Consider the following 121,896-nt stretch of genomic DNA (forward strand, 5'->3'; position numbering starts at 1 on the left):
TACTCCCGTCAAGCGAGACTCTGCCCCGGGAGCAAAGTCCTTGGGGTCGAAATACATCGTCCCGAAAGAGACGGCCACCGCGGGACTTGGGCAGTTGATCGGAAAAATCAATGGGCCGCCGCAGTCGGGTATTTTTCCCTCCCCGAGCCATATTCAGCTCGGTGAGGGAGGGATTTGAGCGGTGCGCACTTCCGCCAGAAACGCTGGGGTGAAGCTGCGGTAAAGGAAAGTTTGTAGCGGTGACATCAGCAGCATGCGGGCCACTGAAAAGCGGCCAGGCCAGCGAAATTGTGCAGCAAAAAGGTGGGATTTTTCCCGCCAAGGTTTTCCAGTCGGTGCTCGAACGCGACACCGCTGGAGTTTTGCCGCGATCGGGTCCGTTTGCCTTTTGATGAGGTGAGTCCCAGATTTCTACTGTGTGAGAGACTGCCCTTGTGGGCCATGTGTGATGTGCTATAGTGAGGGGGGATGTTACAAAGTTCTCTCTATGAATGAGTGAGCTGTAAACAATGCAGTTATATCACAAAATGTTGCAGTACAGGGTTATTGTGACAGTGCAGAATGTGAGGATATTGACTTTGATAAGGTCACTCTATAGCTGTACTTGTGATGAGATATGACTGCAGAAAATCCCTCACAAATGATTAGGTAAACAATTGGATATACATTTTCTATTAAAGCACTCACGCTACTTAGATATTGCTAATGGTTGCATTTTATCCTCCAGCTTATAGATCATTCTTGTTCTTTGCTGCTAGGGTGTTTTGGGGTGAAATTTGAGTATAGCATCGGCAAGATCGGACCACTGAGAAAGCCATGTATCTCCGAGGACTGCAGATCCATTGAAATGGAAGTATGAGGATGCAACCCTGCTTAGCTAGAGCTGTGAAAGAAATGTTTCTGGCTGTGGAATTTGGGACCAAGTTTGCATTCCTCTCCGAAATTCCAGGCACATAATCCTCCTGCCCACAGATGGGAAGCATATTATGATGCCATGTAAAGGAAGTGGTAATATGTCACATGATGTATTTCCCTCCATTTGCACCCGAGCAATGCTGGACACAATGGAGGCCTCTGAGGCCCTGACATTTAACATTGGCAAGGCCCTGGGAGGGAAGAATTTGAAATATCTAGTGAGCTCAGTCTTGAAAATGTCAATTGGCCCAGCATCCATCACCTCTTCTTCTGTCCTCCACCTGTCCATCAGTGTCTCCAGCTCCATATGGCTTTCCTTGCACCTCTTACACCAGCCATCCTTCCAAACTCCTTGCCCCCTCAGGGCCTTGCTGCAAACCCTGGCCTTTAAAAAACCCAGGGAGCAGCTGGCTTGTTAGAAACCTTTACCTGCATGCTGAATTTCTCAGCGGTGATAACGCTCAAATTAAGACAGCCATCCCACCGCTGAAAAATCCACTTTGGAAGGGTTCATTAGCGCTGGAACCCAATTGTTCACTTTGGGAGCTGAATATGGGATGGCCACGAAAAAATGTCAGCGCTAATGGTCGCAAAAAGTTGGGGAGAGCACCAGCTTTCCAGTGGGGCTGAATTTGAGGAAACTTGTATTTCCGGTCCTCAGATATCAGGCAGGGTTTGTACAGTGGACGCTGAGCATGGCTCGGCAGAAGGACATGACATTAGATGTGGGGCCTGATTGCCATCATTATAATATTAAAATCTGACCTGTGCTGACCTCTCGCTGTGGATTTCCTTGCCCCAGGATTGGACGCTGCAGGCTTGCTCGCCCAATCACCCAGCCCCTGATGAGGCTCAATGCTGCCGGAGGCACCTCAGAACATCAGCACTAGGACCCTGTGGGATCCAGGGCAAGGACAGGGAAAGGGGACTGGGATAGGTCACTCCAGTTAAAGAGCTAGCAGCAGGCACAATGGGCCGAATGGCCTGCTGTAGCTTTTATCATTCAGCTCCAGAGGTTGACTTTTGGTGTATTCCTCCTGTGAAGACTCACTCACTCCATCAGCCTTCAAATGGGTTTCCATTCACTGAGTCAGAAGGTCGAGAGTGTTAAGTCCTGACTCGAATGTACTGACTTACACGAGACACATGCTGACGTCAAGGTCACTCAGGACCTGCACCTTTAATTCCAGCTTTCCAGTGCTGCACTTGCCTGAGACCTCCCTTTATATACCTCAGTGGGACAGGTATGGAGTGTCTCCTGCAAGTGCACCCCTGGTGGTAAGGTATGCTTATTGTTACAGGTCATATCCAGTTACAGTCATGTATAGCATGGTAAGATACAGTTATATACAGTAATGTGAGATACATGACATCACCCTCCCCCCACATCTTATTGCCTTTATAGATTCAGTCCCTCAGATGGTCTACGCTCTCGCGTGGAGCGTCTTAGTTGTGGGTCAGTTGTTTGCCTTGGTGCCTGTTTTTCATTCGGTGTGATTGCTGGTATCTCGCCTGGGCTGTCTGTTGAGACTGCCCTTTCCTCAGGTTGTTCTACCTGTCTGTCCACCAGGTGTGGTGTGAGTTCCACATTGTAGTCTGCCTCTGGTTCTACAGTGTTATCAATGAATCTACTTTTTACTTGGTCTACATGCCTCCGCAGGTTTGTCCATTTGTACAACCAGTAGCCTGTTTCCCTCTTCATCTGTTACTGTCCCTGCAAGCCATTTGGGACCCCGGCCATAGTTTAGCACAAACACTTTGTCCCCTATCTCATTCCACCTCCCCCTCGAATTTCGGTCATGGTACTCAGTTAGCTTCCGGCGCTTTGCCTCAACAAGTTCATGCATGTCTGGGAGGATTAACGAGAGCCTGGTCTTTAAGGTTCGTTTCATCAATAGTTGCGTGGGGGGAACCCCAGTCAACGAATGCGGACGAGATCTGTATGCCAGCAGCAGTCGCGACAGGTGGCTCTGCAGCGTGGGACCTTGGATTTTTAGCATGCCTTGTTTAATGATCTGCACTGCTCGCTCCGCCTGGCCATTGGAGGCCGGCTTGAAAGGTGCCGTCTTAACGTGATTTATACCGTGGTCAACTATAAAATCGTGAAATTCTGCGCTGGTGAAGCACGGACCCTTATCACTGACCAATATGTCAGGAATGCCGTGCGTTGCAAACATGGTTCTCAGGCTCTCCACAGTGGTGGAGGTGGTGCTCGAGTTTAAAATGGTGCACTCGATCCATTTTGAAAATGCATCAACGACTACGAGGAACATTTTGCCTATGAATGGGCCCGCATAGTCTACATGCACCCGTGACCACGGTTTGGTGGGCCAGGACCAGGGGCTTAGGGGGGCCACCCTGGGGGCATTACTGAGTTGGGCACAAATGGTGCACCGACGGACGCAGAGCTCCAAGTCCGTATCAATGCCAGGCCACCAGACATGAGTTCTGGCTATGGCCTTCATAAGGACGATCCCCGGGCGCTCGCGATGGAGCTCCCGGACAAATGCCTCCCTGCCTCGTAAGGGCATAACTACTCAGCTGCCCACGTCAGGCAGTCTGCCTGTAGTGAGGTTCATGCATTCGCCTATGGAAGGGTTTGACCTCCTCGGGGCAGGCATCGTCCGGTTTGTACTGGTCCCACCTCCCCCAGAACCTGTTCCAATGCCCCTGCTGCACCACTGCTCAAGCCACGTATTCATCTGTGCTATCCTGCAATTCCTACTCTGACTAGCACGTGGCACTGGTAGCAATCCCGAGATTACTACTTTTGAGGTCCTACTTTTTAATTTAACTCCTAGCTCCTTAAATTCGTCTCGTAGGACCTTATCTCTTTTTTTACCTATGTCGTTGGTACCAATGTGCACCACGAGGTTGCTCTATGAGGGTAGATTGAGTAGATTGGGCCTATACTCTCTGGAGTTTAGAAGAATGAGAGGTGATCTCCTTGAAACTTAAAAGATTCTGAGGGGGATTGACAGGGTAGATACTGAGAGGTTGATTCCCCTGGCTGGAGAGTTTAGAACTAGAGGGCACAGTCTCAGGATAAGGGGTCGGTCATTTAAGACTGAGATGAGGAGGAATTTCTTCACTCAGAGGGTGGTGAATCTTTGGCATTCTCTACCCCAGAGCGCTGTGGATGCTGAGTCTCTGAATATATTCAAGGCTGAGATCGATAGATTTTTGGACTCTAGGGGAATCAAGGGATATGGGGATTGGGCGGGAAAGTGGAGTTGAGGTCGAAGATCAGCCATGATCTTATTGAATGGCGGAGCAGGCTCGAGGGGCTGTGTGGCCTACTCCTGCTCCTATTTCTTACATTTATATTTTAGGACTTTAGCATGGATTGCCACAAGAGGGAGCTCCAAGATAAAGCACGAAGGGGAAGAGAATGGAAAGGAAAGGAATAAATCCCGGGGAAGGAAAGGCAGTAAAGCGCTGAGCAGCCGTGGATTGGAATCCAGGGCAGGGTGGGGACCAGCAGAAACCAGCAGATCAGATCTAACCCAGCAGGGAGTGAACAATTCCCAGCAGAGCAGAAATCTGAAAATGCAGCAGGTTAGACACAACAGCAACAACTTGCATTTATATAGCGCCTTTGACATAGCAAAATATCCCCAGGTGCTTCACAGGAATATGAATCAAACAAAGATTGACACAGAGCCAAAGAAAGAGACAGTAGGACAGGTGACCAAATGCTTAGTCAAAGATGTAGGTTTTAAGCAGCAAGAGAGTGGTGGAGAGGCAAAGGGATTTGGGGAGGGAATTCCAGAGTCTAGGGCCTAGACGGCTGAAGGCACGGCCACCAATGGTGAAGCAAAGAAAATGGGGGATGGACAAGAGGCCAGAGCAGAGATCTCGGAAGGCTTTAGGGCTGGAGGAAGTTACAGAGATAGGGAGGGTCAAGGCCATGGAGGGATTTGAACATGAAAATGAAGATTTTGAAATCAAGGCGTTGTCGGACTGGGAGCTAGTGTAGGTCAGTGAGCACAGGGGTCTCATTGCCAACATGGTGACCCTTGATGACCCAGAGATGCAGAGTGCCCACAGCGCCTGGTCTGCAATCAAGGCTTCCATAATCAGCTCCTGCAAAGAGACGCTCGGTGGACTTAACTGTGGTAAAGAATCCTTGCGTGTCATGGCTGTCGGCCAGCTGCTGAATCTCCTGTGCTAGCTCCACCCAACATCTATTCTTTAGGTCGCGGGGTTTTTCTTGTACCTCGCCATCTGTACAGCTGCTTTGCTGCTCCCAAATTTAAGTTCAGAAAGGCCCTCCGCATGCGGTTTATCAGCTCCTGGATCTCCTGGTCATTCTGGTCAAAGCAGTCCTGGTGTTTCCTGGTTGAGTGACCGAGCATCCCTTCGCAGGCACTGGTTACGGTGCCCTGGAGGGCAGACCAAGCGCTGTGGGAACTCTGCGTTTGTTTTTCACTCTACTCTGATTCTTAGACCTTGGAATGTATAGTGGGGAAAGGACAACACCTGGCACAAAATTTAGGCTTAACCCAGTGTCAGTTTTATTATGCACAAAAACCGACTAAAACTACAGGACTAGACTTCTGAGAGAAATCGACTGAAGACATACAATCACCCTTCCTGGCTGTAGCCATTGTAGATTCGTGGTCATTGGTTCCGTGACCGCTTGATTCTTCTTCTGTCCATTCTCTGCAGTGCTGTTCCTCCTGTGTACGTTCTGTATCTCACTTCGCTTTGGTACCCCTCTTCTGTTTCCCGACGAACGATGCTGGGCGACTGGTGGAGTAACCTCTGAGCCTACTTCTGACTCGACTGATGGAACTGGTCGACTTGTAATCTCCTCGTGCTCCCCTGAGCTGCCTCTATCTCGCATATTTATATCCACATTATGACTGATCTCCCGCCACTGCGGTTTTGATAAATTTTGCGTCGATACATTGTTTTGTGGTCCCCTTGGTTGATTGCCCGCAATAATGGACTCGTCTGTTTTCCCATTTGCACACTGAGTCCGCAAGGCTCAAGTTGATTTCTCATAACACCTCGTTCCCAAAAAATGTGCACCTGGTGTGGGTCCTTTGTCCGGTCTTTTTTACAGAGTTGATGTCTCCAGTGACTGTTTCCCCACCCTGGTCAATCAAGTTCAGGGCCTCATGTAACAACTCCATTGTTGTTATGCATGTACTCAGTTTTGGTTCCTGACCACAGAACTTCCTTAATTGTCCAGCTTAATTCCAAACGCTTCTATTAAATTCCAAATGTTTGTAGTAATCAATTTTTAGTTCATGGTCTCCTGTGCTTTTCTGAAGATTAGTAACCTTACAGTCACCAGGTCATCAAGGGTCGCCAGGTTAGCAGTGAGGCGCTGGCCGTATCGGGCTCTCTTAACTGGGTCTTTGAGTGTCCCGGCGTTGATTTTTCTGCGGCATTGCTTCTGTTTCCGTCGCCGCTTTGGGGCTATATTGATGTTGATGATGGAGCAGATTAGGTGGTGGTCCGTCCAGCAGTTGTCAGCTCCTGTCATGGTACAGGTGATGCGCACATCCTTGTGATCCCTGGCTCGGACGATGTCACAGTTGAGCAGCTGCCAGTGTTTGCAGCGAGGGTGTTGCCACGATGCCTTGTACTTGTCCCTCTGATGGAACAAGGTGTTGGTGATGATAAGATCGTGCTCTAGGCATTTTGTCAGAAGCAGGATACCGCTGGAGTTAGTTTTCCCTACCCGCTCTTTGCCGATCATGTCTCCCCAAAGGTCTATGTCCTTACTGACCCTGGCGTTGAAGTCGCCAAGGAGGATCAGCTTATCGTCCGTAGGGTCACGGGACAGGGATTGTTCCAGGCTGTTGAGTCCAGTGTTGGGGCGTACGCACTAATAACTGTGGCGCATTGGTTCTGGGATAGGTTGAGTCGGAGAGTCATGAGACGTTCGCTAATCTCTGAGGCGGTTGACCAGCTCATTCTTGATGGCGAAACCGACTCCGTGGAGGCGGCGTACTGCCTCTGGTTTGCCTTTCCAGAAGAAGGTATAACCTCCACCTTGTTCCTTGAGCTGGCCTTCCCCTGCCCACCGGGTCTCACTTAGGCAGTGATGTCGACATTGAAGCGTCTGAATTCCCCGGCCATGATGGCGGTGTGGCGTTCCGGCCTGTCGTTGTTGGAGTTGTCCATGAGGGTCCTGACGTTCCAGGTTCCGAACTTCAATTTGAGGGGTGGAAGATGCCCGTGCGTGAGTTCTTTTATTGTGGGTTGGCGTTGCACATTGGCTACCACACGGGTTTAGCAGAGCGAGGTCTTGGTCCAGTGGCAAGGTGGGGCCAAGACGACTGGAGACCAGGCTCTGCTGTATGGGCCTAATTGCCTACGGCGGGATGCAGGCCGTAAGCTCGGCGCGAAGCAGCGCCCTTCAGTGAGGTGATGAGAAAAACGAGGTGTGGAGAGTGGGGGTGAGAGATTTGAGGTAATGCTTCCCTCTCCCAAGTATTAGCTCCTGACTGAGGGCAGGCATTGGGATGGCTAGAGGTCCACTTCGTGGGAGGAGGAGAGGTCAGAGGGGTCACAGCCATTGTGCACACCATGTGCTCGACAGAGGCTCCGTAGCTGAGTGGGGCCAGTGGCCGGAGGGAGGCCAGGACCTCGTCAGAGGGAGGGAAGCATTTCAGGCAGTGAGTTCCAGACCCCCGCAACCCTCTGCGTGAAGAAATTTCCCCTCAAATCCTTCTCCCAATTACTTTAAATTTATGCCCCTTGGTTGTTGACTCCTCTGCTAAGGGAAATAGGCTCTTTCTGTCCACTATATCTAGGCCCCTCATAATTTTATACACCTCAATTAAATATCCCCTCGGCCTCCTTTGTTCCAATGAAAACAAATCCAGCCTATCTAATTTGTCCTCACAGCTTAGGATGTTAATACAAGTAAGCGATTGACACCACTGAACCTGGGATGGTAACTGTGCCAGATCCCAATTTACAGCACAACTCCTCTGGACTTTTCAGTATTACCGCTGTTCCATTTGTAATTACCAACATTAGCGTCCTAGGCCAGGCCAACATCCTTAGCATTGAAGCACTGACCATACTTGATCAGCTCCGCTGGGCAGGCCACATTGTCCGCATGCCCGATACGAGACTCCCAAAGCAAGTGCTCTACTCAGACAAACAAGCCAAAGGTAGGCAGAGGGAACATTTCAAGGACACCCTCAAAGCCTCCCTGATAAAATGCAATGTCCCCATCGACACCTGGGAGTCCCTGGCCAAAGACCGCCCTAAGTGGAGGAAGTGCATCTGGGAGAGCGCTGAGCACCTCGAGTCTCGTCGCCAAGAGCATGCAGAAACCAAGCGCAGGCAGCGGAAGGAGCGTGCGGCAAACCATTCCCACCCACCCTTTCCTTCAATCACTGTCTGTCCCACCTGTGACAGGGACTGTGGTACCTGTATTGGACTGTACAGCCAGCTAAGGACTCATTTTTAGAGTGGAAGCAAGTCTTCCTCGATTCTGAGGGACTGCCTATGATGATGATGATGATGATGATGCATGCGATGCCTCTAGGTGGCGCCCTAATAGGTTTGTCCCATTTAGATCACTGCGCCCTCAGTCACGTTTCTCTGTCACACATCCCTGGTGCAATTTTCTTACTGCAAACACTTGTAGCTACCGTTTCTGGCCACTGTGCGGTGCTGTGGGGCAGATTTGGCAACTTTCACCTTGTCGGTACGTGAACCTGCACCTTACTCTTTGCTCCAATTCCGGAATCTGACCTGAATCCATCCGAGTGGGATGAAATAGGTCAAGGCTTACAGCTCAGTATTCTTTTAACTGATTCCCGGGATGGCAGGACTGACATATGAAGAAAGGCTGGATCACCTAGGCTTATATTCACTGGAATTTAGAAGAATGAGAGGGGATCTCATAGAAACATATAAAATTCTGACAGGATAGGACAGGTTAGATGCAGGAAGAATGTTCCCGATGTTGGGGAAGTCCAGAACCAGGGGTCACAGTCTAAGGATAAGGGGTAAGCCATTTAGGACTGAGAAGAGGAGAAACTTCTTCACTCAGAGAATTGTGAACCTGTGGAATTCTCTACCACAGAAAGTTGTTGAGGCCAGTTCGTTGGATATATTCAAAAGGGAGTTAGATGTGGCCCTTACGGCTAAAGGAATCAAGGGGTATGGAGAGAAAGCAGGAGTGGGGTACTGAATTTACATGATCATATTGAATGGCGGTGCAGGCTCGAAGGACCGAATGGCCTACTCCTGCACCTATTTTCTATGTTTCCAATACGGATAACAAACATCACTACACTGTTCCCTTTAACTTCGAACAGTAACTCGCTTTACCTTCAAACTCTCTTTCTTTCTTTTAGGCAGTCCCCTGGAGTCAAGGATGACTTGCTTCCACACTAAAATGAGTTTGAAGGTGACTGATGGGACCAAAGGGTGGAAGATGCCTGTGCGTGGATTCTTTTAACGCCTTTGCACACCAGCCACCACACGGGCTTGACAGAGCTAGGTCTTGGTCCAATGGCAAGGGGATCCAAGACGACTGGAGACCTGCTCTGCTGCATGGGCCTAACACACACACACACACACACACACGCACATACTCCTACTGACCCCCTCCCTCCCTACTCATCCCAGCAGTCACTTGGGGAAGTAAGTTTCTATCTGTGTGCTTGACCAAGACCGCCCGCAGTTGCCTTGCAAGTTGCCACGGTTCATCCCTAAACATGCCCCTTTTATAACACATGTCCTACCCGTGACAATAAATGGTGCAATCCCAACCCCACCCCCACCCCACCCCTTTGATGTATCATTTGGTCACTCCCCCATACTTGGTCAGTAAACAGATCAGCCATGATCTTATTGAATGGCGGAGCAGGCTCGAGGCGCCATATGGCCTATTCCTGTTCTTATTTCTTATGTTCTTATAGTCCATTATCACTCATTGGGGTAGACTTTCCCCAAGGTCCTCACCGCCCAATTACCACCCAGAAAGTACCGCTAAGCTTCATGTGTTAACGCCAGCGAAAGTTTCCACTAATTAGGTCTTTAAAACTGCCCGGCAAGAAAATGGTTCTTACACCAAGATTCTCGGCGGTTTCTGGGTGGTTACAGCCGAAAGTAGCGAGAACAGGCGCTTCTTAAAATTCTTCCAAAAATTTAATCCGAGCCTGCGATTGGGCCTAGGGAGGGATTGAAAACTCAAAAACTATTTTTTCACTTATTAAACAAAAAATAAAAGTTATAAAACATTCTCAAGACGCTTTTTAAATGTAATCGCCGTTTGAGAATTTAAAAAATATATAAAAAACTTGAACTTACCTTTCTTTACAGGGTGCTCACTGCTGCCTGGTTTCACGCAGCTTTTTGTGGACGATTTCCTCGGTGCTGTGTACGGGGCCCCGTTGAGGCCAAACTTAGATCCTGCCGGTTTTCTCGGCGCTGCACCTGGGCGGTTTGCTACCAGGCGGTCTTTTCAAAATGTGGGCGGGACTCTTTAAAAAAATAAAGAGGAAACTGTCACCGGGCGGTTTTTCGTCAAAAAGCAGCCGAGAAAACCACCAAAAATGAAAGCGAGAGTTTAGCCCAAACTGTTTTTGATGGGGAGTTTCGGGACCACAATGGGTTATTCACTCCTGCAACAAGGTTGACATTAGCATTTCAAAAGGGTGAGGCGACCACTCCAGACATGGTGGGGCCGTGGTCATCAAGTTCACACGATCAATTTACAAAACAGTCTGCTCTGTACAGTTAACCCTTTAACTGTCGGCCTACTTTAAGTTAAGGATGCGCTTATTCGTACTGTCAAAATGGCTGCCATGCTCCACCCTTTGTTTATGATTGGTCCCCTTGGAGGATAAGCCACACCCTGAAATTTCACAGGAATGTGTAACTGGAATCGCCCAACCCAGGGTCTCACTGACTTTGCAAATTGTAACTTGATTCACTTTGACTTCCTGAAGCGACAGAGGACAGAGCTCCCCAGAAGACAGCAAGGGCCAGCCAAAGGGCCTTACCCCAGTCCAAGTGCATCCTTTCCGCGCCCCCTCCGCCCCCCTCCCCCACCACCCCACCATAGATTGGGCAGGCATTGTGTACGGATCGTTAACAGGTTTATTGGGTGTGAAGTGAATAGTGACAGTGTCATGACTTCTGGATATCATCCACTCCAACAAAGTCCCTAGTAGGGGATTGGAAGAACATGATCCACCTTCCCCGAGTTTCTTCTCTCCCCTCCAATCTTCCCCCCCCTCCCCCCGACCCGTGTCTCTCTCTCCTCCCAGTCTCTCTCTCTCTCTCTCTCCTCCCAGTCTCTCTCTCTCTCTCCCTCGAGTCTCTCTCTCTCTCCCCCCCAGTTTCTCTCTCTCTCTCCCCCCCCCCCAGTCTCTCTCTCTCTCTCCCCCCTCCCAGTCTCTCTCTCTCTCTCCCCCCAGTCTCTCTCCCCCCAGTCTCTCCCCTCCCAGTCTCTCTCTCTCCCCCCAGTCTCTCTCTCTCTCTCTCACCCCCCCAGACTCTCTCTCTCTCTCCCCCCAGTCTCTCCCTCTCTCTCCCCCCAGTCTCTCCCTCTCTCTCCCCCCAGTCTCTCCCCCCCCCCCAGTCTCTCTCTCTCTCTCTCTCTCTCTCCCCCCCAGTCTCTCTCTCTCTCCCCCCAGTCTCTCCCCCCCCAGTCTCTCTCTCTCTCTCTTCCCTCAGTCTCTCTCTCTCTCTCTCTCCCTAGTCTCTCTCTCTCTCTCTCTCTCCCCCCAGTCTCTCCCCCCCCAGTCTCTCTCTCTCTCCCCCCAGTCTCTCGCTCTCTCCCCAAGTCTCTCGCTCTCTCTCTCTCTCTCTCCCTCCAGTCTCTCTCGCTCTCCCCCGTCTCTCGCTCTCTCCCCTAGTCTCTTGCTTTCTCTCTCTCCCCCAAGTCTCTCTCTCTACCCCCCCAGTCTCTCGCTCTCTCCCCCCCAGTCTCTTGCTCTCTCTCTCTCCCCAGTCTCTCGCTCTCTCTCTCTCCCCAGTCTCTCGCTCTCTCTCTCTCCCCAGTCTCTCGCTCTCTCTCTCTCCCCAGTCTCTCTCTCTCTCTCTCTCTCTCCCCCAGTCTCTCTCTCTCTCCCCCCAGTCTCTCTCTCTCCCCCCCAGTCTCTCGCTCTCTCTCTCTCTCTCTCCCCCAGTCTCTCTCTCTCTCTCTCTCCCCCCCAGTCTCTCTCTCTCTCTCTCTCCCCCCAGTCTCTCTCTCTCCCTCCCAGTCTCTCGCTCTCTCCCCCCAGTCTCTCGCTCTCTCTCTCTCTCCCAGTCTCTCTCTCTCTCTCTCCCCCCAGTCTCTCTCTCTCTCTCCCCCCAGTCTCTCGCTCTCTCTCTCTCTCTCTCTCTCCCCCAGTCTCTCTCTCTCTCTCCCCCCAGTCTCTCTCTCTCTCTCCCCCAGTCTCTCTCTCTCTCTCTCTCTCTCTCTCTCCAGTCTCTCTCTCCCCCCAGCCTCTCCCTTTCCCTCCCCCAGTCTCTCCCCCTCTCCTACCCCCCTCTCAACCCCAAACCTTTTGTTTCCGTTTTCTGATTAGCTGCAGGCCTCTGGTGCATGATTAAAGAGCAGCAACTTCCGTCAGTGCGAAAGAATGTTCCTCCAGCGCACTCACAAACAACGCCACAAACTAACTGCCGCCCTCCCCGCCACTCTCGGCCCCCCAATCCATCGCATATGGCACCCCCCAATCTGCTGCTCCCGGCCCGCCACCCCCCACCCCCCGCCACTCTCGGCCCCCCCCCCCCCCGCCGCTGGGGCCAGCCGGGGCCTCAGCGGGCGAAGAGAGTCAGGCCTAAGGTCCTGCTTCTTGGCATTGTGGAGGGAATAATTCGGGACCGGGAGGGTGGATGGGCGGGGCTTGACAAGCTCAACTGGCTGGGGTTTTATTGAGTCTTGTGAACATCACATGACTGGCTAAATCACTCACAACGCAACAGCTCTACAACTATTTTAAATTATAACTTGAAGCCAAGTGCCCCCTTTGGTAAGGGCACGAGAACCCACTAATTAACAAATAAACTTTAAGGGAAGCTTAACAAATCAAATTAAAATTTGGTTGCCAGGGGTGATGATGCACTCCAGTCCCTTCGGCGCCCACCTTTCGCGGAAGACCGCGAGCGTACCGGTGGACACCGAGTGTTCCATCTCCAGGGACACCCTGGCTCGGATGTAACCGCGGAAGAGAGGGAGGCAGTCGAGCTGAACGACCCCCTCGACCGCCCGTTGCCTGGACCGGCTGATGGCCCCCTTGGCCCTGCCCAGGAGCAGTCCTATGAGGAGGACTTCTGACCTGCCCGCTCCCCTCCGCACAGGGTGCCCAAAGATCAGGAGCGTGGGACTGAAGGGACAACAGCCCTGTAAACCTCTGAGCATACTCACAGGTGCATACATTGCAGAGGACAAATTTCACAAAGAAATTTACTGAGTTAACTTTCACATTGAAGTCCCAAGTTGTACTCTGCCCAACGAAAGGGGAATGGGCTGGCGGGTGGGTGAAATGGTGGTTACACGATTCCCACTGTCTTCCCCACGTTCTCCACCAGCTGCTCTTTTAAGTCAGCCGTTTTTGGATTTAGGAAATGTGCCCAAGGGGTGACATGGGTTCAAAGGGGAAGAGTTGGGGAGTGGTTGGTTGGTAGGATGGGAAGGGAGCAGTGGGATGGTGAAGGGGTAGGGATACGATGGGAGGTGAGGGAGGAAAATAGTTAAGGTGGAGAGGGGGGGGGGGCGGACGGGAGCGGCTGAGGGTCACAATCCCCAGGCTAAAATGCAGCAGGCAGACGTTGGCAGCTACTTCCTGTGTCTCCCACCAACCCTCACAATGCCAGACATCCTGCCAACAGGAAAGAGACAGAAACAGTAACACAACAACAACTTACATTCACATAGCGCCTGGAATGTAGTCAAACGTTATCAGGTAACATTTTAATTTTGCCATGTAAGGAGATATCAGGGCAGGTGACCAAAAGCTTGGTCAAAGATGTTTTAAGGAGCGTCTTAAAGGAGGAAAGGTAGAGAGGTGGAAAAGCGGAGAGGTTTAGGGAGAGAGTTTCAGAGCTTAGGGTCCAGGTAACAGAAGGCACGGCCGCCAATGGTTGAGTGATTAAAATCGGGGATGCTCAAGAGGCCAGAATTGGAGGAGCACAGAGATCTCTGAGTGTTGTAGGGCTGGAAGAGGTTTAAGAGCTAGGGAGGGGGCGAGGCCGTGGGGGATTTTGAAAACAAGTCTGAGAGTTTTATAATCGAGGCATTACCAGACCAGGAGCCAATGTAGGTCAGTGAGCACAGAGGAGGGGGGTTGGGGGGGGGGGAGTGATGCAGGGATGAACGGAAATTGGTGTGGGTTAGGATAGCTTTGGATGAGCTCATGTTCAGGGAGTGTGGAAGGTGGGAGGCCATCAAGGAGAGCATTGGAATAAACAGAGAGAGAGAAACAGTAAGAGAGACACCAAGTAATATTCGTGCCACACAAGTGTCAGGCAATGACCATCTCCAACAAGCGAGAGTCTAACCACCGCCCCTTGACATTCAATGGTATTACCATCGCCGAATCCCTCACCTTGGTGAGGGGGGTCACCATTGACCAGAAACTTAACTGCACCAGCCACATAAATACTGTGGCAACAAGAGCAGATCAGAGGCTGGGTATTCTGTGGTGAGTGTCTCACCTCCTGACTCCCCAAAGCCTTTCCACCATCTACAAGACACAAGTCAGGCGTGTGATGGAATACTCTCCACTTGCCTGGATGAGTGCAGCTCCAACACTCAAGAGGCTCAACACCATCCAGGACAAAGCAGCCCGCTTGATTGGCACCCCATCCACCACTTTCAACATTCACTCCCTCCACCACCGGCGCACCGTGGCTGCAGTGTGCACCATCTACAAGACACACTGCAGCAACTCGCCAAGGCTTCTTCGGCAGCACCTCCCAAACCCGCGGCCTCCACCACCTAGAAGGACAAGGGCAGCAGGCGCATGGGAAAACCGCCACCTCCATGTTCCCCTCCAAGTCACACACCATCCTGACTTGGAAATATATCACCATTCCTTCATCGTCGCTGGGTCAAAATCCTGGAACTCCCTCCCTAACAGCACTGTGGGAGCACCTTCACCACACGGACTGCAACAGTTCAAGAAGGCGGCTCACCACCACCTTCTCAAGGGGCAATTAGGGATAACAATAAATGCCGGCCTTGCCACATCCCAGGAACGAATAAAAAAAATGTTCTTCAACTTACTATGTGCGGGTGGATTGACTGGGACCTGGATTGACAAGAGTGTAGACATACAATCCTGGGAATGTCCGAATCCGGAATCCACCCAGGGTTAGTGGATGAAACAGGAAGGGCTGATGGGAAAGATAAGGCTCTCTGGCTCCATTATTCTGTCCGCTCCCGGGCATTGTTCATGGCTCATTAATAAAGATCAGACTGGGGCAATCACACTTCCCGCTGTCGTCATCTTAAGTTTTGAATCATTCGAGGCATTTCTTAAATGTTTTATTCCTCTGTGTCCATCTCAATTGCTGCTACTAATCACAGTCAAGGTTGCTTCACACACGAGATGACAGACCGCTGTAACTGACTAATGCCTCCACTTATTTATTTGGCCCTTAACCCCTAGCTCCCTGTGTCCCAGCCTCCAACCCCAAGACTCAACAACAACAACTTGTATTTATATAGCGCCTTTAACATAGTGAAACGTCCCAAGGTGCTCCACAGGAGTATTATGCGATAAAAAATTTACACCGAGCTGCATAAGTAGAAATTAGCGCAGGTGACCAAAAGTTTGGCCAAAGAAGTAGGTTTTAAGGAGTGTCTTGAAGGAGGAAAGAGAGGTGGAGAGGTTTAGGGAGGGAGTTCCAGAGCTTGGGGCCCAGGCAACAGGAGGCACGGCCACCGATGGTTGAGCGATTATAATCAGGGATGCTCAGGAGGGCAGAATTAGAGGAACGCAGACATCTCGGGGGGTTGTGGGACTGGAGGAGATTACAGAAATAGGATGGGAAAAGGCCCTGGAGAAACTCCCTCCACCCCCCCCTCAGCCCCCACCCCCTCCAGTCCCCAGCTTCCAGCCCCCAGCTCCCACCCCCCCGCCACCCCCCCAGCTCCCACCAACCCAGCTCCCACTCCCCACAGCCCCCCAGCTCCCATCACCCCTTCCAGCCCCCAGCTCCCACCCCACACAGCCCCCCAGCTCCCAACCTGCAGCACTCCACCCAGCCCCACACCACTCCAGCCTCCATTCCTCCCCCCTCCCCAGCCCCCACCCCCTCCCCCAAGACTCCCAGCACTGAGGCCCCAGCTCTCTGTCAAAGCTACTCAATGACTCCCAGTCAGTGAGGGAGCAGTGGTATAATGCCCCTTCCCCCTCATTCTTAGGAGTTTAATTCCTGATTGACACAGGGAGGAGCAAACGTCCTAATGCGACACCTGGCAGTGGAGAGGGACCGAAATCCTGCTGGGGAAAAAGTGAATCAGGAAAGAAAGGAACATGCTGATTGACAGGAGGAGTAGGAGGAGCTTACGTGCTGATTGACATGAAAAGTAGGAGGAGCTTATATGCTGATTGACAGGATGAGTAGGAGGAGCTTATATGCTGATTGACAGGAGGAGTAGGAGGAGCTTGTGTGCTGATTGACAGGAAGAGTAGGAGGAGCTTATATGCTGATTGACAGGAGGAGTAGGAGGAGCTTATGTGCTGATTGACAGGAAGAGTAGGAGGAGCTTACATGCTGATTGATAGAATGCAGAGAGTAGGGCTAAATGGGTCATTTATCACGAGTGCAGTGCTGCAAGGATCAGTGCTTGGGCCTCAGCTATTTATAGGACTGGAGAATTTTAGCTATGAGGAAAGATTAGATAGACTGAGGTTGTTTTCCTTGGAACAGAGGAGGCTGAGGGGAGATTTAATTGAGGTGTATAAAATTATGAGGGGCCTAGATAGAGTGGAGAGGAAGGACCTATTTCGGTTAGCAGACGGTCAAGAACCAGGGGGTATAGATTTAAAGTAGTTGGTAGAAAGATTAGAGGAGAGATGAGGATCAAAAATTTCACCCCAGATGGTTGTGAGGGTCTGGAACTCACGGCCTGAAAGGGTGATCGAGGCAGAAATCTTCATCACATTTAAAAAGTACTTGGATGTGCAGTTAAAGAGCCATAACCTATAGGGCTACGGACCAAGAGCTGGAAAGTGGGATTAGACTGGATAGCTCTTTTTCGAATGACATGGATACGATGGGCCGAATGGCCTCCTTCTGTGTCGTAATTTTCTATGATCCTATTTATCCAGCTCCCTTTTGAAAGCCATGATTGAATCTGCCTCCACCACCCTTTCTGACAGTGCATTCCAGATCCTAACCTTCACATCCTTCCTAAAGTGTGGTGCCCAGAATGGGACACAATATTCCAGATGAGGCGGAAGCGGTGTTTAATACAGGTTCATCATAACTCCCTTGCTTTTGTACTCTATACCTCTATTTATGATGCCCAGGATCCCGCAAGCTGTTTTAACCATTTTCTCAACCTGCCCTGCCACCTTCAACAATTTGCGTACATATACCCCCAGGTACTCCTGTTCATGCACTCCCTTTAGAATTGTATCTGGGGATTTGTCAGTCTTTAGTGCCATTATTCTTTCAAATACTGTTTTGTTGCTTATGTAAACTTTAGTGAGTTCCAGTCCTTGATTCATTATTACAAATGAACAAGATTGTTAAGGAGCATAGGAGAGATCAAGAAAAGCACGGCAATAATCATGGGTGATTTTAATCTTCATATTGATTGGACAAATCAAATTGGCAAAGGTAGCCTGGAGGAAGAGTTCATAGAGTATATGCGGCATGGTTTCTTGTAACTATACATTGTGGAACCAACCAGGGAGCAGACTATTTTAGATCTGGTAATGTGTAACGAGTCTAGATTAATTAATGATCTCTTGGGAAGAGTGATCACAGCATGGTAGAATTTCAAATTCTGTTTGAGGGTGAGAAAGCGAGTTTTCAAACTAGTGTCCTGAACTTAAATAATGGTAATTACAAAGTTATGAAGGCAGAGTTGGTTAAAGTGGACTGGGGAAATATATTAAATGGAAAGACAGTAGATAAGCAGTGGTAGACATTTAAAGAGATATTTCATAACTCTCAGCAGAGATATATTCCAATGAGAAAGAAAGACTCTAAGAGAAGGATGAACTATCCGTGGCTAACTAAGGAAGTAAAGGATGGCATCAAATTGAAAACAAAGGCAGACAATGTTGTGAGGAACAGTGGAAGGCCAGAGGATTGGGAAATTTTTAAAAACCAACAAAGGACGAATAAAAAAATAATAAAGAGAGAGAAGATAGCTTATGAGAGTAAACTAGCAAGAAATATAAAAACAGGCAGTAACAGCTTCTACAGGTATAAAAAGGAAGCGAGTAGCTAAAGTAAACATTGGTCCCTTAGAGGATGAGACTGGGGAATTAATAATGGGAAGCAGGGAAATGACAGAGACTTTGACCAAATATTTTGTATCGGTCTTCATGGTAGAAAGCACTAAAAGCATCCCAATAATTGATAATCTATTGGCTATTGGGGGGGGGCAGAAATTAAAACAATCACAATGACTAAAGAAAGAGTACGAGGGAAACTAATGAGACTAAAGGTGGACAAGTCCCCTGGACCTGATGGCCTGCATCCTAGGGTCTTAAAAGAAGTGGCTGCAGAGCTAGTGAATGCACTGGTTGTGTAAGGTTTTAGCTTTCCTTGTCTTTACTACAGTTATTTGACTCTGGGATTTATAGGAACAAAATATACATGACACAAATGTTTAGGCTCAACCCAAAGCTATTAGTTTATTAAAACCAAAAAAACACAGACAAAACCCCTTGGAGATTTGGTTGCAACATACAATCGCCCAATCCGCTGGTCATCACCGATGCGGATTGTGGGCCCTGGAGCTGGGAATGAACAGTCCCCATCCGTCATCACCTGCCTGCCTCAGTCCTCGAGAGTGAGAGAGTGTCTTCCTGTGTCTTTCCCTGTCCATGTCCTTCCGTCTTAAAGTCTCTTTGTCACAAAGCCTTCCCCCAACCGTAGTTTCGGTTGCTGGATTTCTGAGGTTGACTGTCGGCCCTTTCCTTGTTGCAGCTGGTGTCCCGAAAACTGGCTGGCTTCTGTTTGTGTACTGCTGTGTTCTGCTGACTTCGATAATGGGTCTTCTTTAAACCGACTTGCAATCTTGGAACCGATTTAACATGATGGCCGCATCAAATGTGAACTCTTGCTGGCTAATTGTTCCTCATCTCGAATCATTGTTCATGGTTACCTTCCCAAGGTGACTTAATGGTTGGTTTCCTGGTAACTTCATATCCGCGTGGCTCAGGGTCCGGTCCATTGTCTAGGCCGACCCGGAAACCAGCCTTTCTGGAGCCACAGTCCAGAAACAATGTAACCCCTTAAGGTAAGTGAATATATGAATGTTCCTGTATCTATTCCGACAGAAAACAATTGAAGGTGTGAATGTCTCTCTTCTGGTGAATGTCCCTCATGATGTCGAATGGTTTGGCTGCATTTTAACAATTAACCCTTTTCTGCCCAGCTCTTTTTGCAAGCATGGATGTAGTTCTGAGTTTTTATATTCAATAGTCCAATTTTTACCGTTGTGGGTGGGGTGGGGGGGGGGGGGGGGGGGATGTGGTGGGTGGCGTGAGGAACGGATCCTGGAAAACCACAAATGTAACATCCCTATTTTAAAAAGGAGGGAGACAGAAAACAGGAAACTATAGACCAGTTAGCCTAACATCTGACATTGGGAAAATGCTGGAGTCCATCATTAAGGAAGTAGTAGCAGGACATTTAGAAAATCATAATACAGTCAAGCAGAGTCAACATGGTTTTATGAAAGGGAAATCAAGTTTGACAAATTTGCTGGAGTTCTTTGAGGATGTAACGAGCAAGGTGGATAACGGGGAACCAATGGATGTGGTGTATTTGGATTTCCAGAAAGCGTTCGATAAAAAGGTTACTGCACAAGATAAAAGTTCACGGGGTTGGGGGTGGATAGAGGATTGACTGACTAACAGAAAACAAGAGAGTCGGGATAAATGGGTCATTTTCCGATTGGCAAACTGTAACTAGTGGGGTGCCACAGAGATCATAGGTGCTGGGGCCTCAACTATTTACAATTTATATTAATGACTTGGATGAAGGGACCGAGTGTAATGTAGCCAAATTTGCTGATGATACAAAGATAGGTGGGGATGCAAATAATCTGCAAAGAGATATATACAGGCTAAGTGAGTGGACAAAAATTTGGCAGAATGAGTATAATGTGGGAAAATGTGAGGTTATCCACTTTGGTAGGAAAAATAAAAAAGCAAATTATTATTTAAATGTGGTACATAGTGATCTGGGGGGTTCTTGTACATGTAACACAAAAAGTTAGTATGCAGGTACAGCAAATAATTAGGAAGGCAAATGGAATGTTGGCCTTTATTGCAAGAGGAATGGAATATAAAAGTAGGGAAGTCCTGCTACAACTTATTGGTGAGACCACACCTGGACTACATCATACAGTTTTGGTCTCCTTATTTAAGGAAGGATATACTTGCACTGGAGGCAGTTCAGAGAAGGTTCACAAGGTTGATTCCTGAGATGGAGGGGTTGTCATATGAAGAAAGGTTGAGAAGATTAGGCCTATACTCATTGGAGTTTAGAAGAATGAGAGGTGATCTTATTGGTCACTGAAAGTTGGCATGCAGGTACAGCAGGCGGTGAAGAAGGCAAATGGCATATGACCTTCACAGCTAGGGGATTTGAGTATAGGAGCAGGGAGGTCTTACTGCAGTTGTACAGGGCCTTAGTGAGGCCTCACCTGGAATACTGTGTTCAGTTTTGGTCTCTTAATCTGAGGAAGGACGTTCTTGCTATTGAGGGAGTGCAGCGAAGGTTCACCAGACTGATTCCCAGGGTGGCAGGACTGACATAGGAGGAGAGACTGGATCGATTGGGCCGGTATTCACTGGAGTTTAGAAGGATGAGAGAGGATCTCGTAGAAACATATAAAATTTTGACGGGTCTGGACAGGTTAGATGCAGGAAGAATGTTCCTGATGTTGGGGAAGCCCAGAACCAGGGGACATAGTCTAAGGATAAGGGGTAAGCCATTTAAGACTGAGATGAGGAGAAACTTCTTCACTCAGAGAGTTGTTAACCTATGGAATTCCCTACCGCAGAGAGTTGTTAATGCCAGTTCATTAGATATATTGAAGAGGGAGTTAGATATGGCCCTTACGGCTAAAGGGATCAAGGGGTATGGAGAGAAAGCAGGAAAGGGGTACTGAGGTGAATGATTAACCATGATCTTATTAAATAGTGGTGCAGGCTCAAAGGGCTGAATGGCCTACTCCTGCACCTATTTTCTATGTTTCTATGAAACGTATAAGATTCTGAGGGGGCTTGACAAGTTGGATGTAGAGAGGATGTTTCCCTTTGTGGGGGAATCTAGAACTAGGGGGCACAGTTTCAGAATAAGGGGCCGCCCATTTAAAACGGAAATGAGGAGGAATTTCTTCTCTCAGAGGGTCGTGAATATTTGGAATTCTCTACCCCAGAGAGCTGTGGAGACTGGGTCATTGAATAAGGTAGAGATAGACACATTTTTGAAAGAGAAGGGAGTCAAGCGTTATGGGGAGCGGGCGGGGAAGTGGAGTTGAGGCCACGATCAGATCAGCCGTGATCTTATTGAATGGCAGAGCAGGCTCAAGGGGCCGAATGGCCAACTCCTGCTCCTATTTCTTATGTTCTTAGCAGAGCATTTGTGAAATTCGACTCGATTGAGCTCAGGAGATCGGTGTTCTGGGAAAGCTCCATCTTGGAGCTAAGTCTCACCCGTTGCAATAAACGGGCACACTCCCAGCTTCCGATCTGTTCCACAGTACATTTTCTTTAAAAGTATTTCTGATTTTCATTTGACTTGTTCCATTCTTCATTCATTCAGTAGTTCTGGATAGCATGTCACAGAGTCGCATCCTGTATGTTCCAACCAGCTTTTCCAATGCAACAAACCAAAATAAATATTTCCCTCACATTCTTTCACGAACTGCAAGTTCATCGCAGTGCCCTGAAGTGGGAACACATACAATGCAGTACAGTACTAGGTCGCACACAGATCGAACAAGCAAGCACTTAATCTTCGAATCCACAGTGGGCCATAATCCAGAGCTGCATCAGGACGCCAGGCCCCTTGTATAAAACCAGCTTTTGGCTGGAGGCGGGGGGGGGAGGGGGTATTTTATCTAAAAGCAGCTATACCTTTGTGAATGTAGTTATTCAGGGTGTAATTTTTCACATTAATGTCAACTGTTTCGGATGAGACGTTAAATCGAGGTCCCGCCTGCTCTTTCAGTTGACTGTAAAAGATCCCGCGGCACTATTTCGAAGAAGAGCAGAGGAGTTCTCCCCGGTGTGCTGGCCAATATTTATCCCTCAATCAACATAACAAAAACAGATTATCGGGTCATTAGCACATTGCTGTTTGTGGGAGCTTGCTGTGCGCAAATTGGCTGCCGCGTTTCCCACATTACAACAGTGACTACATTTCAAAAGTACTTCATTTCATAAAGCACTTTGAGATATCCGGTGGTCGTGAAAGGCGCTATATAAATGCAAGTCTTTCTTTACCCTTTAGTTTATATATCCTTCCCACTGGTTGGTGTCCTATAGAACCCGCCTAGTAATGTAATGGCACCTCTATTATTTCTCAACTTTAACCAAATAAGATTATGTCCTTGACCCCTCCAAGCCATCCTCTATCACTGTAATATTCTTCTTAATCAATACTGCAACCCCACCTCCTTTCTATCCTTCTGCATCTTTCCTGAACACCTTATATTCAGGATTATTAGTACCCAATCCTGCCCTTTTTTGAACCAGGCCTTTTATCAGCACAACATCATATTCCCATGTGGCTATTTGCACCAGCAGCTCATCAACCTTATTTACCACACTTTGTGTCTTCGACCTTCTTGTATTCGCTCTTAGAAAGATGGAAACCTAGAAATTTACAGCGCAGAAGGAGGCCATTTCGGTCCATCATGTCCGCGCCGGCCAACAAAGAGCCACACGGCCCTCGGTCAGCAGCCCTGGAGGTTACATATAAACCTATGAACAATGAACAAAGGCGGAAAGGCAAAGAGCACCCAGCCCAACACAACTGCGACACCCCTTACACTGAAACCTTCTACACTCCACCCCAACCAGAGCCATGCTGGGAGAGGCAAAAACCAGATAAAAACCCAATTTGGGGGAAAAAATCTGGGAAAATTCCTCTCTGACCCATCCAGGCGATCGAAACTAGTCCAGGAGATTAACCCTGGCCGTATTCAATTTCCTGCAGTAATTACCATCATATCTGCATCGGTTATCCAGTCTGATCCCAATTACCTGCAGGTTACGGCGCTTTAAGTGCCCAGCCAACCATCTCTTAAAAGTGGTGAGGGTTTCTGCATCCACCACTCTTCCAAGCAGCGAGTTCAAGATCCCCACCACCTTCTGCGTAAAGAAGCCCCCCCGCCCCCCTCAAATCCTCTCGAAACCCTCCACCAACCACCTTAAAACTATGCCCCCTTGTAATAGACCCCTCCACCAATGGAAATAGAACCTTGCTATCCACTATATCCAGGCCCCTCAATATCTTGTACACCTCAATGGAGGTCTCCTCTCAACCTCCTCTGTTCCATTGGGAACAAACCCAGCCTATCCAATTTGCCCTCATAACTAAGATTCTCCATTCCAGGCAGCATCCTAATAAATCTCCTCTGCACCCTCTCTAGTGCAATCACGACCTTCCTATAATACGGTGACCAGAACTGCACGCAGTACTCCAGCTGTGGCCTAACCAAAGTATTATACAATCACTTAGTCTGACACCCCACCTAATACGTTACCTATTTCTTACTCGAGTGCTATCTGTCTCTCCCAATCCTTTGTGCACTTTGTTTCTCCTTTCTAATGCTGCGTCCTGGTTTCCATCCCCCTGCCAAATTAGTTTAAACCCTCCTCAAGCACTAGCAACCCCCCACGAGGATATTGGTCCCGACTCTGTTGAGGTGCAACCCATTCGGCATGTACAAGTCCCACATCCCCCAGAACTGGTCCCAATATACCAGAAATAAACAGAAGAACATAAGAAATAGGAGCAGGAGTCGGCCATTTGACCCCTCGAGCCTGCTCCGCCATTTAATAAGATCATGGCTGATCTGATCATGGACTCAGCTCCACTTCCCCGCCCGTTCCCCATAACCCTTTACTCCCTTATCGCTCAAAAATCCATCTATCTCCGCCTTAAATATATTCAGTGACCCTGCCTCCACAGCTCTCTGGGGCAGAGAATTCCACAGATTTACAACCCTCTGAGAGAAGAAATTCCTCCTTATCTCAGTTTTAAATGGACGGCCCCTTATTCTGAGACTATGTCCCCAAGTTTTAGTTTCCCCTATGAGTGAAAATATCCTCTCTGCATCCACCTTGTTAAGCCCCCTCATTATCTTATATGTTTCGATAAGATCACCTCTCATCCTTCTGAGTATAGGCCCAACTTACTCAACCTACCTTCATGAGTCAACCCCCTCATCTCCGGAATCAACCTAGTGAATCTTCTCTGAATAGCCTCCAATGCAAGTATATCCTAACTTAAATACGGAGACCAAAACTGTACGCAGTACTCCAGGTGTGGCCTCACAGTTGTACAGTTGTAGCAAGACTTCTCTGCTTTTATACTCTATACCCCATACAGTTGTAGCAGGACTTCTCTGCTTTTATACTCTATCCCCCTTGCAATAAATGCCAACATTCCATTTGCCTTCCTGATCACTTGCTGTACCTGCATACTCACTTTTTGTGTTTCATGCACAAGGATCCCCAGGTCCCTCTGTATTGCAGCACTTTGCAATTGTTCTCCATTTAAATTATAATTTGCTTTTCTATTTCTTCTGCCAAACTGGATAACCTCACATTTTCGCACAGTGTACTCCATCTGCCAAATTTTTGCCCACTCACTCAGCCTGTCTATGGGGCCGAAATTGATGACCTTACCGCCCACTGCCGCTGACATTCCTCCTCGAATTGCGCCCAGTGCCAGTTTCGATTTGGGCTGGAATGGAGAACCACCGGGAAGCGCCCGCTGACGTCAGCAGACAGCCAAGTGGCGTAAGAAGACTCCCGCCCGCTGAGCTCCCAGATTGGTGCAGGCGGGAATCTGTGCCAGAACGGGAGTGGACCGCTGCAAGGAGGCCGGTGATGGTGATTATGAAGAGCTGAAAAAAAGGTTAGTAAACAATTTTAAAACATTTTCTTTACAGCGAATTACCTTGATGGGGGTCCCCTGAAGGTCTTCCAATGTTTTTTTTTAATGCTTTTTATTTGCAGCTCTTCCACCCTCCTTGGGCCGGACTCCATCCTTGGCAGCACTTGGACGGCAAATGCCTTTGCCGCTGAGGCCCAGATTGATGGCGTAAGTCCCTCTTTTTCCGCCAACCGCTCCTTCAAGGACCTTTTTGCCGAAAGCCCCGCCCATGTACTGTTAGGTATCTCGGCGGCTATCGGCGGTCCTTTGGCCGGCACTTCAGCAGCTCTTGCCCTTCACCAATTTCGGCCCCTATATCCCTTTGCAGATTTTGTGTGTCCTCCTCACAATTTGAGGACCCAGCACCGATCCCTGCGGCACCCCACTAGTCACTGTTTGCCAACTGGAAAATAACCCATTTATCATGACTCTGTTTTCTGTTCGTCAATCCTCAATCCATGCTAATATATTACCCCCAACCCCGTGAACCTTTATCTTGTGCAGTAACCTTTTATGTGGCACCTTAGCGAACGCCTTCTGAAAATCCAAATACACCACAACCACTGGTTCCCCCTTATCCACCCTGCTCATTACATCCTCAAAGAACTCCAGCAAATTTGTCAAACACAATTTCCCTTTCATAAAACCATGCTGACTCTATTTGATTGAATTATGCTTTTCCAAATGTCCTGCTACTGCTTCCTTAATAATGGACTCCAGCATTTTCCCAATGACAGAAGTTAGGCTAACTGATCTATCGTTTCCTGCTTTCTGTCTGCCTCCTTTTTTAAATAGGGGTGTTACATTTACAGTTTTCCAATCCACTGGGACCTCCCAGAATCCAGGGAATTTTGGTAGATTACAACCAATGCATCCATTATCTCTGCAGCCACTTCTTTTAGGACCCTAGGATGCAGGCGATCAGGTCAAGGGACTTATCAGTCTTTAGTCCCATTATTTTACCAAGGTATTACTTCTTTAGTGATAGTGATTGTATTAAGTTCCTCCCTCCCTATAGCCCCTTGATTATCCACTATTGGGGTGTTTTTAGTGTCTTCTACCATGAAGACCGATACAAAATATTTGTTCAAAGTCTCTGCCACTTCCCTGTTCCCCATTATTAATTTCCCAGTCTCGTCCTCTAGGTGACCAACATTTACTTTAGCCACTCTTTTCCTTTTTATGTACCTACTATCTGTTTTTAAATTTCGTGCTAGTTTACTTTCATAATCTATCTTCCCTCTCTATCATTTTTTTAGTCGTTCTTTGCTGGCTTTTAAAAGTTTCCCAATCCTCTGGCCTCCCACTGTTCTTGGCCACATTGTCTGCCCTTATTTTCAATTTGATACCATCCCTTATTTCCTTAGTTAGCCACGGATGGTTTTCCCTTCTCTTACAGTCTTTCCTTCTCATCGGGATATATTTTTGTTGTGAGTTATGAAATATCTCCTTAAATGTCTGCCACTGCTCATCAACCATCCCATACTTTAATCTATTATCCCAGTCCACTTTAGCCAACTCTGCCTTCATACCTTTGTAGTCTCCTTTATTTAAGCTTAGGACACTGGTTTGAGAACCAACTTTCTCACCCTCCAATTGAATTTGAAACTCAACCATGTTATGGTCACTCAGACCGAGAGGATCCTTTACTAGGAGATCGTTTATTAATCCTGTCTCATTACACAGGACCAGATCTAAGATGCTTTCTAGTTGGTTCCGCAAGGAAACTGTTCAAGGAAACTATCCCGGATACACTCTATGAACTCTTCCTCAAGGCTACCTTGGGCAATTTGCTTTGTGCAATCAATATAAAGGTTAAAATCGCCCATGATTATTGCGTTCCTTTTTGCAACCATGTCTCTGTAATGGCTATCAGATCATTTGTATCAATTTGTGTTGTCAACTCATCTGTTTTATTATGAATGCTGCGTGCAATCAGATAAAGAGCTTTAAATTTGTTTTTTGTACCATTTTTTCCTACTTTGACCCCACTTTCTGATTCACTTTTATGTTTATACATTCTGTCACGTTCTGGTTTTCATTTCCCCCAGTGCTATCCTGCTCTATTGCCCTCTCCTTATTCTTTGACTTTTTAAATGTTTGCTAACGATCTCTCTCCTTCACATAAGAACATAAGAATTAGGAACAGGAGTAGGCCATCTAGCCCCTCGAGCCTGCTCCACCATTCAACAAGATCATGGCTGATCTGGCCGTGGACTCAGCTCCACTTACCCGCCTGCTCCCCGTAACCCTTAATTCCCTTATTGCTTAAAAATCTATCTATCTGTGATTTGAATACATTCAATGAGCTAGCCTCAACTGCTTCCTTGGGCAGAGAATTCCACAGATTCACAACCCTCTGGGAGAAGAAATTCCTTCTCGACTCGGTTTTAAATTGGCTCCCCCGTATTTTGAGGCTGTGCCCCCTAGTTCTAGTCTCCCTGACCAGTGGAAACAACCTCTCTGCCTCTATCTTGTCTATCCCTTTCATTATTTTAAATGTTTCTATAAGATCACCCCTCATCCTTCTGAACTCCAACGAGTAAAGACCCAGTCTACTCAATCTATCATCATAAGGTAACCCCCTCATCTCCAGAATCAGCCTAGTGAATCGTCTCTGTACCCCCTCCAAAGCCAGTATATCCTTCCTTAAGTAAGGTGACCAAAACTGCACGCAGTACTCCAGGTGCGGCCTCACCAATACCCTATTCAGTTGCAGCAGGACCTCCCTGCTTTTGTACTCCATCCCTCTCGCAATGAAGGCCAACATTCCATTCGCCTTCCTGATTACCTGCTGCACCTGCAAACTAACTTTTTGGGATTCATGCACAAGGACCCCCAGGTCCCTCTGCACCGCAGCTTGTTGTAATTTCTCCCCATTCAAATAATATTCCCTTTCACTGTTTTTTTTTCCCAAGGTGGATGACCTCACACTTTCCAACATTGTATTCCATCTGCCAAACCTTAGCCCATTCGCTTAACCTATCTAAATCTCTTTGCAGCCTCTCTGTGTCCTCTACACAACCCGCTTTCCCACTAATCTTAGTGTCATCTGCAAATTTTGTTACACTACACTCTGTCCCCTCTTCCAGGTCATCTATGTATATTGTAAACAGTTGTGGTCCCAGCACCGATCCCTGTGGCACACCACTAACCACCGATTTCCAACCCGAAAAGGACCCATTTATCCCGACTCTCTGCTTTCTGTTCGCCAGCCAATTCTCTAACCAATGCTGATACATTTCCTCTGACTCCACGTACCTCTATCTTCTGCAGTAACCTTTTGTGTGGCACCTTATCGAATGCCTTTTGGAAATCTAAATACACCACATCCATCGGTACACCTCTATCCACCATGCTCGTTATATCCTCAAAGAATTCCAGTAAATTAGTTAAACATGATTTTCCCTTCATGAATCCATGCTGCGTCTGCTTGATTGCACTATTCCTATCTAGATGTCCCGCTATTTCTTCCTTAATGATAGTTTCAAGCATTTTCCCCACTACAGCTGTTAAACTAACCGGCCTATAGTTACCTGCCTTTTGTCTGCCCCCTTTTTTAAACAGAGGCGTTACATTAGCTGCTTTCCAATCCGCTGGTACCTCCCCAGAGCCCAGAGAATTTTGGTAGATTATAACGAATGCATCTGCTATAACTTCCGCCATCTCTTTTAATACCCTGGGATGCATTTCATCAGGACCAGGGGACTTGTCTACCTTCAGTCCCATTAGCCTGTCCAGCACTACCCTCCTAGTGATAGTGATTGTCTCAAGGTCCTCCCTTCCCACATTCCTGTGACCAGCAATTTTTGGCATGGTTTTTGTGTCTTCCACTGTGAAGACCGAAGCAAAATAATTGTTTAAGGTCTCAGCCATTTCCACATTTCCCATTATTAAATCCCCCTTCTCGTCTTCTAAGGGACCAACATTTACTTTAGTCACTCTTTTCCGTTTTATATATCTGTAAAAGCTTTTACTATCTGTTTTTATGTTCATCTCTTCAGCCACATATTTATCTGCTCTATTCTCCAATTTCTATGCTCACTGGCTCATGGCACCAGGAATAATCTGGAGATTACTACCTTTTGAGTTCCTGCTTTTTAATCTCTTTCCCAGCTCGCTAAAATCTGCTTGCAGGACCTCATCCCCCTTTCTACCTGTATCATTGATAATGCTACAGATTGGCTGCTAACCCTGACCCCTCAGAATGCTCTAAAGCTGCTCAGTGACATCCTTGACCCTGGCACCAAGGAGGCAAGATACCATCCTGGAATCACGTCTGCTGTCGCAGAAGCGCCTGTCTTTTCCTCTAACTATTGAAGCTCCTATCACTATTGCTTTCCCGATCTTCCTCCTTCCTCGCCTTGTGCAGCTGAGCCACCCATGGTGCCATGGTACTGAATACTGGTCAGGAGACTCTTACACTACTTACCTGGTTCTTCTTGTCTGCCTGACAGTCACCCATTTCCTCTCTGCCTGCACACACCTTAGCTGCGGGGTGACCACCTCCTGAAACGTGCTATCCACGTAGTTCACAGCCTCACGGATGGAACCCGAACCGACCCCGGGACACTATCCCCCGAACAGAACCCGGGACCCTACCCCCGAACCAACCCCGGGACACTACCCCCCGAACCGACCCCGGGACACTAACCGCCGAACCGACCCCGGGACACTAACCCCCGAACCGACCCCGGGGCACTACCCCCCGAACCGACCCCTGGACACTAGGCCCCGAACCTGACCCCGGGACACTTCCCCCCGAACCGACCCCGGGACACTACCCCCCGAACCGACCCCGGGACACTAGGCCCCGAAACCGACCCCGGGACACTACCCCCTGAACCGATCCCGGGACACTGCCCCCCGAACTGACCCCGGGACACTACCCCTGAACCGACCCTACACACTACACTGCCCCACCCCCTGTCCCATTTACCCAAACACAATACACTGCCCCACCCCCTGTCCCATTTACCCAAACACACGATGCTGCCCCACCTCCTGTCCCATTCACCCAAACACACGATACTGCCCCACCCCCTGTCCCATTTACCCAAACAGAATACACTGCCCCACCCCCTGTCCCATTTACCCAAACACACGATACTGCCCCACCCCCTGTCCCATTTACCCAAACACAATACACTGCCCCACCCCCTGTCCCATTTACCTAAACACAATACACTGCCCCACCCCCTGTCCCATTTATCCAAACACACGACACTGCTCCAGCCTCAGAAGATGAGAAGGGGGATTTAATAATGGGAAATGTGGAAATGGCTGAGACCTTAAACAATTATTTTGCTTCGGTCTTCACAATGGAAGACGCAAAAACCATGCCAAAAATTGCTGGTCACAGGAATGTGGGAAGGGAGGACCTTGAGACAATCACTATCACTAGGGGGGTAGTGCTGGACAGGCTAATGGGACTGAAGGTAGACAAGTACCCTGGTCCTGATGAAATGCATCCCAGGGTATTAAAAGAGATGGCGGAAGTTATAGCAGATGCATTCGTTATGATCTACGAAAATTCTCTGGACTCTGGGGAGATACCAGCGGATTGGAAAACAGCTAATGTAACGCCTCTTTTTAAAAAAGGGGACAGACAAAAGGCAGGTAAATATAGGCCGGTTAGTTTAACATCTGTGGAGGGGAAAATGCTTGAAGCTATCATTAAGGAAGAAATAGCGGGAAATCTAAATAGGAATAGTGCAATCAAGCAGATGCAACATGGATTCATGAAGGGGAAATCATGTTTAACTAATCTACTGGAATTCTTTGAGGATATAACGAGCATGGTGGATAGAGGTGTACCGATAGATGTGGTGTATTTAGATTTCCAAAAGGCATTCGATAAGGTGCCACACAAAAGGTTACTGCAGAAGATAAAGTTACGCGGAGTCAGAGGAAATGTATCAGCATGGATAGAGAATTGGCTGGCGAACAGAAAGCAGAGAGTCAGGATAAATGGGTCCTTTTCGGGTTGGAAATCGGTGATTAGTGGTGTGCCAAAGGGATCGGTGCTGGGACCACAACTGTTTACAATATACATAGATGACCTGGAAGAGGGGACAGAGTGTAACAAAATTTGCAGATGACACAAAGATTAGTGGGAAAGCGGGTTGTGTAGAGGACACAGAGAGGCTGCAAAGAGATTTAGGTAGGTTAAGCGAATGGGCTAAGGTTTGGCAGATGGAATACAAAGTCGGAAAATGTGAGGTCATCCACCTTGGAAAAAAACACAGTAAAAGGGAATACTATTTGAATGGGGAGAAATTACAACATGCTGCGGTGCAGAGGGACCTGGGGGTCTTGTGCATGAAACTCTTTTTGGGAGTAAACAAAAAACATTAAACCGTGCCCCCCCCGATCTGGGGGAAACACCAACCATTTACAAGACTTTTTTTTTTTCCTTTTTTTTTCCTCCATGTGCCCCCTATAAAAGTGGAGGGGGACACTAAAAGCACTGGCAATTAAAACAAATTAACTTAAAAACATAAAATCAAATTAAAATTTGGTTGCCGGGCGTGATGATGCACTCCAGTCCCTCCGGTGCCCACCTCTCGCGGAAGGCCGCGAGCATACCGGTGGACACCGCGTGCTCCATCTCCAAGGACACCTTGGACCGGATGTATGCGCGGAAGAGAGGCAGGCAGTCTGGCTGAACGACCCCCTCGACCGCCCGCTGCCTGGACCGGCTGATGGCCCCCTTGGCCGTGCCCAGGAGCAGTCCTACGAGGAGGCCCTCGGACCTACCCGCTCCCCTCCGCACAGGGTGCCCGAAGATCAGGAGTGTGGGACTGAAGTGCAGCCAGAATTTCAGGAGCAGCCCCTTTAAATAATATAACAGGGGCTGCAACCTCGTGCACTCAATAAAAACATGGAACACGGACTCTTCCAGACCGCAGAAATTGCAGGCGGCCTGGGAGCCCGTGAACCGGCTTAAAAATTTATTACACGGCACTGCTCCGTGCACCACCCTCCAGGCCAAGTCCCCGACAAATAGTGGGAGGACCCCTGCGTAGAGTGCCCTCCATCGGGGACCCCCGCCTCCTCCGGACGGCAAGATGGTACGCCATGGCGTGTCCGGATGGCAGGCGAGGATGGCAAAGTTGAGAGTGTGCAGGAGCAGCCCGTACAGGAAACCCCTCCGCGCGGAACTGAAAGGCACGGAGGGGATTTCCCCGAGGCGGCTCAAGTTGTGAGGCGCCGGCCCCCGAGGGAGGTTCCGGGGTTTGGCGCCGATGAGGAATTCCGTCCGGACGGGGGTCTGTTCGGACGGGATCTCCCCACGTGCCTGAGCCTCCTCGATGCATCTAACGGAGTCAGGGCCCAGAGCTGTTTTTAGCGACTCGATGGCATCGGCCGCATGGCGGACGTTGGCAGAATTTAGGCGCCGCGCCAGCGTGTCTGGCGCCATCCAGCCCGCTCCTCCGCCATCGAGCAGGTCCCTGACCCTGGTCACCTCACCAGCCACAGCCCTCTCGTCCGACCGCCACCAAAAACCTCGGTCGTGGAGGTACGGATTCCCGAGCAGCGTCCCCTGCAGGACGGCCGCCACTCCAGCCGGTGGAGAGCTGCGCTTGGTGGAGACTTTGTTCCAGACCCTGATGAGTTCCTTGTAAAAGACAGGCAGCTCCCGGAGGGCGGTCCTGACGCCCCCCACACTCACAAACAGGAGCTGCGTGTCGTAATTGAGGCCGTGCTGCTGGCGGAAGAAATACATCGCCAGAGCACGCCACCTAGGAGGGGGCTCAACGTAAAGGTATCTCTGCAGGGTCTGAAGACGGAAAGTCGCGAGCTGGGCGCTGACGCACACCAACGACTGACCGCCCTCCCCAAGCGGGAGACTCAAGACCGCGGCAGAGACCCAGTGCTTCCTGTTGTTCCAGAAGAAGTCCACCAGCTTCTTCTGTATCTTGGCGACAAACGCAGGGGGAGGGGTCAAAGTGACCAACCGGTACCACAACATGGCGGCCACCAGCTGGTTTATGACTAGCGCTCGACCCCTGTAGGACAGCACTTGGAGCAGTCCTGTCCAGCGCCCTAGGTGAGCGGCGACCTTGGCCTCCAGCTCCTGCCAGTTCGCCGGCCAGGCTTCCTCGTCGGGGCTAAGGTAGACTCCCAGATGGGTCGTGCTCCAGGCAAAAGGCCTGAGCTCCTCCGGCAGGGAGTCCACCCGCCACTGACCCACCAGGAGTCCGGAACATTTCTCCCAGTTGATTCTGGCGGAGGATGCAGCCGAGTAAATCTCCTGGCACTCACGCATCCTCCGCAGGTCAGCGGGATCCTCTACCGCGAGGAGCACGTCATCGGCGTAAGCCGAGAGGACGACCTCCACGCCCAGCCCTTGTAGAGCCAGTCCCGTCAACCTCGTCCGCAGGAGGCACAGGAAAGGCTCCACGCAGACGGCATATAACTGGCTGGACATGGGGCATCCCTGGTGCACCCCTCTCCCAAAGCGAAGGGGCGCCGTCAAGGACCCGTTAACCTTAATCAGACACTCCGCGGCGGCGTACAAAAGTCGGATCCGGGCTACGAAATGCATCCCGAACCCGAAAGCGCGCAGAGTTCCGAGCAGATAGTCGTGATCCACCCTGTCGAACGCCTTCTCTTGGTCGAGGGATAGGAAGGCGACCGACAGACCAGCCTCCTGGAGTAATGGATGAGGTCCCGGACCAGATGGATGTTATCGTGGATTGTCCGGCCCGGGACCGTGTAGGACTGGTCGGGGTGGATCATGTGGTCCAGCACAGCGCCAAGGTGAGCAGACATCGCCCTGGCGAAGATTTTGTAGTCCGTGCTGAGGAGGGAGACCGGGCGCCAGTTCTTAAGGAGGCGGAGATCGCCCTTCTTAGGCAGCAGGACGATGACTGCCCTGCGCCAAGAGAGGGGCATCTCCCCGGTCGTCCTTGTGCATGAATCCCAAAAAAAGTTAGTTTGCAGGTGCAGCAGGTAATCAGGAAGGCGAATGGAATGTTGGCCTTCATTGCGAGAGTGATGGAGTACAAAAGCAGGGAGGTCCTGCTGCAACTGTATAGGGTATTGGTGAGGCCGCACCTGGAGTACTGCGTGCAGTTTTGGTCACCTTACTTAAGGAAGGATATACTAGCTTTGGAGGGGGTACAGAGACGATTCACTAGGCTGATTCCGGAGATGAGAGGGTTACCTTATGATGATAGATTGAGTAGACTGGGTCTTTACTCGTTGGAGTTCAGAAGGATGAGGGGTGATCTTATAGAAACATTTAAAATAATGAAAGGGATAGACAAGATAGAGGCAGAGAGGTTGTTTCCACTGGTCAGGGAGACTAGAACTAGGGGGCACAGCCTCAAAATACCGGGGAGCCAATTTAAAACTGAGTTGAGAAGGAATTTCTTCTCCCAGAGGGTTGTGAATCTGTGGAATTCTCTGCCCAAGGAAGCAGTTGAGGCTAGCTCATTGAATATATTCAAGTCACAGATAGATAGATTTTTAACCAATAAGGGAATTAAGGGTTACGGGGAGCGGGCGGGTAAGTGGAGCTGAGTCCACGGCCAGATCAGCCATGATCTTGTTGAATGGCGGAGCAGGCTCGAGGGGCTAGATGGCCTACTCCTGTTCCTAATTCTTATGATCTTATGTTCTTATAGTGACGCCAGCCACTGCTCAAGCTCCAAAACCCGGAGCTCGAGCTCCTCCAGCTGATGACACTTCCTGCACATGTGGTTGTCCAGGAGCATCCAGGGGTTCCCACATGGCATAAGATGTGCATTCCGTGGGATTGAGTGCCCTGCCACACCTCTATTTAATAGACTATTAACTAACTTAACAGAAATAAACTCAAAACTTTAAAAAACACAGTCACCAGCTACTCACCAATTGTATTTTCTAACCACCGCCTTCCCTTGTGCTGACATCACTTACCTTGCTCCCTGACGCTCGCGCATTCTCGGAGCTCCAGGCTCTCCTCTCACTCTCTCCTCCTTCCCACTTTGCTCCCAATTCCCACTCTTTCCAAATTTCCAATTTTAATACTCTGTTTAGCAGCACTCCATTTCAGATCACTCTATGCAGAGGTCAAAGATCGTCATTATCTTATTGAATGGCGGAGCAGGCTCAAAGGGCTCTGCGGACTACTCCTGTTCCTTAAACTTATATTATTATGTAGGGGAGGAACTCACAGGCTGAGTGATGGGGAATGGGAGGAGCCTGCAGGCTGAGTGACAGGGGGAGTGGGCGGAGACTACAGGCTGAGTGACAGGGGGAGTAGGAGGAGCCTCCGGGCTGAGTGACGGGGAGGAGCCTGAGGGCTGAGTGACAGGGGAGTGGGAGGAACCTGTGGGCTGAGTGACAGGGGGAGGAACCTGAAGGCTGTGACAGGAGGAGGAGCCTGCGTGCTGAGTGACAGGAGGAGGAGCCTGTGGGCTGAGTGACAGGGGGAGTAGCCTGCGGGCTGAGTGACAGGGGGGGAGCCTGCGGGCTGAGTGACAGGGGGTGTGGGAGGAACCTGCGGGCTGAGTGACGGGGAGGAGCCTGCGGTCTGAGTGACAGGGGGAGTGGGACGAGCCTGCAGGCTGATTGACGGGGGAGGAGCCTGTGGGCTGAGTGACAGGGGGAGTAACCAGCAGGCTGAGTGACAGGGGAGGAGCTTGTGGGCTGAGTGACAGGGGGAGGAGCCTGAAGGCTGAGTGACAGAGGTGGGGCCTGAGGGCTGAGTGACAGGGGGAGGAGCCTGCAGGCTGAGTGACAGGGGAGGGGCCTGTGGGCTGAGTGACAGGGGGAGGAGCCTGCAGGCTGAGTGACAGGGGGAGGGGCCTGTGGGCTGAGTGACAGGAAGAGGCTCTGAGCGCGGGCCGGGCTGGGCCCCGCCACCCGGGCAGCGGCCTGACAGACGGAGGGGCTCGCGCCGCGGGCCGGGTTGTCCGCCGGAGGAGCGGCACCGCTCGGGCCTGCTAATGCGGCGAGCGGGAGGTCGATGAAAAGCCCGGAGAGCGCGGAGGCCGGCCTGAGGGAGATGCCGAGCCCGGCCCCCGCTCAGCCCCTGGCCACCTGGCTCTGCAGGCCCATCCCGCGGCTCATTGTCACCCAGGCCGAGGCGCTGGTGCGGCGGCCCGGCGACGGGCGGGAGGCCGAGGCCGACGACGAGTCGCCCAGCTCGGACAGCGGCTGCGGCGGGTCGCCCCTGCCCCGCAAGTTGTCGGGCTCGTCGCTCTGGTCGGCCGGCCTGGGCTCGTCCTTCGAGGAGTCCGAGGATGACTTCAGCCCCTGCAGCGACGCCGAGAGCCAGCCGCCGCCGCCACCGCCACCGCACCTGGGCCCGGAGGGCGGCCCCGGGGTGAGTGAGGGCCGGGGGGGACGGTGTGGAGAGGGAGTGAGGGGAGGGACCGGGCTGGAGAGGGAGTGAGGGGGGGTGAGTGAGGGGAGGGGCCGGGGGATGAGGGAGGGAGATAGTGAGGGGTGAGGCCGGGAGGTAGTGAGGGGAGGGGCCGGGGGAGTGAGGGGAGGGGCCGAGGAGGTGAGGGAGGGAGATAGTGAGGGGAGGTGGGGGAGGGAGATAGTGAGGGGCGGGTGAGGGAGATAGTGAGGGGAGGCGGGGGGGTGAGGGAGATAGTGGAGGGAGGCGGGGGGGGGGAGGGAGTGAGGGGAGGGAGTGAGGGGAGGGGCCAGGGTGGTGGTGAGTGAGAGGGGCCAGGGTGGTGGTGAGTGAGAGGAGGGGCCGGGGGAGGGTGAGGGAGGGAGGGAGATAGTGAGGGGAGGGGACGGGCCGGGGGGGTGAGGGAGGGGAGACCCGGGGTGGTGAGGGGAGGCCCGGGGTGGTGAGGAGGGAGTGAGGGGAGGCCCGGGGGGGGGTGAGGGAGATACTGAGGGGAGGGGGGGGGGGCAGGGGCCGGGAGGGGGTGAGGGGGGCGGCAGGGGCCGGGAGGGAGTGAGGGGAGGGGCTGGGGTGGTGGTGGTGGTGAGTGAGGGGAGGGGCCGGGGGGGTGAGTGAGGGGAGGGGCCGGGGGGTGAGGGAGAGAGTGAGGGGAGGGAGGGAGGGGGGTGAGGGAGAGAGTGAGGGGAGTGAGGGAGAGAGTGAGGGGAGGGGGGTGAGGGAGAGAGTGAGGGGAGGGGGGTGAGGAGAGGGAGGGGGGTGAGAGGGAGGGAGGGAGGGGAGACCCGGGGTGATGAGTGAGGGGAGACCCGGGGTGGTGAGTGAGGGGAGGCCCGGGGTGGTGAGTGAGGGGAGGCCCGGGGTGGTGAGGGAGGGAGTGGGGGGAGGTGAGGGAGATACTGAGGGGAGGGGGTGGAGTCGGTTGTTAGGGGAGGGCGGCAGGCAGGCTGGGACTGGGGGAGTCTCCCTGGCGGGGTGTCTGGAGACTGGGGGCCAGTGGCACTGGAGGAGGGGGTACAAACTCTCAATTAGGGCATTTGGGGTCATGTGCCCCACCAGGGGGCTTGGGTATAATGTGACCCCACATCGGAGAGAGCAGAGGAGTTGAAGGGATCCAGCCTGTGTGGACGGTTTAGACTGGTCAGCTTGGTTGCATTGTAATCTCTGTGCTAGTTAATGTTTCGCAAGTGGGCTCTTGTTCTCAACTGAACAATTGCTTGTCTGTTCTCTTCTCTGGTTTTTGTTTCTGCTTTTTAATTGAAGAAATTGTTCGGGTTATGAAGTCCTGACTGGGGGACTATGACTGCTGTAAAGGCAAGCAACGTTGAAGCAGAAACTGTACATTTTAATTCTGTGTGGCAGATAAATCCTGGATCATTAATGCTATTTAAATCGTAAATTAAATGGACCCATGAGCCAAAAAATCTCTTGTGCTGCCCCATGTTCTATTTTTCTAGTTGTTGGCTGTTTGCTGTTGTTCAGCTATGTGCACTCAACAGACCAGCTGTACCTGACCATAGTCAGCAACATTGTTCTAATGTTTTTATGTAGGTAAAGGCCCACTTTTGGCGTTGGCCAAATACTCTGGGGATGGATTCAGTATTTCCGTTCCCCTTTCAGTGTGTGTTGCAGAGAGCAACACTTCCAATGGCAGTTGGTGTGGTTGTACTGAGACAGGCTGGCGTTGGGGTTAGGGACCTTAAATGCTTCACCCCTTCCCTGCTGGCGCCAGGGCCCTCCTCGAATGTGTCCAAGTGATCATTGTTGGTGTGTCAGTGCGATTTTTTATTTTGCCATCTAAAGAATTTATATAGCGCCTTTTACGACCACCGGATATCTCCAAGTGCTTTGCAGCCAAACAAGTACTTTTGGAGTGTAGTCACTATTGTAATGTGGGAAACACGGCAGCCAATTTGCACACAGCAAGCTCCCACAAATAACAATGTGATACTGACCAGATAATCTGTTTGTTCTGTTGATTAAGGGATAAATATTGACCAAGACACCAGGGATAACTCCACTGCTCTTCTTCGAAATCGTGCCATGGGATCTTTTACATCCACCGGAGAGAGCAGACGGGGCCTCGGTTTAATGTCTTATCCAAAAGACAGTACTAGCAACAGTGCAGCGTTCCTCAGCACTGCCCTGGGAGTATCTGCCTAGATTTTTGTGCTCAAGTCCCTGGAGTGGGGCTTGAACCCACAGCCTTCTGACTCAGAGGCAAGAATGCTACCCACTGAGTGCATCACAGCTAAACCTGATGCGTTCTTCGCCTGACCCAGTAGGATTCAGTGGTTAGTAATCAGGAGCAGGGACACTGCTGGTTTTTAACCTTCCGTAACTCAGGAATTCTGAGAGGTCAATGAGCCAAGCACAGACTGGGAACTGGAACCGGGTCAGTATTACGGCCTCTGTAAACATGAACTCATCCAAGACTCTGCCGCTGTCTCTACTTGCCCCAAGTCCCGTTCACCCCTCACACCTCACCCCTTGGCTCTCAGTCTTGCCACCATTTTAAAATTCGCATCCTTGTTTTCAAACCCCTCAATGGTCTTGCCCCTCCCTATCCCTGTAATCTCCTCTAGCCCCACAACCCTCTGATCTCTGCGCTCCTCCAATTCTGGCCTCTTGCGCATGTCCGATTTTAATCGCTCCGCCATTGGTTGCCATGCCTTCAACCTCAGGAATTCCCTCCCTAAACCCCTCCGCCTCTCTCCTACTTTACAAAGTTCTTTAAAGCTTACCCCTTTGACCAAGCTTTTAGCCACCTGTCCTCCTATCTGTATGTGGCTTGGGACATTTTATTACATTAAAGGTGCTATATAAATGCAAATTGTCAGCTGTGGCTCAGTGGGTAGCAGTGTCATGAGTCTGAAGGTTGTTCAAGTCCCACTCCAGTACATGAGCACATAATCTGGGCTGACATTCCAGTGCAATACTGAGGGAGTGTGACCTTAAACCAAGGATCTCACGGCACTGTTAAAGAAGGACAGGGCAGTTCTCCCTGGTGTCCTGGGGACAATATTTACCCCTCAGCCAACATCACTTTAAAAAAAAACTGATGATCTGGTCATTATCACATTGCTGTTTGTGGGATCTTGCTGTGTGCAAATAGGCTGCCATGTAATATTACAACAGTGACTACACTTCAAATAAGTACTTCATTGGCTGTAAAGTGCTCTGGGATGTCCTGAAAATGTGAAAGGTCCTTTGTAAATGCACGGTCACTTGACTGGTGGGAAAAGCCATGTATGTTTATTCTGACTGGGTTGTAATCTCTGTAATCTCCAGCCCCACAATCCTCCGAGATCGCTGCGCTCTTCTAATTCTGGCCTCTGAGCTTCCCCGATTTCAATCGTTCGACCATCGGTGGCCGTGCCTTCAGCTGCCATGCCCCTGAGATCTGGAATCACTGCCCTAAACCTCTCCAGCTCACTCCTCCTTTACAATGCCTCTTTAAACCCCTTGGACTAAACTTTTGGTCATCTGCCCTAATATCGCCTCATTTGGCTCGGTGTCAAATTTTGTCAGATAACACTCCTGTGAATCGCCTTGGGGCATTTTACTATGTTAAAGGCGCTATATAAATGCAAGTTATTGTTGTGGGATTATAAAGGTCTGTGTGTGAATAATATCTTCCATGCAGCAGACAGGAACATTATCTCCAGTATCATGCTTGGTGTAATTACTTGTAATGAGGAGCTAACTTGAGCTCTTGTAACGCCCTCGACAGATTAAAAAAAAAACCACAGTGATTAAGCCAGTAAAGCAAACAAAATGGCTGTAGTTGTACATTTTATACAAAGTGGCCATGTTTCTGAGGAGCTCATTGTCTCAGGGTGGGGATTTGAGGGCACAATGCCGCTGTCGTCCGGTGTAACGCTCTGCGGATACTGTGCTATCCCACACGTTCGGAGCGAGCTGTGGATTTATGAGGAGCCTCGTGTATGTGGGCTGGATAAAGAGGAATATTAAATGGAATGGGGTGCGAGCAGGAAAGTGGGATTAGATTAGGTAGCCCGTGTGGAGAAAAGCACCAGTATGGATTTGATGGGTTGAGTGGCCTTTTCTGTGCGGTAACATTGTGGTGAATGGTAAATCAGACGTCACGAATTTAAGATAAATGGCAAAAGAACCAGAGGGGACATTTTTACACAGCGAGTGGTTATGATCTGGAGTGCACTGCAAAGGGCGGTGGACGCAGATTCAATAATAACTTTCAAAAGGAATTTGGCTATATCCTTAAAAATTAAAGTTTTTCAGGCCTAGGGGACATGGAACTAATTGCTCTTTCAAAGTGCCGGTACAGACACGAAGGGCTGAATCGCCTCCTTCTGCAAGGAGATTGTAAGATTCAGCGACTGGTAAAAGCAAAATGCTGGAAATCTGAAATAAAAATCAAAAAAGCTCTGCCGGTCAGTGAGATGCACAGAGCCAATGTTGCAGGCCGCTGACCATTTGTTACTGTGATTATGTGGGCCCCTGATGAGTGTGCTGTTATGCAAGCCCGGTGCCTGTATCCGTGCTGGCGGAGTCTGCTGTTTGTAGAACATAACATAAGAATTAGGAACAGGAGTAGGCCATCTAGCCCTTCGAGCCTGCTCCGCCATTCAATAAGATCATGGCTGATCTGGTCGTGGACTCAGCTCCACTTACCCGCCCGCTCCCCATAACCCTTAATTCCCATATTGGTTAAAAATCTATCTATCTTTGACTTGAAAACATTCAATGAGCTAGCCTCAACTGCTTCCTTGGGCAGAGAATTCCACAGATTCACAACCCTCTGGGAGAAGAAATTCTTTCTCAACTCGGTTTTAAATTGGCTCCTCTGTATTTTGAGGCTGTGCCCCAGAGTTCTAGTCTCCCCTACCAGTGGAAACAACCTCTCTGCCTCTATCTTGTCTATCCCTTTCATGATTTTAAATGTTTCTATAAGATCACCCCTCATCCTTCTGAACTCCAACGAGTAAAGACCCAGTCTACTCAATCTATCATCATAAGGTAACCCCCTCATTTCTGGAATCAGCCTAGTGAATCGTCTCTGTACCCCTTCCAAAGCTAGTATATCCTTCCTTAAGTAAGGTGACCAGAACTGCACGCAGTACTCCAGGTGCGACCTTACCAATACCCTGTACAGTTTCAGCAACACCTCCCTGCTTTTGTACTCCATCCCTCGCAATGAAGGCCAACATTCCATTTGCCTTCCTGATTACCTGCTGCACCTGCAAACTAACCTTTTGGGATCCAAAAAGAGTTTCATGCACAAGGACCCCCAGGTCCCTCTGCACCACAGCATGTTGTAATTTCTCCCCATTCAAATAATATTCCCTTTTACTGTTTTTTTTTCCCCAAGGTGGATGACCTCACACTTTCCGACATTGTATTCCATCTGCCAAACCTTAGCCCATTCGCTTAACCTATCCAAATCTCCTTGCAGCCTCTCTGAGTCCTCTACACAACCCGCTTTCCCACTAATCTTAGTGTCATCTGCAAATTTTGTTGCACTACGCTCTGTCCCCTCTTCCAGGTCATCTATATATATTGTAAACAGTTGTGGTCCCAGCACTGATCCCTGTGGCACATCACTAACCACTCATTTCCAACCGGAAAAGGACCCATTTATCCCGACTCACTGCTTTCTGTTCGCCAGCCAATTCTCTATCCATGCTAATACATTTCCTCTGACTCCGCGTACCTCTATCTTCTGCAGTAACCTTTTGTGTGGCACCTTATCGAATGCCTTTTGGAAATCTAAATACACCACATCCATCGGTACACCTCTATCCACCATGCTCGTTATATCCTCAAAGAATTCCAGTAAGTTAGCTAAACATGATTTCCCCTTTCATGAATCCATGCTGCGTCTGCTTGATTGCACTATTCCTATCTAGATGTCCCGCTATTTCTTCCTTTAATGATAGTTTCAAGCATTTTCCCCACTACAGATGTTAAACTAACCGGCCTATAGTTACCTGCCTTTTGCCTGCCCCCTTTTTTAAACAGAGGCGTAACATTAGCTGCTTTCCAATCCGCTGGTACCTCCCCAGAGTCCAGAGAATTTTGGTAGATTATAACGAATGCATCTGCTATAACTTCCGCCATCTCTTTTAATACCCTGGGATGCATTTCATCAGGACCAGGGGACTTGTCTACCTTCAGTCCCATTAGCCTATCCAGCACTACCCCCCTAGTGATAGTGATTGTCTCAAGGTCCTCCCTTCCCACATTCCTGTGGCCTGCAAATTTTGGCATGGTTTTTGTGTCTTCCACTGTGAAGACCGAAGCAAAATAATTGTTTAAGGTCTCAGCCATTTCCACATTTCCCATTATTAAATCCCCCTTTTCATCTTCTAAGGGACCAACATTTACTTTAGTCACTCTTTTCCGTTTTATATATCTGTAAAAGCTTTTACTATCTGTTTTTATGCTTTGCGCAAGTTTACCTTCGTAATCTATCTTCCCTTTCTTTATTGCTTTTTAAGTCATTCTTTGCTGTTGCTTAAAATTTTCCCAATCCTCTAGTTTCCCACTATCTTTGGCCATCTTGTACGCATTGGTCTTTGATTTGATACTTTCCTTTATTTCCTTGGTTATCCACGGCTGGTTATCCCTTCTCTTGCCGCCCTTCTTTTTCACTGGAATATATTTTTGTTGCGCACTATGAAAGAGCTCCTTCAAAGTCCTCCACTGTTCCTCAATTGTGCCACCGTTTAGTCCTTGTTTCCAGTCTACTTTAGCCAACTCTGCCCTCATCCCACTGTAGTCCCCTTTGTTTAAGCATAGTACGCTCGTTTCTGACACAACTTCCTCATCCTCAATCTGTATTACAAATTCAACCATACTGTGATCACTCATTCCGAGAGGATCTTTTACTAGGAGATCGTTTATTTTTCCTGTCTCATTACACAGGACCAGATCTAAGATGGCTTGCTCCCTTGTAGGTTCTGTTACATACTGTTCTAAGAAACAATCCCGTATGCATTCTATGAATTCCTCCTCCAGGCTACCCCGTGCGATTTGATTTGACCAATCGATATGTAGGTTAAAATCCCCCATGACTACTGCCGTTCCTTTTTCACATGCCTCCATTATTCCCTTGATTATTGCCCGCCCCACCTTGAAGTTATTATTTGGGGGCCTATAAACTACGCCGACCAGTGACTTTTTCCCCTTACTATCTCTAATCTCCACCCACAATGATTCAACATTTTGTTCATTGTGTTGTACCAAGGTTTGCTGTGATTTGAGCTTTGCTCAGTGTGAGCTGTGTTGTAACCGATAACCAGCGGGCACAGCTATTAATAAACCGTGTGCAGGGAATGAGACTCGCTAAGGAATTTTTTTTTTTTCTTTTGGAGTTTACCTGAAAAAACATAAACATTAAACCGTGCCACCCGCCCTGGATGACACACTCGCTAAGGAATTCCAGGAATCTGAGCAACCACCTGATGAACTGATTGCTCTTTCGAAAAGGGAGCCGCCCTCTTGTGGGATGATGCAGAGGGTTTGAACATTATATTCCAAGAAGTGAACTGTGATCTGCCACTATTCCCTGTGAATTGTTACTGGGTGTGGGCTTCACTATTTATGTTGGGCCTCACTACTTTAGGGAAGGGCAGCAGCTGTTCTGAAGCAGTCATCATCATAGGCACTCATAACATGAGATCCCAGGTGTCAGTGGGGATGTTGCACTTTATCAGGGAGGCTTTGAGGGTGTCCTTGTAACGTTTCCGCTGCTGTTTGTTGTGAAGGAGTTCCAAGTAGAGCGCTTGCTTTGGGAGTCTCGTGTTTGGCATGCGAACAATGTGGCCTGCCCAGCGGGGCTGATCAAGTGTGGTCAGTGCTTCAATGCTGGGGATGTTGGCCTGGTCGAGGATGCTAATGTTGATGCATCTGTCCTCCCAGGGGGTTTGTAGTAATGCCCGACTCAGCAAGAGAACTCACCAGCAGTTTTGTTGCTGAATCAAAAACAGGCAAAACACAGCGAGAGAAAGTAACAGGCCAACACCACGTGTAAACCCCATCGCCCCCTTGATATCACCGGCACAGACTCCTCCCACACTGAGGACACCGTGGGCACAGACCTTACCCACACTGAAATCTGTCGGCCCCAGCCAACATCACGAGTACAAAGGGTTGCATCACAGAAACAGGCCATTCGGCCCACCCAGTCTGTGCTGGCGTTTATCCTCCACGAGCAGTGTCCTAATCCCATGTGCCCGCCCTTTCTTCCCTCCCTGCTAACCAGTTTGTCATGCTCTCCCTAATTCCACAACCCCTAATCTTCTCCCAGCCGTCTCATGTCTACAACTTTCTGAAAGTCCAGGTACACCACATCTGCATTTCCCCAGCCACTTCATTTCCCCATCCTCACCACCACCACCTCAGAGACTCGATCAGGTTTGTCGAGCCCGGTATTGCTCTCTGAAACCTGTATTGGCTGCTTCTAATCTCTCCATTCGATACTGGATCAATTCATTAACTCAAGACTCCGAAAGGTTCCCTGCAACCGATGTTAAACTAACTGACCTGTAATTACCTGCGTTGGTTTAATTACCATGGGAGCACTGCATTGTCGGAGGTGCGTCTTTCGGATGAGACACTAAACCGAGACCCCATCTGTTCTTTCAGGTGGACGTAAAAGATCCCATGGCACTATTTCGAAGAAGAGCAGGGGAGTTATCCCCAGTGTCCTGGCCAATATTTATCCCTCAATCAATATCATTAAAACAGATTATCTGGTCATTATCACATTGCTGTTTGTGGGAGCTTGCTGTGCGCAAGTTGGCTGCCGTGTTTCCTACATTACAGTGACTACATTCCAAAGAGTACTTCATTGGCTGTAAAGCACTTTGGAGTGTCCTGAGGTGGTATATTAATGCTAGTCTTACAATCCTCACCACTTAAAACATCCAGGTTTAAACAGGCAGTCGGTTATATTGGCCCAAAAGTGATGACCATCCAGTATTTCAACGTTGCAGCTGAGGGCATGTTCAGCGCTCCGTTTGTTTCGGGCAGCAGCTGCTGTGCTTACTCTAGCAGACATCGAGTTAAGTTGCGCACAATGCAAGAACAAACAAGAGGAAAGTAACACCTTGTTCATATTCAGTCACCTTTGGTGTGCTTAAACCCTCCTGAACCCCTCGAAGTTGGTGTGAGGTCATGGTTGGAACAAAGCATTGATGGTAGTTTAAATGAAGCGAGTTGCATTGCATGCACTCCAGTCTCGTTTGTTCACTTGTGATCTGCTTTCTTGATTTCTGTAACAGCACTACTGGCCATCCTGTATAGCGGGTGAACAGCGAGCGCCCATGCTTTCGTGGTGGGTCCTGTACATCAGCCACTCTCCAATCCTCCGGCACCCAGTAACATTCTCACAAACCTGAAACATCTAGGGCCTCTGCTATTTCGTTCTGCATTTTCCTCAGCATTCTCCGACGTGTATACACAGGCCCTTCTTTAGTTAACTAACTTCTCTAATACTTTCCTTATTTACTATAATGTCTCTCAACCGGCTTTTATCCAATTCAGGATTTACCTTTTCGCAAACATCCTTCTGTGTAAACACTGAAGTGGTACTTGTTCAGTATCGCTGCCAAGCTCTGCTTTTCCTGTACTAACTCGCTCTCCTCTCCACCTGGGAACTCGCCTCCCATCCTGCAATTCTCTTTTTACGAATGTATTTGGACAATACTGTTAATATATTTCATTCTGTCCTCATATTTTCCACTTACTTTCCGAATCCTTTACTTAACCTCTTTATTTTCTCATTCCTGTAGACCTGTACCCACCAGTATTGTACCCCAGTGTTATACAGTGACAGACAGGCACCCACCTGTTCTGTACCCCAGTGTTATACAGTGACAGACCTGTACCCATCAGTACTGTACCCCAGTGTTATACAGTGACCTGTACCCCAGTGTTATACAGTGACAGACCTGTACCCACCAGTACTGTACCTCAGTGTTGACAATGACAGACCTGTACCCACCAGTACTGTACCCAAGTGTTATACAGTGACAGGCCTGTACCCACCAGTACCGTACTCCAGTGTTGACAATGACAGACCTGCAGCTGCCAGTACTGCTCCCCAGTGTTACATAGAATTGACAATGACAGACCTGCACCCACCTGTAGGGAAGGATAAGGTCTGTAATTGTGCGGCTGGGTATTTTCACACTTGTGCTGGTTGTGTTGCGGTGTTGCACTTCGTGGAATGCGGGTGAACACTTGTTGCACGGGTTTGCGGCTCTGATTCAGCCACTGTAATCTGAGCTGTGGTCCTCGATGCTGTCTCCTCTTCCTTTTCTTAGGCAGATACTGTGTGGGCTGCGAGACAAACAAGGTGAAAGGTACCATCCAGTCTGGGTTCCACTGTTTCCAGTTTGCCTGCATTCTCCACTGTTCTTGCATGTTGGAATGTAGGATTTAGCTGGTTTGTGCAGCAGGCATGATGTAGTGCAACTAAGTCCTTTCATTCCTCTGGAAAAAACACCACATTCCTCTCAGCCCTGCTTCATGCAGGTGTCAAGTTTCCATCTCCTTCATTATAACATGATACTTCACCACCCGTCACAGTCTGCCTCTCTGCAGGTAATTTATATTTCCTGTTATATGTACAACATAGGGAGGCAGAGAAGGTTAAGGCTCGGCAGTCCAACATGCAGGTCCCAAAAAAAGAATCCTGCTCCCTCCGACAGTTGCATTCCAAGGGCGGGGAATGCTGGAAACTCGCTGCAGGTCAGTGAGAATGCACAGAGAACCGTTGCGGTATCGTGTCAGGTGTAGCCCCTTGCCCTGCACTTTCCAAGTATCTACACCTGAATCGTGAACTCTCTGCACATGTTTCCAGCATTTTGATTTCTGTTTATGTGCCAAAATCCTTTTCTTGTTGGGTTTCCAAAAATGGAAGGCGCTCACCCTGGTTTATGATTTTGTGACACAAAAAGTCTTGCATTTCAATAGTGCCTTTCACAACCGCAGGATGTCCCAAAGCAATTTGCAGCCAATGAAGTACTCTTTGGAGCATAGTCACTGTTGTAATGTAGGAAACGCGGCAGCCAATCTGCGCACAGCAAGCTCCCACAAACAGCAATGTGATAATGACCAGATAATCTGTGTTCGTGATATTGATTGAGGGATACCTGGGATAACTCCCCTGCTCTTCAAAATAGTGCCGTGGATCTTTTACGTCCACCTGAGAGGGTAGACGGGACTCGGTTTAACGTCTCCAAAAGACGGCACCTCTGAAGGTGCTGAGGGAGTGCTGCAGTGTACTGGGAGTGTCAGCCTAGATTTTTATGCTCGAATCTCTGGAGCGGGACTTGAACCCACAACCTTCTGACGCAGACGAGAGTGCTACCCACTGAGCCACTGTGGAGTTTGTGCAAGACTTTGGTTAGACCACAGTATTGTGCAGTACAGGAAGGATATTCGAGGCATGGAAGTGGGGTGGGGGGCCAGTGAACTCTGGTAATGCCAGTGAAATGGACCCCTCCCCCGGCATGCCTTGATATGTTGCTCAAGCCCGTGGAGTGGGAATTGAACCCCACAACCACCTGACTCCCAAGGTGAGAGTGTAAGCCACAAAGCCCTGACTTAATTTTGGCCAAATTAAGGCACGTGATATGAAAGAGCATGTAGCCGTGAGGATAGAGATTGTGGTGGGGGGAGGAGGAACAAAAAGTGATGAAATGTGTTTTGGATTGATGGGCAGTAGTGTGTCCCGGGTACTTGGCCTCGTTATCCAGTTCGAGAAATGATCTTGGACACGGGCATGAGCTGGACGAGCAAACTGAGGAGTGTTTCAGGAAGCCATGGGTTAGAGTGGGCAGATGCAAGGAAGTGAGCAGCAACATTAAATATACCAGCAAGGAAGTGATGTGGAGTTTGTGCACGACATTGGTTAGGCCGCAGCTGGCGTTTTGTCATGCCGCTCTGCGCACCTTTTCACAGCAAGGATGTTCGAACCATGGAATGGGGGATGGCCGACTCGGCCGATCCCAGGAACAAGAGGTTATAGTTACGATAGAAAGGCTTGGAAAATTAGGGATTTTTTTCCCCCCACTGCAACGGAGACTGGGATGGGCGGTTGAAGAGGTTTCAGAAATTCCGAAAAATTTTGCAAAAGGATATCGACACCTGGGATTAGGATAAGCGGACTGGTTGTGTTGTAATTCTATCGTGAAAGGTTGTTCTTACTGGTTGGCAACAAGTTGTTGCATTTATATAGCGCCTTTAACATAGTAAAACCTCAAAGTGCTTCACAGGCAGGTTATCAGATAAAATTTGACACTGAGCCACATAGAGAAAATAGAACTGGAGTTTGGTCAAATGGTAGGTTTGAAAGAGCATCTTAAAGGAGGAGAGAGGTGTAGAGTTTAGGGTGGGAATTCCATGAGGGGTCTAGACAGAGCAGATCGAGGGAAACTGTTCCCAATTGGCGGAAGGGTTGAGAACCAGAGGACACAGATTTAGGGTGATTGGCAAAAGAACCAAAGGCAACACGAGGAAAAAAAAAATGTACACAGCGAATGGTTAGGATCTGGAATGCAATGCCTGAGAGGGTGGTGGAGGCAGACTCAATCATGGCTTTCAGAAGGGAGTTGGATAAGTACCTGAAGGAAAAAAAAATTGTGGGGCTAGGGGGAAAGGGCGGGGTAGTGGGATTAGCTGAAGTGCTCTTGGCAGAGAGCTGGCGCAGGACCGATGGGCCGAATGGCCTTCTGTGCTGTGACCATTCTACAATTCTGTTTTTTCTTTCCATTTTTGTGTGTTGGCCGTGGCTCTGGGTAGCACAGTCCCCTTTGAGTCAGAAGGTTATGGGTTCAAGTCCCACTCCAGGGACTTGTGTGCAAAAAATCTAGACTGACACTCCAGTGCGGTACTAAGGGAGTATTGCACTGTTGGAGGTGCTGGCTTTCGAATGCGACATTAAATCGAGGCCCTGTCTGCTCTCTCAGGTGGACATAAAAGATCCCACCCACTATTTCGAAGAGGAGCAGGGCAGTTTCCCCCCCCCCCCCCCCGTGTCCTGGCAAATATTTATCCCTCAATCAACATCACAGTAAAACAGATGATCTGGTCATTATCACCTTGCTGTGTGCAAATTAGCTTCCGCGTTTCCTACATTACGACGGAGACTACACTTCAGAAAGCTCTTCATTGGCGCTTTAAAGATGCAGGTCTTTCTATATAAAGTGGAATAGAAATGGTTAACCATCGGGCACTATTAAGACTTAAACTATGATTGCAGAGCAAATGCACTAAGGTCCAAAGTGGTAAAAGCCAAAGACCGATATCAGAAGCCCTTCCTCATAGTGATCCAAATCCTGGAACGGGCAGAGTGGTGGCAAGAACTTCCATTCAAAAGGCAGTTTGGAGGTTGTGGATGGCAATTGGCAGATTATAAGATGCGTGTGTGACCAGAGCAACACTGACGAGCCTGTCGTGTCGCACAGAGGAGCATGACCTCCATGAATGGTGTTGCAATCACAGAGCAAGAGGGCAGAAGAGGCCTCAGAGTCTCAGACTCAAGCAAAAAATACATACACTGTCGAGCTATGGAGTCAAAACAGGAGAATTATAAGTCCAAGGAAGTCCTGACCCTACTCTGTCCAGTTCTGGTCAGACCCAGCGTGAGCGCTGTGTCCAGTTCTGGTCAGACCCAGCGTGAGCGCTGTGTCCAGTTCTGGTCAGACCCAGCGTGAGCGCTGTGTCCAGTTCTGTTCCTATGGGGACAGATGGAGTAGACCAGGCCTATATTCTCGAGAGTTTAAAAGAATGAGAGGTGATCTCATTGAAACATGCAAAATTCTTACAGGGCTTGACAGGGTAGATGCAGGAAGGATGTTTCCTCTGGCTGGAGAGTCTAGAACCAAGGGTCACAGACTCAGAATAAGGGGTCAGCCATTTAGGACTGAGATGAGGAGAAATTTCTTCACTGAGGGTGGTGAATCTTTGGAATTTTCTACCCCAGAGGGCTGTGGAGGCTCAGTCTTTGAGTATATTCAAGACAGAGATCGATAGATTATTAAATATTAAGGAAATCAAGGGATATAGGGATAGTGCAGGAAAGTGGAGTTGAGGTAGAAGATCAGCCATGATCTCATTGAATGGCGGAGCAGGTTCGAGGGGCCGAATGGCTTACTTCTCCTAATTTTTATCTTATCAGGTCAGACCACACCGTCATTACTGTGTTGCGTTCTGGGCAGTGTCATAGAATCATAGAAGTTACAGCATTGAAGGAGGCCATTCGACCCATCAGTATACGCCGGCCAACAAACCTAATCCCACTTTCCAGCTCTCGGTCCGTAGCCCTGTAGGTTATGGCACTTCAAGTGCACACCCAAGTATTTTTTAAATGTGGTGAGGGTTTCTGCCTCTACCACCCTTTCAGGCAGAGAATTCCAGACCCGTACCACCTTCTGGGTGAAGAAATTTTCCCTCAAATCCTCTCTAAACCTCCTCCCAATTACTTTAAATCTGTGCCCCCTGGTTACTGACCCCTCTGCTAAGGGAAATAGGTCCTTCCTATCTAGGCCCGTCAAAATTTTATACACCTCAATTAAATCTCCCCATGGCCTCCTCTGTTCCAAAGGAAACAACCCTAGTCTATCCAATCTTTCCTCATAGCTAAAATTCTCCAGTCCAGGCAACATCCTGGTAAATCTCCTCTGTGCCCTCTAGTGTAATCACATCTTTCCTGTAAAGTCACTGACCATGATTCCATGTACCTTGCCTTGTTCAATCAGACAGGAATGACTGGAGGAAAATGAGAGGAAAAAGTGCATCCTCCCAATCCCTGAGTCAGCACTCCCAGCAGACATTCCTAAGCTCATTTTGTTTGATCATCGGAGAGTGAGTCAGGACCAAAATAGAAGGAAGCATCACATGCACACAGCTAATGTGTTGTTTACAGATATGGGCGGGGCACATAAGAAACATAAAAATTAGGAACAGGAGTAGGCCATCTAGCCCCTCGAGCCTGCTCCGCCATTCAATAAGATCATGGCTGATCTGGCCATGGACTCAGCTCCACTTACCCGCCCGCTCCCCGTAACCCTTAATTCCCTTATTGGTTAAAAATCTATCTATCTGTGACTTGAATACATTCAATGAGCTAGCCTCAACTGCTTCCTTGGGCAGAGAATTCCACAGATTCACAATCCTCTGGGAGAAGAAATACCTTCTCAACTCGGTTTTAAATTGGCTAGCCTGTATTTTGAGGCTTTGCCCCTAGTTCTAGTCTCCCCAACAGTGGAAACAACCTCTCTGCCTCTATCTTGTAAAGGGAGGGAGGGAGAGAGACAAGTAATTGGGAGAGGGGGAGAGAGAAACAGAGAGGGGTGTGGGGAGGCGAGGAGACCGAGAGGGTCAGAGAGAGGAGGAGAAATTAATCGCACAGATGAATGACGCTAGTGTTCTCATCATAATTCATCCATCCAGAGACCCACATTGCAGCAGAGAGTTCAAAGGGTTTTTCCCTCCACTGCTCCATCTGGAGTCTGCTTCATGGCTTCCTTACTCTGTGATCAGTCTGAAATTTACCTTTTACAAGGTTGTCCCCTTGTCTGACTGTCACAAGCTAATTTGAAGTAATATTCCAGTTCGACCACAAGATCTTCCCCCCGGGCTGAAAAGCCCAAATTTCTCGTGTCAGTCCAGTTCTCGTCAGACTCGTCCTTGAGCACTGTGTCCAGTTCTGGTCACCAAGAAAGGATAGACTCGGGCACTGGAGGGAGTCGGATCATGGTATCATAGAAATTTAAGGCACAGAAGGAGGCCATTCGGCCCATCGTGTCTGTCGGCTGAAGAGTGTTCCAGCCTAATCCCACTTTCCAGCTTTTGGTCCGTAGCCCTGTAGATTACGCCACTTCAAGTGCACATCAAAGTACTTTTTAAATGTGGTGAGGGTTTCTGCCTCTACCACCCCTTCAGGCAGTGAGTTCCAGACCCCCACTATTCTCTGCTTGAAAAAGGTTCTCCCCTAATCCTTCTACCAATGACTGTACATCTATGTGTCCCCTGGTTATTGACCGCTCTGCTAAGGTGAATATGTTCTTCCAATCCACTTTATCTAGGCCTCTCAATTTTATACTTCTCAATTAAGTCTCCCCTCAACCTCCTCAAAGAAAACAACCCCAGCCTATCCAGTCTTTCCTCATAGCTACAATTCTGCGGTCTTGTCAACTTCCTCGTAAATCTCCTCTACCCTCTAGTGCAATCACTTCTTTGCTGTAATGTGATCAGAACTGCATGCAGTATTCTAGGTAATATTCTATGGCCCGGCCAAGAAAAGAAAGTATTCTATATGCCTCCTCATCTACCTGTCCTCCTTTCAGGGATCTGTGGACATGCACTCCAAAGCCCCTCTGTTTCTCTACACTTCTCAGTATCCTACCAATTATTGTGTATTCCCTTAGCCCTCTCCAAATGCATTACCTCACATTGAATTCCATTTGCCACTTTTTTGCCCATCTGACCAGTCCATTGATATCTTCCTGCAGTCTACAACTTTCTTCCTCACTATCAACTAACCACATGGCCAATTTTTGTATCATCTGCAAACTTCTTAATCATGACTCCTATATTGAAGTCTAAATCATTGATGTATGCCACAAAAAAAGCAAGGGACCTGGTACTGAGCCCTGCGGAACCCCACTGGAAACATCCTTCCAGTCGCAAAATCACCCATCAACCATTACCCTTTGCTTCCTGCCTCTGAACCAATTTTGGATCTAACTTGCCACTTTGCCCTGGATCCCATGGGCTTTTACTTTTGTGACCAGTCTGCCATGCGGGACCTTATAAAAAGCTTTGCTAAAATCCATATACACTACATCATATGCTTTGCCTTCATTGACCCTCCTGGTTACCTCCTCGAAAAATTCAATCAAGTTAGACCTTCCTTTAACAAATCTGTGCTGACTGTCCTTGATTAATCCGTTTCTTTCCAAGTGAAGATTTATCCTGTCCTTCAAGATTTTTCGTACCACTGAGGTTAGGCTGACTGGCCTGTAATTAATCCATCTATCCCTTTCTCCCTTCTTAAACAAAGGTACCATATTAGCAGTCCTCCGGTACCACACCTGAAGCCAGAGAGTGTGAATGTTTGAAAATGTATAGAATATGAATGTTTGAAAATGTGTAGAGACATTGAAGTTGAGAATGTGGGAAAATGTATAAAGAAAGTGAAATTGAACAAAGAAATCATGGGAGAATAACTAAAAGAATGTCAGTCTGCAAATATTACAACATCAGCACAATTAACAGATTTGCAAGGTCTAAGTTACTAGTCACGCCAGTAAAATTGTAACATTTAGAAGCAAAGTGTGAGAAAGTTCTTTGAGCAAAGTGTGAGAAAGTTCTTTGAGCAAAGTGTGAGAAAGTTCTTTGAGCAAAGTGTGAGAAAGTTCTTTGAGCAAAGTGTGAGAAAGTTCTTTGAGCAAAGTGTGAGAAAGTTCTTTGAGCAAAGTGTGAGAAAGTTCTTTGAGCAAAGTGTGAGAAAGTTCTTTGAGCAAAGTGTGAGAAAGTTCTTTGAGCAAAGTGTGAGAAAGTTCTTTGGGAAAAACAGACCATACTGAAGTCGGCTTATGAGTGGACAAAGGGAAGGAGGGATCAAAAGGGATAGGCTGAACTAGGATGTCACTCTAAATTGTATCTTGTTATCTTGTACCGAAAATATATAACCGTTGTGCCTTTACAATGTAATTTCACTTGTCCGTAGGAAGTGGGTGCGCTCTATCGAGAGAGCATTCCTTCTGTCTGATAAGTCCCGGCCGGTAAATCTTTAATAAAGACTGCTTTGTTATAAGCTTCTTTGGTGTTCGCCTCTGTATTCGCTGAACAGATTGAAGGAAAATAATCCAGAAATCAACAATAGGATTGGAAAATGCTGGTCAAAGTCTCTGCTATTTCCTCTCTTGCTTTGCTTAACAGCCTGGGATACATTTAACCTGGGCCTGAGGACTTATCCGCTTTCAAAGCTGCTAAGCCCCTTAATAACTCCTCTCGTCACTATGTTTATTTCATCTAATATTTCACAGTTCTCCTCCTCGATAGTAGTGTCTGCATCGCTCCTCTCATTTGTATTCATTAAGAACCATACCCACATCTTCCGCTCCACATTACCCTCATGGTCTTTTGGGGTTTGCAGCCCGAGAGGAAGATCTCGCAGAGGATTGAAGGCAATGGAGATGGTCAACCTGGAATAGTACTTCAGATTAGATGGTGACAGTCAGAAAAGCTCCATAGGTTCAACCTCGTGAAAGGTAAATTTCAGATTAATATCAGGTGGATCGTCACAGTGATGAAGACATGGATTTGATTCCCAGATCCAACAGATCCTCCCCCCACCCCGCCCCAATTCTTTCTCTCTTGCTCTTTCTCTCTTGCTCGCTCGCGCGCGTGCCCCCCCTCGCTCGTGCGCCCCCCCGCTCGTGCGCGTGCGCCCCCTCCTCTCTCTCTCTCTCTCTCTCCCTGTGCCCCACCTATATCTGTACACAACACATTAGCTGTGTGCGTGTGATGCATCCTATTATTCTGGTCCTGCACTGACTCACTCTCCAATGATTAAACAAAACGAGCTTAGAAATGTCTGCTGGGAGTGCTGATTCAGGGATTGGGAGGATGCACTTTTTTTTTCCTCCTTTTCCTCCAGTCACGTCCTGTCTGACTGAACAAGGCAGTGCATATGGAATTGTGGTCAGTGACGCACAGGAATGTTCTACTTTTAGCTTTTACAGGTGTTTGTGGAAAACCTGCTGGGTTAGTAATGGTGCCATCATAGACAGCATGCAGTCTGATGGCTGATGTTCTGCACAGAGGATACAATGACCTCAGTCCCATGCCCACTTGGCCCTTTTTCTGTTTAATCTGATCCCCCAAGGGACCCACCCCCCGGGGAGCAGGAAAAGAACACACCCACTGCTAATCAGAAACCTGTGTTAAAACCTTTTCTCTGACCCTCACGGTAGAGTAGGCAAATCCCAGGGGGCCCAAACTCATTGGTCATTACCCGCAATCTGCTGCCATTTCACAGCTTTGGAAAGGCCGGAAGGAATCGGTTTTCTTCACCACCTCCAGTAATCTGATCCAAGAGATCAATCACCCTCTGAGAAACACAAACCTCCCGATATCCGTATTCACGTTGCCCCGCTTCCTGAATGTAATGGCTGGCTCCTTGTTCTGCACGGCAGGGTCGATGCAGGGAGGATGTTTTCTCTGACTGAAGTCTGGAACCAGGGGGTGACAGTCTCGGAATAAGGGGTTGACCATTTAGGACTGAGATTAGGAGAAATTTCTTCACTCGGAAGGTGAATCTTTGGAATTCTTTATCCCAGAGGGCTGTGGAGGCTCAGTCTTTGAGTATATTCAAGACAGAGATCATTTAGATTTTTGTATATTACAGGAATCCAGGGATATGGGCACAGTGCAGGAAAGTGGAGTTGAGTTACGAGATCAGCCATGATCCCATTGAATGGCGGTGCAGGCTCGAGGGGCCGAATGGCCTATTCCTGTTCCTAATTATGTTCTTATGTTCTCTCATGATAAGGAAAGAAAGACTTGCATTTCTCGAGCCCCTTTCACATCCTCAGGACGCTCCAAAGTGCTTGACAACCACTTTGAAGTGTAGTCACTGTTGTAATCATAGAATCATTGAGATTTACAACACAGAACGAGGCCATTCGGCCCATCGTATCCATGCCGGTCACAAGAGAGTTACCCAGCCTAATCTCACCCACCAGCACTTCGGTCCATAGCCCTGTAGGTTCCGCCTCTTCAAAGAGCACATCCAAGTACCTTTTAAATTTGCGAGTTTCTGCCTCTACCACCCTTTCAGGCAGTGAGTTCTAGACTCCCACCGCCAATGTAGAAAAAGCAGCAGCCAATTTGTGCACAGCCTCCCCACCGACGGGCAAAGACAGACTTGCATTTATATAGCACCTTTCATGACCTCAGGACATCCCAAATAGCTTTATAGCCACTAAAGTACTTTTGAAGTGTAGTCACTGTTGTAATGTAGGAAATGTGGCAACCAATTTGCGCACAGCAAGCTCCCACATAGCAATTTGATAATGAACAGATGATCTGTTTTTTGTGTGATGTTGGTTGAGGGATAAATATTGGTCCCAGGACACTGGAGAGAATTTCCCTGCTTTTCTTCGAATAGTACCATGAGATATTTTACATCCACCCGAGGGGGCAGACGGGACCTCTGTTTAATATCGCATCCAAACGAAAGTACCTCTGACAGTGCAGCATTCCCTCAGTGCTGCACTGGGAGTGTCGGGTTAGATTTTTTGTGCTCAGGTATCTGGAGTGGGTCTTGAACCCACAACCTTCTGACTCTGAGGCGAGTGTGCTCCCCACTGATCCACAGCTGACACAATCTGTCTACATGTCTGTTGTCGATGTCTTAATAATTTTGGAGATATAAATCAGCAAATCCAAGGAATGATGGCTGTCCCCATAGCCCAGTGAGCTGAGACTGGGGTTCGTTTAATACTAAATACACCATGCTCCAGGTGAGGTCTTGTCAAAAGCCTTGTTTATGCCTAATTTCCTGGCACTGACTTCATGCTGAACTGTAAGGGCAATACAGCCCAGGACCTTGCGCGCAAACACTGTGGCATCTGGTGCCACAGTACTGTGCTGGGTTGTGTTGGGTAATCCTTGCCACTGGACCAAGACCTAGCTCTGTCAAGCCCGTGTGGTGGCTGGTGTGCAACGGCCACCACACTTTTTTTTAAAAATCCATGCACAGGCATCTTCCACCTTCAAGATGTAGTTCAGGATCTGGAATATTAGGTCCTTCATTGAAACACCTGTGAACTCTTCCTTTTTTGGCGTGGAAGCAAGTCATCCTCGCTTCGAAGAGCTGCCGATGAAGATTGTGCAGTCTGATACTGGCTGAGACAGGACTAGGCTTTGTTGTACTAAGGTTGAATGTCCCGCTAATACGTTATCTTGGGCTGCCCAGGAAACTGCGGGACTTTACGCAGCAGGAGTTGCAAGTTGTGGCTACTCCCTGTGACAGTGCTACATTTCGGAGTACATTAATTCAGGATTGAAGATTGAAGTGAATGAAGATTTGAGCAAGTATGGTTGCTCTGCAGTCTTTCGGTTATTGTGTTATGAGACATACGGTATTGGCAGTGATGATTGTCTAGCCCCTGGGTAATGGGCCTCTGATCTCGGTCACCAGTTACACCGCTGCAGCGATTTGATTGGGTCGTGATTACATCACATCCAGTCTGGTCATTATTTCAGACACAGCGCGACCCCGGGCCCCCCCCATTCACACACAGCGCGACCCCGGGCCCCCCCATTCACACACAGCGTGACCCCGGGCCCCCCCATTCACACACAGCGCGACCCCGGGCCCCCCCATTCACACACAGCGAGACCCCGGGCCCCCCCATTCACACACAGCGAGACCCCGGACCCCCCCATTCACACACAGCGAGACCCCCGGGCCCCCCCATTCACACACAGCGAGACCCCCGGGCCCCCCCATTCACACACAGCGAGACCCCCGGGCCCCCCCATTCACACACAGCGAGACCCCCGGGCCCCCCCATTCGCACACAGCGAGACCCCCGGGCCCCCCCATTCACACACAGCGAGACCCCCGGGCCCCCCCATTCACACACAGCGAGACCCCCGGGCCCCCAGCGAGACCCCCGGGCCCTCCCATTCACACACAGCGAGACCCCCGGGCCCCCCCATTCACACACAGCGAGACCCCCGGGCCCTCCCATTCACACACAGCGAGACCCCCGGGCCCCCCCATTCACACACAGCGAGACCCCCGGGCCCCCCCATTCACACACAGCGAGACCCCCGGGCCCCCCCCATTCACACACAGCGAGACCCCCGGGCCCCCCCCATTCACACACAGCGAGACCCCCGGGCCCCCCCATTCACACACAGCGAGACCCCCGGGCCCCCCCATTCACACACAGCGAGACCCCCGGGCCCCCAGCGAGACCCGCGGGCCCTCCCATTCACACACAGCGAGACCCCCGGGCCCTCCCATTCACACACAGCGAGACCCCCGGGCCCCCCCATTCACACACAGCGAGACCCCCGGGCCCCCCCATTCACACACAGCGAGACCCCCGGGCCCCCCATTCACACACAGCGAGACCCCCGGGCCCTCCCATTCACACACAGCGAGACCCCCGGGCCCCCCCATTCACACACAGCGAGACCCCCGGGCCCCCCTATTCACACACAGCGAGACCCCCGGGCCCCCCCCATTCACACACAGCGAGACCCCCGGGCCCCCCCATTCACACACAGCGAGACCCCCGGGCCCCCCCATTCACACACAGCGAGACCCCCGGGCCCCCCCATTCACACACAGCGAGACCCCCGGGCCCCCAGCGAGACCCCCGGGCCCTCCCATTCACATACAGCGAGACCCCCGGGCCCTCCCATTCACATACAGCGAGACCCCCGGGCCCTCCCATTCACACACAGCGAGACCCCCGGGCCCCCCCATTCACACACAGCGAGACCCCCGGGCCCCCCCATTCACACACAGCGAGACCCCCGGGCCCCCCCCATTCACACACAGCGAGACCCCCAGGCCCCCCCCATTCACACACAGCGAGACCCCCGGGCCCCCCCATTCACACACAGCGAGACCCCCGGGCCCCCCCATTCACACACAGCGAGACCCCCTGGCCCCCCCATTCACACACAGCGAGACCCCCGGGCCCCCCCATTCACACACAGCGAGACCCCCGGGCCCCCCCATTCACACACAGCGAGACCCCCGGGCCCCCCCATTCACACACAGCGAGACCCCCGGGCCCCCCCATTCACACACAGCGAGACCCCCGGGCCCCCCCATTCACACACAGCGAGACCCCCGGGCCCCCCCATTCACACACAGCGAGACCCCCCGGCCCCCCCCCATTCACACACACCGAGACCCCCGGGCCCCCCCATTCACACACAGCGAGACCCCCGGGCCCCCCCATTCACACACAGCGAGACCCCTGGCCCCCCCATTCACACACAGCGAGACCCCCGGCCCCCCCATTCACACACAGCGAGATCCCCGGGCCCTCCCATTCACACACAGCGAGACCCCCGGGCCCCCCCATTGACACACAGCGAGACCCCTGGGCCCCCCCATTCACACACAGCGAGACCCCGGGCCCCCCCATTCACAGCGAGACCCCAGGCCCCCCATTCTCTCTCTTTCAGTTCTGTCTCTTTGGGTTGCGGTTGAATGGCAGCCAGAGTCTCCCCCGCAGGGAGAGAGATCCTCCAGGCTCAGTTGTTGCCTGGCCCTGCCCAAAGACCGCCCTATGTGGAGAAAGTGCATCCGGAAGGGCGCTGAGCACCTCGAGTCTCTTCACCGACTGCATGCAGAGACCAAACACAGGCAGTGGAAGAAGCGTGCGGCAAACCAGTCCCACCCACCTTTTCCTTCAACGATTGTCTGTCCCACCTGTGGGAAAGACTGTGATTCTCCTCTTGGACTGTTCAGCCACCTAAGAACTCATTTTAGAGTGGAAGCAAGTCTTCTGCGATTCTGAGGGACTGCCTATGATGCCTGAACCCAAACTCCTGCCCTTGTTGGAGAAGGAAGGAAAGAAAGACTTGCATTTATATAGTGCCTTTCACAACCACCCACTCTCAAAAGCGCTTTACAACCAATGAAGTACATTTGGAGTGTAGTCACTGTTGTAATGTGGGAAATGCGGTAAAGGAGGTAATAGAAAGCAAGCAGTGAGTGACGCAGCAAGGCCACTGCTGTTTATTATGGTGCGGTTATTTTTATTACGCTGTTAATATCTATGTTTATCTGGCCCTGTATTATTGATAAACTGAATTGTGCAGACTGTTTGTTTTGACTGAGGTGCCTTTCCGACTGTTAAATCAGTTTGTTCCTGTGGTTTGTGTACTCTCGCACGTGTGATTGCCTTCGGTGCGATTGTCTGCAGTGTGCTGAGTCTGTGACGTCGCTGCCCATAGCTTTGGGCAATGTTGTGTGTGTGATCGTGCTCTCGGTGCTGTGCGTATTCGCACCGGTCAGAACGAACTCTGCCTGTGGCTACATCAGTCGCACTTCGGAGAGCGGCTGGAGGCATGGCTGACACTGGGGGGGTTGGCCAGTGGGTTGCAGGAGCCTTGTGTTGGGAAATGTTCACTCACTGCAGTCCATAATTAAATCAGGAAGCCTTATTGGAATGTGTGTGAGTGTGGTGTGCGAGAGGGTGCGGTGTGTGATTTTATCCTTTTTATTTGGAATCCAGTTGTTCTGCACTCTCGATGGTGAGAGGCCCATATATTCCACCTTCATTAATCTAACACTATGCCTGGTATATTTAATCATCATCATAGGCAGTCCCTAGGAATCGAGGAAGACTTGCTTCCACTCCCAAAGTGAGTTCTTTGGTGGCTGAACAGTCCAATACGAGAGCCACAGACCCTGTCACAGGTGGGACAGACATTCGTCGAGGGGAGGGGGTGGGTGGGGCTGGTTTGTCGCGTGCTCCTTTCCGCTGTCTGCGCTTGACCTCTTCAAGCTCTTTGCGTTGAGACGCAAAGAACTCAACGCCTTCCCGGATGCACTTTCTCCACCTCGGGCGGTCTTTGGCCAGGGTCTTCCATATGTCAATGGTGATGTCGCACTTTACCAGGGAGGCTTTGAGGGTGTCCTTGTAACGTTTCCGCTGCCCACCTTTGGCTCGTTTACCATGAAGGAACTTCGCATAAAGCATTTGCTTAGGGAGTCTCGTGTCTGGCATGCGAACTATGTGGCCTGCCCAGCGAAGCTGATCGAGTGTGGTCAGTGCTTCAATACTGAGGATGTTAGCCTGGACGAGGACACTGATGTTGGTGTACCTGTCCTCCCAGGGGATTTGCAGGATCTTGCGGAGACATCGTTGGTGATTTATCTCCAGCGACTTGAGGTGCCTTCTATACATAGTCCATGCCACAGATCCATACAGGAGGGCAGGTATTACTACAGCCCTGGAGACCATGAGCTTGGTGGTAGATTTGAGGGCCTGGTCTTCAAACACTCTTTTCCTCAGACAGCCGAAGGCTGCACTGGCGCACTGGAGGCGATGTTGAATCTCCGCATCAATGTCTGCCTTTGTTGATCAGAGGCTCCCGAGATATGGGAAATGGTTATGGAAAGTCTGAGCGGGAGTGTCAAAGCTGCATTCAAATGTCTCTTCTGTTGATGGCCGAGTGTTTGTGGGAAGCTGCAGCGTGCAGAGCCCATTGTTGGGGGCAGGCTCTCCCTAATGTGAGCTGGTGTGGGTTTCCCCTCTCCTTAGTGCTAATCGTGGCTCAGTGGCTAGCACTCTTTCGCCTCCAAGTCAGAAGGTTGTGGGTTCAAATCAAAAAAAGCCCGACTTCGTGGGACAGTCAGAGGAGCAGTTTGGAGTGTTAGGCTGGAGCAGTGGGCCAATCAAAAAACGCTAGCCACCGCAGCAGCAGAATCAACAACATGGCGGTCGGGAGCGGCGAGGAGAAAACGGACGAGGCACAGAGGAGCGGCGAGCTCGGAGCCCAGAGGTGGAGCAGCGTGGACAAGACCAAGCGAAGGTGCAGCACGGGCCAATAGCGAGGCTGTGAGGTCGTGAAGCTCACATTGCGTACTATGAACTCCATGTAGAGAGAGGTCCTGTGGGAAGGAAGGAGGACAGTAGGGATATGTTTGAGTTTGTGTACGTATTGGCACATGCAGCGGAGCCTGGTCTCCAGTCGCCTTGGTTAATTCTTGCCACTGGACCAAGACCTTGCTCCGTCAAATCCGTGTAGTGGCTGGTGTGCAACGGCCACCCCACGATAAAATAATTCATGCACAGGCATCTTCCACCAATTAAAATGAGTTAATCAGTCGCCTGAGGACCTATTTTTAATGTGGAAGCAAGTCATCCTCGACTCCGGGGACTGCTGATGATGATGTGGGTTCAAGTCCCAGTCCAGGGACTTGAGCACATAAATCTAGGCTGACACTCCAGTGCCATCTTTTGGGTGAGTTGTTAAACCGAGGTCCTGTCTGCGCTCTCAAGTGGACGTAAAAAATCCCATGGCACTATTTCGAAGAAGAGCAGGGTAGTTACTCCCGGTGTCCTAGCCAATATTTATCCCTCAATCAACATAACATAAAAAAACAGTAAAAGCTGGAAATTTTAGCGGGTCAGGCAACATCTGTGGAGAGAAACAGAGTTAACGTTTCAAGTTGATGACCCTTCGTCATAATTTGCTTTTGTAACAAATAAACAGCTTATCTGGTCATTATTTGCGCACAAGCAAGCTCCCACATTACAATAACTACACCCAAAGTGTTTCAGTGGCTGTAAAGTGCTTTGAGACGTCCAGTTGTCATGAAAGGTGCTATATAAATGAAAGTCTTTCTCCTTTCTTTCCTCCTTCCCTCTCCCACACACCCCCCCCTCCCAATCCCTCAAACTTTGGGAGCAGGCAGCTCTGCCTGAAAGCTGTGTCCGGTTCTCGGTCAGTAGGGATTGAGCCGATCTCAGATCCAAGCTACACGAAAGGGTCATCATCATCATCATAGGTGGTCCCTCGTATCGAGGATAACTTGCATCCACGCCAAAAAGGGATAAGTTCATAGGTGTTTCAATGAAGGACCTAATATTCCAGGTCCCAAACTACATGTTGAAGGGTGGAAGATGCCTGTGCGTGGATTTTTTTTTAACGTGTGGTGGCCTTTGCACACCAGCCACCACACGGGCTTGACAGAGCTAGGTCTTGGTCCAGTGGCAAGGATTAACCAAAACGACTGGAAACCAGCTCTGCTGCATGGACTTAGTGTGCACACATATCGCAGTGTGGGCTGCCCCTGGGCCCTCGCCTCTTCTGGGCCCCAAACTCACTCCTCCTGAGCCCCGATCACGTTGCACTCACCGCTCCTGCACCCCACCTCGCCGTTCCTGCTGTACCTGCCACGCTCCAATCAGCAACCTGGACCTTGGTGACATCCAGTCCAGTCGCCCTCTTCACAGCCGTTGCTCTCCAGCACGCGCTGTACCTTAAAGTGGTATGCTCGTTTGAAGGCCCCAACCTACTGATTGCAGGTTGGGGCCGCCATGCTGAATGCCGGCATTTGGAGACTTTGTTTAAAGGTAAGGTGTCATCATCCCTCAGCCAAGTTTCTATCAGGGCTATGATGTCGATGCAATCATCAATGATAAGCTCATGGATGGCAAGGTCCTTGTTCGCAAGTGAACGGACATTCTGCAAGGAGTTTGAGATCAGCAGTGGATCAGCCATCATGAGAGGGTAGTTGGTCACTGTCCGTCCCTGCTCTCTGCTCAGTGACGGGAGCTGGGAAGTGTGTCTATATGCAGGTCGGGGAATGGAGGAGTGAAACATAGAAAATAGGTGCAGGAGTTGGCCATGCGGCACTTCGAGCCTGCACCACCATACAATATGATCATGGCTGATCATGCAACTTCAGTACCCCACTCCTGCCTTCTTTCCATACCCCCTTTAGCCGTAAGGGCCATATCTAACTCTTTTGGATATAATCCAATGAACTGGACTCAACAACTTTCTGTGGTAGAGAATTCCACAGGTTCACAATTCTCTGGGTGAAAAGGTTTCTCCTCATCTCGGTCCTAGGTGGCTTACCCCTTATCCTTAGATTGTGACCCCTGGTTCTGGACTTCCCCAACATCGGGAACATTCTTCGTGCATCTAACCTGTCCAATCCCATCAGAATTTTATATGCTTCTATGAGATCCCCTCTCATTCTTCTAAATTCCAGTGAATATAAGCCTAGTCGATCCAGTCTTGTCAGTCCTGCCATCCTGGGAATCAGTCTGGTGAACCTTCGCTGCACTCCCTCAATAGCAAGAACGTCCTTCCTCAGATTAGGAGACCAAAATTGCACACAATACTCAAGGTGTGGTCTCACCAAGGCCCTGTACAACTGCAGCAAAACCTCCCTGCTGCTATACTCAAATCCCCTCGCTATGAAGGCCAACATGCCATTTGCCACCTTAACTGCCTGCTGAACCTACATGCCAACTTTCAATGACTGATGTACCAGGACACCCAGGTCTCGTTGCACTCCCTTTTTACTAAGCCACTGAGTGAGCCACTTGATTTAAAACCTTCTCCCTGGGTTCTATTTTTATCAATGTATAAAATCTGTTTCAACGCAGTGCACTTTAGGTGATTTAAATGAGAGATAATCTCCCGGGCACTGCTGCGAGCAAACTACTGGGCACTGCTGCCAGGAGAAAACACATTGGCCGTTAAAAATAGTGTGTGTGTTGTTCATTTGCTTTGAATACTTGATTAGTTCAAAAAATCTTGGCGATGGAAGAAAAGGCTTGTGGGGGTGGTTGGAGGTCCTGTGATTAAACCTCCAGTAATGGAGACCTGCATCCTGTTTCTTGTGCTCATTCTCTGGCCTTTCTCTTCGCTCAGTGGCCATTTGGAACGGCAGACTGCAGAATGGGGGAGGGCTGAGTGCAGCGTGAAGCCCCATTGAGCTCACTGGCGAGTGGTACTCTTGGCGAGGCTCCCAGTACAGAGAGGCCGAGGTTCCCATTGCTTTTGCTCTCTGTGGTTCTGTTGAGGGTCTAGGGTTTGAAAGAAAGACTTGCATTTCTATCCCACTCCTGGGACTTGAGCACATAAATCCAGGCTAACACACCAGTGCAGTGCTGAGGGAGTGCTGCACTGTCGGAGGTGCTGTCTTTCGGATGAAATGTTAAACCGAGGCCCTGCTTGTTCCCTCAGGTGGATGTAAAAGATCCCATGGCACTATTTCGAACAAGAGCAGGGGAGTTATCCCCAGTGTCCTGGCCAATATTTATCCCTCAATCAGCATAATAAAAACAGATTATCTGGGTCATTATCACATTGCTGTTTGTGGGAGCTTGCTGTGCTCAACTGGGCTGCCACGTTTTCCATATTACAGCAGTGATTACACTTCAAAAGTACTTCATTGTCTGTAAAGCGCTTTGAGACGCCTGGTGGATGTGAAAGGCGCTATATAAATGTAAGTCTTTATAGCAGCCATCATGACCAGTTCATCTTTAATGTTGATTGAGGGATAAATATTGGTTTGGCCGCCTAGGGATAACTCTCCTGCTCTTCGAAGCAGTGCCATGGGATCTTTTATGTTTGCCTCAGAGAGCAGATGTGGCTTCAGTTTAACGTCTCATCCGACAGTGTAGCGCTCCCTCAGTACTGGGAGTGTCGGCCTAGATTTCTGTGTTCGGATATTTGTGTTGCTCATTGAGTTTGCACTTCTCGGGTGGGGCAGCATTTGGTTCGCCTCATTTGGCCTCCGCATCCCAAGACTATCCCTCCTAGATAATGCCCTGTATAGCGATTACCTATGGCGTCCACCTATCGCCTTCCCATGTTAAAGCATTTGTCAAAGCTCACTGCCCATCGTAACACATTGGGAGGGTCCCTATACCCCAGTGCTGTCTTTGGGATGGGGTGGTGGTAAAGCGGTTGCTCTTAAACTTACTCAGTGCATGAACAGGACTTGAATTTTATTGGTGTCTCACTGCCTCTGTTGAGAAGCATGCAGCGTGAAAGTACTGCCCCCTCGAAGTCGTGCAGTTGCAAGGAGTTTACATCACAAACTGACCACTTGGCCCAAATAGTCTATGCTGGCAGACATAGAATCACAGGAGGCCATTCGGCCCATTGTGTGTGCTATTCGAAAAAGAGTTACCCAGCCTAATCCCACCTTTCAGCACTAGGTCTGTAGCCATGTAGGTCAAGGCTCTTTAAGTGCACATCAAAGTACTTTTTAAATGTGTAGGGTTTCTGCCTCTACCACCCTTTCAGCAGTGATTTCCAGACTCCCACCACCCTCTGGGTGAAGAAATATTTCCTCATCTCCCCTCTAATCCTTCCACCAATTACTTTAAATCTATGCCCCCTGGTTATTGGCCCCTCTGCTAAGGGAAATAGGTTCTTCCTATCCACTCTGTCTAGGCCCCTCAATTAAATCTCCCCTCAGCCTCCTTTCTTCCAAGGAAAACAACCCCAGTCTATCCAATCTTTCCTCATTAAGTTTTCCAGTCCTGGCAACACCCTGGTTAAATCTCCTCTGCACCTTTTTTAGTGCAGTCGCATCCTTCGTGTAATGTGGTGACCAGAACTGTACACAGTCCTCAAGCTAGATGGCCTAACTAGTGTTGCATACAGTTCTAGCATAACACCAATGCTCTCTTATTATATGCCTCTGCTTTCCGTATGCCTTTTTAAACTCCCTTGTCGACCTGACCTACCTTTAAGGATCTGTGGACATAGAACATAGGAATTAGGAGCAGGAGTAGGCCATTTGGTCCCTCGAGCGTGCTCTGTCATTCAACAAGGTCATGGCTGATCTTCAACCTCAACTTCATTTTCCTGCACTGTCCCCATATCCCTTGATTTCCTTAATATACTCCAAGGTTTCTCTCTTCCTCCACACCTCTCAGTATCTTCCCTTGCCTTGATGCCCCTCCCCAAATGCATTATCTCACACTTTTCCGGATTGAATTCCATTTGCCACTTCTCTGCCCAACTGTCCAATTCATCGATATTTTCCTGCAGTCTGGAGCTTTCCTCCTCACTCTCAACCACATGGCCAATTTTTGTATCATTTGCAAATTTCTTTATCATGCCCCCTACATTTAAGTCTAAATCATTCATAGATACTACAAAAAGTAAGGGACTGAGTACAGAGCCCTGTAGAACCCCACTTCCAGTCACAGAAACTCCCCTCAACCATTATCCTTTGCTTCCTGCCAATGAGCCAATTTTGGATCCAATTTACTACTCTCCCTTGGATCCCATGGGCTTTTACTTTTAGGATCAGCCTACCATGTGGGATCTTGTCAAAAGTCTTGCTAAAATCCATGTAAACTACATCAAACGTACTGCCCTCATTAACCCTCCTTGATACCTCCTCAAAGAACTCAAGCAAGTTAGTCATGCACCACCTTCCCTTAACAAATCCATGCTGACTGTCCTTGATTAATCTGTCTTTTTCTAAATGCAGGTTTATACTGTCCCTCAGAATGAATTCCAGTAATTTGCCCATCACTGAGGTTAAACTAACTGGCCAGTAATTGCTCAATTTATCCTTTCCTTCCTTTTTAAACAATGGTACAATGTTGGCAGTTCTCCAAGCCTCTGGCCAGGAGACTCATTCTAGTAAATCTTGTTTGCACCTTCTCTAGTGCCTCTGTGTCCTTTTTATAATATGGAGACTAGAACTGACCACTCCTTTACCTACTTTCACCCTGACATTGTCTGCCCAGACTTCATCCCCTCCTCCATTTCTCTATTGCTCTTCTCAACAATGCCTTGAGTTTATTTTAGCTTGTTGAAATCTCTGCTGCACCTATTGTGTCCCACTCACCCATTCCTGTCCTCCGATGCACCAAGTTCAATATCCTCATCTTTGTCTACAAATCTCTCCGTGCCCATGCCCCAGCCGATCTCCAGCCTTTTTATGCAGCCTACGCTCGTCCTGTCTCCTCCTCATAAGAACATAAGAATTAGGAGTAGTCCATTCAGCCTCTCGAGCCTGCTCCGCCATTCAATAAGACCATGACTGATCTTCTACCTCAACTCACTTTCCTGAAATATTCCCATATCCCTTGATTCCCTTAATATTCAAAAATCTATCGATCTCTGTCTTGAATGTACTCAATGACTGAGCCTCCACAGCCCTCTGGGGTAGAGAATTCCAAAGATTCACAGTGAAGAAACTTCTCCTCATCTCAGTCCTAAATGGCTGACCCCTGATTCGGAGACTGTGATCCCTGGTTGTAGACGACGACTCCTATCTCCGTCTCCTCCTGTCTCCTCATTGGCAGTGTCTTCAGCTGGCTTTCCCCTACTTCTTCACGATCCCCTGGGCCTAGTACTTCTTTTCCACCACCCCCCCCACCCATCTTCTAAAAGCCTCCTGAAAATGCACTGTGTTGACTGAGTTCTTGATCTTGGCTCCCAATGCCCGGTGTTGGCTGTCTCTGAATCACCTCCAAATGTTTGTTCCATAAGTGAAATATAAATGTAAGTTGTTGATTTGCACTGCTTCCTTGTAGCAAGGAGTACATGATCCATTTCATCATCATCATAAGCAGTCCCTCGGAATCGAGGAAGACTTGCTTCCACTCTTAAAATGGTGGCTGAACAGGTCCAATACGAGAGCAAACCGTCTGTCACAGGTGGGACAGGCAGTGGTTGAGGGAAGGGGTGGGTGGGACTGGTTTGCCGCATGCTCTTTCCGCTGCCAGCGCTTGGTTTCTGCATGCTCTCGACGATGAGACTCGAGGTGCTCAGCGCCCTCCCGGATGCACTTCCTCTACTTAGGGCTGTCTTTGGTCAGGGACTCGCAGGTGTCAGTGGGGATGTTGCACTTTTTCAGGGAGGCTTTGAGCGTGTCCCTGTAACGTTTCCTCTGCCCATCTTTGGCTCGTTTGCCGTGAAGGAGTTCCGAGTAGAGCGCTTGCTTTGGGAGTTACTCCTGATAACCCTGCCCCTATGGTACATTACAGGAGTGTATAAACTACTAGTTCGGCCCCAGCTGGAGTATTGTGTCCAATTCTGGGCACCGCACTTTGGAAAGGACGTCAAGGCTTTGGAGAGGGTACAGATGAGATTGACTAGAATGGTTCCAGGGATGAGGGATTACAGTTATGTGGGTAGACTGGAGAAGCTGGGATTGTTCTCCTTGGAGCAGAGACATCTAAGGAGATTTGATAGAGATGTTTAAAATCATGAAGGTTTAGATAGTGAATAAAGAGGAACTGTTTCCAATGGTTGAAGGGTCGATAACAAAGAGGAACAGATTAAAGGTGATTGGCAAATGAACCAGAGGTGACATGAGGACAAACTTTTTAACGTAACAAATAGTTAGTATTTGCAATGCACTGCCTGATAGGGTGGTTGATACAGATTCAATAGTAGCCTTCAAAAGGAAATTGGATAAATACATTAAGGAAACAATATTGCAGGGATATGGGGAAAGAGTGAGGGAGTGGGGACTGACTGAATTGCTCTTTGAAAGAGCTGGTGCAGACTCGATGGGCTGAATGGCCTCCTTCTGTGCTGTACTATTCTATTCTATACTGCTAGGAGAACTTTTTTCACCCAGAGGGTGGTTAGGATCTGGAACTCACAATAAAAGTTCTTTGACATTTGGGAAACCGTTGCATCCATTGAACAAATGTTCTGTCAAAATAGATACAATACTTTGCTTGGCAGCATGGCACATTAATTGAGTCGAACTCACCAGACCCTAACCACCCTGGTGGTAGAGACAGAAACCCTCATTGCCTTTAAAAAGTACTTGGATGTGCACCTGAAGTGCCGTAACCTAAAGACTACGGACCAAGAGCTGGAAAGTGGGATAAGGCTGGGAAGCTCTTTGTCAACCGGCGCGGACTAAATGGGCCAAATGGCCGCCTTCGGTGCTGTAAATTTCTCTGCCCAACCCTTGCCACTGGATCAAGACCTAGCTCTGTCAAGTCTGTGTAGTGGTTGGTGTGCAACGGTTAAAAAAAAATCCACGCACAGGCATCTTCCACCCTTCAGAATGTAGTTCGGGATTTGGAATATTAGGTCCTGCATTGAAACACCTGTGAGCTCATCCTTTTTTTGGCGTGGAAGCGAGGGACCGCCTGTCTATGATGAAATTCATATGATTCTATGAATACTGCCTGCGAACAGTGCAGAATGAAGAGGATATTACCCATTCACCCTGGATAACCCTGCCTGTACATGGATTAAGTACATTCCCCCTGAACAGGAATGGCAGTGTCTAAGGGGAGCTGCTTGCAGACGACGATCAAGTCACTCTGGCCCTCGCTGTGCATGTTGTGCCATCTGATCAAATTGTCACCGAAACCACAACATCGCTGGCGTGTAATGGAAACTTTTTTTTTTGCTGTGGCAGGTAGCTAGTTGCCGGGCAACCAGGTTGACGTCACCTTGCCTTTTGTGGTATGCAGGGACCAGATGAAGGGGAGGGTGTCACCGGAAGCTGCTGGAGGAGGAAAGCAAGGCTGAGAGTGGAGAGGCTCCGCTGTTGCTCTGTGAAAGTATTGTGTGTGTGGCTACCATTGGGGTGAATGGGGCAGGAGGAGTCTGCCTGGGGAAGAGCAATTTCTGTCGATGCTGCAAACAGGTGACTGTCCATTGCCTGCGTCTCTGCATGATTCAGAGCCTGTGAAGGTGAGCAGCGCTTTCCCCAGGTTACTAAACCTGACACGGATCATAGCTCAGCACTCGGCTTAGCCTAAACCATTGTTTTTACCTTTTTAATGCGTCCCTTGGGCTCGTCTAGGATCATAAATTATGGGCGAGTCGATGCTTTGTTTGTATTTATGTATATTGCAGGGGAGGTGCATGGAAGGGCTGCGATCCAGCTGGCCATAAACACAGTGTGACTGTTCACTGTGATCCACCATCTCTCTGTTTTGAAGCCTTCTTTTCCAGCCGATCGAACTCGTTACCGTGGTTTCACAGTCGCAGGGTTGCAGTTGCAACGGCTAGAACTGGGAGAGGATTCTCTTTGTTGCAGCCTGGTGGGGGAATGGGGGTGGGGCACAAGGCACTGCTGGCCTGATTTACCTCTCTTTCTTCCCACCCTGCCACGTACATGGAGCATTGGTCCTGAGTGCTGAGATTTACTGTGGTGCCACAGGGTTAATCTCACATTGCATTGACGTCAAAATGTAAGTGAAAATATTTGTCACAACATTCACCGTCTAACTCTGCTGCATTTTTGTTCTTGAGCAGGGTGAGGGTTATTCGTGTAACTGGACAGAGTCGCTGTTTATTCAGCAGGGTGAGGGTTACTCGCCAACTACAGAATGTCTGTTTATTCAGCAGGGTGAGGGTTAATCGCTGTGTAACTGGACAGAGTCGTTGTCTATTCAGCAGGGTGAGGGTTACTCACTGTAACTGGACAGAATCGTTGTCTATTCAGCAGGGTGAGGGTTACTCGCTGTAACTGGACAGAATCGTTGTCTATTCAGCAGGGTGGTGAGGGTTACTCGCTGTGTAACTGGACAGAGTCGTTGTCTATTCAGCAGGGTGAGGGTTACTCGCTGTGTAACTGGACAGAGTCGTTGTCTATTCAGCAGGGTGGTGAGGGTTACTCGCTGTAACTGGACAGAATCGTTGTCTATTCAGCAGGGTGAGAGTTACTCACTGTAACTGGACAGAATCGCTGTTTATTCAGCAGAGTGAGGGTTACTCGCTGTGTAACTGGACAGAGTCGTTGTCTATTCAGCAGGGTGAGGGTTACTCACTGTAACTGGACAGAATCGCTGTTTATTCAGCAGAGTGAGGGTTACTCGCTGTGTAACTGGACAGAATCGCTGTTTATTCAGCAGGGTGAGGGTTACTCACTGTGCAACTGTAGAGTTTCTGTTCTTTCAGCAAGGTTGAGGGACAGATTATTTACTGTTCAACTCTACAGAGTCACTGTTCAGCAGAGTGAAATTAATCTATAGGGTTTCCATTTTCCTCGTGCATCCGAGGGATGAGGCTGTCCCTGTTTGATTTGTAAGTCAGGTTATATCACTCAATCCTGAGTCCTTCAGAGCTGTTCGAAAGATCTTTTGCCTGAGCTTGTTGCTCAGACCACACCTTATCCGTTGCCGGATTGTCGGGGGTCGTGTAATTATTGCTAAAATGCAGCCGGCCCTTGTTGTGATCTGAGCAGGGCTGAGGCAGCTGATAACATGCCATCGGCGACAGGCACAGTGCTTCCACGGAGGAGGGCACAGGCTGGCACGCGTTTCTGGAAGTACAAGATGGGAGTGGCCTGACATAACACGAGAATAAGATCTGTGCTATGCCCCACTCGCTACGTGTAATAATTGACTTCATAATACGTTTGAAATGGCATTTAAATTTCAAGAGTGGACTCTTTGCTCTGAAAGACCAAACTAAGTTTATGCAGCACTACAGTGCCTCACTGGCAGGAGGATGTAACTTCAGCGTGACCAGTTCACATCATTTTCCAGTTTAAATACAGACATACCAATTTATAATAGAAATCTCAAAATAGAATGCATGGCTTTCAAATGAGGAATACAAACAGAAAATGCTGGAAATACTCAGCAGGTCAGGCAGCATCAGATCAGCCATGATCTTATTAAATGGCTCGAGGGGCTGAATGGCCTACTCCTGTTCCTATTTCTTATGTTCTTATGTTCATATGTGGAGAGAGAAACAGTTTTAACGTTTCAGGTCAATGGAAGAATTTTTAAAGAAAGTACAGAGCCATGGAAAGGGGAAAGGAGGGAGGGGGCGGAAAGAACAAAAGGGAAGATCTCTGATCGAGTGGAAGGCATGAGAGATTAAATGACAAATGGGATGATGGTGCAAGGCAAAGCGAGATGGTAATGGGACAAGTAAAGAAGCAAAGATGGGTCTAGAGGAGCTATAAGAAAACTATTATTGGGAACAGGAGCAAGCCATAAGGCCCCTTGAGCCTGCTCTGCTATTCAGTAAGATTATGGCTGATCTTCGACCTCAATACCAGTTTCCTGCACTATCCCCATATCCCTTGATTCCACTAGAGTCCAACAATCTCTCTTATCTCAGCCTTGAATTTACAAAACCAATAAGCATCCACAGCCCTTTGGGATAGAGAATTCCAGACATTCACAACCCTCTGAGTGAAGACATTCCTCCTCATCTCCGTCCTAAATGGCCAACTCCTTATCCTGAGACTATGTCCCCTGGTTCTACACTCCAGTCATGGGGAAACAACCTCTCAGCATCTACCCTGTGAACATTGTTGTCTGAGAATGGGAGCGGTGGTTATGATCTGAAATTGGTGAATTCAGTGTTGAATGATGGTTGTAAAGTGCCCAATGGAAAGATGAGGTGCTGCTGCTCGAGCTTGCGTTGAGCTTCTTTGGCATAGTGTAAAAAGCCGAGGACGGAGAGATCAGAGTGGGATGGAGAATTAAAGTGACTCACTGTGTGTGCAATGGGGTAGTTAAAATACAAGATTTTTCAGCATCTCCCAAAGTCAAGCCCATGAAGTGACTAAGTATTGAAACTCTGGAAGGTTCCATCTCCAACAGTACAGTTCTTTATTTTCACCTGCCGCTCCAGTTTCAGTGGATAGAAAGGACGGTTGTTTGTCAGGAGAATGGCCTGTGTTAGAAGGTTTAGTCACACAGGAGGACATTTTGAAGCTGCTGCTTCTCAACCTCCTGTTTCCTCGACGCTGGAAAGATGGAACGCTTCTGAAACCAGAGCTCTTGAGATTGTATTACAGGTACTAACCTTAAATATGTAAAGTTCCTCTGGGGAGTTTATGTGCATGGGCAGTGAAAGTATGTGTGTGTGTGGTGGCGTAGTACGGCCAATAATTGAGCGGCTTTGTTGAGTGGTGCCCGAGGGGGCTGTTCCGCTGACAGGCCCAGTTATTCTCATTTCAAAGCAGCCATCGCAACAATCGCAATCGAGTCTTTCACCGCACAAATGGGAGGAGGTGGATTTAACAACACGCGTCCTGACAGCGCATTGAAAATTCCAGCAAGGAAGGAGTTGAGTGTGAGGCTATGCCAGAGAGTGAGCTGGCATAGATTGGTATTGACGGCCCCTGTCATGTTGGCGTTCGGTGGGTAGGATTGCAGCAGGTGTATATTTGGGCTAGATTTTCATGAGATGCATAACTTATGGAACCTGACAGTGCAGTGACTGGCCCCTGAGCGGAGGGGGCCACACAGACAACTAGAAGTTGGTCTTGGTACCAATGTTCCCGCCAAGCTGCACACCAACCTGCAAGGTCCTGCGCAGGCCGCTCACGAGCTTTTCCATTTGATATACCGTGCGTGCGCAGAAATTTAAAGGGACCGTGCATTGAAATAAACAGGCCACTCAGAACGGAGACAATTTAGAGGGAGCATTGCCTCCCTGCTTTAGAGCGGGAAATTCAGCCAGGCTTCCTGCTCCTCACTGAGCCCTGCTAGAAAGCATGTGTGTGTTAATTGGATGAGGACAGGATCAGGTTCAGCATTGAGGTTTTCCTTCCCCCATCCCCTCATGTTTCAATGGCCTGCTCCCCCTTGTGAGTTACCATAGAATCTGTTGGCCCTCATAGTACTGTAGCACAAGACTCCACACCTTTCAGAGAGGAAGGGACAACATTGAGCCAATCCCAAAACGATTACTACAGGTAAATTGTCGCTGCTGAGAGTGTTTTGCTTTTATTTGCTTTGTTTTTGGTGAATCTGTTGCCATCCATGTGGGAGTTAGTGAATGGAGCACTTGGCGCCAGGGTCGGACACAACAAGATCTGGCTCGGCACAGGTTAGCTGCAGGGGAAAGCTCCTTTTTAAACTGTCTGAAATTATGTACCTGACTCCCAAGTCTCATTGACCCAAGTCTCCCACCTCTCCCAAGAGGAGACATCGATCTTTCAGATAAGACGTTAAACCGAGGTCGCGTCTGCTCTCTCGGGTGGATGTAAAAGATCTCATGGCACTATTTTGAAGAAGAGCAGGGGAGTTATCCCCGGTGTCCAGGCCAATATTTATCCCTCAATCAATATCACTAAAACAGACTATCGGGTCATTATCACATTGCTGTTTGTGGGATCTTGCTGTGTACACATTGGTGCTCGTGTTTTCTACAGTACATCAGTGACAGACTCTAGTACTTAATTGGCTGTAAAGCGCTTTTGGACATCCTAAGGTCTTGAATGGTGCTATAAAAATGCAAGTCTGTTTTTCTGGGCTAGAGTCATGTTGCAGAGTCGAAGGGAAAATGCATGCTGTGTATCTGACCAGTTACACTCTGTGCCACACAACAGAACTGCAAGAGATATCTTTCAGCTCTTTCAGATTACAGAAGGGAAGAACGTACCCTATAAACACAGGCTTAGGGCAGTGCTTGTAAACTAGCATGATTCCCTGCCACAGGTTATCATTTCACAAAGTCAACGTGTCAGAGTTTGTCTGTTTTTCATGTAGATTTGCAGGGCCAGGGGGAAAGAGCAAGGGGGTGAGACTAATAGGAGAGCTCTTTCAAAGAGCCGGCACAACGCGATGGGCCGAATGGCCTCCTTCTGTGCTGGGTGTTTCCATGATCAAGGTCAGGGGGCGTGTGAGAGTAAATGTTCTAAAAGTCAATCTCTGACTTCGGAAAACAAATGTTTCTAACTTTTACTTGGCAGATTAATTGAAATGTCAATGACTCTTATTTTCAGGGCTGCTCTGTAGGAGTGCGTGTGTGTGTGTGCGCATAATGAGGCTTTGGTTGTAGTTAGTCGTCTTGTTTTTCATCCCTCTGTTGGTTCCTGTCTTCAGAACTGTGGAAAGTTTCTCCAGGGTGTTTCAGCTCACTGCCTCAGCTGTACTTTTCGGTAGATTTTGTGCGTGGCTGGGTCGGAAACTCATTGAATCGAATGTTCCACAAGTGAAGAAAAATTCTACCAGGGCACAGGGTGTTTGTTTCAATGTGTACCTTTCTCAATAACAACATATTGTATTTGCATAGCACCTTTAACCATAGTACAACGTCCCGAGGAGTGTTCTAAAACGCATTCTTTGACATCGAGCCACTTTCGGTGACATTAGGGCAGATGAGGTAAGTTTTAAGGAGCGTCTTCAAGGAGGAAAGAGGCGGAGAGGTTTAGGGAGGAAATTCCCGCATGTAGGTGTCGAAATCTCGACTCCCGATAAACGACTCAGACACCTTCAGCTCCGGCAGAAGTTTCTTTAATTTACTTGCTAGCAAGGGAAAGGTCACACTCAGTCAATGGCTAAGTGAACACCTTCGAAATGGTACAATTTCACGAGATATTATACAGTAAAACCCAAGTTATGGCCTCTCCCTGTGTATTGGCTCTGTCTCGCAGTCAGTGAATACAGGTAAAGAGTTAATTACTACATCCTTGTCCTGACATGGTTTCCAGATATTTCCTTTTGTCAGGGTTATTAGTTGGCCAGCTGGCCATCGCTCGATGAGTGTGGTAATGAGCTCTTACCTGAATTTCATTGTGTCAGGATTGTCCAGTTATCCTGGTCAGTTATCTTTTTGCATCAAATGGATGAGGTCTCTACAAGAGATAATGGCTGATGGTTTGAGTAATTCGAAAAGGGTGGGGTGGAGTGGAACTGGTGTATAGACAATAAGAGAGCACCATAGGGGGGTACTTGTCTCAGCAGGACTTGCCGCCCAGCTGTCTGGTGGCTATCAGCCATTTCAAGCCAGGTTTAGCTGTTTATGCAAACCGACTGCTTGTTGCAGAAACTCCATTTTGTTTTATAAAAATACAGTGTGGTACAGCTTAGATAAAAATACATTTCCACATTGGGCCCAGGCAACAGAAGGCACGGCTGCTAATGGTTTAACGATGAAAATCAGGGATGCTCAAGAGGGCATCATTAGAGGAACGCAGATATCTCGGAGGGTTGTGGGGCTGGAGGAGACTACAGAGATGGGGCAAGGCCATGGAGGGATTTGAAAACAAGGATGAGAAATTTAAAATCAAGGTGTTGTTTAATCGGGAGCCAATGTTGGTCAGCGAGCACAGGGGTGATGGGTGAGCGGGACTTGGTGCGAGTTAGGACACGGTCGAGTTTTGGATCCCCTGAAGTTTACGTAGAGTAGAACGTGGGAGGCCAGCTAGGAGTGCGTTGGAATAGTCAAGTCTAGAGGTAACAAAGGCATGGACGACGGTTTCAGCAGCAGATGGATTTGATTCTTGTTTTTTTGAAATTAGACCCACGTTCCAGGGTGAGGTTTAGCCTGGGAACCTGGTATTTTACTCCTGATCAGTCGCTGTGAAACTGGACTTTAAAATGCTCAGTAGCTCTCATTGTGCATGGGCAGTGTTTGAAAAGTGGTCTCTGTGCAGGAACAGATATTATATACGTGGATTCGGTAATTGTGTGGTGCCGGTTATTGGGAAAGGTATAGTGCCGGAGCTGCAGTGACCGTATGCGTGAGAGTGCACTGGTTATTGGGAAAAGTATAGCGTGCGTGCGCGTGTACTGGTTATTGGCCAGGAGAGGCAATGATGGAGTATGTGTGAAGTTGTTGAGCTGTACTGATTGTGAGACTTGGTTATCTGGAGTATGATGCACAACGTACCAAGGCTGGGGTTGGTCGGTAGGCTATGACACCACAGGTTGTTCGAGTTCCTGGTGTTGTGACCATTGTGACAATTCATGGTACAAAATGCAACGCGGAAGGCTCCATTAAAATAAGAGCATGTCACCGGACAGGAACAGGTCATTCGGCCCATCAATTCTGCTCTATCTTTTTCCACTTGAGCCTCCCAGTCTAATCGCTCTCTCCTGCTGTTCCCCGTGCCCTTGAACATTCTCTCTCCTATTCTCCTTTCATAATTCTTTGCATAAACAGCAGCTTGTGCCAGAGAATTCCACATTGTAATAACAACTTGTATTTCTATAGCGTCTTTAATTTAGTAAAACGTCCCAGGGCACTTCACAGGAGTGTTATAAGACAAAACAAATAAATTTGACACTGAGCCACATATGAAATTACGGCAGATGACCAAAAGCTTGGTCAAAGAGGTAGGTTTTAAAGAGGGTCATAAAGGAGGAAAGAGAGGCAGAGAGGTTTAGGCAGGGAGTTCCAGAGCTTGGGGCCCAGGCAGCTAAAGGCACACCCACCAATGGTTGAGCAGTTATTATCAGGGATGCTCAGGAGGGAAGAATTTGAGGGGTGCAGAAATGTTGGGGGGGGGGGGGTTGTGAGGCTGAAGAAGATTAGGGATAGGCAGGGGCAAGGCCATGGAGGGATTTGAAAACAAAGATGAGAATTTTGAAATCGAAGCGTTACTTAACCAGGAGCCAATATAGGTCACCGAGCACAGGGGTCCTGCACAGACGCACCAACGTCTGTGTTCTTGATCAGGCCAACATCCCCAGCATCGAAGCACTGACCACACTCGACCAGCTCCGTTGGGCGGGACACATAGTTCGCATGCCCGACAGGAGATTCCCAAAGCAAGCGCTCTACTCTGAACTCCTACACGGCAAGCGAGCCCCAGGTGGGAAGAGGAAACGTTTCAAGGACACCCTCAAAGCCTCCTTGATAAAGTGCAACATCCCCACCGACACCTGGGAATCCCTGGCCTAAGACCACCCTAAGTGGAGGAGGAGCATCCGGTAGGGTGCTGAGCACCTTGAGTCTTGTCGCCGAAAGCATACAGAAACCAAACGCAGACAGCAGAAAGAGCGTGCGGAAAACCAGACAACCCATCCACCCTTTCCCTCAACGAATGCTGTGACAGAGACTGTAAATCCCATATTGGACTGTACAGTCACCTGAGAACTCACTTTTAGATTTCAAGGGACTGCTTATGATGATGATGGCTGAGCGGGACTTGGTGCGAGTTAGGACACAGGCAAGTTTTGGATGACCTCAGGTTTATGGGAGGCCAGCCAGGAGTGCATTGGAGCAACAAAGAAAACACAGTTCTCTTTCAAAGGCAGCAAGTATTATTTTCTCTTCTGTGTCAGTGATGGCCCACGGGTGCCTCTAGTTCCATACCTGGCCTGTGCTGAGATATCTGATCTCAGCAGAAGTGGCCACAATTATTCCAAGTGTTACTGAGCTAGGAGAAGGAGAAAATCAACCAGGGCTCTCACTGCTTTGGTTGAGAATATTAAGGCGTGTGGCATCAAAAAAGAAAAGAAAAAGACTTGCAATTACATAGCGCCTTTCGCAACCACTGTGACGACCAAAAGCGCCTCACAGCCAATAAAGTTTTTGAAGTGTAGTCACTGTTGTAATGTAGGAAATGTGGCAGCCCGTCTGCTCATAGCAAGCTCCCACGAACAGCAATGTGATAATGACCAGATAATCTGTTTTTGTTACATAGATTGAAGGATAAATATTGACCAGGTCACCCTGCTCTTCTTCGAAATAGTCCCATGGGGTCTTTTATGTCCACCCAAGGGAGCAGGTTTAACGTCCCATCCTAAAGCAGGCCCCTCCGGCAGTGCAGCGCACTCTCAGTACATTACTGGAGTGTTAGCCTAGATTTTTGTGCTCAAGTCTCTGGGGTGGGACTGGAACCCACAACCCTCTGACTCCGAGGTAAGAGTACTACTCACTGAGCCACGGCTGACACAACAAAGGGAAAGTGCGGGAGTGGAAATGGATAGATGCAGACAGCAAAAGGTTTGGGGTAAATGGCTATGACTCAGACTGGTACCGAGTGGCTTGAGGGGGAGGGGGGGTGCCCCAGGGGTCTGCCCGAGGATCACATGTATAAATGATCTTCACCTCGACATAAAGGGGGAGATATCAGAGTTTGCTGATTGTGTCAAACTGAGAGGAGGAGGAGCAGCAAACTGCCAGGAAGAATGCCAGAAATGACAGAAGGACACAAACTGGCTGGGAGCATGGGCAGACAAGAGGCAGATGCAGTTTAATACAGACTAACGTGAGGTACACCATTGTGGGGGCAGGAATAAGCCAAGGAATTGTATCTTAAATGGTCAATTTCTCTGCGTTCAGGAAAATACATCTACATACACAGATACATCCTTAAAAGTGGATGGGCTGTTTTTTTTTAAAAAGCTTGTAAGTCACGACAAATGGGATTTTGAACTTCATGTAACAACAACTTGTATTTATATAGCGCCTTTAATGTCCCAAGGCACTTCACAGGAGTGTTATAAAACAAAATTTGACACCGAGCCACCTGAGCTATTAAGGCATGTGACCAAAAGATTGGTCAAAAAGATAGGTTTTAAGGAGGTTTGAAGGAAAGAGAGGTTTCGGGAGGGAATTCCAGAGCTTGGGGCCTAGGCAGCAGAAGGCACGGCCACCATTGGTGTTGTGATTAAAGTCAGGGATGCTCAAGAGGGCAGAATTCGAGGAGCGCAGATATCTCGGGGGTGGGGGAGTGGGGGCCGCATTTAGGGATTTGAAAATGAGGATCTTCCAAAAGCAGAGGTCATGAGGATTCGGTTAAGCTGCAATGTGAACAATGTGCGGTTCTGGGCTGCTCACTGTAGGAGGGATGGAATAATCCAAGGGAAAGAGCAGATTTACCAGGAATGAAGGGTCTCGGAGGAGAATAACTAGAATTGTATTTTCACAAACTGAGGAGATTGTGGCATTTGACAGAAACATTCGAACTGATAAAGGAATGGCCAAGTATTTGCAGTGACCTGAGATGAGCAGCTAGATGTATGAAGGTGGAGGATAAGGGGAATTATTTGCATGCTGAGTGCTTTGTCACAATTGGTGGTCAATTTAAAGTCGAGTACAGCTATGAAGGTGCTGGGAATTACTGATGCTAAATTCAGCGCAAGTAAGCAAGGCTGAAAGGCTCCTCCTATGTGTTTCCCATTGATTCTCATGACCCCTGATGCAGTGCGCGCACCTGATGTCTGTGTGTGGGCGCGCGCGCGTGTCCTTTGATTTGTGTGGACCACTGGGCTGAAGTTGGTGGGTATGGGTCTGGCACTGGTGGTTGCCGTTGTGGGAGCACTTTGAGGTTGTGAATTGAGTGTTGCATGAGACGTATATTGCGCGGAACGGATTTCTCATCCTTATTTTCAAATCCCTCTATGGCCTCGCCCCTCCCTATCTCTGTAATCTCCTCCAGCCCCACAACTCTCCAAGATGTCTGTGCTCCTCTAATTCTGCCCTCCTGAGCATCCCTGATTGTAATCGCCTGACCATTAGTGGCCATGCCTTCTGTTGCCTAGGCTCTAAACTCTGGAATCCCTGCCTAAACCTCTCTGTCTCTTTCCTCCTTCAAGACACTCCTTAAAACAAACCTCGTTCATCAAGTTTTTAGTCACCTGCACAAATTTCTACTTATGTAGCTCAGTGTCAAATTATTATCACACAATATTCCTGTGAAGCACCTTGGGACATTTCACTATAATTACAGGTGCTATATAAGTACAAGTTGTTTTCTAGCAAATCTTATGTGAGATAGTGACTAATATACAAGATAGTTTTCTAGATCAATATGTTGAGGAAGCAACTAGGGAACAGGTTAGTTTAGATCTAGTAATGAGAAAGGGTCAATTAATCTTGTAGTAAAGGGACCCTTAGGGAAGAGTAACCATAATATAGAATTTTATATTAAGTTTGAAAGTGATTTAGTTAAATCTAAATAAAGCAAACTGTGTAGTTATGAGAGGCGAGTTGGCTAAGGTAGATTGAGAAACTACATTAAAGGGTATGATGGTAGTCAAGCAATGGCTAACATTTAAAGAATTAATACATAATTTACATTAATATATATTCTTTTTAAGGCACAAAAACCCCACAGGAAAAGTGGTCCAACCGTGGCTAACGAGAAGTTCAAGATGGTAATGGATCAAAGGAAGAGGTTTATACTATTGCCAAACAGAGCCTGAGGATTGGGAGAATTTTAGAATTGAGCAAAGGAGGACCAAGAAATTGATTTAAAAAAAAAGGAAAATAGAATGAGAGTAAACTGGCGAGAGACATAAAAACAGACTGTGAAAGCTTCTATAGTTATGTAAAAAGGCAAAGATTAGTAAAAATGAATGCGGGTCGCTTACAGGCTGAGACAGGAGAAATTATAATGGGGAATAAGGAAATGGCAGAGAAATTAAACACATACTTTGTGTCTGACTTCACCGAAGAAGACACAAGAAACCTCCTGGAGATAGTGCAGAACCAAGGGTCTAGCGAGAATGAGGAACTGAAAATAGTACTGGAGAAATTAATAGGACTGAAAGCTGATAAGTCCCCTGAAACTGATGGCCTACATCCTAAGGTCTTGAAAGAGGTGGCTAAAGAGATAATGGATGCATTGGTTGTCGTCTTCCGAAAATCCATAGATTCTAGAACAGTTCCCGCAAATTAGAAGGTAGCAAATGTAACCCCGATATTTAAGAAAGGAGGGAGAGAGAGAAAACGGGGAACTATAGACCAGTTAGTCTAACATCAGTAATAGGAAATATGCTGGAATCTATTATTAAGGACGTGGTAACAGGGTTCTTAAAAAATAATAATAGGATTGGGCAGAGTCAACATGGATTTATGAAAGTGAAATCGTTTTTGACGAATCTGTTAAGTTTTTTGAGGTTGTAACTAGCAGAATAGGTAAGGGGGAACCAGTGGATGTGTATTTGGATTTTCAGAAGGCATTCGATAAGGTGCCACACAAGAGGTTAATCAACAAAATTAGGGCTCATGGGATTGGGGCTAATATACTAGCATGGATTGAGGATTGGTTAACGGACAAAAAACAGAGAGTAGGAATAAACGGGTCATTCTCAGGTTGGCAGACTGTAACTAGTGGGGTACCGCAAGGATCGGTGCTTGGGCCTCAGCTATTCACAATCTATATCAATGATTTGGATGAGGGGAGCAAATGTAATATATCCAAGTTTGCTGATGATACAAAGCTAGATGGGAATGTAAGTTGTGAGGAGGATGCAAAAAGGCTTCAAGGGGATAGAGACAGGCTAAGTGAGTGGGCAAGAACATGGCAAATGGAATATAATGTGGAGAAACGTGAAGTTATCCACTTTGGTAGGGAAAATAGAAAAGCAGAGTATTTTTTAAACGAGAGATTGGGAAATGTTGGTGTTCAGAGGGACCTGGGTGTCCTTGTACATGAATCACAGGTACAGCAAGCAATTAAGAAAGCAAATGGTATGTTGGCCTTTATTACAAGGGGATTTGAGTACAAGAGTAAAGACGTCTTACTGCAGTTATATAGGGCCCTGGTGAGACCACACCTGGAGTATTGTGTACAGTTTTGGTCTCCTTACCTAAGGAAGGATATACTTGCCATAGAGGGAGTGCAACAAAGGTTCACCAGACTGATTCCTGGGATGGGGGGGATTGTTCTATGAGGAGAGATTGAGTAGACTAGGCCTATATTCTCCAAAATTTAGAAGAATAAGAGGTGATCTCATTGAAACACAAAAAATTCTTACAGGGCTAGACAGGGTAGATGCAGCGAGGATGGGGAGTCTAGAACCAGGGGTCACAGTCTCAGAATAAGGGGTTGGCCATGTAGAACTGAGATGAGGAAAAATTTCCTCTGAGGGTGGTGAATCATTGGAATTCTCTACCGCAGAGGGCTGTGGAGGTTCAGTTGTTGAATATATTCAAGACAGAGATTGAAACATTTTTGGATATTTAGGGAATAAAGGGATATGGGGATAGTGCAGGCAAGATGCGTTGAGATAGAAGATCAGCCATGATCTTATTGAACAGTGGAGCAGGCTCAAAGGGCCGAATAGCCTACTCCTGCTCCTATTTCTTATGTTCTTTGTTTAAAAAGTAGACAGAAGGGAGGTTAGGTGGAACCTTTCAGCCAAAGGGTGATCGAGTTGTGGAGTAAGTTCCCAATACCTTGGTGACAGCTGTGGCTCAGTGGGTAGCACTCTCGCCTCTGAGTCAGAAGATTGTGGGTTCAGAGACTGGAGCACAGAAATCTAGGCTGACACTCCAGTGCTGAGGGAGTGCTGCACTGTCGGAGGTGCCGTCTTGCGGATGAGGCATTACACCGAGGCCCTGTCCGCTCGTTCAGTTGGACGTAAAAGATCCCATTGCACTATTGCAAAAAATAAAGCAAGTGAGTTCTCCCTGGTGTCCTGGCCAATATTTATCCCTCAACCAACTTCACTGGAAAAACAGATTATTTGGTCATTATCACACTGCGGGATCTTGCTGTGTGCAAACTGGCTGCTGCGCTTCCTACATTACCACAGTGACTACACTTTAAAAATACTTCATTGGCTGGTTATATCATCCCTGATAGTCCATCCCCTCAGTCCCCTCACCTGATGCAGCAAAGGTAACTTAGGTCCATAAAGCCCTCCCACTGCTTATTTACTGGGCCTCCCACCACCAGCCTTGCTGGCATTTCCCGCCTGCTGCTCTCCGATATGCCTCAGTCCTTGTGTCTGTGTGTGTCTCTCTCTCTCTCTCCTTTTTTCTCCTTTTCCCCCTCCCCTCACTTCACACCTCATCTCGTCCTTACCCCTCTGTTCCTGGGCCTCTGCTGTTTTTCCAGTCACATCTATGGCTCTAAATGGGTCTGTGTATGTGCATTAACCGTCCCATTTGTCTTCTCCCCTCGATTGAAGACACAACCTCTTAGGGAATGAAGGTTCAATGGGCACTGATGGTCTTTCAATGCCTCAAACAAGTAGCCATTCTCCCTGTGTGAGGCATCATCCTCAGTAAATGCTGGCAGGCTATTCAGCTACACGGGTGTCACAGACAATCCTTATTTTAGCCAATGTCCACACAGCCACTGGACAGTGAGCAGGAGCTGAGGCAAATGTACAGCCTTGACTGCTGGGCTAGCATCTCTTTAAATATTACAGAAACCGGCCATTCGGCCCAAATGGTCCATGTCGGTGTTTATACTCCACACGAGCCTCCTCTCACCCTACTTCATATAACCTTATCAGCATATCTTTCTGTTCCTTCCTCCTTCGTCTAGCTTCCCCTGAAATGCATCAATGCTTTACACTTCAACCACTCCCTGTGGTAGCAAGTTCCACATTCTGGGTAAAGAAGTTTCTCCTGAATTCCCCATTGGATTTATTTATGGCTCCTCGTTCTGGACTCCCCCACAAGTGAAAACATTTCTACATCTACCCTATCGAACCCCTTCATTTTAAAGAGCTCGATCACCCCACCTCACAGCCTTCTCTTTTCTAGAGAAAATAGCCCCAGCCTGTTCAGTCTTTCCTGATTGTTATAATCTCTCAGATCTGGATAAATATTTAGATAAAACTCATCAATTGAAGATTGTGTAGAGTATAGAATGTCTCTCTGTCGCTCTCTGTCGCTCTCTGTCGCTCTCTGTCGCTCTCTGTCGCTCTCTGTCGCTCGCTCTCGCTCGCTCTCGCTCTCGCTCTCGCTCTCGCTCTCGCTCTCGCTCTCGCTCTCGCTCTCGCTCTCGCTCTCGCTCTCGCTCTCGCTCTCTCTCTGCTCTCTCTCTCTCGCTCGCTCACTTGCTCTCTCTCTCTCTCTCTCACTCTCTCTCTCTCTCTCTCTCTCTCTCTCACTCTCACTCTCACTCTCACTCTCACTCTCACTCTCACTCTCACTCTCACTCTCACTCTCACTCTCACTCTCACTCTCACTCTCTCGCTCTCTCTCACGTCCTTTATCATAGGGGTATCAACAATAACTTGAATTTATATAGCGCCTTTAACATAGTAAAACGTCCCAAGGTGCTTCACAGAGTATTATGAGATTTTTTCAAATTTGAAACTGAGCCGCATAAGTAAAAATTAGGACAAGCATCCTCTTAAAAGGAAGGAGAGGTTTAGGGAGGGTGTTCCAGAACTTTGGGCCTAGAGAGCAGAAGGCACGGTCACCGATGGTTGAGCGGTTATAATCAGGGATGCTCAAGAGGCCAGAATTAGAGGAGCGCAGATATTTTTTTGGGGGGGGGGGGGGGGGGAGAAGAGAGGAGAATGAAGAATGGAGGAGATTAGAGATAGGGAGGGGCGAGGCCACGGAGGGATTTGAAAGTAAGGATAAGAATTTTGAAATAGAGACTTTGCTTAACGGGGCCAATGTAAGTCAACGAGCACAGGGATGATGGGTGAGCGGGACTTGATGCGAGTTAAGACACAGGCAGCTGAGTTTTGGATCACCTCTAGTTTACGTGGGGTAGAATGTAGGAGGCCAGTGAGGAGTGTATTAGAATAGTCAAGTCTAGAGGTAACAAAGGCATGGATGAGGGCTTCGGCAGGGGAGAATGAGAGTGAGGGTGGGTGTGGGACTTGAGGAGCACCGCAGGTTATGACTCGTGGTTACCGGAATCCAGTGGAAGTATTGAAACTGTTGGGTTGCAGCTTCAGTGAGCTGGCAGAAACCTGGCTAAATGTGAAAGTGGGAAATTCCAGAGCCAATTCTGAAAGTGAGTTCCAAACAGAGAGAGGTTAAGGTTGTCCTTTTTAAACAAATATAAATGTATATTATTTATTTATATGTGTATATATATATATATATATAATATAAAAAAAACAGGAATTGACATTAGTAGATGGTCAAATAATCTTTATTCACAAGACCATCTTGAAAACACCACACTTCCCAAAATGGTTGATATAAATCTAATCTGCACTGTTTCACATGTACGCAAATCGACATTTGGCCAGAAATAGAAAACATTTATTGCACCTTGTATACAATCATTTAAAGATTGCAACTGAAGTGCTAAATATAATGATATAGGTTTAAAGCATCTGGTTTAAGGGTTGAGGCCAAGATCAGATCAGCCATGAGCTTATTGAATGGCGTAGCAGGCTCGAGGGGCCGTATGGACTACTCCTCCTATTTCTTATGTTCTTAACCATTTCCCACCAAAGTTGCATAAAAGAGCTGGGAAATTCTCGCTGTGTCACCGAGGCTCAGCTGGAAGCACTGTTGCCTCTGAGTCAGCTAACAGCAGGATTATTTCTCCAGTGTAATGCACATTCTCTGCGTAAACTAAAATGAATCCCAGTCGTTTGCAGCAGTAATAAAAACAAAAAATGCTGGAAATACTCAGCGGGTCAGGCAGCATCTGTGGCGAGAAAAACAGAGTTAACATTTCGGGCCAGTGACCCTTCATCAGAACTGGCGAAAGTTCGAAATGAACAAATTCTTGAGGAGTACTGAAAGGTGGAGCGGGGGAGAACAAAAGGGAAGGTCTGTGATCGGGTGGAAGACAGGAGAGATTTGAGAGGCAAAAGGGATGATGGACCGAATTGAGATGGTAATGGCAGAAGTTAGAAAAAGATGAGTCTAGATAAGGTGTGACTGGCGGAATAATCACCAGCTGCCCTGGGAAACAGAGAAAAAATACATAAGATCAGGGCGGGAGTTAAAGAAAAAAGGAGGAAAGGGAGCAAAATATGGAGAGAGGTTATAGTGTGGTATTTTGCTTTTGTATTCATCATCATCATCGGCAGTCCCTCGGAATCGAGAGGACTTGCTTCCACTCCCAAAGTGAGTTCTTTGGCTGATCAGTCCGATACGAGAGCCACAGACCCTGTTACAGGTGGGATAGACATTCGTCGAGGGAAAGTGTCGGTGGGGCTGGTTTGCCGCGCGCTCCTTCCGCTGCCTGCGCTTGGCCTCTTTATGCTCTTTGCGTTGAGACTCGAAGAGCTCAGCGCCCTCCCGGATGGACTTTCTCCACTTCAGGCGGTCTGCGGCCAGGGTCTCCCAGGTGTCGGTGGTGATGTCGCACTTTACCAGGGAGGCTTTGAGGGTGTCCTTATAAAGTTTCCGTTGTCCTCCTTTGGCTCGTTTACCATGAAGGAGCTCCGCATAAAGCATTTGCTTAGGGAGTCTCGTATCTGGCATGCGTACGATGTGGACTGCCCAGCGAAGCTGATCGAGTGTGGTCAGTGCTTCAATACTGGGGATGTTAGCCTGGTCGAGGACGCTAATGTTGGTGCGCCTGTCCTCCCAGGGGATTTGCAGGATCTTACGGAGACATCGTTGGTGGTATATCTCCAGCGACTTGAATTAGTGTATTAGCATTTACAGCAGTGATTAATGTTGGACTTAGCCAATCATCTCCATTGTGGTCGGAAGCTGAGATGGCACTCCATGCAGCCCCCGCCCCCTCTGCTATTCACACTAACTCCAGGCACATCTTTTCTTTCTTTAATCTGTCTCTATCACCTCTTCCTGCCTCGCACCAGCATCACCTGTCCGTTTAATCATATCCTGCGCTCTGCCAATCACAGACACCTCTCTCTCATTTTTCCGCCCTCTTTTCCCTGCCTCGGTACCTGTTTTATAAACTGTTCATCTGTAACTGACGAAAGGTCATCGAGCAGAAATATTAACCCTGTGTGTGTATCTCTCCTCGGGATCTGCCTGACCTACTGGTTTCCAGCCTCCGTCGTATTCTATTGGCGTGCTGTCCTCACAGATTAGCTCGCTGAGCTGAGAATTTATTCGCTCCTTTGTCTTGTACCCCCTCATTCCCTGCCCTGCAACAAGTCCAGTGCAACTGACTTTACTAATTTTCTGCAACTCATTTTGTTTATAAATTTTTCAGGAAGAGTGTCAGGATATGGTGGCTACAAATGGAAATCTCCCTAAGTACCAATGCTGTCATAGTAATTATTTAATTCTTTTAGATTTTTTGTGCTTTTCGTGATTCCTAGCCCGCTCTCGCGTCCCCCGGCCCACTCTCATCCCCCCTCCCCCAGTCCTCTTGCCTGCTGAGGTTGCAGAGGATGGCTGGATATCCTGGCTGGCCTCACTTGGAAGGAGGGCAAAGGGAAGGGGTGTTTATGGACAATGTGAGTCCAGGTCAGGCTGCCGTTGGAAGCACTTCTGCATTTGTGGGAGAACAGGATGCGATCGGTTAATGGTTGTGCCTGTCGTCATGTCTGTTGTGCAAATAACCCGATGTTCATTGCACAACAGGAAGCAGCGCTCTGCGCAGACTGACTGGTCCAAGCCACTCGCCTGGTCTGCAGCAACGCACTGGCATTTTATTAATGTGTGACTGCAGAACTGGGTTAAGGGATGGATCACAACTGCACACTAGATGGCTGTTCTACACATCTCTTAATGCTCCAGACATGCACCAGCGTGAGGGGCTCAGACCACCCCAGCCCAGTGTCAGACCGCAAATGCAAACTATGCCACATGCTGCCACCAAGCACTGTTTGACTGAACTTCTGTGAGCCGTGTTAGAAACGTAGAAACATAGAAAATAGGTGCAGGAGTAGGCCATTCGGCCCTTCTAGCCTGCACCGCCATTCAATGAGTTTATGGCTGAACATGCAACTTCAGTACCCCATTCCTGCTTTCTTGCCATACCCCTTGATCCCCTTAGTAGTAAGGACTACATCTAACTCCTTTTTGAATATATTAAGTGAATTGGCCTCAACAACTTTCTGTGGTAGAGAATTCCACAGGTTCACCACTCTCTGGGTGAAGAAGTTTCTCCTCATCTCGGTCCTAAATGGCTTACCCCTTATCCTTAGACTGTGACCCCTGGTTCTGGACTTCCCCAACATTGGGAACATTCTTCCTGCATCTAACCTGTCTAAACCCATCAGAATTTTAAACGTTTCGATAAGGTCCCCTCTCATTTTTCTGAACTCCAGTGAATACAAGCCCAGTTGATTTAGCCTTTCTTGATGGGTCAGTCCCGCCATCCCGGGAATCAGTCTGGTGAACCTTCGCTGCACTGCCTCAAATACAAGAATGTCCTTCCTCAGGTTAGGAGACCAAAACTGTACACAATACTCCAGGTGTGGTCTCACCAAGGCCCTGTACAACTGTAGCAACACCTCCCTGCCCCTGTACTCAAATCCCCTCGCTATGAAGGCCAACATGCCATTTGCTTTCTTAACCGCCTGCTGTACCTGCATGCCAACCTTCAATGACTGATGTACCATGACACCCAGGTCTCGTTGCACCTCCCCTTTTCCTAATCTGTCACCATTCAGATAATAGTCTGTCTCTCTGTTATTACCACCAAAGTGGACAACCTCATATTTATCCACATTATACTTCATCTGTCATGCATTTGCCCACTCACCTAACCTATCCAAGTCGCTCTGCAGCCTCATAGCATCATCCTCGCAGCTCACACTGCCACCTAACTTAGTGTCATCTGCAAATTTGGAGATACTACATTTAATTCCCTCGTCTAAATCATTAATATACAGTGTAAACAGCTGGGGCCCCAGCACAGAACCTTGCGGTACCCCCCTACTTCACCGCCTGCCATTCTGAAAAGTACCCATTTACTCCTACTCTTTGCTTCCTGTCTGACAACCATTTCTCAATCCATGTCAACACACTACCCCCAATCCCATGTGCTTTAACTTTGCACATTAATCTCTTGTGTGGGACCTTGTCGAAAGCCTTCTGAAAGTCCAAATATACCACATCAAATGGTTCTCCCTTGTCCACTCTACTGGAAACATCCTCAAAATATTCCAGAAGATTTGTCAAGCATGATTTCCCTTTCACAAATCCATGCTGACTTGGACCTATCATGTCACCTCTTTCCAAATGTGCTGCTATGACATCCTTAATAATTGATTCCATCATCTTACCCACTACCGATGTCAGGCTGACCGGTCTATAATTCCCTGTTTTCTCTCTCCCTCCTTTTTTAAAAAGTGGGGTTACATTGGCTACCCTCCACTCGATAGGAACTGATCCAGAGTCAATGGAATGTTGGAAAATGACTCTCAATGCATCCGCTATTTCCAAGGCCACCTCCTTAAGTACTCTGGGATGCAGTCCATCAGGCCCTGGAGATTTATCGGCCTTCAATTCCATCAATTTCCCCAACACAATTTCCCGACTAATAAGGATTTCCCTCAGTTCCTCCTCCTTACTAGACCCTCTGACCCTTCTTATATCCGGAATGTTGTTAGTGTCCTCCTTAGTGAATACCGAACCAAAGTACTTGTTCAATTGGTCCGCCATTTCTTTGTTCCCCGTTATGACTTCCCCTGATTCTGACTGCAGGGGACCTACATTTGTCTTTACTAACCTTTTTCTCTTTACATATCTATAGAAACTTTTGCAATCCGTCTTAATGTTCCCTGCAAGCTTCTTCTCGTACTCCATTTTCCCTGCCCTAATCAAACCCTTTGTCCTCCTCTGCTGAGTTCTAAATTTCTCCCAGTCTCCGGGTTCGCTGCTATTTCTGGCCAATTTGTATGCCACTTCCTTGGCTTTAATACTATCCCTGATTTCCCTTGATAGCCACGGTTGAGCCACCTTCGCTTTTTTATTTTCATGCCAGACAGGAATGTACAATTGTAGTTCATCCATGCGGTCTCTAAATGTCTGCCATTGCCCATCCACAGTCAACCCCTCAAGTATCATTCGCCAATCAATCCTAGCCAATTCATGCCTCATACCTTCAAAGTTACCCTTCTTTAAGTTCTGGACCATGGTCTCTGAATTAACTGTTTCATTCTCCATCCTAATACAGAATTCCACCATATTATGGTCACTCTTCCCCAAGGGGCCTCGCACAACGAGATTGCTAATTAATCCTCTCTCATTACACAACACCCAGTCTAAGATGGCCTCTCCCCTAGTTGGTTCCTCGACATATTGATCTAGAAAACCATCCCTTATGCACTCCAGGAAATCCTCCTCCACCGTATTGCTTCCAGTTTGGTTAGCCCAATCTATGTGCATATTAAAGTCACACATTATGACTGCTGCACCCTTATTGCATGCACCCATAATTTCTTGTTTGATGCCCTCCCCAACATCACTACTACTGTTTGGAGGTCTGTACACAACTCCCACTAACGTTTTTTGCCCTTTGGTGTTCTGCAGCTCTACCCATATAGATTCCACATCATTCAAGCTAATGTCATTCCTAACTATTGTATTAATCTCTTTAACCAGCAATGCTACCCCACCTCCTTTTCCTTTTATTCTATCCTTCCTGAATGTTGAATACCCCTGGATGTTGAGTTCCCAGCCCTGATCATCCTGGAGCCACGCCTCCGTAATCCCAATCACATCATATTTGTTAACATCTATTTGCACAGTTGATTCATCCACCTTATTACGCATACTCCTTGCATTAAGACACAAAGCCTTCAGGCTTGTTTTTTTAACACCCTTTGTCCTTTTAGAATTTTGTTGTACAGTGGCCCTTTTTGTTCTTTGTCTTGCGTTTCTCTGCACTCCACTTTTTCTCATCTCCTTTCTGTTTTTTGCTTTTGTCTCCTTTTTGTTTCCCTCTGTCTCCCTCCATTGGTTCCCATCCCCCTGCCATATTAGTTTAACTCCTCCCCAATAGCACTAGCAAACACTCCCCATAGGACATTGGTTCCGGTCCTGCTCAGGTGCAGACCGTCCGGTTTGTACTGGTCCCACCTCCCCCAGAACTGGTTCCAATGCCCCAGGAATTTTAATCCCTCCCTGCTGCACCACTGCTCAAGCCACGTATTCATCTGCACTATCCTGCGATTCCTACTCTGACTAGCACGTGGTACTGGTAGTAATCCCGAGATTACTACTTTTGAGGTCCTACTTTTTAATTTAGCTCCTAGCTCCTTAAATTCGTTTCGTAGGACCTCATCCCTTTTTTTACCTATGTCGTTGGTACCAATGTGCACCACGACAACTGGCTGTTCTCCCTCCTTTTTTAGAATGTCCTGCACCCACTCCGAGACATCCTTGACCTTTGCACCAGGGAGGCAACATACTATCCTGGAGTCTCGGTTGCGGCCGCAGAAACGCCTATCTATTCCCCTAACAATTGAATTGTTGTGTCTGTGGGTCCTGTGTATGTCCCTTGGACAGCTGCAAGTGTCCATCGGCGATGCCAGCCTGCCAGCGATACCAGGTACAAGGGAGTGCTAGCATAGTGGTTAAGTTATGGGATTAGTAATGCAGAAACCGGGATTAATAATTCAGAGACATGAGCTCAAATCCCACCACGGCAGCTGTGGAATTTAAATTCAGTTAATTAAATAAATCTGGAATAAAAATCCAGTGTCAGTAATGGTGACCATGAAACTACTGGATTGTCGGAAAAATCCATCTGGTTCACTAATGTCTTTTAGGGAAGGAAATCTGCCGTCCTTACCCGGTCTGGTCTACATGTGACTCCAGACACACAGCAATGTGGTTGATTCTTACCTGCCCTCTGAATTGGCCCAGCAAGCCACTCTGTTGTAACAAACCGCTACAAGAAACAATAAAACCGATCGGACCATCCGGCATCAACCTCCTTCATCGTCACTGGGTCAAAATCCTGGAACTCCCTCCCTAACAGCACTGTGGGAGCACCTTCACCACACGGACTGCAGCGGTTCAAGAAGGCAGCTCACCACCACCTTCTCAAGGGCAATTAGGGATGGGCAATAAATGCCGGCCTTGCCAGCGACGCCCAAATCCCAGGAACGAATAAAAAAAAAATGAATGATCCTTTATTACCAACGTAGCTCATTCTGTTCGCAGATATTGCCTCCTCAGTTGGGATGTGCTGCAGCTCCCCCAGTGCGACCGGAACGACCCTAAGGCACACGGCAACCGAAGGGCCGAGACTGTTTCCCACTCAGTCTCTGGCAGTGTTTTTTGGTGTTAAGAACATAAGAACATAAGAATTAGGAACAGGAGTAGGCCATCTAGCCCCTCGAGCCTGCTCCGCCATTCAATAAGATCATTGCTGATCTGGTCGTGGACTCAGCTCCACTTACCCGCCCTCTCCCTGTAACCCTTAATTCCCTTATTGGTTAAAAATCTATCTATCTTTGACTTGAAAACATTCAATGAGCCAGCCTCAACTGCTTCCTTGGGCAGAGAATTCCACAGATTCACAACTCTCTGGGAGAAGAAATTCTTTCTCAACTCGGTTTTAAATTGGCTCCCCCGTATTTTGAGGCTGTGCCCCCTAGTTCTAGTCTCCCCGACCAGTGGAAACAACCTCTCTGCCTCCATCTTGTCTATCCCTTTCATTATTTTAAATGTTTCGATAAGATCACCCCTCATCCTTCTGAACTCCAAGGAGTAAAGACCCAGTCTACTCAATCTATCATCATAAGTTAACCCCTTCATTTCTCGAATCAGCCTAGTGAATCGTCTCTGTACCCCTTCCAAAGCTAGTATATCCTTCCTTAAGTAAGGTGACCAAAACTGCACGCAGTACTCCAGGTGCGGCCTTACCAATACCTTATACAGTTGCAGCAACACCTCCCTGCTTTTGTACTCCATCCCTTTCGCAATGAAGGCCAACATTCCATTTGCCTTCCTGATTACTGCTGCACCTGCAAACTAACCTTTTGGGATCCAAAAGAGTTTCATGCACAAGGACCCCCAGGTCCCTCTGCACCACAGCATGTTGTAATTTCTCCCCATTCAAATAATATTCCCTTTTACTGTTTTTTTTTTTTTCCCCCAAGGTGGATGACCTCACACTTTCCGACATTGTATTCCATCTGCCAAACCTTAGCCCATTCGCTTAATCTATCCAAATCTCCTTGCAGTCTCTCTGTGTCCTCTACACAACCCGCTTTCCCACTAATCTTAGTGTCATCTGCAAATTTTGTTGCACTACACTCTGTCCCCTCCTCTAGGTCATCTATGTATATTGTAAAAAGTTGTGGTCCCAGCACTGATCCCTGTGGCACACCACTAACCACAGATTTCCAACCGGTAAAGGACCCATTTATCCCGACTCTCTGCTTTCTGTTCGCTAGCCAATTCTCTATTCATGCTAATACATTTCCTCTGACTCCGCGTACCTTTATCTTCTGCAGTAACCTTTTGTGTGGCACCTTATCGAATGCCTTTTGGAAATCTAAATACACCACATCCATCGGTACACCTCTATCCACCATGCTCGTTATATCCTCAAAGAATTCCAGTAAGTTAGTTAAACATGATTTCCCTTTCATGAATCCATGCTGCGTCTGCTTGATTGCACTATTCCGATCCAGATGTCCCGCTATTTCTTCCTTAATGATAGTTTCAAGCATTTTCCCCACTACAGATGTTAAACTAACCGGCCTATAGTTACCTGCCTTTTGTCTGCCCCCTTTTTTAAACAGAGGCGTTACATTAGCTGCTCTCCAATCCGCTGGTACCTCCCCAGAGTCCAGAGAATTTTGGTAGAATATAACAAATGCATCTGCTATAACTTCCGCCATCTCTTTTAATACCCTGGGATGCATTTCATCAGGACCAGGGGACTTGTCTACCTTCAATCCCATTAGTCTGTCCAGCATTACCTAGTGATAGTGATCATCTCAAGGTCCTCCCTTCCCACATTCCTATAACCAGCAATTTTTGGCATGGTTTTTGTGTCTTCCACTGTGAAGACGGAAGCAAAATAATTGTTTAAGGTCTCAGCCATTTCCACATTTCCCATTATTAAATCCCCCTTCTCATCTTCTAAGGGACCAACATTTACTTTAGTCACTCTTTTCCGTTTTATATATCTGTAAAAGCTTTTACTATCTGTTTTTATGTTTTGCGCAAGTTTACCTTCGTAATCTATCTTCCCTTTCTTTATTGCTTTTTTAGTCATTCTTTGATGTTGCTTAAAATCTTCCCAATCCTCTAGGTCCACACAGGAGATTAATGTGCAAAGTTAAAGCACATGGGATTGGGGGTAGTGTGCTGACGTGGATTGAGAACTGGTTGTCAGACAGGAAGCAAAGAGTAGGAGTAAATGGGTACTTTTCGGAATGGCAGGCAGTGACTAGTGGGGTACCGCAGGGTTCTGTGCTGGGGCCCCAGCTGTTTACATTGTACATTAATGATTTAGACGAGGGGATTAAATGTAGTATCTCCAAATTTGCGGATGACACTAAGTTGGGTGGCAGTGTGAGCTGCGAGGAGGATGCTATGAGGCTACAGAGTGACTTGGATAGGTTAGGTGAGTGGGCAAATGCGTGGCAGATGAAGTATAAAGTGGATAAATGTGAGGTTATCCATTTTGGTGGTAAAAACAGAGAGACAGACTATTATCTGAATGGTGACAGATTAGGAAAAGGGAAGGTGCAACGAGACCTGGGTGTCATGGTACATCAGTCATTGAAGGTTGGCATGCAGGTACAGCAGGCGGTTAAGAAAGCAAATGGCATGTTGGCCTTCATAGCGAGGGGATTTGAGTACAGGGGCAGGGAGGTGTTGCTACAGTTGTACAGGGCCTTGGTGAGGCCACACCTGGAGTATTGTGTACAGTTTTGGTCTCCTAACTTGAGGAAGGACATACTTGCTATTGAGGGAGTGCAGCGAAGATTCACCAGACTGATTCCCGGGATGGTGGGACTGACCTATCAAGAAAGACTGGATCAACTGGGCTTGTATTCACTGGAGTTCAGAAGAGTGAGAGGGGACCTCATAGAAACGTTTAAAATTCTGACGGGTTTGGACAGGTTGGATGCAGGAAGAATGTTCCCAATGTTGGGGAAGTCCAGAACCAGGGGTCACAGTCTAAGGATAAGGGGTAAGCCATTTAGGACCGAGATAAGGAGAAACTTCTTCACCCAGAGAGTGGTGAACCTGTGGAATTCTCTACCACAGGAAGTAGTTGAGGCCAATTCACTAAATATATTCAAAAGGGAGTTAGATGAAGTCCTTACTACTCGGGGGATCAAGGGGTATGGCGTGAAAGCAGGAAGTGGGTACTGAAGTTTCATGTTCAGCCATGAACTCATTGAATGGCGGTGCAGGCTAGAAGGGCTGAATGGCCTGCTCCTGCACCTATTTTCTATGTTTCTATGTTTCCCATTAACCTTGGCCACCTTATACGCATTGGTCTTTGATTTGATACTTTCCTTTATTTCCTTAGTTATCCACGGCTGGTTATCTCTCTTTCTTCTTTTCGCCCTTCTTTTTCACTTAAATACATTTTTGTTGCGCATTATGAAAGAACTCCTTAAAAGTCCTCCACTGTTCCTCAATTGTGCCACCGTTTAGTCCTTGTGTTGCGTGCACAGAGGCAAAACACACTGCACCGTAGAGCTGGTCGGAGCATAGCAACCCCCACATACTGTTACGCTCGGGTATTTCATTACCGTAAAAGCTGGTGTATGTACCGCAACTTTTGTCACCTGTGGGTCTGGAATGCATCAGGTTGACTGCCTTGTTTAATGTACTAAACTGTTTCTATTGGAAGTATCTTTCTCTCGTCTGACACGCCCACTGTAGTACTGAGGGAGCGCTGCACTGTCGGAGGTGCCGTCTTTCAGATGAGGCGTTAAACTAAGCTCCCATCTGCCCTCAAATGAACGTAAAAGATCCCATAGCACTATTTTGAAGATTAGCAGGTGTCCTGGCCAACATCACTAAAACAGATGATCTGGTCATTATGACATTGCTATTTGTGGGAGCTTGCTGTGTGCAAATTGGCTGCCGCGTTTCCCACATTACAATAGTGACTACACTTCAAAAGTACTTCATTGTTGTAAAGCTATTTGGGATGGCCTGAGCTTGTAAAGGGTGCTATATTAATGCAAGTCTGTCTTAAGCAGCGCTTTGATTTCAAAATTCTCATCCTTGTTTACAAATCCCTCCATAGCCTCGCCCCTCCCTATCTCTGTAATCTCCTCCAGCCCCACTACCCCCTCTGCCCCCCAGATGTCTGCCCTCCTCTAATTCTTCCCTCTTGAGCTGATTATAATCTCTCAACTATTGGTGACCTTGCCTTCTGTTGCCTGGGCCCCAAGCTCTGGAACTCCCTCCCTAAACCTCTCCGCCTCTCTACCTCTCTTTCCTCCTTCAAAGACGTTCCTTAAAACCTATCTCTTTGGCCAAGCTTTTGGTCACCTGCCCTAATTTCTTATGTGGCTCGGTGTCAAATTTTTGTTGTTGTCTTATAACACACCTGTGAAGTGCCTTGGGACTTTTTACTACGTCAAAGGCGCAAAATAAATACATGCTGTTGTTGCCTGTCGGGGAGGCGGGGCTGAGGGACATATTTCTGAACGCAGATCAACTGACTAAGTGAAAGAATCCTAATTCATTGTAATTAGGATGTAGAAATAGCAACTTCGTCAGTTGAAAAGCAATTATAGAAACATAGAAAATAGGTGCAGGAGTAGGCCATTCGGCTCTTCGAGCCTGTACCGCCATTCAATGAGTTCATGGCTGAACATGCAACTTCGGTACCCCATTGCTGCTTTCTCGCCATACCCCTTGATCCCCCTAGTAGTAAGGACTACATCTAACTCCTTTTTGAATATAGTTAGTGAATTGGCCTCAACAACTTTCTGTGGTAGAGAATTCCACAGGTTCACCACTCTCTGGGTGAAGAAGTTTCTCCTCATCTCGGTCCTAAATGGCTTACCCCTTATCCTTAGACTGTGACCCCTGGTTCTGGACTTCCCCAACATTGGGAACATTCTTCCTGCATTTAACCTGTCTAAACCCGTCAGAATTTTAAATGTTTCTTTGAGATTCCCTCTCATTCTTCTGAACTCCAGTGAATACAAGCCCAGTTGATCCAGTCTTTCTTGATTTGAATTGGGCACTTTATAAAGAGCAATTGTGCAAGTTCTGAGCCAAGAGAAGCTTGGCTGACTTTCTTTTGCCGGCGTGTAGTTGTTGTACAGAGTTGTGCACTGACTTGATGGGTAGTGTGTAATGGGCACTCTTGCCCGTGTTTAAGTCGGGACGGTAACTTGTACCTTGGTGCACTAAAGTTTAACCGTGAGTAGAATGACTGAATCTGTGCTGTTGAAATTTTTCTGAGCAATTGCCTGGGAGCTGCCACAGTAGCAAGCCTCACCATTCCTGCATCATAGGAACTGGAAACTGCCCATCATTTTCCTGCAAGAGATGAATCAATGGTGTTCGAGACGCACGCTCTCATTGAGCAGCAGGGACAGTTGTGGCATCTGGGAAATGACCGCAGATGTTCTCCAGACGGAAGAGCTTGGAACTCCGTGCTCTGGTCCTGTCCCGGAATTGAAATGCGGGTTAAAAAACAAAGTTAAGCAAGCCAAGGTCGCCTTCTGTCATCATTCAGTGTGAGTCAGTGTGCACGTCACTGGTGGTTCACATGTAATGAGGGGAGTGTCCGACTGACGTTCCCTGTGACCTGGGATAAAACCAAGGCTCTCCGAGAGGCTGCAGCATTAACTGAGGAGACACAACTAATACCAGTCCTGGTAACATTGGCTGACTTGTTTCTCTCCGTGTTGCCTTGTTTTCTCCTCTGTACGTTGCCTCGGTACATTCTACGCTTCAATATCTTGTGGCTAAAGCTCCCGGGATTTGAGATCTTGGAATTGTTGGAACCAGTTTCCCCTGGATCCCGTGGAGTCACGGTGAGCAGTGCGGAGTGGATTGCAGCTTTGTCATTGGTTTGTAAATCAGACTGTTGGTGTTCGGTGTTCTCGGGGGGGTCGGCGACGCTGAGAGCAGTACCATCGTCTGTTGAGCCTGGGTCAGCACGGCCGGTTAACGCTGCATCCTCCTGTACGTGTTGTGTCTGGGAGCGTCTGTCGAATTGGGGGCGGATGTTGGATCGTTTATTCTCAGACCGTGGCCACTACTGGTGAGGCCCGATTCATTGCCCGCCCCTACTGGCGCTCGGAAGGCGATGGGTCTACTTGTGCGCTGATTGTTGTACAGCCAAGTCGAGTGCTGAGACGCTTCATTGGGTGTTGAGAGGCACCCACATGCCGTGGCACTGGAGGCATCAGGTAAGGACACCGGTTCCTTTCCCTGGACGCAGCCTTGAACCAGTTGGGTTTTTGCCATCGCTTTCGTGGTCATTTTCACTGTTTCTGGTGACAGCCCATAAATAACCAGATTTTGATCACTGACGATCACAGTAAATAAAGAGAAACCGGTTCCACTGGCTGGAGGGTGGGTAACCAGAGGACACAGATTGAAGGTGATCGGCAAAAGAGCCCAAGGGGAGATGAGTGTTTTTTACGCAGCGAGTTGTTGTGATCTGGAACGTGCTGCCTGAAAGGGCGGTGGCAGCAGATTCAACAGTAGCTTTCAAAAGGAATTGGATAAATACTTGAAAAGTAAACATTTGCAGGGTTATGGGGACAGAGCAGGGGGTGTGGGGCTAATTGGAGAGCTCTTTCAGAGAGCAGGCACGATGCGCTGAATGGCGGCCTCCTGTGCGGTAAGATTCTATTAAATGTCATTTCACAACTTGCCCTGGTGGGATTTGAACTCGTGACCTCGAGCTGCTCATCCTGTCCCATGATCGCGATTCTAATGTGGCCTTTTTATATTGATAATAGGGTACTGGTACGTTCAGTGTGAAGGCAGTTCGACTCTGGTATAACTAAGGCCCATTGTTTTCTGGTCCTTTGTTCTGACGCGTTTCGCTGCACAGGATCTCAATGTCCCTGTTTGTGGCGATGTTATCGTCAAGACAGTGGGCACAGCGTGGGCAGGTCTGTCCGTGCAGCATTGCTGCAGAACTCCACAGCTGATTCCCCGAGTAGGAAGGGATGGGGGAGAGGGGGTCTCGCAGTGTTGTCCCGAGTAGTTCTGTTGAATTCTAACCCTCCACTTGCATCAGATGGTTTGCTGTGGCGGGTACAGGATCTTCCCGGTGAGTGTAAAGGGACGGGAGCGTGCTGGTCTGTCACATGCTGGAGGCAGGGCTCCAGAGAACCTCCTGTCCCTGTCGCATCTCTTTTAATTATTTCCATGTGGAATATGATCTGCCTGCATGTTGCAACCAAACAGAGTTGTGGGGCGGGCGGGGGAAGCAGCAAGGTCATCCTCAGATGTGCTCAAGCTTGCTGAAACGCCTGCTTTACATTTTCGTCCTGTCTGGTTATATTGCAGCATCAATCGTGTCCTTTCAAACATGCAGTGGGCAATTTGTGCGGCTTTGAAGGCCGCAGTGTGTTCTGGTCTCCAGACTGTCACGGCGATGGCGTCAATGGTTCTGATGCAACATCTCTGCCGTTCCTTTCTGCTCTCTGGCTTTCGTCAAGTATCTAGGAGTTCTGGAACCTCCTCCAGCCCTACAATCCTCCAGGATCTCTGCGCTCATCCGATTCAGTCTTGTCAATCCTCGATTTCCAAAGCTCCATCATTGGTGGCTGTGCCTTTGGCTGCCATGGTTCTAAGCTCTGAAATTCCATTGCTACTTCTCTCTCTCTCTTTTCTCTCGCGCGCTCTCTCTCTCTCTCTCCAAGACGCTCCTTAAAACCTGCATCTTTGACCAAGCTGTTGTAATAGGTGGCTCAGTGTCGAATTTGGTTTGATAATCGCTCCTGTGAAGCGCCTTGGGACGTTTTACTGCGTTAAAGATGCTATATAAATGCAGGTTGTTGTTGAGGACACCTCGAACTCCTGTCAGAATGCAGATTGCCGCCTGCTGAGCTTGGGATCTTATCAATCCCGTTTTAACATTATCAGCAAGTGGCTTGTCCAACATGGCTCCGTGTCGCTGTACGAACTCAGTGACCTGGCAGCGAGTGGGTTTTATCAGCTCGTCTGTTAGCATCGCTTCTGAAGGCCTTTCTAAATCCATGTACCTGGTCACAGCTGTGTCGATTGAAAATAAACCCTAGTGAGCGAGGGCGCGCGTGTGTGTGTGAGCGAGGGGGGGGGGGCGCGAGTAAGCAAGGTGAGTGTATGTGTGAGCGAACAATGTGTGTGTGTGTGTCTTTCTGTCTGAGTGTGAGTATGTGCGTGTGGTTTCTGCCAGATTTGCTGCAACTTAAAGCTGCCTATTGCAAAAAAAGTTGAACCACAGAAACCACAAATGGGCTGTAATGGAAAAAATGTGTCATCGCTGAGTTCAGGCAAGCTGCAGCAAGGCTGAACCAGCACTCAGACTGTTTAGGGCAGGGTGATAACAATAAGGGATTACACGATGTAGGCTGATGTGCCCTGCTCCCCCCATGTGCAGCCTATGCCCACCGTTCAGCCCGCCGAATTGTACAGCACCTTGGTTTAAGGGTTTTTTTCCCCCTCATTTTATTTCCCCCCGCAATGTTGCGCTTTAAGGCGGCAAATCCCTGCCATTTAAAAGTGCCCCAGTGGCGGCTCCGCATGAGCGGGGAGTATTGTAGTGCCCCAATGCCACAGGACAGAAAGGCCATTCGACCCATGTTACCTCATTTCCAGTAAACCTCAGAATCTTTCTCCCGCTTGTCCCAATTCTATCTGAATATCCTCAAATGTTTCCAGGGTTTTCCCTCCATTGCTCGATATGAAGTCCATTCCACTTGTTCACTTGGATAGCAATGAGGGGCAACAACCCGGACTAATTTCTCTCTCTCTCCTTCACTCCCCTCTCTTCTCTCCCTCCCCCCCGCTCTCGACCTCTCTCTCTTCTCTTTCCCCCCCCCCCCAGCTCTCGACTTCTCTCTCTTCTTCTCCCCCTCCCCCTCTCTCTCTCTCTCTCTCTCTCTTCCCTCTTCTCCCCCCCTCGACCTCTCTCCCCTCCCCCTTTCAACCTCTCTCTTTCCCCCTCCCCCCGGCCTGGTTTTAATTGCTCCACCATTGGCAGTTGTATTTTCAGCTATCGAGGCCCGTCTGGAATTCCTTCCCTAAACCGCTACTCCGCACGACAGCTCTCTCCTCCTTCAAGACGTTCCTTTGATTAAGCTTTTGGTCACCTGCCCTAATATCATCTTATGTGACTCGGTGTCAAATTCTGTTTGATAATGCTGCTGTGAGGTGCCTTGGGGGATTTCACTCTGTTAAAGGCACTGTTGGGATGATCTTGGCTGTGTGGCTGAGCTACAAAGATTCTCTCAACTGGGGTACCAGGGGAGCAGTAACTCCCCGACTCAGTGCCTGGTTGGAGCAAGGCGGTCCAGCGTGAGAGCGGTTCATCAGAGGGAGGAAGTTGCTTCCCGTGATGCTGATCCAGCCCAGTACCGCCCAGCCCAAGAATGCTGCACTGATCAAGATGTTCCAGTTCACTGCTTATCATAACACAACGGAGCAGTCCCGAATCTTAAAAACCCTTTGTCTTGTGCACGAAACATTCCTTCTGTTCTACGCAGTGGCCCCGATAGAACTGCTGCAATCAGAAGTGTATTCAATGAAAAATGCGGTGTGTTGGGTCCCAGCAGCAGAGGACATCAAGGGGCTGGTCTCCAGCCACACGTGTAGAGGTGGCAGTGTTCGTGTACAGGCCTGCACTTGATAGTGCCTTAAGCTCGAAACATCCGAAAGTGCTTCACACATTGATCGACTGTGAAAAGCGATGACTTATTCAGCCAAAGGCCTGTGAACGAACCACTGGAGCCGGTGTTTAACGGTGTGAGCTAGTCAATGACTGAGCCTGTGGACCCCCTGCCGCTGTGTCTTGTCCACTGCCAGATGTTGAGCACAAGCGGGACTGGGCTCACCAGCTGGTTAACACCGGAAAGCATGGCTGCCAAGAATCCTCAGTACCTCACCCAGCAACAACTTGTATTTGCAATAGCGCCTTTAATGTAGTAAAACGACCCAAGCAACTGTTCCCGTTAAGCTGCGTGGCCGCGCAGCAGGCTGGAGGTCCCGTGCATGCTGCTCAACGGCTTTAGAATAAAGGGGGGCCGTGCACCCAAAACAAAATTCGCAGGAGCACTGGTCCCAAGTTGCTTCACAGGAATGTTATCAAATACAACTTGACACCGAAGCACAGAGATATTTGGACAGGTAACCAAAAGATTTCTCCAAGGTAGGTTTTAAGGAGTGGCTTAAAGGAGGAGGAGAGGTTTCGGGAGGAAATTCCAGAGCTTGGGGCCCAGGCAGCTGAACGTATGGCCGACAATGGCCAATCTTCACATACGATTTCAAACGGTGATTTATTCACTCTCTGGCACCCCAGCCGAGCCCAGTCCTTTGCTCGTCCAATGCCCACACGGGTCCCTGGATAACGAAGGGGAGCGGGACCCCCTGAGCTGGGAACAAACGCTCAGCGAGGCATTGGTTTATTCTGCTCAGCCAGCAGGAATTCTACCGAATTTACCAGAATGACTGAGGAGATGGCGGAGGGGATTAATAAAGGCAGTGAATGTCGCGAACCTGGATTGTTCAGTCATTGGCTGAGGTGCAGCAAGAGCTGTTTGTTGATGAAGTCTAAGAGACACGGTATTCCAGAAGGTGGCAGCAGTAATAGAAGCTGGTCAGAAGACCCAACACAGAGTGGTGGTTAATGGGTGTTTTTTACCTGAAATTTGCTGGTCCCTTAGGACCAGGAACAATGTTAGGACTATAACTCGTTTCAGTTTATGTCAGTAATCTGGACTTGGATATAGGGGGGAGCAATATTAATAGGTACAGATGGGACAAAATTAGTGGGGTTAACTGAGGGGTGGGGGAACTAAGTAACGAGGACGGTATAGACTGGTCAGTCGATTGCTTCGATAGAATCAGAGAAATTTACAGCACCGAAGGAGGCCATTCGGCCCATTATGTCCGCACCGGCCAACCAAGAGCTATCCAGCCTTATCCCACTTTCCAGCTCTTGGGTCCGTAGCCCTGTAGGTTATGGCACTTCAAGTGCACATCCAAGTACTTTTTAACTGCAATGAGGGTTTCTACCTCTACTACTCTTTCAGGCAGTGAATTCCAGACCCCCACCACCCTCTGGGTAAAGAAATTTCCCTCAAATCCCCACTAAACCGCCTACCAATTACTTTAAATCTATACCCCCCCCCTGGTTGTTGACCCACTGCTAAGGGAAATAGGTCCATCCTATCCACTCTATCTAGGCCCCTCCATAATTTTATACACTCTCCCTCAGCCTCCTCTGTTCCAAAGAAAATAACCCCAGCCTATCCAATCGTTCCTTATAGCTAAAATTCTCCAGTCCAGGCAACATCCTCGTGAATCTCCTCTGTACCCTCTCTAGTTCAATCACATCTTTCCTGTCTGAGGTGACCAGAACTGCATGCAGTACTCCAGCTCTTGTATTCTATGCCTTGACTAATAATGCCGCCTTATCTACCTGGCCTGCCACCTTCAGGACTCTGTGGACATGCACTCCAAGGTCCCTTTATTCCTCTACACTTCTGAGTGTCCTACCACAATTCCATAGATGGAATTTATTGCAGAGGGATGTGTGAGCGTGTGTGTCCATACTGGTGTGTGAGGGGACAGACATATTAGGTGGGTGTGAGGGGGGGCCGGCCATGCTGGGTGGGTGTGAGGGGGGCCGGCCACGCTGGGTGGGTGTGAGGGCGGCTGGGCCACGCTGGGTGGTCGCACGCGAGACTGCACTCATTATTTGGAGCACAAGGGGAACCAAGCTGGCAGAAGCCAGCGTCCCCATGACGAGCAGACACAGCGTTGTGCCCAGCAGTGTTTGGGTGAGTAGATGCCAGTGGAATGCTGTGGTGCTGGGATGACATGCTTGTGCACTATTCAGGCAGGGTTTGCAGCGCACATTAGTGGTAGTTACCGGGACTGGAACGCAGGCGGTTACACAACAAACACTTCCTCCATGGCAGCCTGTACTGAGGAGGCCCACTCCCTTGAGGAAAGCTGCCTATGCCTGGGGTTACAGTAGTGAGGTTGCTGTATGACTAAGAAATTGTGCGGTTTGTGTGTTTTATCTGTGGCATTAGAAGTAGCCGGAAGTTTAAGTTAATTCTAAACAAAAAGGGAATGCTGCTATTCTCTTGTAGATCTTGGCTGTAAGCTTTTTTTTTAAAAAACAGTTGAAATATTTCCAGGCTGCAAACATTGTTCAGTCGCCGCTGGCAATGAATGATGGTGAGGCCACCGGTCAGAGCTCCTGGTCTTCCCCGCTATTTGTGTGGCTCTGGTTTGTAATCTCTCTCTTTTTCAACTGAATATCGAAGGGACTTTGAACTATCATTCTCTAAATTACTAGTCTAGTAAACATGATCACTACACTATCGCTAGGTCAACTGGGTTAAGGTCTCGGCAAAGTCCGAGGTAGATGGTGCAGTGTGGAGAAGGGAAAGAGGCTACGGGGCAGTGTTTGGAGAAAGATAGACTTGCATTTCTACAGCGCCTTTCTTGGCCTCAGGACGTCCTAAAGCACTTAATAGCCAACGAAGTACGTTGAAGTAATGTCGGAAACGCGGAAACCAATTTGCGCACAGCAAGCTCCCACAAACAGCAATGTGATAATGACCTGGTCATCTGTTTTAGTGATGTTGATTGAGGGAATACATTTTGGCCAGGACACCAGGTGAACTCCCCTGCTCTTTGAAATAGTGGCATAGAATATTTTATGTCCACCTGAGAGCGCAGACGGGACCTCGGTTTATCGTCTCATCTAAAAGACGCCACCTCTGATAGTGCAGCACTCTAGAGTGTCAGCCTAGATTTTTGTGCTCTAGTCTCTGGAGTGGAGTTTGAGAGAGACTGCAGGGCAGTGTTTGGAGTTTGAGCAGAGAGAGAGAGACTGTAGGGCAGTGTTTAGTGTTTGAAAAAAATTCGGAGGAGCATTGACCTCGGTGGGAACTGTTCTCGCTCGCGATTATGGCTGATCTGATTAACAGTCCAAGCTTTTTACAAAGACTGTAAATCTAATTCTTGTTTTCAAAATCTCCATGGCCTCTTTCCCCTCCTTATTTCTGTAATTTCCACCAGCCCCACAATCACTTGAGAACTCTGCTCCACCAATTCATGTCTCTTGTGCACCCGGATTTCCATCGGTCCACCACTGACGGCCGTGCCTTCAACTGTCTCGGCCCTGAACTCTCGGATTCCCTCCCTGGACCTCTCCGTCTCTCTACCTCTCTCCCTCCTTTTGAAATGCTCACGAACAGAGTGTTTTTGAATAGAAATATGTGGTTGAGGTGTGGGACAGGGAAGGGGGGGTGTCGCTGGTTGAGGTGTGGGATGGGGAGGGGAGGGTCACTGGTTGAGGTGTGTGGAGGGGGGGTCACTGGTTGAGGTGTGTGGGGGGGGGGTCACTGGTTGAGGTGTGTGTGTGTGGGGGGGGTCACTGGTTGAGGTGTGTGGGGGGGGTGGTGTCACTGGTTGAGGTGTGGGGGGGGTGGTGTCACTGGTTGAGGTGTGTGGGGGGGGTCACTGGTTGAGGTGTGTGGGGGTGTCACTGGTTGAGGTGTGTGGGGGGGGGGGTCACTGGTTGAGGTGTGTGTGGGGGGGTCACTGGTTGAGGTGTGTGGGGGGGGGTCACTGGTTGAGGTGTGTGGGGGGGGGATCACTGGTTGAGGTGGGGGGTGGTCACTGGTTGAGGTGTTGGGGGGGGTGGTGTCACTGGTTGAGGTGTGTGTGTGGGGGGGGTCACTGGTTGAGGTGTGTGGGGGGGTGGTCACTGGTTGAGGTGTGTGGGGGGGGTTCACTGGTTGAGTTGTGTGTGGGGGCGTCACTGGTTGAGGGGTGGGGGGGTTCACTGGTTGAGGTGTGTAGGGGGGTGGTCACTGGTTGAGGTGTGTGCGGGGGGGTCACTGGTTGAGGGGTGGGGGGGGGTTCACTGGTTGAGGTGTGTGGGGGGGGTCACTGGTTGAGGGGTAGGTGGGGTTCACTGGTTGAGGTGTGTGGGGGGGGTGTCACTGGTTGAGTTGTGTGGGGGGGGTGTCACTGGTTGAGTTGTGTGTGGGGGCGTCACTGGTTGAGGGGTGGGGGGGTTCACTGGTTGAGGTGTGTAGGGGGGTGGTCACTGGTTGAGGTGTGTGCGGGGGGTCACTGGTTGAGGGGTGGGGGGGGTTCACTGGTTGAGGTGTGTGGGGGGGGTCACTGGTTGAGGGGTAGGGGGGGTTCACTGGTTGAGGTGTGTGGGGGGGGTGTCACTGGTTGAGTTGTGTGTGGGGGCGTCACTGGTTGAGGGGTGGGGGGGGTTCACTGGTTGAGGTGTGTAGGGGGGTGGTCACTGGTTGAGGTATGTGCGGGGGGTTCACTGGTTGAGGTGTGTGGGGGGGGGTCACTGGTTGAGGGATAGGGGGGGTTCACTGGTTGAGGTGTGTGGGGGGGGGGGTCACTGGTTGAGGTGTGGGGGTGGGGGTCGTCACTGGTTGAGGTGTGTGTGGGGGGGGTCACTAGTTGAGGTGTGTGTGTGGGGGGGGTCACTGGTTGAGGTGTGGGGGGGGTGTTCACTGGTTGAGGTGTGTGGGGGGGGGTCACTGGTTGAGGGGTAGGGGGGGTTCACTGGTTGAGGTGTGTGCGGGGGGTCACTGGTTGAGGGGTGGGGGGGGGTTCACTGGTTGAGGTGTGTGGGGGGGGTCACTGGTTGAGGGGTAGGGGGGGGTTCACTGGTTGAGGTGTGTGGGGGGGGGGGGTCACTGGTTGAGGTGTGGGGGGGGGGGGAGGGAGAGATCTCTGCAGTGGTTTTGTATTTTTGTTAAATGGACCTTTCTTTTCCAGAACAAATCGTGGAAGAAGCTGAAAACCATGGTGCACTGGTCCCCGTTCGTCGTCTCCTTCAAGAAGCGCTATCCATGGGTGCAGTTAGCGGGACACGCAGGTAACCCTTTGCAGCCAATTACTACAACACTATTGTAATGTGGGAAACGCGGCAGCTAATCTGCGCACAGCAAACTCCCACAAAAAGCAATGTGATAACTAGATAATCTATGTTTATGTTGATTGAGCGATAAATATTGGCCAGGACAATGGGGATAACTCCCCTGCTCCTCTTCGAAATAGTGCCATGGGATCTTTTACATCCACCAGAGGACAGACAGGGCCTCGGTTTAGTGTCTCACCTGAAAGACGGCACCTCCGACAGTGCAGCACTCCCTCAGTACTGCACTGGAGTGTCAGCCTAGATTTTTGTGCTCGAGTCTCTGCAAAGGGACTTGAACCCACAACCTTCTGACTCCGAGGCGATGGACACTGGTTTAGTTGTATTTCACTGACTGGTGTTGGGGAGGCGGGGGAGGCACAGTAAAAGACTGTGGAGCGGGAGTGCAGGATTGTGAATGGTGGAACGCCTTGCGATGGTGCTCACTAAGCGGCCTGTTTCTTTCAGGTAACTTCAAAGCGGGAGATTTTGGGAAGATCCTAAAGAAATACTGTGAGTGCGAGCATCAGTGCCTGGAGTCCCTGATGAAGGATGCCGTGCTGCGTCCCTATGTGCCGGGCTATTATGGTGTGGTGGACAAGGATGGAGACAGCTACAACCAGATGGACGACCTGTTGTCAGAGTTTGACTCCCCCTCAATCATGGACTGTAAGATGGGGGTGAGGTAAGTTGGTCTGTTAACGCTACTAGTGGACCTTGGAAAAAGGGGGCGCTGTGCCTGTTACTCCTCACTGCTTCCCTCTGTAACCTCCTCAGCTCTACAACCCTCCGCAGTCTCTGCACTCCTCCAATTCTGGACTCCTGAGCATCCCCGATTTTCATCCCCCGACCATTGGCGGCCATGCCTTCAGCTGCCTGGGACCCTAAGCTCTGGAATTCCCTCCCTAGACCTCTCCACCCTGTATCTCTCTCTTTCCCCTTTAAGATGCTCCTTAAAACCTACCTCTTTGACCAAGCTTTTGGTCACCTGTTCCGAACAGGACTGTGTCAAATTTTGTCTGATAATCCCTCCTGTGAAGTGCTTTAGGGACATTTTTACTACGTTGCAGGTGCTATATAAATACAGGTTGCTGCGCCTCAGAATTTAACACCACAGGGCCTCTATCCTGGAGCTTGTGTAGTTGCCAGTTAAGTTTGTAATATTTGTCAGCCATCCAGAGCAGTTGCTGATCTCCGGCCAAGACCTCCCCATTTGTTCGAATGCCCTTGGGTTAGAGAGAGGGGACACTCAGCCACTATCCAGTGCTGCTTGACGGAGGGCGAGGACCAATGTTGCCTTTAATTTCTTCTGGCTGCACGGCCCCTTTAAGTGGTTGCGTGGCCCATTGAAAATATCGCACGAGCGGTTTTTCACCATTTAATAGCCGGTGAGCCAGCTGCACAGCAGTGCAGCTTAAAGGAGACATTCGCAAGGACTAGATGCGATTGCTCCCTGTGGCCGAATAGCCAGTCAACACTCACTATCTAGGTTAACACCATTTGGGGTGTGGTACAGTTGGGTGTTTGGTGCTGGAGGGACCGCTGCCCCAGTGAGAGCAACTTTCGGAGAGGACTTTACCCTCTCGAAATACTAACTCCCGTTTGCCTTCTCTTCTACCTCTCCTTCCGCCCCCCCCCAGTACTCCATTGTTCCAGCCTTGGTAATATCCGACAAATTGTGCTGGAAAACCTGTGGGGAGCGCACGATACCGGGTGCGAAGGTGCTCGTGACAGCACCAAGCCACATTTCTGAACCGGCCTAGTACAGGGCTGCAAAACCCGCACGCTGGTTGTGAGCACCAGACCAGAATGCAAATGTGTGGTTTGCAAAGCACCTTCAAACTTTCCACTCAGCCTGCATTTAAAGGCGCGGCACTGAGCGCTCTCTAAACGTAGTCATTAGTAACTTGTCCATGTTCTGTCCTGAATCCAAACGCTCAGTGCGTGAGGTGCAGGGAGTGGTGCTGTTGGCTGGAGCTGCAACTGCACGTCCTTTGTTACATACCTGGGTGTGTGATTTCCCACATCCTTCCTGACCCCTCTCTCTCTCTCTCTCTCTCTCTCTTTGTGCTGTGTTTACCCACATATTAACACTATGTTCCATAACAAGCCCATCACAAACAATTCCTTTGTAGCAGTCAGGAATATTTTAGCTGTGAAAAAGCTTTAATTAAATCCAACACTCCTTGCAAGCCAGCCCCTCACTAATGGCCCATTACTCGTCCCTCCTCCCTTTCCCCCCCCTTCCTCCTATCGATTCTTGCTGGAGTTTGGTTCCATGGTCACTGATCACCCCCCTCGTCCCGGGTCGAGTGGCCACTCTTTGTTTGAGAACATTTGCAGAGGGTTGAAATGTTCTCGCGGCTTGACCCTGTTTTCCGAGGTTGATATCTCCTACATCCCTCATCACCAGCCTCTCTGGGGGGGGGGGGGGGGGGTCCGGTCCACTCTGTACGCACACTCCAACCCATCCAGCGTGATCTCCAGCGGCAAACACAGGTCCGTGTCCCTGGACCTCGCTGACCCCCACTGTCTCCCTGACTCACGCCTCTCCACTCTCCAATCCTTCGACACCTCCTCTGACCTTTGTGGCCTCTCTCCGCTCATCGTGGCGAAGCAGTTAGCTGCCTGCTCCCTAATTTTCCCTCCCCGATGCTCTTTGAAAGAAAGACTTGCATTTATATAGCGCCTTTCACAACCACCGTACTTTTTGAAGTGTAGTCACTGTTGTAATGTAACTTTGCCTTAGTGTTGCTCTCCCCATTTTTTTCCAAAACCTCCACATTCTTGACTATGTATCCTCTTGATCATCTCACCTAATTCTGGTTGCTGCTCCACGCCCATCCCCAGTTACAACCTGAGGGGGTTCAGCATGTTGGAGGCCGTGTAGCTGTCACATCTGCAACAACGACATTCATTTATATAGTGATTTTAAAAGGAAAACTCCCCAAGGCGCTTCACAGGAGCGTTATCAGGCACAGCTTGACACAGATCCACATGAGATGTTAGGACAGGTGATCAAAAGCTTGGTCAAGGAAGGTCTTGAAGGAGGAGAGCGGCGGAGAGGGTTTAGGGAGGGAATTCCAACACTTAGGGCCTGGATGGCTGAAGGCATGTCCGCCGTTAGCGGAGCGAAGAAAATTGGAATTGCTCAAGAGGCCGGAATTGGAGGAGCGCTGAGACCCTGGAGGGTTGATGGGCTGGAGGAGGTTTCAGAGATGGGGAGGGCGCGAGGCCATGGAGGATGGTGCAGTAACTGTCTCTGCGAATCACGGTTGACGTTTTCACTGCCTGCTTAGTCCTTTATATTTTTCTGACACTGATTGCAAATTTCCTTTTGAAGGACCTACCTCGAGGAGGAGTTGACCAAGGCTCGCGAGAAGCCCAAGCTGCGGAAAGACATGTACGAGAAGATGATCGCGGTAGATCCAAACGCGCCCACGCCGGAGGAGCACGAGCAGGCGGCCGTTTTGAAGCCACGTTACATGCAGTGGCGGGAGACTCTCAGTTCGACTGCAACATTAGGGTTCAGGATAGAAGGCATCAGGGTGAGTGACGAGCCGTACTTCTCAGTCAACAGTCCACACTGACAATAACCGATCATAGGAACAGGAGCAGGCCATTCAGCCCCTCGAGACTGTTCCACCATTCAATGAGATCATGGCTTATCTGCGACCTAACTGCATATACATAAGAAATAGGAGCAGGAGTAGGCCATTCGGCCCCTCGAGCTGCTCCGCCATTTAATACAATCATGGCTGATCCGATCCTGGACTCTGGTCCACTTCCCTGCCCTCTCCCCATAACCCCTTATTCACTTATCGGTTAAGAATCTGTTTATCTCTGTCTTAAATTTATTCAATGTCCCAGCTTCCACAGCTCTGAGGCAGCAAATTCCACAGATTTACAACCCTCTGAGAGAAGAAGTTCCTCCTCATCTCAGTTTTAAATGGGCGGCCCCTTATCCTAGTTCGAGTCTCCCCTTTCCCCTCCTCCCCCCATCACCTTTGAGTAACAAAAATCTATCAATCTCCAATTTAAAATTAACACGTGACCCAGCATCAATTGCCATTTACAGAAGAGAGTTCCAAACTTCTAACACCCTTTGGGTGTAGAAGTGTTTTCAAATTTCACTCCTGAAAGGTCTGGCTCTAATTTTTAGACTATACCCCTTAGTCCTAGACTCCCCAACCAGCGGAAATAGTTTTTCTCTCTCTACCCAATCAGCGATGTTCCCTGTAACTTTTATTGGGTGCGCGGCCCATTCAGAACAGAACGTGCTCGCGGTTTTGCTCGTTTGGAAGCCAGTGAGCCAGCTGTGTGGGATTTCCAGAGCGCTGCGCAGCTTCACGGGACCATTGTCTATTTGTTCTCAATATCTTGAAAACTTCAATCAAATCACCCCTTCATCTTCTGCATTTTAGGGAGTAAAAAGATAACAAAGACTTGCATTTATATAGTACAACCCTAGTTGAATACGACTCTATGTCGGAAGGTTGTGGGTTCAAGTCCCACTCCAGAGACTTGAGCACAAAATCCAGGCTGACGCTTCAGTGCAGTGCAGAGGGAGTGCTGCACTGTCGGAGGTGCCGTCTTTCGGATGAGACGTTAAACCGAGGCCCCGTCTGCGCTCTCAGGTGGATGTACAAATCCCACAGCACTATTTTGAAGAAGAGCAGGGGAGTTCACCCCAGTGCCCGTGCCAATATTTATCCCTCAACCAACATGACAAACAGATTATCTGGTCATTTTCACATTGCTATTTGTGGGAGATTGCTGTGCACAAATTGGCTGCCGTATTTGCTACATCACAACAGTGACTACACTTCAAAAAAAGTATTCTGGATGCAGAGGGGATGTTTCCACTGATGGGGGAGGCTGGAGCTGGGGGGGCGTGGTCTTGGAATGGGGGGCCGCCCATTTGGGGCTGGGATGGGGAGGAATTTCTTCTCTCGGAGGGTTGTAAATCTGTGGAGGCTGGGTCATTGAATGTATTTGGTGCGGAGATCGACAGATTTTTGAGCGATAAGGGAGTGAAGAGTTATGGGGAGCGGGCGGGGAAGTGGAGCTGAGTCCATGATCGGATCAGCCATGATCGTATTTAAATGGCGGAGCAGGCTCGAGGGGCCGAATGGCCCACTCCTGCTCCTATTTCTTATGGTGACACGGATTGAGAACTGGTTGTCAGACAGGAAGCAAAGAGTAGGAGTAAATGGGTACTTTTCAGAATGGCAGGCAGTGACGAGTGGGGTTTAGTGCTGGGGCCCCAGCTGTTTACATTGTACATTAATGATTTAGATGAGGGGATTAAATGTAGTATCTCCAAATTTGCAGATGACACTAAGTTGGGTGGCAGTGTGAGCTGCGAGGAGGATGCTATGAGGCTGCAGAGTGACTTGGATAGGTTAGGTGAGTGGGCAAAATGCATGGCAGATGAAGTATAATGTGGATAAATGTGAGATTATCCACTTTGGTGGTAAAAACAGGAAGGCAGAATATTATCTGAATGGTGACAGATTAGGAAAAGGGGAGGTGCAACGAGACCTGGGTGTCATGGTACATCAGTCATTGAAGGTTGGCATGCAGGTACAGCAGGCGGTTAAGAAAGCAAATGGCATGTTGGCCTTCATAGCGAGGGGATTTGAGTACAGGGGCAGGGAGGTGTTGCTACAGTTGTACAGGGCCTTGGTGAGGCCACACCTGTAGTATTGTGTACAGTTTTGGTCTCCTAACTTGAGGAAGGACATTCTTGCTATTGAGGGAGTGCAGCGAAGGTTCACCAAACTGATTCCTGGGATGGCGGGACTGATCTATCAAGAAAGACTGGATCAACTGGGCTTGTATTCACTGGAGTTCAGAAGAATGAGAGGGGACCTCATGGAAACGTTTAAAATTCTGACGGGTTTAGACAGGTTAGATGCAGGAAGAATGTTCCCGATGTTGGGGAAGTCCAGAACCAGGGCTCACAGTCTAAGGATAAGGGGTAAGCCATTTAGGACCGAGATGAGGAGAAACTTCTTCACCCAGAGAGTGGTGAACCTGTGGAAAAGTTGTTGAGGCCAATTCACTAAATATCTTCAAAAAGGAGTTAGATGTAGTCCTTACTACTAGGGGGATCAAGGGGTATGGCAAGAAAGCAGGAATGGGGTACTGAAGTTGCATGTTCAGCCATGAACGCATTGAATGGCTCGCAGGGCCCAATGGCCTACTCCTGCACCTATTTTCTATGTTTGATTGGCTGTAAAGCTGGCACGGGCTCGACGGGCCAAATAACCGTCCAACGTGTTGTACCTTTCTATGAAAGTGCTTTGGGGTGTCCATTGGTCGTGAAAAGCGTTATATAAATGCAAGTCTTTCTATCTAGTTTGTGTAATCTCTCCTCGTAATTTAACCCTTGGAGTCCATTTACCATCTGGCAAATCTACGCTGCCGTCCCTCCAAGGCCAATGCATCCTTCCGAAGGTGTGGCGCCCAGAACGGAGTACAGTGCTGTCACAGTCCAGCCAGTCACAGTATGGCGCAGGGCAACGGGGGTAGGAGGGCGAGCAGCAGGATGTGAGGGAGCAATGGAGATCGAGGACTGCATTTGGAATGGCGCGTCCCTGCTCACTCCAGTTAAAGGCTTCTGTTTTCCTTCGATTTCCCCAGAAGGCCGACAGTTCCTGCAACACCAACTTCAAGAAAACCAAACTCAAAGAGCAGGTCATGGATGCACTGGAAGATTTTGTGGACAGCAACAGAAACATCCTGGTAACTATTTCTGCTCTGTTACTACGTAGCTTGAGGTTGCAGGTTCTCAGCGTCGTATCAGAGGTTATATTTACCCCTCCACATCCTCTCTCTCTTTAAATAGTCTGGGTGGTTAAGAGTGGTAGCACGTGGGCCCGTAAGCTGGTTCCCCCATCCTCCCTCCCTGAGTGGGCTGGTCCTTCCATTTCCCCCCTTCTATGAATGGGATGGTCCTCCCTCCCCGAGTGGATTGGTCCTTTCTCCCCGCCCCCACCCAAGTGGGCTCAAATTCTCCCCCCCTCTTTCTTCCCCCGCCTTCCCATGTGGGCTGGTCCTCCCGTTCCCTCTTTCAGTGTGAGCAGGTTCCCATGTTGTGCATTGGGTTAATGTGCCAGTATTGATGAGGTTCACGGGTTAACGGATTCCACACCGGTATAGTGTGTGCCGGCTTAGTATGTTCCCTGCTGTGATAGCGTGCTGCTAATGTTCCCATGTTACTCTGTTGCAGAGAAACTACTTGACGCGATTGAAAGAAGTGAGGACAGCGCTGGAGAGCTCGGAGTTCTTTAACACGCACGAGGTAAGGGATGTGCCCTGTCTGCTCACAGCCTCAGGAGCAGAGCCCAGTGTTTCTCAAGCAACTGCACAAAACAAATTACAGCTGAAAATACACAGCACTCCCAGTAGCATCTGGAAAGCTTTATGTTTCATGACACTGTCAGAATCGAAAATACTAGTCCAGATGCTGACGGAACTGCTGCCTCTCATTTTCTTTATCGGGTGCAATCGAGCAGGAACTTGACCACTGCCTTCCTTTGCTTCTTTCACCCCTCCCTCCCCGTGAGAGTACCTTCCCCACACAGACTGCAGCCCTCCAAGATTCCTAGAAATCTACGGCACAAAAGGAGGCCATTCGGCCCATCATATCTGATCCAGCCGAAGGAGGGCTATCCAGCCTAATCCCACTTTCCAGCTCTTGGTCCGTAGCCCTGTAGGTTACGGCACTTCAGGTGCACATCCAAGTACTTTTTAAATGTGGTGAGGGTTTCTGCCTCTACCACCCTTTCAGGCAGTGAGTTCCAGACCCCCACCGCCCTCTGGGTGAAAACATTTCTCCTCAAATCCCCTCTCAACCTCCCTCCAATTACTTTAAATCTATGTCCCCTGATTGTTGGCCCCTCCTAAGGGAAATAGGTCCTTCCTATCACTCTATCCAGCCCCCTCAGAATTTTATACAACTCAATTAAATCTCCCCTCAGCCTCCTCTGTTCCAAAGATAACAACCCCAGCCTATCCAATCTTTCGTCATAGCTAAAATTCTCCAGTGCTGGCAACATCCTGGTAAATCCCCTCTGCACCCTCTCTCGTGCAATCACTTCTTTCCTTGTGACCAGAAGGTGGCCCAGCACCACCTTCTCAAAGGCAACTTGGGATGGACAATAAATGGTCGGCTTCGCCTGTGACACCCACATCCTGAGAATGAATTACAAAAACAATTGATATCAGATTATAAGACTGAGATGAGGAAAAATTTCTTCACTCAGAGGATTGTTAATGTTTGGGGTTCTCTATCCCAGAAGGTTTGGGATGCTCAGTCGTTGAGTATTGGGCACGAAGGAATATGGGAATAGAGCGGGAGTGTGCGGTTGAGGTCGAAGATCAGCCATGATCATATTGCATGGCGGAGCAGGCTCGATGGGATTAGCTGATTCAGCACAAGTTGAGCCTGCTACACTGGATAACACGTTCTGCCACTCAGCTGGTCAGCAGTAAATGGGGTACAGTAGCACTGTGATTATGTGGGACTAGTAATCCAGAGGCCTAATGACCCTGAGACACGAGTTCGTATCCCACCACGGCAGCTGGGGAATATAAATTCAGTTACCTAAATAAATCAGAGAATGGTTACAGTACAGAAGGAGGCCATTCGGCCCGTCGCGCCCGTGCTGGCTCTCTGCAAGAGCACTTCAGCCAGTCCCACTCCCCTGCCCTTTCCCCGCAGCCCTGAAATTTTTTTTTCCTTCGGGTACTTATCCAATATAGAATCGCTAGTGTCAGTAATGATGGCCATGAAACAACTGGATTATCGTTAAAAACCCATTTGGTTCACTGATGTCCTTTAGGGAAAGAAATCTGTCGCCCTTACCCGGTCTGGGCCTATATGTGACTCCAGACCCACAGCAATGTGGTTGACTCTTAACTGTCCTCTGAAATGGCCGAGCGAGACACTCCGTGGTACTGCAGAGGTTCAGGAAGGCGGCTCATCACCACCATCTCGAGGGCAATTCAGGGTGGGCAATAAATGCCGGCCTAGCCAGCGACGCCCACATCCCGAGAATTAATTTTATTTAAGAATGAGTCATTTTGCTCCCTTCGAATTGTGGCGTTTTCTGACTTTGTTCCCATGTTTGCAGGTGGTGGGGAGTTCTCTTCTCTTTGTCCACGACAAGACGGAGCAAGCCAAGGTTTGGATGATCGACTTTGGGAAAACTGTGCTGTTGCCCGACCGAGAGAGACTGAACCACCGGGTGGCCTGGGTGGAGGGGAATCGGGAGGACGGCTACCTGTGGGGGCTGGACAACCTCATCAACATCATCGACAGCATGGTGGAGGAGTGACTGGTTCCAGCGGCCCTCGGGCCTTGCATTCTCCCTGCCAGCCTAGTCTGCCACCTTCGAACGACTCGCAGCCCCGTGCCCCGGGAGTGAACGCGGGCGGATTCTTCTCTGGGATCTTCCTCTTTCCCCGCCCGCGCCCCCCCCCCTCCTCCGACAGGCCTTGATGCCCACCGCGGTAACGGAGGAGGGAGCCAGCGCAGCAGCACACACGTTTGGGGGGGGGGGTGGGGGTGGGGGGGGGGGTGGTGCGTGGGTTTACAAACGGGCTGAAGAACGCCAAGCCAAGAGCGCGCTTGCGCTTTAAGGGCTCCGACGTGCTGCCACCAAGCTGTGAAGTCGTCGTCCCCGAGCAGCCCTGCAGCTGACCTCTGGAGGGGACAGCGGAACTGAGGAGTTTGAACTTTGAACCGTGGAGACGCTCCCTGCGGGCCGGTGCGGAGCATGCGCGCACAGTGAGGACCTGGTTGAGCCAGCAAACACTTTTCCTTTTAAATGTGCACCTCAACACTGGAGCGAGGCAGAGATATTTCCGATTAAATCCTGGGTTGGTTCAACGTCTTTGTAAAGCCGCATAGCGGAACAGTAGTGAAACCCCGGCGTCGTAGTTAACCTTCTACTTGCACCGAGATCAGTGGCTTTCATATAGACTAGAAATACTTTCCTGTTTTTTGCTCCGTTTGCCACATTTGGAGCCCTTATGATGTGCTGCGCCCAGTGCTCCCTTTAAGCTTCATGGCCGTGCAGCGCTCTGGGTGGGGGTCCCGTGCAGCGCTCTGGGTGGGGGTCCCGTGCAGCGCTCTGGGTGGGGGTCCCGTGCAGCGCTCTGGGTGGGGGTCCCGTGCAGCGCTCTGGGTGGGGGTCCCGTGCAGCGCTCTGGGGGGGTCCCGTGCAGCGCTCTTGGGGGGGGTCCCGTGCAGCGCTCTGGGGTGTCCCACGCAGCCGGTGAGCCAGCTTTTAAATTGGGGGGAAAAAACGCACGTGCAGAATTTTGAATGGGCCGCGCATGCCCTTTTTAAAAAAAAAAGAAAGAAATTAGAGGGAACGTTGGCTGTGACCCAACAGAATTTAGTCCCCTGTTTGCCGCCCACTCCATCCTCGGTGGGCTCCCACTGCACTGCGTACCGAGACCACCGGGCAATGGGAACGGTTCCCCGAGGCACGGGCAGTGACCAAGACAGTTGCCTGCCAAACCCAAACCATCCTCCACTCGCTACCAGGCCAGCGATCGCCCTGTCGAGTGCGTCACCATGTGTAGAGTCGGTGGGGGCACTGACACAGGGGTGAGAGTGGGTTTGTACTGGACACGCTCTCGTGGGGACCCATTTTGGGCAAAGTGAGTGGAGCAGACCTGATCTGCCGACCTGTGTCTGATCAGATCGGGTCCCTCCTGCCCCTGGCTGACTGCTTTAACAGAGCATCAAGGGCCCCAACACACTGACACTCAGGATCTGGGTTAGTTCCAGGAAAGTTGCTATCTTCCTGATGGAAGGCTGGTTCTGAGCGCTCAGCCTTTAGCTACAATGGGAAGAGTATCTGGGTATGTTGACTGCTCAGGGCCTTGTTTCCCAACAGTGGCGAGGGGCAGCGACTCTGGGGCTGGGAATGGTGTTGACTGCTCAGGGCCTTGTTTCCCAACAGTGGCGAGGGGCAGCGACTCTGGGGCTGGGAATGGAAAGATTCCAGGATTGCTCACAGTGCTGCTGTGAACTGGTTCGGGGAGTGCGGGCGCCCCCTAGTGCTGGATTGCGCAACCGCACGCTTAAAGAATTATTCCTCCTTGATTCCAGCTCTTCCCAATCCTCGAGATTTGGAAGGGAATGCTTCTGGAAATGTCTCCTGCGAGGTTGCAAAGTGGGAGCAGGTTCCAAACGCTCCCAACATACACTGGAAACGTTCACACAGCCCCCAGAATAGAGCTGAAGTAAACAGGAGAATCTGGGAAAGAGCGGGACGAGCTTGGACAGATCTCTGTCTGGAATGCTAACCTGGATGTTCCCGATTCCGAACCGATTGCAGTATCTCTCAGCAGTTCCTGTTTATATTTCTGACTCTACCAGCATGAGCAGGACCTTGGGCTCTGGAAAGTCCCTGCCGTTCAGCGTAGCTGGAACTCTGTTTAACAAGTGGAGTCTTGAGTCTTAAAGAGGGCTTTTAAATTTCCCTCAGCCCCAGGATTCCGCTGCTGGGGGTGGGGGCAGTTTCAGGTCTGGGTTAATCCCCTTGCAGCAGGTATTCTTATGGAATGCTGTGGAATATTTCAAGGGAGTCTGAATTACTCAAGAAAGGCCAGCTTTTATTTTGTACAGATTTTTAACTAGTCTCAGTTTTTAAATGCGCATGCACAGCGGTAAGGAATCCTCGCTGGATATCCTGGCTTGTGACCCCTCCCGCTGCCCCCCCCCCCCCCCCGTCCTTCGGAGTCTGGTTAATTTCAGAGTTTTCTTAACCCTTTCAAGGGTTATTGTTTGGTAAGACGGGAAAAGCTTATAATCTTATAATGGTACGGCCCATCAAAGGTGCGACAATAATTCAATTCCTTCATCCTGGGATCAAACTGGAAATGCCATTTTTGTAAGCACACACAGAAAATTTGTGCCTCTATCTATTTAAGCTTAAATTCTGCACGCCTACCCCACCGACAGTGTTAAACTGGAACCAATTGCAGGCTCGACACGTGTGAAAGGAATGATTGTGACCTGTCGATGCTATACAGAGGGAACACTTCCCTCATTGCAGGCTGGCTCAGTCAGTCTCCCTGCAAGGCTTCTTATAACTTCATTTTCGAACTAAAGCCGGCTGTGGCAAAGACAGGGTCACCCGTAGCAGCAGAGAGCAGAGCTCTCACTCAGTACATTGTGCAACAGCACACATCACACTTAAACCAGCACTTCTGAGCTTGCGGTTTATGCTGTGTCCTGGTCGTTAGAATAACCTCCCTGAAGTGCGAGGGGAATACGCACCGAGTCAAAGGAGGAGACTGGGAGGGAGGTGAACAAATATAAGACCATCTCCACTTGTCCCTTTAGCAGGCCAGATCTGCTCCCAGCAGCACCCCGCCTGAGTGTTAAACAGCTCAGAGATTCCCTCCTCCCACAGCCCGGCTTTGGAGGGGCAGGATTGAGAAAGTTCCCCAGCTGCCATCTCTCTTCACTTGAAACCCCGGTGTCCGCGCACTGAAATATCGGAACAAAGTAATCCTGTTGATCGTCGATGGTCAAATCGAGTTCAGCCGTTGTAAATACTTATGGTCTCTCGCCTTGTTTAGAGGGGCCCCTTGTCTTGTATATAAATATCTGTTGTACCATACGGGACGCTGTAAATTGAATCCTAAATGCAATGTGCCTGAACTGTTTGCGGTTGTATATTTTCTTGACGTTTCTGGCAGAGGGTTTTATCTGGGCGATTGGTCAGGAGCTGAAGGTGCAGGACATGAACCAGCAGAGCTGCTTTGTTGTGCTGGAACCGTTTCTTGGCCTGCCCCCACACCTGGAGTTCTTGCAGGATCGACACATCCTTTATTGTAAAAAATTTTTTAAATTGTAAGCAATGTGCCCCTGGGGCTGGGGTGTAATGTGGGGGTGGGGGGGGAGGTCATGTCAGAGTGTGGGGGGCTGTCTGTACCCACCTTAAGCTTCTTGTGTCTGGATCGTTAGTGGTCCTGACACAAGATGATCAGAGCTAGTGAGGGGCTCACCCTCTCCTCTCCCCTGCCCTTTTCCCACAGTAAGGGATTTGTATTTAACATTGGTCATTAATAAGTCCTGTTACGCTCACGGTTCGCAACCGTGTTAGAGGGGGAGGAAGCGTGTAAACGCCCTGGCCCTTAAAGGGTTAATTTGGGCTTGGAGGTCTTTCCCCGCCCCCGCCCCCCCACAATCCCATCAGAGCCATGTTTAGATTGAAAGTGCGAGAATCTGCCTGTCCACCTGCCAGCTCAGGAGTTGCAGTTGCAGTTGCACCTGGTCCTGTTGATGCTGATCAGAGAAAGAGCCCTTGTATAGAGAGCGCTCGACACGGACCTGCAGCATAACCAGTCCAGGGCTGACTGAGGCTCAGTTACTGCAGGTCTGAGCGTGCTCGCTGACACTAGAGCGAGAGAGCTGGGGGCCCGGGGTGGGGGGGAGGGGTGGCTGCAGTGCCAGCTG

The 121,896-nt window shown here is 49.0% G+C and overlaps 1 protein-coding gene across 1 annotated transcript; it reads left to right on the plus strand.

Moving 5' to 3' along the window:
- The first annotated feature begins 36,028 nt into the window (after positions 1–36,028).
- LOC139239232 (inositol-trisphosphate 3-kinase C-like) lies at positions 36,029–118,572 on the plus strand. The gene is made up of 7 exons (XM_070867918.1): positions 36,029–36,526; positions 108,266–108,365; positions 108,873–109,089; positions 111,748–111,952; positions 115,053–115,154; positions 115,642–115,713; positions 117,548–118,572. Exons 1-7 carry the CDS (start codon positions 36,167–36,169, stop codon positions 117,749–117,751), a joined length of 1,260 nt encoding a protein of 419 aa, XP_070724019.1. The 5' UTR covers positions 36,029–36,166; the 3' UTR covers positions 117,752–118,572.
- The last annotated feature ends 3,324 nt before the right edge of the window (positions 118,573–121,896 follow it).

The sequence above is a fragment of the Pristiophorus japonicus genome, chromosome 26 (genome assembly GCF_044704955.1).
Source record: "Pristiophorus japonicus isolate sPriJap1 chromosome 26, sPriJap1.hap1, whole genome shotgun sequence".
NCBI classification, from domain to species: Eukaryota; Metazoa; Chordata; class Chondrichthyes; family Pristiophoridae; genus Pristiophorus; species Pristiophorus japonicus.

What these genes read in the sequence shown, in the direction of transcription:
- LOC139239232 (XM_070867918.1), top strand. Translation starts at nt 36,167, where the DNA reads ATGAAAAGCCCGGAGAGCGCGGAGGCCGGCCTGAGGGAGATGCCGAGC. An exon ending in TCAGGATAGAAGGCATCAGG is followed by an intron (nt 111,953 to 115,052) that starts GTGAGTGACGAG and finishes CGATTTCCCCAG; the next exon opens with AAGGCCGACAGTTCCTGCAA. An exon ending in AGTTCTTTAACACGCACGAG is followed by an intron (nt 115,714 to 117,547) that starts GTAAGGGATGTG and finishes CCATGTTTGCAG; the next exon opens with GTGGTGGGGAGTTCTCTTCT.